Source organism: Humulus lupulus, chromosome 5 (assembly GCF_963169125.1).
Source record: "Humulus lupulus chromosome 5, drHumLupu1.1, whole genome shotgun sequence".
NCBI lineage: Eukaryota > Viridiplantae > Streptophyta > Magnoliopsida > Rosales > Cannabaceae > Humulus > Humulus lupulus.
The window spans coordinates 142,734,033-142,878,211 of record NC_084797.1 but is presented as its reverse complement, the minus strand read 5'-3'; the positions used below and the strand labels follow the sequence as shown (position 1 = coordinate 142,878,211).

The window sequence follows — 144,179 nt, the reverse complement described above, 5'->3', positions numbered from 1 at the left end:
TTGCATTGGAAAAATAAATGTCATAATTGCTCTATTTTTTAAAAGGAAACTGATGGCTACACAAATCCCGATGTGAAAAAATTACATTTTCACCTACCCTTCTCGAGCCTATAAAAACCATCCTTTCTCTTTCCTATCATTTTCACTCCAATTTTCTCAAGAACTTAAACAATCTCTTAAAGTTTCGATCAATCCAAACCTTCTTTAAGAAATTTATAGGTCCAATCTTTGCAATTCTTTGATCCATGTAAGCTTTCATACTCCAAATCACTTATTTTATTGCAACTTTTAAGTCAAAATCACATTTATTTTGCCAATTTATTTTTGCATGCAAAAACTGTCAGAATTGTAGAATGTTCTTGAATTTTTCTTGATCTTTTGTTAACTTTGATGAAAAATCTGAGGTTTAGAGACATGGTGTAACGCCTTGGGTAGCCAAGACCGTTACACTGTGTATTTGTAAAGGTGCGGGACTTGCTAATCAAGTCATTTAGTTAAAAACGTTTCACTGACATCACTAAAGAACTAGGGTTAAAAAGTTTTTGGTCATAAAATATACAGTTCATATAATTAAACATTTTACACAAGGGATTCCAAAAGAAACCATGTTTGAAAGTCAGTTTACAAAATTTCCAGAGTACAAACAACCGCTAGCCACTGTAAGGGCAAAACAACATTTATGGTCCTCTCGTTCCTGTCTCCTCCCCAACCATGGCGGCTGAGCACCTGGTCATGTACATTCTACTCTCAGAGCTCTCTGATTCAGTGCTGATCAAGCTTGCCCTTGCCTTTACCTGCACCACGTAGCACCCGTGAGCCAAGGCCCAACAAGAAAACATAACGTTATAGTACAAACAATAATAACAATTGAATAATCCTTAAAGCATGTTCATACACTTAGCATACCACATTAATCACATAGTCCATAGACATAACCAGAGAATTAACAAATCAACACTCAGCTATTCAACATAACAAATTCATCAATCCATAATAATAATCAAATCACGCAATCATCAGGGTCGACGCCCCTAGGTCGCACCCTCTATTTACCCCACTGACTCTGGTCTGCTTAAACCGAGCTCAGTGAATAACAAGCTGTCCTCAGGTACCAGTGGCTGAGCCACGCCCTATGCGCCAATGTAAACTCCAGCACTCTTAGGTCGTTTGTTTATTATTCACATGGGATAATACCATCCTTCAATAAGCATACAAGATAGGGAGCCCTTAGTCCCCGTTATCAATTCACAAACGGGTGCAGTTTTCTTACCTTTAATTTCCAAACGCTCTGATTATGAGAGATGCCCCTTGAGCACGATCCGTTTCCCGAGCCCTAGCTTTTACCTAGTCACAACCAAGATAAGGGGTTCTATTAATATTCATATTAAGATTTTCGGATGAAGTTCTAGCTTCTGGGACATTGAATTCCACCAAACACGGTGGTGGAATTGATCCCGAGCACCCTAGGTTAAGTTCCCACACTTAAAACTTCCAAAAGGCCAAAAATACCCTTAAGGGCCGCGGCCCTTGAGACCCATGACACGGCCCGCCCCCTGAAACAGAGGCTAGGGCTCCCTGAACACAGACACGCGCCGCGGTGCTACCCCTGTGGCACCGCAACGCTCCCTTACCTCAGAGCCTTCCTGGATCTTCCTTGCTCCGTAGGGCCGCGACACTCTAGAACAGAGCCGCGCCCCAGCCCCTCGAACCCAAAAAATCCACAATTTTTTACATTCAAACCTCACTCAAAACCACCCAAAACCATCCTAATTCCATAACTCAATTATCACAAAACTTCTAGCATGATTCCAACAACATAATCGAGCAAAAACCTAGCCTAGAAGCTCATCAAAATCCCACTTCAATCTCTGAAACCCAAAAGCACAAAAAACACTAAAAACAGCCAAGAAAACACCAGAATTCAAACATTAAATTATAAATTCGAGCTTACCTTCACTGCAGAACCCATTCTCTAAGCAATTTCTGAGCTAACTCCCAAGTTCCTAGCTTCAATTCAGTCTTCAATTTTAAAACCCAAAAATCTCTTAGAACTCAACCAAAATCACAAAATTCTAATGACCAAAAATGTAATTCAATTCTTACCTTAGTCCTGGTTGAATCCCTTAGCTAAAACTGAGCTAATCCTTCAAAACTTCAGCTCGAATCACAGAGTTTCCAGCTTAATTCTCTTCGTTTTCATAAGTTCCCTTGGGAGAGAGAAAAGAGAAGGAAGAAGAGAGAAAGAAAGTAGGTTTGGGTTTTTTCTACTGCTTTCTAAACTTTACCTAGTCTCACTTTAGTTAATGAAGTCAATCCCGAGGCTCGGGGTACAAAAAACGTCCCCGAGGGCAAAATGGTAAAATTCCCCAATATTCCCACTTAAGCTTCCTAACCTCAAATATATCTCTAATTAATTATTTCCATGACCCGATAACCCAAATAATCATCTAATATCTGAAATACCCCTTGACTTGCCCCAAGTCAAATATTAGGTCCCGTTGTGACTTTCCTGCTAACTAGCTCCCTAGGATCGCCTTAAGTCGCATGTTGCAGTTTTACCCACATATTAATGTGGTCCTCACAATTATAGCATATAATCACATTTACAGTCATATAACCATACAATCATGCTTATCATAAAATCATGCATTAAACTTAATAAATTCACACACAAACCAATTATGCCCTCCCGGCACACTAATCAAGGACCTCAAGCCATATTAGTGGTTTTGGGTCGTTACACTTGGAAGTTGTTTATAGGATGCTTAGATGCTTTGAGTAGTCTTATTTGTTGTTGAAGAACGTTTAGGTAAATATTCGATTTTTGTGTTTTTTGGAAAAACCAATGTTTTCCCGCTTCTTGAATAAATGAAAAGTTTTATTGAAAGTTTCACTGGTCCAATAAATGATCTTGTTTATCCTTAAATGTTGCTGGTGAGGTAAACTATAATGTTTATCCTAGAGCATCATACATTTAATATCTTTAAACATATCGATAAAAGAAATTCAAAATTAAGTCTTTCTCGAGTTAATATGAGTAGATACTTTTGAGGGGGAAAATGTTATACCCGATTTTCGAAATAAATAATATTAGATTGGGAAATCAGCTCAGAAATTATTATAATTAGCTCAGTGTCGATAGTATTATTATCAATAATACTATAATCTTGATAATAAGTAGTGGATTATCTCAGTTCGAACACGAAGAGTCATCTCGAAAGCGATTGATCATTTCAGCACGAATGATGACCAACTTAGCTCGAAAGTGCATTGGAAGGATTGGGAATAACAGAATATCAGTATTTAAGTAAATGGCTCCACTTTTATAGGAAAATAATTAGATATTTATATTGATGTAAGCAATTTTTTATTTTAAATTCGAATTAGATATTTTGTAAGTTCCCCCCTAAAATGGTGGGAAGAGAATGAAATAACCACTCCTATAAGTAGACTAGTAATGTTCATTTTTGGGACACACTCAATTATTTTACTCGAAATTGTGGGAAATTTCTTTCTAAGATATAACTCAAAATCTTCAATAAAAGTGACTTGTGGACGTAGGAAGATTTTAACTACTAAACCACGTAAAAAAATCTGGTCTTTCTTTCTTAAATCGTTGAATCCTCTCATTTTTGGTTGATGAAAAACTGTATCAACAGTTTGGTGCTTTAATTGAGAGCATTAAATATTAAATTTATTCTTCCCCACTAAGCTTCATCTGTTGCAGCAATGGCTGCACCCACAGGAAACATTCCTATCCCCGGAAATGGAAAATCTCTCCCAGTAATACCAGAAGGACTTGGAACGATACCTCGAACAGAGGAGTATCCTAGGTAGGTTGACAACTACCAATAAATGAAGGACAAGGAAATGACAAGGGAAATTCCTTAACAATCCATTGAGATCCAGGAAAAACCTCTCGATAACCCCAATAAGGTTATTATGATCCAATGAGGTATGTCACAATGGTTGAGCTTGTAAACCACCATCTTAGGGAACAGTTCAATGAGGCAAACCGGAGGAGTGGGGCAATGCCTAGATGAGCTGCTGTAGTCGAAGCAACCCCAAGAAGAATTAGGGGACAACCGCGAGGGAGTACTACAGCTCAAATGGAAGAGAAGAGAGCTTGCCAAGCCCAAAGAGGAGGAGCTTCCACAAATAATGTAAGGGCAAATCAACAAAGGAATCCATCTTGGAATCCCACAAGGGCAGCTAAACAAACCAGAGAAGTGTCGATGGATACTGGGAATAATCGAGCTACTCGAGAAGTACCTTGGAACAATAACCCAGAGACTACTCGGAATAATGAGAGGCCTTCGCCATAGCCCAGTCGTCATCCTCCATCTTCTATAAGACACCCATCTCCAGCTCAGGATATCCCACAAAATAGAAATCCTTGAGTCAGACAAAGACAAAGTTCTCGCAATAATATTTCGCAATGGGGGAATCGAGCTGCTGGAAAAGTAAGAAGCCCCTAACAATAGATAGCTAGTCATATGTCCAGATAAAGGGCTAGAGGAATTAGGATTCATGTCGAGAATCCATCTCGGAATAACTCTCGAGATCAGTAACAACACACAGTAAGTTTTGTAGAAGAAATCTATCGAATTGACAATCAGGACATGAGTAGGTTGATTACATTGTAAAACACTGAGCCATGTTATTATGACAACTACCCGAATAAGGACCTTGAACTTTGAGACCACTTGAACAGAAACCGAGGGCAATTCAATCAGCCTAACCCGAATCTGAGGGCACACTTGAATGCCCGAAGAGGATACCCCATACCGCAAGTTGAATTAAAAATAAACAAATTAACACAATTACTAAGTTTAAGAAGTTGAATGATCACCTTATAAAAATGATTGGAATAATATTTAAACTTACACATATTGGAGTAAGACTTCATGAAACAATATAATTAATTAAAATGAGCATAAGACATTACAAAACAATGATTTATTTTATTTTATTTTCTTTGGTGGTATTACAAAAGATAGAATAGTGTGTTATTATGACATTGATAATATTTTTCATTATTTAGATTTTCACTTAAAGTCTTAGACCCATTCGAAGAGGGTGAGTCTGTAAGGACTCTTAAATTTTCCAGTTCAGACAATTTGGGACTACTATAACGCCCTACTACACAGGGACCGTTACTCTATGTATTTTAAATAGTGCTAAACAAGTCATTTGGCCATAATCATGTAATTAAATGTGATTAACGGTTCAGGGTTAAAATTTTTGGTCAAGGATACAAACGTTTCACTCAAACGTTTACTGTATACATTGGGATCCCAAAATACATTTTAAAGGTTAATTACAATAAAAGAGTTACAAATAGCCTACCTAAGTAGAGAAATAGGGTTTAAACATAGTTCTTCTTTAAGCCCTTGGCCATGGTGGTCGAGCAGCCGCACATGTACATCGTCACCTAAGCTCTCCAATTCAAGGATGGTCCAGCTTTCTTTTACCTTTACCTACACCACGTAGCACCCGTGAGTCGAGGCTCAACAATAAAACTTAAACATGCTCATAAGCAGACAATAACATGTCACCAAATCATAATAAGCATACCTAGCAGTAATAACCTTATTCATGCATGCAAGCAAGTACAAATAAATGATTATGGAGTCCTACGCCCTGAGTAGATGACTGTTAAGTTAATCTGGGGTCCTGTGCCCTAAACAGATGACTAATAAGTCTCTCTAGAGTCCTGTGCCCTGATTAGATGACTAATAAGTCTCTCTAGGGTCCTGCACCCTGATTGGATGACTAATAAGTCTTTATGGGGTCCTGTGACCTGAATAGATGACTAATAAGTCTCTCTTGGTTCTTGTTCCCTGAATAGATGACTAATAAGTCTCTTTGGGGTCCTGCGCCCGAAGCCATGTGACGTTCCAATCACCTGAGCCTTTTTGCCCTGGCTCTGAGTAACTAGCCTTAGGCTAGCCAAGCACTTTAGTTTTCTTCGACCAATAGGCCAGTCAAGTATTAAATGCTCTTGTTGATTAGATCTAATCATTTAGCCCTGCGCTCACTACACTAATGCCACTCATGACTCATAAGTCAATTCCATACGACCAGCGCTCAATACTATTGCCGATCATGACAGATAAGTTAGAGCTTAATAACCCGTACTAAACATCATTGTCGTTCCTTAACTAATAAGCCAGTGCTTCCTCAATGAGGTAATGTAAAGAAGCATATATCATATGTCAAATATCCAAATATAAGGCATTCATCATGCTTAATCCATAATCACAAGCATAATCATAATCATGCACAATTACAGAGACTCAAGCTCTGATCAATCCCATATTCAACATTCATGCCATGCCATAACCACATGCATCACATACTGGGTGCAGTTTTCTTACCTTTGGTCCAAGCATAGGGTACAATAAATGACCCTCAAGCACGATCTTGTTTCCAAGCCCCTAGCGAAAACCTAGTCACAACCATAATATAAAATCCCATAAAAAACGTGTAAATAAATACTGTCGCACCAAGTCTTAGTCTCCGAGACATCGAATCCTACCAAACTGGGTAATAGGATCGATCTTGAGCCCTTAGAATTACATTCCCATGACTAAAAACCAAATATGGCCGAAATTTCCCTTAAGCGCCGCAGTCCCCCAGCCTTGAGCCGTAGCGCTCCTCCAAACAGAGGCCAAGCCTCTTCTCTGCTTGCGCCTCATGTCGCAGTGCGCCTATCTTGCGTCGTGGCCCTAAATGCCCACAACAGGCCTCCTCCTTCCTCAAGACTGGGCTGCGGCTCCCAAGAACAAGGTCGCGGCCTAACCATAAACCCAACCAAAACCTTCGTTTTCTTCATTTACAAATCTTCCAAGAACATATCCAAACATCTCCAAAGATAAGGCCAACTTGGAATATGAAATGCATTGTATATGACCGACAATGCCAAAGATAAGGCCACTTGACCAATCTTTTCCAGGATTTCAAACGGTCCTACTAATCTAGGGCTCAACTTGCTCTTATCTCCTCACCCATTTCCATGGTGATACTCTAAGGAAGATATAGCCTTCCATTTGGAACTCCACGTTAACATAACTTCTCATTTACTTTGAAAAGAGAGCATCCGAGCTTTAATATTTTCAATAGCCTCAATGATCCTCTAAACCACCTCAGGATCCAAATATAACATCTCACCCATCTCATCCCAGTGAATGAGCGATATACATTTCCTACTATACAACATCTCATAAGGTGCTCCTCCAATAACTGGATAATTCCTTCTGATTTACCATCAATTTGAGGATAATAAACTGTACTGAACTCCAACTGTATACTCATCGCCTTTTGCAACCTTCCCCAAAACTTGGAAGTAAAAGGAGGGTCCTCATCTAATAAGATAGACCTTGAATTCCATGAAGGCGTACTATCTCTCTCACATAGAGATCTACATACTGGTCAACTGTATTGCTCGTCCTTACTTATAAAAGTGCGCTGACTTTGTATACTTGTCCATAATGACCGAAACTGAATCACACTAGTCCACTACCCTGGGCAACCCTCGCGATGTTTCCTTACTTCCAATATGGAATACGCAAAGGCTGTAATGGCCTTACTAGTTTCTGATACTTTGTCTTCACCTACTAGTAGGTTAGGAACTTTGCCACATATTTAGTCATGTCCCTCTCCATCCCAGGCCACCAATTAAAACTTTATGTGGATGCTCAAAACTCCGCGCTTGTGAAAGACCCAAAATACATACTTAGGCCCATGACCGTCTAAATGCATGATTGAGCCGTGATGACCCTCGGGCCATCGTTGACTCGCGATTGCCTACTCTCGGCGCCCCCAGCGAGGCCACATCTCACGCAGGAGCGTCTTGCGAGGCCCCTTGCCTCACGCCTCCTCTCAGTGTACCCCACCTTGCCTCGCCTAGACAAGAGCCTGAAGGGTCATGTCTGGGCATGTGTCACATCCATTGGCTCCGCGCACCAGCGTGCGTGGCCTCATACGCCCACCAACAACCTCGCACCCCTGCCCCTCGGAAGACAGCCTTACAGGACCTCAGCGTCTCGCGCCCCTGGCCCTCGGCAGATGGCCTTGCGAAACGCGCCACTGGCCCTCAGCAGATGGCATCACGAGCTCCCAATGCCTCGCGCCCCTGGCCCTCATCAGATGGCCTCACGAGCCCCCAGCGCCATGCGCCCCTGGCCCTCGGCAGATGGCCTCGCGAGCCCCCAACACCTCGCTCCCCTGGCCCTCGGTAGATGACCTCGTGAGCTCCCAGCGCCTCGCGCCCCTAGCCCTCGGCAGACGGCCTCGTGAGCCCCTAGCGCCTCGCGCCCCTGGCCCTCAGTAGATGGCCTCACGAGCCCCCAGTGCCTCGCGCCCTTGGCCCTCGGCAGATGGCCTCGTGAGCCCCCAGCGCCTCGCGCCCCTAGCCCTCAGCAGATGGCCTTGCGAGCCCCCCAGCGCCTCGCGCCCCTGACCCTCGGCAGGTGGCCTCGCGAGCCCCTAGTGCCTAGTGCTTCAAGCCTACACAAAAACGCACCAATGGCCCTGCGCCCCATGCACCAGCGCACAAATGTTTTGCACGCGGCCCATGGTCTCACAAAGCGCTTCTAGCTACACCACGGCCTTGCGAGACATCATGCCTTCACGCCAAGAACCTCGTGCCGCCAGCTGCACCAAACGACTTTGTGACTCTGCCTCGTGTGTGGTCCTTCCACCCATGCCTTGTGGCAGTATATCTCCCATGATAACCCATACAAACTCCAACACCTAAACGGTAAGAAAGCAGGATACATAATAAGTACAAGTAAACCCACGAGTGACACAAAAGAGATCATACAGATATTAAGGACGTACAGGGGTATGACTCTGAATGCCCCGGGTACTGGCCCTAAAGACCACACCAGAAAAGTAGTGGTCATACAAACGAGGTGCCTATTGTGGTCCTCACTAGCCTGTCTCTGACGCTAGTGCTGGGCAAGTAGTCGAGACATCCCCACGAAATCTGACCATGTACTGGGGCCAACACCACTACCCCTGAGACAACTCTCCTGACAGTGTACTTGTGTACTATCTGGTCCCCTGGACCACAATGTATCAGGGGTCATTAGAGCCCACTATAAAAGGAATCCCATGTCCACATTGAGGGGGGTTGGAAAAAACACTGTAGCACTACACCATAAATAATACAAGTTCATTTCACCATTTTCTTTCTGCAACTATTCTTTGAGTTTCTAATTAGTTCTTTGAAGTTTTTCATTTGATAAGCTCTATATTTCAATTTTTGTAACTTAACTTGGTTGACGAGTTCTCACCGTCAACACTTTAACATCCTGGTACATCTTCATGGTGCCCAGATGAAGAGAATAGGGGGTGATATGAGATTCATCCAGAACCTCCCATTTAATCTCAGTGTCCATTGGATCCCAAGTTCTATCCTTAATACCTCATTAAACTCATACCTGACACTGCATATTCCTTAGCTAATCTAGCTAAGACATTCCCCTCAATTCTTCCCATTTGTGTTTCACTCAACTATTTTTCCTTTGATCCTCTCTGACATGGTAAACTGAAGCATAATATTGGCCAACTAGTCCACCAGTAACTCTACTCCAATTATGGTCATATCCTTCAACTAACATGATGCATAGATAATCTCTTTTTCTATCAATGAGGTAACAATCCTCGAGGATTCTGTCACAAAACCCACGTAATATCCTGCCCATCCAAAGAAACTCCTGACCTCTGAGGCACTCCTTGGCCTTTGCCAATCTCTAACTAAGAGTATACCACAATACTGTCGATCAAGACAATCACAAATCCAATTCAGATAATATCTGAACATCCTGTTCATCTGACCTATCATAACAACAGGGGCATAAGTCAAATCCACAAGACATAACTCAGCACTCTTAGTGCCCATAACTGATATAAAACAATCTTCTGCTTACTCTTCTCCCTGATCTTTAGCTGGTAATAACCAGATCAAAGATCCACTTTAAAGAATATCGTCTTACTAACTAATTGAACCTTTAGTTCCTACAGCTCTGCTAAAGACATTCAATATAGTGCCCTAGACCTGGTTCCATCCCTGGCACCAACATAATCACCATCCTCCCTCTTTGTGTAAAGGTAACCCTAGCAAATTCCCTTGGAAGACATCAAGAAACAAACAGACTAATCCAGTATGTCCTAGTCCCATTGGTACGACCTAAGTGGTATCCACCACACTAGCTAAGAGTCATATGCATCCTCTTGCATTGGGTCTCTAGCTCCAAGTACAAATGTCATAAACATATGGGGTCCATGCATAGTGCCAAGCCTCAAGCCTAAGGGTTACTATCCTTTCCTTGCAATCTATCATTGCCCCATACTTTGTTAACCAATCCACATCCAGGATCATATTGATGTCAGTCATAACCAACACTATCAAATCAACTGATGAGTCCTTTCGACAATAATCTAACTCTTCTCTTAAAATTACCAATAGAGTGCCACATTCTCATCACAACATAACCATGTAATCTACATATCAAGTCTATATCTCTCTCTAAATGCAACAAACCAAAGAATAATCTTACACCAAAACTAGTCAGCATAATACAAAAATCAGAACTAGGAAGTTGTCCTGCCACTACTGAAGAACCAGCCTCAGTCTTAGTCTCTGACTTTGACTACGTCAGAGCAAACCCTCGAGCTGAAGTTGAGCTATCTGCCCCATTTTGTTCATCCTTCCTCAGTCCTTGGCAATCCCTCTTGAAGTTCCCAACCATCCCACATAAGAAACATGCCCTTGCTCGACATTCTCCCAATGGTGCCTCTTACACCGAGTGCATGTCGGGTAGGGTTTCCAATTCTTGTCCTTTCCTGATCCAATAAACGGAGGTATCACTACTTGAGCACTACGCTCTCCGACACTTTCCTTCCCAATCTCATTTCCTATGCTCTCAACAACAAGAGCCTTCCCTACCACCTAAGCGTAGGTTAAGATTTCATGTACTGGGGTGACTCTAACGCCCTGAGCTATTCTGGGATTCAATCCCTGGATAAATCGCTCCTTCCAAGTTACATTCATGGGTATCATATCAAAAGCAAACGTAGCCAACCCATCGAATCAATTAACATACTCTGTTATTGTTGTATTTTCCTTAACCAAGTTCATAAACTCATTTGTCTTAGCAGTCTTGACTGCATCACAGTAATATCTCTCATTAAGCAGCTGCCTAAATTCTTTCCAGTTCATCGCAGCTGTATCTTGTGTCTGGGATACCACTTCCCACCACGTCCGAGCATCTTCCTGCAATACATATGTAGCACAAATCACCCTATCGTGACCTACCACCCCCATACTGTCGAGGATAGAACTGATCATGCCCATCCATTGCTCAGCTCTGAATGGATCTAGGCCTCCCTCAAAAATTGGAGGGCAATATTCTTGGAATCTTCCACAAAGAAATTCTCACCTGTTCTCAACCCTAGGCTGAGCCAATACTGGTGCCACTCCTGACATAGTAAAGGAATAGATGTCCCCTAACAAAACCTTTTGTTGTTTTAAACAACTGATCTCTTCTTCTTGCCTCTGCAATCTTAATTGCATATCTGTAAACACTTACTGCAAATTCTAAGGGGCAGGTGAAGGGTTCAAGCCCTGGCTGTAATTGTCAGCCTCGATATAACCACCACTAGGTCCCATTAACTGCCTTGGGTACATAACCTCTAATCAGTCTGCAGTCAATAACTTGATCCATTAAATATGATGAGCACATTCAAAAGCCTTCCCCCATGGGAACAATCACATAACACCACATTCATATACCACTTCGGTGCTAAAAGCACGCCCACAACATTCACACATCAATTCTTAACCCCTACTCTTCCAACATACATACCATGCTCTCAACTCTAGCATGCAAATAACACATTTATATATTCACTGAGCAGGTAATCATATAATCACATCAATAGTCAAGGCCTAAGCCCTAACAGAATCCCATGCTCCCTAATAAGATATGCAGGTAAAGTATTTACATTATATTTAAGCAGTTAAACACATAACCACATAAATAGTTACAATACCCTGAGTGGAGCTTGTCTCTAGTGACGAGTGTGCATGCTCAGCTTGTCTACAGGAACCCTTAACCTTGGCTCGCTCTGATACCAAGTTGTAACGCCCTACTACTGAAGGACTGTTAATCTGTGTATTTTAAATAGTGCTAAACAAGTCATTTGGCCATAATCGTTTAACTAAATGTGATTAACGGTTTAGGGTTAAAAATTTTGGTCAAGGATACAAATGTTTCACTAAAACGTTTAATATATACATTGGGGTCCAAAAATTAATTTTAAAGGTTAATTACAATAAAAGAGTTACAACCTGCCGACCTAAGCGGTAAAATAGGGTTTAACCCTAGTTCGTCTTTAAACCCTTGGCCATGGTGGTCGAGCAGCCGCATATCTACACATCGTCACCTAAGCTCTCCAATTCAAGGATTGTTCAACTTTCTTTTACCTTTACATGCACCACGTAGCACCCGTGAGCCGAGGCTCAGCAACAAAACTCAAACATGCTCATAAGCAGACAATAACATGTCACCAAATCATAATAAGCATGCCTAGCAGTAATAACCCTATTCATGCATGCAAGCAAGTACAGATAAATGATTATGGGGTCATGTGCCCTGAGCAGATGACTCTTATGTCAATCTGGGGTCCTCCGCCCTAAATAGATGACTAATAAGTCTCTCTGGGGAACTGTGCCCTAAATAGATGACTAATAAGTCTCTCTGGGGTCCTGCACCCTAAGCCATGTGACGTTCTAGTCACCTGAGCCTTTTTTCCTTGGCTCAGAGTAACTAGCCTTAGGTTAGCCAAGCACTTTAGTTTTCTTCGACCAATAGGTCGGTCAAGCATTAAATGCTCTTGTTAATTAGATGTAATCTTTTTGGCCTGCGTTCACTACACTAATGTCGCTCTTGACTCATAAGTCAATTCCATACGACCAGCGCTCAGTACTATTGCCGATCATGACTGATAAGTCAGAGCTTCACGACCCGTACTAAACACCATTGTTGTTCCTTAGCTAAGTTATTGTTTCCTCAATTAGGTAATGCAAACAAGCATATATCATATGTCAAATATCCAGATATAAGGCATTCAACATGCTTAATCAATAATCACAAGCATAATCATAATCATGCACAATTATAGAGACTCAAGCTTTGATCAATTCCATATTCAACAGTCATGCCATGCCATAACCACATGTATCACATGCATCATATACTGGGTGTAGTTTTCTTAAATTTGGTCTAAGCACAGGTTACCAATAAACGACCCTTAAGCACGATCCTGTTTCCAAGCCCCTAGCAACAACCTAGTCACAACCATAATATAGAATCCCATAAAAAATGAGTAAATAAAATTTCCAGACCAAGTTTTAGTCTCTAGGACGTCGAATCCTACCAAACTGGGTAATAGGACTGATCTTGAGCCCTTAGAGTTAAGTTCCCATGACTAAAAACCAAATCTGGTTGAAATAGCCCTTAAATGTTGTGGCCCCTCTGCCATGAACCGCAGCCCACCTCCAAAAAGAGGCCAAGAATCTTCTCTGCTTGCACCTCGCACTGCGGCGCGCCTACCCTGTGTCGCGGCCCTAAATGCCCAAATAGTAGGCCTCCTCCTTCATCAAGGCTGGGCCACAGAGCCCAAGAACAGGGCCGTAGCCCAACCACGAACCCAGCAAAAACCTTCATTTTTTTCATTTAAAAATCTTCCAAAGACCTATCCAAACATCTCCAAATCCCAAGATTAATGTTCCTAAACATCCCAGTGGTCCAAAACCATCAAAACCCAATTCTCAAACCATTCAAAAACTCATCAAAACATAAAATCTAATTCAAGCTTAAAAACTCGAAAACTTAAAACTCGGATTACCTCTGATTGAGTCGTTTCTCACCAATTCCTCAAGCTAATAAGCTTGACTTCATCCTTGCTTGAATCTGAGTTTTAAACCTTAGTTTCCTTCGAAAATGCTAACTGACGTCAAAAAGAGAACGAGAGAGAGAGAGAGAGAGAACGTACTAAACATTCTTTTTATGTTTCTGACAGGTTACTTTGAGCTTAATTAACCTCAAGCAAATCATAATGCTCGAGGTCCCAAAAATGCGTAAAATATTCAAAATTTCCAGAATTCCCTCCTAATCTCACTAACTCCCAATATATCATCAAATAATCATTCCCATTACTCGATATCCGGGCAATGTTCTAAATACCCAATATACCCATTGACTCACTCCGAGTCAAGTATGGGTCTCGTTCTGACTTTCCCATTAGCTTGCTCCCTAGGACCGTCTCGTGCCGAGTAACCCAAACATATCCACATAGTAATGTAATACCACACACATACCACATATATGCCAAATATACCCATAACGGGCCAAATTACCAAAAATTACCCAATTAATCATAAATAAGTCCACATGCATATTTAATACACCAAACACATGCATATCGAGTCACATTATAATATAACTCACATAATCACATAATGATGCACATATATATATCACATAATCACATAATTCCATAATTTTCCATCCTAGCCCTCCCTAATAAAGGCCCTAAGCCTTATTAGGAAATTTGGGACATTACAAATACTGTATACCTATAGTTTGATATGTTACTCGTTTATTGTTTCATTTGTAGAGATTTCAATACGCGTCTCTTTTGTTCTCATAAGTTACCAGACTTTGTAACACCCCGCATTTCGGGCACCTACTCGTAACTAAGAACAGGGTGGTGAGTTATGTATAAATACTACTTTGAATAATAATATATGCTTGAAAATCAAATTTCATGTTGCTAATGTTATCCAAATTGTAAAGTGTGCGGTTTGGTGATAAACCGAGCATTTCGGTCCCAGACTGAAATGAGAACCCTAATCGGGTAAATTATGAGATAATTTATTATTTGAGAAGTATAATTATGGAAAAATATTATTGGTCATTAAATTATAGGATTAATTTATATTAAGGTCAAAAAGTTTAATTTTAGTATGAAAAATCTCGAAAAATGTATTTTTGTGAAAATGCACATTTAGCAAAAATTTGGCTAATTAAATTACATGAGTTAGAAATATAGTAATGTGACAACTTAAATTAAATGGAAAGACTCATTTAATTTAATTACCCTAGGTTAAGAATTCGATTTGGTGAATTAAGTAAGAAGTTACCACATGGTAATCATCTTGGAAGAATCTGATTAAGTGTAAGTTTAGCTAGATAATTATAATTTAATTAGGAAAAAACTTTGGGTTAATTAGGGATTATGTGGTCAAAAAGTTAAGGGAATTTTGGTCATTTTAGGTTTTCACTTTTACACCATATAAAAATAATAAGTCAAACAAAGTCTTAATTTGTTCAGTTCACAAGACTTAGCCTCCAAGTTTTCTCTCCAAGCTTGGCCGACCACCACCTTGTCTCCCTCTGAATTTTTCACACTATTTCCTCACTTAAAATATCATCCTCTCCCTCCTTCAATACATAAAGTCCTAAGCCAATTGGTCTTTATTTGTAGCTAAGGAAACCTATACAAGCTAGAACATCTAAAGGTAAAAGTCTAGACTTTTCTTTGTCTAAGTTGTGAGTTTTGTTATCTTTTCTCTTTTAGTTGTACTTATTGGCTTGTGTAAAATGATTTTTGGGCTTGTGGGGAGTAAATATATGTAGACTAAATGTTAGAGCAAAGGATAGAAATGCTAGTGGTTATCCAAACCAACCAAGTTGTCTACAAGAGGTATATGGTCACCTCCATCATATTTATGTTTAGTTTTTAAAAAATGTGTCATGTTTGAGTATTTTTATGTGTTTAATTTCATTACGGGAACTGTAATAATGTTTATAGGTTGGTTGTTCATACATAAATGGTGTTTGGATGGTCGTTAAGTGATGGAATCCAACATTCCATGGGCAAACTATGATTTTGTGTGAGAAAATATTTAAGTCATTACTTCCAATGGGTCAAGCGAAACTTATATGAATCTTTTTATGGATTTTCTTGGTTCCATGGTGTATTTTAGGAAGATTAGAGTTCATAGTGTATAGAAACGTTCAAAAAGTTTTGAAATGATCAAGTTATATAATTTTTGCAAAATTAGTGTGCAATCTGAAAAATGGCTTGTTTTTGGAATGAACACTATTTTTATATTTTTAAAGCAATTGGTAAAGTTTCAAAGAAAAATATGAAAAATGATAAGAGATGATTTTTCAAATTTAGGCAAAACATTCTGGAAGCTCAAAATAGCTTCTGGAAAACCATGTTTAGGAACCCTTTTCACTAAGTAAACATTGTTCAAATGACCTAAATTTTCATATGATCAATATTTACCTATCCTGGTATGGGTTTAAAAAATTTCAGCCCTAAATAATGAACCAAGTGGATTTTATAAATTTTCAAAGTTCAAGAAAAATATAAAGTTTTCCACGGGAAAATTGAAGGGGAACTTTTGAAAATAGTTTTTACAAAGTAAAAATGGTTATTTTTGTATAATATTTGAAAAGGAACTTCTTGGAATAGCAAAGATTGGTTCTGAAAATTTTGAGAATTTCTGGAGTTATAATTTTCAAAGTACAAATTTTTAAAGTAGGCAACTTAGAACTAATACTAACAAAGTGTTATATTTAGAAGAAAAATATGAAAATTTCTAAGCGTTTGGCTAGGTAATGTAGTTTAATCTTTATAATTATAGATTTAAGTTTAGCACACTAAATAGTTATTAAGATTAATTTGGATATTAGAAAATTAATATTTTTATTAATTAATGGATTTTGTTTAAGAAATTAAAAAGCTTCAAAAACCCTAATTTTTCAAAGAAAATGATTAAACTATATTTTTAAAATAAAATTAACTTTCTCTTAATTTTTTTTAAAAACAAACTAAACCTAATTAATATTTTTATAATTATTTCCTAATCAATTAAATTAGCTTAATTTATCAAATTTTATGATTTAAGTGATTTAACCAAAAAGTATGGGATTTTTTGTAACTTAATAAAGAAAGAGTAAAATCAGTTGTTATCCCCATTTCCTGCATGGGCTCTAGGCTTTCGTCTTGGCCCGCTGTCAGAGGGTCGGCTCGGCCCGTGGGCCCAGCCCAAGGTCTCTTGGTATGGAGAGTGCCCTAGGGGCCGGGTATGGACCGGGGACTCGAGACTGGGCCCATTGGAGTGTCCGGGATGAGCCTCCGGGTTCGTCCCTCGAACGAGGATGGCCCGGGCGATGCCCCCGAGCATTCGGATCGTTGCGGCCTGTGCGTCATGGTCCCGGACCCTGGTATGGTCCGGGCTTATGGTAAATGGAGCGGGCCAACGGTAAATGGACCTAGATCACCTGATCCCCAGTCGAAGGGCACAAGCGTCCAGGACCTTGATGCCGCCTCATTCCGCGTGGGCGTTGTCCCCACTTTTCGCCTGCAGAAAGGGTCACCTCAGGATTGCACACAGATGTGTCAGGACTGCGCAGTCAAATACCCTGACTGGTCTTGTCTCCTGAATCAGCCTCGTGACTTGAAGTGGTCAGAACCAAAGCGTCGTTTTGTCGGGCAAGGCATAGTTCTACGATCAACCCATTGGGCCTTAGCTGGTTTGAATTTCGTGTATTTTGTTTCTTTTTGTATTGGGCCTCCACTACAGAGGTCGCTCGTATCCGTTTCCCCGATGGGGCTGGGTTTGGTCCGGCCCAAACCCAGCATTCCCATCAGCTTATAAATATAAGCCACAGAGCACTGTAAACTCTCTCTGGATCCCAGGAAAAAGACAGAAACTCTGTCGAAAGATAGAGAGAAAACTCCATTATAAAAGCTTCTTCAAGCTCTAATAATATAGACTCGTGGACTAAGGCTAATTAACGCCCCAACCAAGTAAAGACCCTGTGTCATTCTTCTATTTTCGTTATTATTATCAGTAAATATTATTCATTAATAGAGTTACCGAAAATCTCAGTTAACATCAGTAAACCTCGAAAGCTTCCAAAACCACATTTTTCATGGCTAGGTCCGACAGTGAGAATGGAGTAGGAAATTTTGTAAAATTCGACTTTCAAATAACTAGACCCGTTGAGGCAATTTTTCTGAAAATGTTAAATGTTGTTATGGTGAGGAAGAAAATACCCTTAGTGGGTATTCAATTGCGACCTTAATGCCCAAAGTAGAATGATAATCTACTATAATGCAAGAATTAATTTGAGTACAATGTATGCTAGTTATAGTATTGGCTAACAAGATGGGATTCTCCTTGAGAAGATTGTCTGTGCACAGCAAAGGACAACTTGTAAGTCAGTTTGTGATTTACTTGTCTACAACATGAATGAACTAGTGTATTGCTTGCTAGAAGTCGGGTTTATACACTAGTTAGAGAGATGGTTGATTTAGAGACAATGACTAGGCGACACTTATGCTTCATGTGAGATAAGAATGTCTTTGGGAATGTTTATGCTCTATTGTGAGATGTTATGTAATGCGGTTGAGGTCTCACCTGAGACCCTTGAGATAAGTATGTCATGGGGAATGCTTATGCTTTGTCATGAGATGTTATGAATCGTTGTTCAATTCACACTCGAGTCCCTCGAGGTAAGTATGTCCTGGAGAATGCTTATGATCCTTAGTGAAACATTATGTTGTTGAATTATGCTTCTACAGGATCTTTATTTATTTTCATGTATATCTAATATTAAACAAATTAATACAAGATAGCCTAAAACATGTTTCTAAAATTGAATTCAAGAGAAACAAAGAATATAATACTTACAGTATACGCAGCGGAATTAAAGAGTCCTTCATTCAGTTTCTCGAAACTCTTGTATCCTCTCTGTCGCAGAGTATTATCAAGAAACTGAACCGATCTTCTATTTTCTTCACGATCTTCCAATGTATCCTTAGAACCACCTAGACTAGTGTGGGAAATTCTCAACACATGAGATAGATATAGAGAGAATAAGAGAAAATAACAAAGAGGCTTAGAAAAGAACTTGTGTTTAGAGAGAATCTAAAACTATCAGAAAATCTGACTTGTGACTTATCAAACTTATTTTTTTGACTTCTCTCTAAGCACTCCTTTTATAGACTCAATTAGGCCATTTAATTTAACTAAAAAATCAATAAAATAATAGCCATTTTGAAGCCCTAGGTCGAAATTATCATGGGCTATAGGCCTGTGAAATTTCCCATTTGATTATAAGCCCATTGGACTTAAAATCAAGGCTTGTATTATTTTCTATTGATTTAATTAATTAAATAATTATTTAAATCCTTTATCAAATTAATTATTTATAATTTGAACCTTGATTTAAACTTATTTATTAATTTAGATACCAATTTATCTTAATTAATAAATCTGCCATAATTTCTCTTTTCTTCTCAAAATTACACAACTCTGTGAAACTATCCAAAATTGACCTGGTCAACTTTGATAATTCTAATTGATGATTAAATCAATTAATTGAGACTATCTAGATGATTTTATCCAAGGTGCAATGGGGACCATGGGCCTATGAAATCAAGCTCCAATAAGTTATCATAAATCTAACAAATAAATTTACTAACTTATTAATTCCTCGTGACTCCACTATAGACTTGGAATTGCACTCTTGAATTTATAGAACGCTCTATAACAAATATAGATACGCTATTAATTATCCATTGTTACAACCATAATTGTCACTCAATCCTCTATAGACGGTCTACAATGAGATAAGACTAAAATACTGTTTTACCCCTCATTGTATTTTATCCTTAAAACACTTAGTTCCTTGTAAATGATATTTCAGTAAACTAATTTAATTACTGAAATGAGATCTCTATCATTTAACACCTTGAACCAAATGAAAAGGAAACCATCGTTTCACTTCTTCATCAGAAGCTATAGATGTTCATAACTATGATTAACACTCCCACTCAATTATACTACCGAGTTCCCAAGATGTAAGTATGGGCTAGTCCGTAGGGTAAGCTGGTAACGAACAAGTCAAAGAACTCAAATAATACAATCAGTTAGAATACTAACCACTCAGAATTGAGATTGAATTGACCTATGGTCAACTATATGATATGACTAGAATAGATAATAACGGTATGTTTACTTATCTTATCAACTGTCAATATCGGTCCTGTCCGATGTAACAAATACATCCGATCTTATCTACTTTGCTAATGTTCTGGAAAGAACGTAACACTGTAATGTGTAAGTAGATCATATCGTAGATTGGCAAGTCAGTGTAAATTCGGTGCATTGACTAATCTTATGACTAACTTATTTTGAACATATAATCATATTTATATTCCATTGTGATTACGTCACTATAAATAAGATTAGCTATATGCTCAGGATTTAATAGAAGTTTATATTAAACAAATAATCATGAAAATAAAACATGTGAGCAAAGTGATTGACCAAGTCAAAAAATGATTTCTATTCTTTTATTGATAATAAAATGAGATTACAAAGAATTTGGGTTTTAATTAGGGCATAAAACCCCAACATATGTATTATAGTTCAGGCCATGCTTGTGTTCCTCGAGATAAGCACTGAGTAACTTAGGAGTCTACACAATCCTAGGGGTGCTTAAGCTCTATTATGGAATTTTGTTTTAGTCTAGTTCGCAACTGTGAGACTTTGGCCAGAGGATAAGTATGTCCTAGGGAATGCTTATGCCCCATTGTAAGATATGATTTATTGGTTCGGTTAGCTACAATGACAATTGGCCATAAGGTAAGTAGGCCAAGTATTCTAGGAGTCTCGATGAGCCGATGTGGATCCACCAACCACGTTTAAGTGCATAAATGCCCTAGGTAACCAATGGTTACCCTCGAGAGAGATTCATGATCTAGATATATCAGTGCAGAAACTTGAGTCTCCAATGTTGTTTGAGCTGAGATACTACGGATACTTTTGGTAACTCCCAAATTTGCTTCTAGGGTGAAATTATATTATTGGTTATTGTTCTACTTCTGCTGGATTGGTTTGTATGCAGGGTTTATGTTTTGTGGATTCTGCTCAAGGTATTAAGATACCACAAGGACACTTAAGCGTTCTTGAATTGTATTATTAAGGCTGGGATTTATCTGGAACTCTAACTAAGTGTGTAAGTTATTTGTTGTACGGACAACGATTTGGTCATTGGTCATTGGTCGTTCGAAAAGAGTTGGATGAATTTGACAGATCGATTGTCCGATGAGTTTGAAGATAGTTGATAGCTTTTGTTGAGAAAGCTAGGCAGTGCATTAATTCAAGGGACTGGTGAAATGTCCTTGTAGGAGGTGTCTGAACGTCTAATTTCAGACGATTGATGTATTAAAAAATCATCTATTGTAAATAGTTTTCTAGGAGATATACCAATTTGCATAGAGAAGAGGAAATAATACCAATATGGAAATGAGTTAATCAAATTAATGAAGATGAGATGGTGGATGTTCTCAATGATATTATGCGACCTATGAATCATGAATATACCGACAGCAAACTATAAGGGTGGGCAGCATTATAATGGTTTGTTTGCTGAGATCGAGCTCTTCTTGCTCAAAGCAAAAATTCAAAAGAGAGGGTAAAGTGAAGTGAAGAAATAAACTAAAGCACAACCAAAGAAAAAAAATGTTACCTCAGTTTAATTTCACTTTTCACACTAATATTTTATTAAACTGCAATCTATTAGTTTATTGTTGCATGTGAGGTGGTCGCACTTCTCAATTCCATCTAACAGTTGCATTTCAATAACAGTATGGAACCATTTTTTGCATGGGTTGACACAAAATTTGCACCTACCATAATAATACCATATATACTATTTATGAGGATATTACAGTAGGGACTCTATTTTGTACCTATCGGTAGGAATTTTTTTTTTTAATTTTTAGCACATAAATTAGTTGTAATCCCAATTTTTTTTATATGGCTGTGAACATTGTAGTTATAGGAAACCTTCCACAAATTTTCTAGAAATTCAAAATAATTTACGGTGCCGAAACTAGGATTCAAATAATTTGTTATACACGTGTCTCTTTTGTTTTTTATGTGCGCGTGAAACAATAGCACTACAAGAAAAAATGTTATTTGCGGCAAGTTTATTTGCGGTGAATAATGGTTTTCGCCGCAAATAAAGAAAGTATAATTTAAGGGTAGTTATTTGCAGCAACATTTTCGTCGCAAATAAGGATAACAAATTGGCGCATATATACTTTCGATTACTGTTCACAGGCGGTATTTCTTTGGATTATTAGCGGCCATATGACATTATTTGCGGCAAATATTTTCACCGCAAATAATGAAAAAAATGGTAAATAATATTGGAGGGAAAATCTCGCGGTCATTTTTTCGGCAATTATTTGCGGTGATATTATTATTATTTGTGGGGAATTATTTCACCAAAAATACGTTTAGTGTTTCTAAATGAGTTATTGAAACGATGTCGTGTGCCTTATTTGCAGCATTTTTCCTTGGTTATTTGCAACGAATAGATTTGCCGCAAATATTGGGTCTCATAAACAGAACCACACCCCTTCTTCTTCCTCATTTTCTAAATCTGCTCTCTCTCTACATTATTTCTCTATCTCTCTCTCTCTCATACTCTCTCTCTGACGAGTGCCCCCACCACCGCCCCAGCCACTACCCCCACCGTTGAGGGCCCACTCCACTACCCCCACCACCGCCCCATCTCTCTCACTCTTTCTCTGTAAATGTAATGACCCACTACTCTAGACTTTTGGACCATTAACGAAACTATACATACAAATCCTTAGTAAAACTTACATTTGTGAAAATACCATAACTTTATTAAAAACTTGTAAAAATAAGAGTTACTTTCATAAAATAAGTAGGATATGGGATCCCATTGTCTTAAAAACAAAACATAATTTAAAATAAAAAGGAGTTACATAGAAAGTGCGGAAAAATACATGTAAAACCATAAAACAAGACTACATCCTCGAAAATCGAACTCTCGACTCCTTGACTCCATTCACCGCCGATACACATTCCCCAAGCATCCATGAATCTTACCGCCACTATAGCTATTTTCCTGCGCATATAAACAAAAAGGAATGAGCCTAATGCCCAGCAAGGAAAAATCTAACACATAGTTCATATACATAATTTCATAAGAAACATAAAAACTTAACATAACACTTTATCATACACATACTATAATGCCCATTATTACTTGGGGTCCCATAGACTAAACAAGTCATATGCCCATTAGATTAGTGGGGTCCTACTAGCTAAGTAGGTCATATGCCCATAATCTATTTGGGGTCTTGTTAGTCATATGGGTCATATGTCCAAGCCTACAAACATACATATTTCATAACATATTTTATAACATATTTCATAGCATAAAACATAAGATAACACAAGCATATAACATATAGATTCTATCCTATTTTCCTTACCAAAATATCGGGATAAGAGAACAGCGCTGGGACTTTGGAACACCCCTAAAACCATTATGGAAGAGTGAGTTTAATGAAGAAAAGGAAATGAAAGGAATGGAAGGAATGGAAGGACTAAACCATTGAGAAACATACTTACCAAAACTTATGTGTAAGTTCTTAGATTTCCTAACCAAAATAAAGATTAAGGTTAGAGGCTGAGTAGAAGACTATGAGAACTTGAAAGAAAAGTACAGAATTGAACTAGAGTTTTGGGTTACCTTGAAGACTTGTAAGACCAATCTACACCTTAAACCGAAATACTATAAAACCTTACTTCCCAAAGTGTTTGATAAGCTTATGATGATCAAGCTTATGATTCCCTAACCCAGGTGTTTACACTCTCACACTCACTTAGCACTTGCAGCCTCTGAACTTAGAGCAAAAGATGAATAATGGCTGGGTACTAGGTCCTATTTATAGAGTTTAGGAATGAAAGGATCTTAATTTTTACTTGAATAAAAATAATAGCTTTTTAGGTGAAAATAATTTGAATAATCGTTCAGCAGAGGCTGAAGACTAGTTCAAAAAGATGCTGGACTTATCAAGAGGTTGAATGGCTTAATGGAAAACGATTTCAAAATGTTTCAAAATGTACTGAAGGAGGCGATATATCGCCCCCTGTAGGCGATATATCGCCTGGGCCAGTATGCCCGAGGTTGTCGTGCATCGTCTCGTGTTTTCCGTATCTACGTGCTGCGATATATCGCCTTCTAGAGCTGCGATATATCGGCACACGCTGATTAATTAAACACAAAATTACACATTTTTTGCTAAGTTTGAATGGAGTAAACAGCCTTGACTAAGTCCTCAACGTATTCAAAGCTGCTGACTGACCTTATAGCATTCAAACTTTTACCCTTATTAAATTTAATCCTCAAAATACTTAATCCTTAATCATCCATATATAACATGTGCTTAAAATCCTATTGGTCCTTATCTAAACCTTATAGTATAATAAATATCATCCTTAATACCAGTCATATAATCAAACCTTAGGTTAACATTAATATTCTTAAACTATAGGTTAAACTTAGAAAATCTACAAGTACTACTATGAGTGTCCAAATAATTCCCTGTCTGAACCAAAAATCCACGGTTACAAAGATAATGCTATATATACTATAATACTACTATCTATCTTAGCTAAGTAAAGTTCTTGGACTCTACAATTCTCCCCTACTAAAAATAATTTCGTCCTCGAAATTTACTTACCAAATAACTCCGGATACCGGCCTTGCATGTCCTCCTCCATCTCCCACGTTGCCTCTCGTTCAGAACTATTACTCCATAGGACTTTGACTATAGGAAAGCTCTTGGACTGTAACTGCTTCATCCCTCTATCTAGGATGCTAACCGGCCGTTCCTCGTAACTCAAGTCTTTCTGGAGTGCTATCGTATCGTACTTGAGGACATGAGATAGGTCTGACACATATTTGCGTAGCATCAAAATGTGGAACACGTTGTGACTATCGACTAGTGTTGGCGGTAGGGCTAGTCTATACGCAACTGGTCCCACTTTGTCCAATATCTCAAAAGGACCTATGAATCGGGGACTAAGCTTGCCTTTCTTCCCGAACCGCTTAACACCTTTCATAGGAGATATCTTCAGGAAGACTTGATCTCCGAATTGGAATTCCACATCGCGTCGCTTGGCATCCGAATAGCTTTTCTGACGACTTTGAGCAGCAAGCATACGCTGTCTAATAAGCGCTACTGCTTCTTGAGCTTGTCTAACAACTTTGGGCCCTAGAAGCTGCCTTTCTCCTACCTCGTCCCAGTGTAACGGTGATCGACACCTTCTTCCATACAACAACTCATAAGGTGCCATCCCGATCGTTGACTGGTAGCTGTTGTTGTACGAGAACTCGATCAGCGACAAGTACTTGTTCCATGATCCTCCGAAATCAAGTACACACGCGCGTATCATATCCTCTAAAATCTGAATCGTACGCTCAGACTGCCCATATGTCTGAGGATGAAAGGATATACTAAGACTTAACTTAGTACCCATAGCTTGCTGTAAACTTCCCCAAAATCTCGACGTAAACATTGATCCTCTATCTGACACTATCGTCTTGGGGACTCCATGCAACCGTACAATCTCTTGGATGTAGATGTCTGCATATTGGTCTGCCATGTATGAAGTCTTAACAGGCAGGAAATGAGCCGACTTGGTCAGTCTATTACTGTCCAAGCGGAATCATGCTGCTTATTCGTCTTTGGCAGACCCGTTACGAAGTCCATGGCTATATCGTCCCACTTCCATTCTGGTACGCTAAGCGGTTACAATAAACCTGCATGCCGCTGATGCTCTGCTTTTACTTGCTGGCATACAAGACACTTAGACACAAACTCCGCTATGTCCTTCTTCATCCCTGGCCACCAATAGATTGCCTTGATGTCATGAGTCATCTTGGTAGACCCTGGATGAACTGAGTACGGGGTGCTGTGCGCTTCTTCCAGAATCGTCTTCTTAATACTTTGATCATTTGGCACGCATCCCCGATCCTTATATCTCAATAAGCCTTGGCTAGATATTGAGAAATCAGTATTCTTGCCTTCTCTGACTGCTTCCATATGTGCTGCTAGCGATTCATCATGTCTCTGACCAATCCGTATGTCCTCTAGCAGATTCGATTGGATAGACAAGTTAGCCAGCTTGCCTACAACCACTTCTATTCCGGCACTGATCAGCTCCTGTTGTAGCGGCTTTTCTATTCCGGATAAGGCTGATAAATTCCCATAATTCTTCCTACTAAGTGCATCGACTACTATGTTCGCCTTTCCCGGGTGGTATAGGATTTCGCAGTCGTAATCCTTTACTAACTCCAACCACCTGTGCTGCCTCATATTGAGCTCCTTTTGAGTAAAGAAGTACTTTAAACTTTTGTGGTCCGTATAAATCTCACACCGTTCTCCGTAAACGTAATGGCGCAAGATTTTTAACGCAAAGACCACCGCTGCCAACTCCATATCGTGAGTTGGATAGCGCTGTACGTACTCCTTTAGCTGTCGTGAGGCGTAGGCTATCACCTTGTCATTTTGCATCAGCACGTAACCCAATCCTAGCTTTGATGCATCGCAGTAGACTACGAACTTATCGTTGGGTGTTGGTACACTGAGTACTGGTGTTGAGCAAAGATTATCTTTAAGCAACTGGAAGCTTTCTTCACACTTATCATTCTAGTTAAACTTTTGTTGCTTCCAGGTCAGGTTGGTGAGCAGGGTGGCTATCTTAGAAAAGACCTCTACAAACTTCCTATAATAACCTGCTAACCCTAAGAAGCTTCTTACTTCAGATGCGTTCTTTGGTCTGGGCCAATCCTTCACGGCCTCTACCTTTGATGGATCTACTGCAACTCCATCTTTCGATATAATGTGCCCGAGGAACGCCACTTGCGAAAGCCAAAACTCGCATTTCTTGAATTTTGCGTAGAGTTGATGCTCCTTCAATCGCGTCAAAATCATTCTCAAATGTTCCTCGTGCTCTACTTCATCCTTGGAGTATACTAAGATATCGTCAATGAATACAACGGCAAATTTATCTAAGTATTCCTTGAAGACCCTATTCATTAAGTCCATAAACGCGGCTGGTGCGTTAGTAAGACCAAAAGACATAACCAAGAACTCGTAATGTCCATAACGAGTCCTAAAGGCCGTCTTAGGAATATCTTCTCCCTTTACCTTGAGCTGATGATACCCGGACCGTAAATCGATCTTTGAAAATACAGTCGCGCCTCGGAGTTAATCAAACAAATCGTCTATCCGAGGTAGCGGGTACTTGTTCTTAATTGTTACTTTGTTTAGCTCACGATAGTCTATGCACATCCGCATACTCCCGTCCTTCTTCTTCACGAATAGTACCGGAGCTCCCCATGGTGAATGGCTTGGCCTAATAAAACCCAAGTCTAGGAGTTCTTGTAGCTGCGTCTTTAACTCCTTGAGTTCCGTAGGTGCCATCCGGTATGGTGCCTTAGAGATAGGCTCGGTGCCTGGTACTAATTCTATCGTGAAGTCTATTTCTCGATTTGCCGGCAATCCTGGAAAGTCATCGGGAAATACTTCTGGATATTCTTGTATAACTCGAACATCTCCAACCTTAAGTAATGTCTCCTTCTCCACATTCGTGATGCTGGCTAAGAACGCTTGACATCCTTTCTCCATCATTTGTTGAGCTTTGAAAGATGATACTAACGGGGTGCGTAATCCCGAAGCTTGTCCCATGAAGCATAGTTTCTGGCCGTCAGGAGTCTCGAACATCACCTTCTTGCGTTTGCAGTCGATCATTGCACCATGCCGTGCTAGCCAGTCCATGCCTAGTATTACGTCGATGTCCTTGATCACTAGTTCTATCAGGTCTCCTTCTAGTTTTATGTCCTCAATCTTGATCGGTACGCCTCGTACTATCCGTGATGATAGAACTACTTTGCCCAAAGGCAACTCGGTTACAAACCTAGTTCTAAATCTTTCACAAGGTTTGTCTAGTTTTTCTATCATTCCTAACGAGATATACGAGTATATTGCTCCCAAATCAAGCGATACTAGAACATATATTATCGAGGATAGGAATCTGACCTGCAACTGCTTGTTACTAGCATGGGTTTCTCCTTGGGTCAAGGCAAAGACTTTGGTCTGGAACCATCGTTTAATCCCTCTTCTCCTCGCTAACATTCATCTGAATCCTTTCTACTTCGATTGCCGTCTCAAGAACGTCGGCATATGTAGTGTTTCCCGGGTTTGCTAACTTAACCCCTAATTCCATCTTTGGTCTAAGTCCTCTAACGAACTTGGTCAATCTTGTAAAGTTAGTTGGAACCAACTCTGGTGCAAACTTGGCTAATCTATCGAACTGACGAGCATATTCTTTTACCATTAGCGATGACTGCCGAGGTGTAATACTTCTTGTGGAACAGCTCCACAAATCTTGTCCATATCATGGTGGTGACATCGTTAGTCTGCTGAACTAAGTCCCACCATATTCTGGCATCCTTCTTGAGTAATGACGAGATGCAGGATATGCGGTCCGCATTACTGAGATTCATGTGCGTCAGAATCGGCTCCACATTCCTTAGTCACTCTTCTGCCTCAAAGGGGTCTGTAGTCCCTTCAAAGTTTGGAGCGTGCTGCTTGCGGAACCTCTCATACACTGGCTCCATGTGTTGTACTGGATACGGCGCGTAATTCGTCATTGGCCATCCCCCATATGGACCAACTTGTTGGGGTGCTGGGGCCATTTGCTGTGGCTGTGGCTGCTGTGGAGGCTGAGGCTGAGTTTGAGTTTGAGCCTGTCGGCGTTGTTGCTGCAAAAGTTCATCGACTTGCTGTCGCAGTCTGGCGATCTCCACAGTGTTGTCAGTTGGCAGTGCCGGCGCGTTGTGGCGGGCAGTAGCACGCACTCCCCTTCTGCGAACTGGAGGGGCTTCATTGGTCGTTGGAACATCATTGGAGGCGTTTCCGTTGGTGTGTGCAGATCTTCGGAGCGACATCTTCACCAAAAGTTCTAACATTCGAGAACATGTTAGAACTTACCCTAATAGGCTCTAAGGCAAAAACTTATTCTAAAACAAACATATCTCGGACCTATTTATTATGACTTCTTATGAAAAATTATATAAGTCTTTATTTATTAGTTAGAGTGGGTTTCTATACTTAGAAAAATAAGTCATCTTTATTTTCTAAGTGTGTTTCTAATCATCCTATATGACTTAATCCTCAGGCTCGAAACTTATCTTTGTTCCAAAGTTAACCATATTGAGGGAGGGCTGGGATCAGTAAAATCGTTCCCACTACTATGGCCCCCTAACTCTCAATAAGTAAACTTGGTTCATTGATTTGTATCCACCCTCACCGAACTTAGTCATTATTCATTTTATTTATTACTTATTATGATTGCGAAAATAAAATCAAACTCATACATGATAATAAAATAGCATGTTATTCACTTGGAAAAACAGTTTTCACTTATTACAATCATAAAATAAAAAGTAAATAAAACAAACAATAAAAACTATTAATCTAGAAATCGGGATCTTCTACATCCGATCCCTCATCTAGCATATCATCATCTATCTCCTCATAATCGTCGTTGTCTTGAGCCTCAAAATTTCCTCAGGGAAGATTCAAGAAGATCCTATGTTGTTGCTCATTAGTGAATTGAAACTCTAAATCATAGGTGAACTTAAGTATGAGAGAATAATATCTTAGGGCTACTTGTAAGTCATCCTCATTATTTATAGTCTCCCATATTTCTTCTAAAGTTAAAATTACTGAAGGAAAATATTTTAAAAGCCTAATTACTAGGGCATATTGTTCTGCAGCTCTCATCATGATTTGCTTAGACTCTTGAAGGTGACCTATCTCTTTGTGGAACAAGATCAATCTCCGAGTGATTTTCTCTAGTGTTCCTACGGTGTTCCTTGGCTCCTTTATTCTTTTTAAAGCCTTAATGGCTCGGATATCCTCATAGGTTAGAGCTCCGTTCATACTTAACTGAAAACATAAACACTAAAATTGTTAGCTATACACATAAGCAAAATAACTATAACTTAAATACTTACTTGGCGGTCAGATTCGGAGCTTTTGAGTGTGTGTATCGAGGAGAACTTCATGCGAAGGAACCGTTGCTCTGATACCAACTGTAATGACCCACTACTCTGACTTTTGGACCATTAACGAAACTATACATACAAATCCTTAGTAAAACTTACATTTGCGAAAATACCATAACTTTATTAAAATCTTGTAAAAATAAGAGTTACTTTCATAAAATAAGTAGGATATGGGATCCCATTGTCTTAAAAACAAAACATAATTTAAAATAAAAAGGAGTTACATAGAAAGTGCGGAAAAAATACATGTAAAACCATAAAACAAGACTACATCCTCGAAAATCGAACTCTCGACTCCTTGACTCCATTCACCGCCGAAGCACATTCCCCAAGCATCCACGAATCTTACCGCCACTATAGCTATTTTCCTGCACATATAAACAAAAAGGAATGAGCCTAATGCCCAGCAAGGAAAAATCTAACACATAGTTCATATACATAATTTCATAAGAAACATAAAAACTTAACATAACACTTTATCATACACATACTATAATGGCCATTATTACTTGGGGTCCCATAGACTAAACAAGTCATATGCCCATTAGATTAGTGGGGTCCTACTAGCTAAGTAGGTCATATGCCCATAATCTATTTGGGGTCTTGTTAGTCATATGGGTCATATGCCCAAGCCTACAAACATACATATTTCATAACATATTTTATAACATATTTCATAGCATAAAACATAAGATAACACAAGCATATAACATATAGATTATATCCTATTTTCCTTACCAAAATACCAGGATAAGAGAACAGCGCTGGGACTTTGGAACACCCCTAAAACCATTATGGAAGAGTGAGTTTAATGAAGAAAAGGAAATGGAAGGAATGGAAGGAATGGAAGGACTAAACCATTGAGAAACATACTTACCAAAACTTATGTGTAAGTTCTTAGATTTCCTAACCAAAATAAAGATTAAGGTTAGAGGCTGAGTAGAAGACTATGAGAACTTGAAAGAAAAGTACAGAATTGAACTAGAGTTTTGGGTTACCTTGAAGACTTGTAAGACCAATCTACACCTCAAACCGAAATACTATAAAACCTTACTTCCCAAAGTGTTTGATAAGCTTATGATGATCAAGCTTATGATTCCCCAACCCAGGTGTTTACACTCTCACACTCACTTAGCACTTGCAGCCTCTGAACTTAGAGCAAAAGATGAATAATGGCTGGGTACTAGGTCCTATTTATAGAGTTTAGGAATGAAAGGATCTTAATTTTTACTTGAATAAAAATAATAGCTTTTTAGGTGAAAATAATTTGAATAATCGTTCAGCAGTGGCTGAAGACTCGTTTAAAAAGATGCTGGACTTATCAAGAGGTTGAATGGCTTAATGGAAAACGATTTCAAAATGTTTCAAAATGTACTGAAGGAGGCGATATATCTCCCCCTGTAGGCGATATATCGCCTGGGCCAGTATGCCCGAGGCTGTCGTGCATCGTCTCGTGTTTTCCGTATCTACGTGCTGCGATATATCACCTCCTATAGCTGCGATATATCGGCACACGCTGATTAATTAAACACGAAATTACACATTTTTTGCTAAGTTTGAATGGAGTAAAAAGCCTTGACTAAGCCCTCAACGTATTCAAAGCTGCTGACTGACCTTATAGCATTCAAACTTTTACCCTTATTAAATTTAATCCTCAAAATACTTAATCCTTAATCCTTAATCATCCATGCATAACATGTGTTTAAAATCCTATTGGTCCTTATCTAAACCTTATAGTATAATAAATATCATCCTTAATATCAGTCATATAATCAAACCTTAGGTTAACATTAATATTCTTAAACTATAGGTTAAACTTAGAAAATCTACAAGTACTACTATGAGTGTCCAAATAATTGCCGGTCTGAACCAAAAATCCACAGTTACAAAGATAATGCTATAAATACTATAATACTACTATCTATCTTAGCTAAGTAAAGTTCTTGGACTCTACAGTAAAAAATTTGGGTTCTCCACCCCGACCCCATTCTGGTGACCACGAGAACAGTAACAACTACCACCAGTGGCTCCTCCTACGACCACAACCACCATTGGTTGTCCAGTGTAGCATTGGATAGAGGTATATATTTTTTAAAATTTCTTGTGTTTTTTTTGTTAATTGTTAATTTTAATTAAAATAAATAGTATTAGTTATATTGTAATTAGGTTGTGAGAAATTTTTGTGGCAATATTATTTTAATGTTGTTAAATTATATATATAGAATTAGAGTTGCAAAATAAAATAATGAATTAGATTATAAATTTTTGTTGTTGTTAAAGTTAGAACACATGTATAAGTTTTATTAGTTTATTGTTGATTTGAATGTGTTATATGTTAATTAGGTTTTTGTTAGTGCATGGTATATTTTTTTTTATATATATGGTATGTAATATTATTGGTAAATGTATATTGTGATTATATTCTCGGACTGTTCTGTGACTATTATTAACAGATTTTAAATTTTTGGATAGGTAAGAATATAATCGTTATGCTACCAAAATTTTAGTAGATTTAGAAATTTTAAAAATATAAATTAATTACTTTAATTTATAATTAATAAAATTGTAACAAAAAAATAATAATAAAATTAAATTCTAGGTGATAAAAACTTGACTAAAAAAAAAGAATATCTTATTTATATTATTTGTTAAATTATACATTGAAAAATATAATTAATTTTTTTAATTCATAATTAATAAAATATAACATTAACAAATAAAATTATCACTAAACATTTTTATTAAGAAAACTATTATTAAAGATTAATACAATGTCACATCAATTAATAAAAGAACTAATTTATTTTATAATCAATATATAATTATACTTTAACAAATAATATAAGTAACAAAATTAAACTATAGGTAGTAAATTTGGACTATCAAAAAAATAATAATTATATATCATAAAATTAAAAGAAATCATAATACATTTTTTTATATTTGTTTTGCTTTTCTTTGATGATAAGACTTTTTTTTATAACTAATTTATAAATGTCATAAAACTTAATAAATTATAAAACATCGTAAGACCATTTTTTATTTGTCTTGCATTTCTTTGGTAGTAAGATTTTATTACCAAAGAAAGAATAGAACAGCTATTATCACATAGTGATAATTTTTTAATTATTTGTAATCACTAAATACCTACTCGTTCGGAGAGGTTGAGTGAGTAAGGACTCTTAAATATACCTTTCCGACTTATCCATGTCTTTTTTATCTGCATGGATAGTTTGGGTATGTACTCTTAATATGAAACAATATTAATTATGATTTATTCGTATATCGTAGATGCCAATAGATAAGAGATGGACGTTTTTGAGAAATCGTAATAGTGATGAGTATTGGAACGGTCTCCGAGTCTTTATGAATTTGGTGAAGCAACACAAAGATTGTGACAGGAATATTAGATGTCCATGTCTGAAATGCCTAAACTCGAGGTTTCATCTTCCGGATACGGTAGAAGGACATATCTTTCGATGGGGTTTTCAAGAAAGTTATCAACAGTGGATTTTCCATGGAGAGTTGGAAAAAGTTGTTGTCGATGAGGTAGTCGAGGATAATGAAGATGCAGATGAGATGATCGATGTCATTGACGATTTCATCTTACCGGCAAATACAGAGGAAGCAGATAAGGAGAATGGAAATTGAGTGGGCACTATTACAATGAGTTGTTCGACGAGATTGAAGCCGAGTTGTATCTGGGTTGCGATTGGATATCATCCCTTAACATTTTGGAAAAGTTGATGCACTTGAAAGTTAAGGGGAAGTGGCCAAACAATTCCTTCGATGAATTGTTGAAGTTACTAAAGTTTACATTTCCGAAGATAATAAAATTCCTCCAACAAACTATGATGCCAAAAAGAAAATGAGTAAGTTAGGGTTGGAACACCAATCAATTCATGTGTGTGAATATGATTGCTACTTATTTTACAATGAGGATGCAAATAAAGATTCTTGTCCGATATGCGGGAATAGTAGATGGAAAAATGAAAGGACAAAAGGGAAAAAAGTTCCGCAAAATGTTACGCGTTACTTTCAATTAACCCCCAGATTAAAACGAATGTATAGCTCAAGGCATACAGCAAAGGAGATGGTATGGAATTATACGGGGAGATTGAAAGAAGATGGGATGATGCATCATCTTATTGATGGGGCCACTTGGAAGGACTTTGACGCCAAACATCCAGAGTTTGTAATAGATGCTAGAAATGTTTGTTTAGGTTTGGTTGTTGATGGGTTTAATCCATTTGGCAACATGAGTCTATCGTACAATATGTGGCCAGTTGTTTTGACCAATTATAATCTACCGCCATGGTTGTGCATGAAGGAGGAGTATTTCCTGTTGACTCTTCTAATTCCGTGGCCAAAATCACCTGGTAAGGACATGGATGTATTTCTAAGGCCGTTGGTGAACAAGTTGAAGGAGTTATGGACTAACGGAGTTGACACAAGAGATGGCAGAAAGAATGAATTGTTTAAGATGAGAGCAACACTTTTTTGGATGATTAATGATTTTCTTGCTCGCAACAGTTTGGCTAGATGGAGTGGGCAGGAATACAAAGCTTGTCCAACATGTAATGAAGATACTTCGTCCATCCGAGTAATTGGTAAACCATCTTATGTTGGTCATAGACGGTTTTTGGGAAATAATCATAATTATAGAAAGAACAAAGAATTTAACGATCAGGTTGAGAACAAAGATCGTCGAAGACATTTAACTTGCCAACAAATTTTAGAGCAAGTTAATGCTCTACCACCTCAAGTTCCAGGTAAACATGACAGTTTTGGGGGTGTGAAGTGCAAATAAGGTGCATATGAAAGTAATTGGAAGAAAAAAAAAAGTATATTCTATGAACTTGAATATTGGAGTTCAAACCAGTTGAAACACAAGCTGGATGTGATGCATGTCGAGAAAAATGTATGTGAAAGTCTCCTTGGAACATTGTTAGACAATGATAAGTCTAAGGACATTATTAATGCAAGACATGATTTGAAGAAAATGGTATGTAGGAAAAAGTTGTGGATCTACGAAGATCAGAACAAAAAGCTACTAAAGCCGCATGCTTCGTACGTTTTGACTGTTGAACAGAGGCACCAATTTTGTCAATTTCTAAAAGGAGTTAAGTTTCCAGATGGTTTTTATTCCAATCTGAAGAAGAATGTAACTGATAATGACACAAACATTATTGGGTTGAAGTTCCATGACTGTCATGTGATAATGCAACGATTGCTTACAGTAGGTGTTCGAAAGTTTCTACCAGAATTCATATCAGGCACAATCATGGAATTGTGCAATTTCTTCAAACAGTTGTGTTCTAGGACGTTGAATGTAAAAGACATGGAGAAAGCAAAACAAGATTTTATTATCATTTTATGTAAGATGGAGTTAATTTTTCCTCCAGCATTCTTCGATATAATGATCCATTTCGTATTGCATCTGCCTGACGAAGCTATATTAGGAGGCCCCGTATTTATGAGGTTGATGTCTCCTTTCGAAAGGTACATGAAAAAAATTTAAAAACTATGTTTGGAATAAAGCTCGTCCAGATTGGTCTATAGCAGAAGGATATGTTGCAGATGAGGCTTTGACATTTTGCTCCATATATTTCAAAAGTGTTGAATCAAAATTTAATCGTCCTGATCGGAATGAGGATATAGTTTATGTCCCACGACAACTTTGCGTGTTTCAATCTCAATGTCGTCCACTCAGTAAGAGACATCGAGTGAGTTTAGTTCAAGAGACCCGCAACATAGCTGAGTGGTTCGTTCTCAACAATTCTCCTGGACTTCAATGTTATTTGGAGTAAGTTCTTTAATAAAATTAAATTTGGTGATATCTAACTGTTATCATTAATTCTAATATTTCCACTGTGTTAATTAACAGTGAACACCTAATCGAGATCCGACAACGTCCTCTATCTGTTATTCATGGGGAGTTACAGAATAAAGAGTTTCATACATGGTTTCATAAGAAGGTATTTTGTAATTACCAAATTATTTACTCAAACATTGTATATCTTTTTATTGTCCAAGATCTTAAATTAAGTTTAATCTATATAAAGATGTTTAAGTTGCACTAACATGGGTCGCCTGATTGCACGGATGAATTACTAGCTTTAGCATCTGGGCCAGATTTTCTTTCCTATTCCTACCAAACTTGTATTGTGAATGGGGTTCGATTTGTGACACATAATCGTGATCAGAATCATATTACACAAAATAGTGGAGTATCTGTTGTTGGAGAAAAATGTTTGACATTTTATGGCCAACTTGAGGAAGTATTGGAACTATCTTATACTGATGAATATAAAGTAGTATTATTTCAGTGCAAATGGTTCAATACTGATCCGAGCAGGAACAAATCAATCACTAAAAATAATATTACTAGTATAAATGTCACTGGTGAATGGTATAAAGATGACCAGTATATACTTGCTACCTAAGCGAAGCAAGTTTTCTATCTTGACGATCTGTTGAAAGGTCGAGGTTGGAAGGTGGTTCATGTCGAAAACTCATCAATTAGGATGTGAATCATAGACATGTTTGGAATATTCCGGAGGCTAATGAAGTCATCACTGATATTGATGTTGTCCATGTTGAAAACTCATCAAATTTCATCCTAATTGTCGATTTGGGAGAGTGTATTGTGCAGCAGTCTAACGAACCAACTCAACATGTTGACACTGTGACTCGTCCTTCTACTACTAATCAACAAGACCATGACAGTGACGATAAATTTTTTATTAACGATGATGATGATGATGAGGATGATGATGATGAAGAAGGAGGAGCAAATGGCGAGGAAGAACTGCTTGATGACATTAGTGATGACAATAGTGATAATTTGAATCTTATTAATGTAGCTTCAAGTATTGATGATAGTGATTACTCTATGTAGTAGATTTTTGTTTTCATATATGTAACAAAACGCTATGTTTTGAAATACTTTTTATTAAGCCAATGTGTGTCTCACATTAACACTAACTAATTTTGTCATATTTCAATAAATGTTTTTGTTATAAAGATGTCAGCAGATGTCGTATGCTCTCATGGTGGAGATGCAGGTGGTGATCCTCCTCCTGATCCTACTAGGATCTCTTCATCTTGTCTGTCAGATAATGAAATTTAGTTTAAATTAAGTGATCGGATTTTTATTATTTATCAATGTTTTTATTTTGTTCTACAAATAAATAATATAGCTCTACATAAAGGGCGTGGAAGAGGAATGAGCTAGGAACTCGAAAAGGCAAGGCGCAAAGCTGACAAACCAATTCCAATAACTTTTGACCCAAACACTTATAATCCATTGGGTAAGCATGGAACATGGTTCACAAGTTTAGTCGGGTATACCGTGACTAACAAATTACCACCATATTTTCCAAATTGGAAATCAGTGCCTGATCAATACAAACAGTTGCTTCATACCACTATAAAGGTAAATAATTCAAATATATTTCTAAATAATATATGTTTTGGAGGAACACCGTTTTACTAATATTTTTTATTTTCAACATGTAGCATTATTTTGATATAGTAGGGTGGCCAGACTATGATCATATTATTGAGGCTATAGATGATGATGCTGGTGTCAAATATCGTGATAGAAAAACTCGTACGAAGGCGCACTTCAAGAAAGTTTATGGTGATGATAAGCACTTAGAGCGGGCCCTCAACAACCCCCACAGTTGTGTTAATGCTCAAGATTGGAAACAATGCATTGACTTATGGTTGGATGAGAAATCAATTAAATGGGCAGAGAAGAATTAAGCCAATAGGGAACTGATGAAGTATCCTTCTACTCAAGGATCGAAGTCATTTGTGGCGGCCCGTCATGATAGAGTATGTAACAAAAAATAAATAAATAATTTCTAATATTAATAAATTATTTATCTAATAAGTTGTTTCTTTGTGTTCAGGCGAACCCGGAATCGGGGAATGTACCAAGTTACATTGAAAGCTGGAAGAAATTCCACACCCATAAGGATAAAGAAGAATTTGTCAATGAGCAAGCGAAAACGGACTATGTAAGACTTATTTTATTTTTTGACCTTAAAATAACTATAGTTTGGGTGCATTACTGATATTTTTCTGTAAAAATAGGAAATGATGTACAAAGATTTTGAATCGCAGAGCCAGCAAGTCCCGTCTTCTATTTCTAATGAAGGAAGTTCGGTTGACGAAAGGATGATCATGAGAAAAGTGTTGGGTGAACGTCTCGGGCATGAATGAGGAGTTGGTCGCACATTAAAGGGGAAAAAGGCCTCCAGCAGTCAATCTCAAGCTCGGGCACATTCGTCGTCATACACTCAGCCTCCTCAATCCAATGATAATAATAGCATTATGGGACAGGCGATGGCTAACTTGCTGAGACAATACAAACCAAACATTGAGTTCTTGTCTCAACGCCTTCCTTTTGAATCTTGCCCACCACCTCAAACAATGAGATTGGATGAAGTAACTCAATGGTGGGAGATGTATGCGGCTGCACCTTCACAAACTCCATCATCGCCTCCACATATGTTCTAAGACGACACACCTACACATGTTCCCACGCCTTTCCCACCTCAATCTACATTTAGAAATGGCGCGTCTTCGTCAGCACCTTCGCCACAATCTCCACCAACCCCAGTCATTCAGTTTCCAGATGACTTAGACGATGATGATGCGACCAACTTAGGATAAATTATATAGTTATATAAATAGTAGTGTTTATTTGTTTTAATACTATTAAGACAATTATTAATATTAGATTGTATGGTTTATTTTCATATCAATTAATGGAGATGACAATTCTGATTATAACTTTTATTATATATTAAATTTGAATTTTTTTAATTTTTTTTATTTCTGTTACACTAATTGCGGCGAAAATATATTGTATTTGCGGCGAATTGTTGGCCGCAAATAAGAGTCAGACTAGACAAATCACCCATCATTTGCGACAAATAATTGGACTATTTGCGGCGAATTATTTTAAATTTTCACCGCAAATAAGGGTCAATTACGACCAAATCCAGAATTATTTGCGGTGAATTTACTGATTTTGCGCCGGTAAGTTCGCCGCAAATAATGAAGTTATTTGCAGCGGAAATTTGATTCGCTGCAAATAATGATATTTGCAACGACCTTTTTGTGGTGACTTATTTGCGGCAAATTTGGGTGTATTTGTAGAGAAATTGATCGTCACAAAAACCTCAATTTCTTATAGTTAGTCAAATAAAAAAAATAAGATTACAATTTATGGGTCTACCAAAAATAGATTTAATTCTTACCGTTCAGAATATGTCCTGTAAAAGTTCCCTTTATATGTATTCTATATACATTTTTTATTTTTATTAAGTTTTATAAAATTTGTAGATAAAAATGATGATATTAAATTAGTGATAACTTGAGGCGACTTGGTGGCTAAGAATTTTTAAATAGCCTTATTATTATTATTATGAATTTTTAAATAGCCTTATTATTATTATTATTATTATTATTATTATTGTTATTATTATTATTATATACAACAGTATAAATAAATAAATAAAAATTCTGTAAATAATAAACAATAGTATTTATTTATTTATTTTGGTAAAGCTATGAATATTATTGTTATTATTAAATCAAAATAAAATATAGAAATGTTTTTCGATTACATTCCCTCATAATTAACGTCATATCTTGGAAAACAAATGTCTTAACCTCTCTGTATCAGACCTACCATATTCTGATATTATTTTATGGTTGGTGTTGAAGATGAATAAATACATAAATAAAAAATAAAAAAACAAGAGTAAAACACTGAATTAATGTATAAATATATATATGCTCTCTCAGTTTGTCACTGGATTTTTCGTCCACACTCAAGAAGAAAGAATTAAAGAAAAAAGATTAAACTCTCACCAAACAATAGTACGTATTATGTTTGTATATCATTCGTCCATAAAAAAATATTCAGCATTTTCAAAAAATTATTACGTACAACCACAAAATCCGTTATTTATTAGTAAAACCATAAACATGGAAAATTATATATAATCAGCTAGAGATACATTTTCAAGTATTCATCCATGCGGGTATATTTCACCTCTGGATAAAGTTTGGAAGCTTCTTCTCCCTCTTCTCCTATCTCAAAATTAGTCAAACAACCTTCGTAGAAAATATGATAGAAGTGTCCCACTCGTACCTGCTCAGCGTAATCCAAATGTACACCATAATATATAAACCAAAATCAAATTAATTATATAATAATTTAAAAAGAAAGGATATATATATATTTATAAAATTTAGTTATATGCGTTTTTTTACCTTTCATGGAGTTCAAAAAGTCTTGTTCGGAGATGGTAACCTTTTCCAGCTTCTTTCCAATCATTTCTTCCCATTTCTCAACCAATTGTCTCTGAGAGAATGTTATCTGGTGGCTGCAGGTACACAGTTTTGTTCAGTGTTCTAGGGTCGTCTATGGATTTTATTGTGTATGTTGCCACGTCGTCTTCGTCCATAAAAATTACTGTATGTATTTTCCATATGCAATATTATTATTATTAAACGAATATATATATACGCACAGAGAGATTATTAGTAATTAAGTAAATATTATCGAACATAATAATTCACCACATACTAACCTTGAATTCATTTATACACATGCATGATATAATAATTTATTGCCCATATTTATTATTTCATGGATTTTGTGTGCATGGTGCTCAATTACTATGTATAGATGTCTCAGCAATAAGAAAATAAATGATACATATATGGACGAAGAACATAATAATTAATCTCATATCAAAGCATATATAGTCTTGCTAAGACTTCGCCATGGTCCATGTATTAACAGTAAAAGATTTGTCCTTGACATATTGGATCCCTGCACTATTTTAACTTCGGTTTTTATACTCAGAATTGTTGGAAAGTATATAAAAAACAAATTAAATCTTTTGATGGACTTTTAACTTCACTTTTTGGTTTAGCACTCATAAAAATTAACATTTTACTTTAGTTATTTACGTAAAGTGAAGTTAAAAGATAATAGATGGAGGAGGAAAAAATGACGGAACCTTTTAACTTCGGTTTTTTTATAAAACCGAACTTAAAGGTAACCCTTTAACTTCGGTTTTTAGCAAAAAACTGAAGTTAAATGTGCTTATATCCTAAGCCCTACGATTTCTCACTCATTTCTGAAGCGCTGAAACCGCCCAAATAGAGAGCAAAAGCCTCAATTTCCACTGTTAGAAAAATGAGGGTTTCGCCATTTAGCACTATTTCCCTCATTTTCTTCCATCAATCTTGCTAGAAAACTCAAATATATATCATAGAAACTTGGTTATTTTCAGTTTTGATTGAAAAAATTATGTCTTGACAATGGTGACATGTGGTGGTCGGAAAATACCCATTGTTTTGGGGTTTTCAACGGATTTTCAGCTTCTATACAAATTTTTGAGGCTTGTACTATGTATTGATTGGTAAATAGATGTTTACATGAATTTTTTTTTATATATTATTTCAGATTTTTTTTTTATATTTTTTGATAATATATTGATAATGTATATGTGTTTATGATTGATAATAATGTTTTAGAGTTGTATTTGATTATTTAAGAATGTATGAATCTTAAAAAATGTGTTTGTGATAATTTTTTTTATTAATCCAAATTTAATATTAATGTATTACTAAATTTATAATTTATTTGATTTATTTTTGTATTTTATAATATATTTTTATTTAGAATAATTATTTAGAAAATTAATGAAGTTAATATTTTGTTGTTGTTAAAAAAAGTTAATATGTTGTTGTTATAATAAAAAAAATCAACTTAATATCTAGTTAAAAAAAATTCATTTATAAAATATATTTTTAATGTTTAGATATGTTGTTGTAAAAAACAAATCAAGTTAATATTTAGTTAAAATAAAGTTTTATATGTATAATATTTTTAATATTTGGTACTAGTTATTATAAACTCAATAATTATTATATTTAATTTTGTTTATATTATTTTTAGGACGGTTATTGTTTTTGAGGTAATTTAGTTTTTCACTCGTGGTTACTAGCTTGAAGATTAATTTTAAGCTGAGTGAGAAGTTTATTTTTATTTATTACTATTGTACATATTTATAGAATTATAGTTAAACCATATTGAATTGAGTGGAAATTATGTTTGAAAATCAGGGAAGTAGTTTTTGAGAAATTTGTGTGCTAAGGTGGTATAATGATGAAATTATGCATATTGATTATTGTGTGTTGAATTAATAAGTACGTATGAAATTGAGATATTTTATAGAAATAGGGGAAATTCTGCCTAATGTTTTAGGATTTATTAATTGAACATGTTTTTAAATATGTATTATTTATTCATATAGTTATAATTTATACTTTTTAGGTTTGGCGGTAGGTTTTGAATAGGATATGGGGAATTTGTGTGTTGTGGTAATAATCATAATTCCCTAGTTTAAAGTAACATTATCATGCCTCTTGACTAGAGATAATGTTACTTTGAACTAGGAGCTTATGGATACCTCAAAATTCAAGGCAAGCATTCAAAAAGAAAGTGGATTAACATGAGTTTTATTGTAATTGGAGACTAAGCTTTGCTTTTCGATATGAGGTATTCCTCCAATTTATGATCAACTTGACATGATTTTGCTTATCGGCTCTGTGAACTGTTGCAAATTTTAGTTGTAAATTGAATGTTAACAAGTTTGGGTAATCCTATTTATAGGGGAAATTCTGCTAAATTTTTTGAAAAATATTTAATACTTAAGAAAATTTAATATTTCAAATAATTACTTAAGTGGACTTCACATGTTTAGGTTTTATTTCTGTTTTACAAAGGTAATGATTTGAGATTTACTATTAGTTGTTGTTTGACATGAACGGTTGTTGAGATATTTTTTATTGAAATATTAAAAGTAATATTTACTATTTGCCACAAAACACAAAAAAGAGTAATATTTACTATTGAATCATAAACTACTTAGCTTAATTAATATACGTACTCCCGATCGAGTGTACGTACCTTTAGAATTGCCATCTCCATATATACAGAGTTTGTCCCTCGGCGGAAAAAGATTGCCCATTTGTGAAAGATTGCCAGCGAAATAACCGGCAAAGCAGTTGGCCGAAACGTAAGTGAAAGGAATATTTGACTCTTCAATTGCTTTCCTAACTCGCATTTTCTCTTCAAATGTCACATTTCCTGGCTCAAGTGCATCTACCATTCGTGCTGGATCCATACCAAATTCTGACGGTAAGAATCGCTGCCACCCACCAATTTCATAACATCAACAATATATATTTTCTTATACGTACCAATAGATCTGATATTATTATCCTCAAATTAATAAATGGAATTTGGGAATGTATATTAAAAATTATCAGTATCTGTTTTGTTTTAGAGAAAATCAGTACAACAACAAACAAGCAAAAACAAATTTACTGTAAAAATAAAAAACACAAACAAATTAAACAAATTGGAGTCCGGCCGACAGAATGGATCTAGCTATAGTTAATCAAATTAGAAGGGTTTCCATTCCAATTCTAGATATCTTTATCTTTGAATTAGCTACTCTCGTAAAGAAGAGAAAAAAACTAAATAAAGTACAACAAAAATCATCTTCCAGAATCGAAACTTATGCTATTTGATTTGAACAGTAAAAATCATAATTCTATAGAGAGGCAAATTTAAAAATAAAATAAAAAAGTTGTAACAAAATCATCTATAGTTACCTCATAAAAAATTAATATATAAAATATATCCAAAAGAAAATGAAAGCAATATATTTATAATGTAATTAATATTAGCATAAACAACTATAATAGATTTGATTAATTAGGTTTGTACCATAACATTTCCAGCTTGTTTAATGGCTTCAATAAGCTTGAGCTGCATCAAAATGTTGTGACTACGAAAGTGGACACCTGACATGGTGCAAATGACAACATCGACCAGTTTCACTGCATCCACAAGGCTTTGGAAATCAGAAAAGGAGCCCTCAACAAGATGAACTCCTTCCATCTTGAACCCTAGAAGCATCTGTACCTTCTCGATATCGAGGCCGATCTCCTTCCGCCTGAGGACGCATTGCCTAATACGTACCAGGTGATGCATCATTTGGTGATAGGCGACGCATTGCCTAATACGTACCAGACGAATCGTCTGGTATATAACAATTCATATTTTGGGTTGTTTGAAATCTTTCCAAACGTTTCAACAACTCATATAACTCTAAAATCTTCCATTTAACACCATGAACGTCCAATCGATGTTCTGTAACAGCCAAAGAATTGGTGGAGTTTGAAAATCAAAATGTGATTCAAAATCTCTATAAATACGAGTCTTGTGTTCACTTGAAAGACACACTATTTTCTATCCACTAGAGTACTTGCCTAGAAAATATACCAAAAGACTTGATAATTCCAAATAACTATTTCCATTTGAGAGTCCTCTTAGTGATATGGGGAAATAAGCTTTTTGACAAAGGTCTTGAACATTGTTCAAGTTGGTTATCCTCACTACTCTACACTTTGGTTGTGTGAGTGTGAGAGTTTTTTCTATTGTTCTTGTTCTTGTTCTTCTATTTCTATTGTTATTATTTCTAGCTTCTTCTTTATATATTTATTTGAATTGTTATGCTTTGAGTTGTATTTTCTATTCTCTTCTTTTACATCTCTCTACTTTATTTGTATTTTTTATAATTGAGTTGTAACATTTATTTAATCTATTACTTTGTCTATTGTATTTTTGAATAAAGTTGTATTTTAGTTTTTACTATTTCCATTGAAGCAGGTTATTTTTCTCTAACACTCTTAAATAGTTGTATAATGTGTCCATATTGAAAAAGTAAATAATAATAATTGTTTTAAAAAAAAGGGATACTAATAATAATAATAAACTTGATCCATTAGTTTTGTGGTGGACTGGTGGTTGGATTTTTGTAAGAATAATTTACTATATATGTCATGTTTCGTGTACTAATTTCTTGAAAAATATGAAAAGTAGTTTTAATTATAAGGTGGGTCGATGAGAAATTATTGTATTTTTGCTAGGTGGATCAGCAGTTATTGTTTTCTTCTCAATTGATCGGCAATTATTGTTGATTCTTACCTATATATAAACTAGAAAACATAATTGTGATTCGAGCTAGTGTAGTATTTTGTAATTATTAAAAAATTTGAAAATGTTGTCGTAGTGAGTTTTTTTCACTCTATCAATACAACACACTCCTTATATGGATACATTGGGTCGTCTTGACTCTATGTTTTTTATGATGGTGTTCACTGTATAGCGATCCTCTTGCAAGTTTTGAAAAAATTCTAAATAATTACAGTGCTAAAAACAAAGTTCAAACAACTTATTGCACGCATGTTTTTTTTTAATATGTTTTGCGTGGTTCCTTATAAAAATATCTAATTTATGTTTTGTGTAATGACCATTTTTGCCAAAATGAACTTTTATTCAATGTTTAGCAAGAAGTAAAGAGTGTTGAAAGGATAGAAAATTTAAAAAGTATGGAGAGGATAATTAGTTTTCTTAATATTATTTGGTATTGAGAGGCAGATTTAAAATTTAAACTTAGTAAATTATTTATTATTATATAATATATATTTAATTTAATAAAGGGCATATATATAATTTTTTCTATTTCTTTTCATAATCTAAAATCTTTCGTTTTTTGAAGAATTCATTTTGAGGGATTTGGAGAAAGACTTCTTCTCTCTATCTCTCCTCTCTTTTCTACTTTCTCTCTTACCAAACAAATTTTTTTTTCTCTCCTTGTTGACGCGGTTTTTTGCCAACAGATAATTATACGAATAAATAGGATAGATTAGTGCTGATTGATAAACAGTAATACGAAAATGATAGTAATCTAAAATGTGGAAATTAATTGCAAGGAAAAGATGGTCACTTCTTTTTTAGGTGGTTCAGAGGTTAAAATCTCCCTAGTCCACCAGTCGATATTATTGATATCTCCTTACTATTTCTTACAAAGTATTTGCTTTTCAAGAAGAAGCCAACCCCTTGCACTACCCAGGGTTTCGGTATTTATAGGAGATTGATCTCTGAGTAGGTATTGGGGTCATCCCGTGTTCTCTTCATCCATCATGTCATTTATGTGGCACCGATGATTAATTCCTAAACCTTACAGTGAAGTGTGGTCTAATCAATAGGTAAAGATGGATTTGGGTCGCATGTCCCAAATCAGGCGTGAGACGTTTGAACAAGCACGTTTATACTGCGCCCCCAAGAATTCAGGAATAGAATAGACACGTGATGTCTGGTATATGCACGTTTATATTGCGTGGTTGACTTTATAAGGATTCGGGGGGTGTCAAACCTCTAATAATCCACGAGCTTAATGTGGCGCCAGCTCGTGGCTTCTATTATGTCGACACAATGGCTCCACGCACGGAGCAACTAAATGATCCCTCAGCTCGGGCTGATTGTTTAGGGGTCCGTAACAATCAGCTCCAGGTGGACGGTTGACACGTGGAAAATCGATATAGGCCCTGTTCTAGCTCGCCAAAGTGTGCGCGGATATTCAGGGCGCACATTTGCCCCCCAAGCCCCTTCTTGTGACCTATGACGTCATCTTTGATCTTCACAGCGGGGGCTTTTAATCTTCCCTTTCGACTCTTCATATCCTGCCCACTACATGGGTGTCGGACACATGGGACACCATGGTTGGCGACTGCTTGGATTCCGAGAATTGCATTAAATGGCCTAGCCACCTTTCTGCCGTCGTTTCGTCTCTTAAGTTATGACCCTCGTATCTCGCATTAATTTGATCGAACAGTCCTCGTTTCCTTATGCCTCTTACGTATATATAAGGTTGGAAATCTTCAGTACTAGTCACTCTTCATTTGAAATTTTTTCCTTATATTCTGTCTGTTGAATTTTAGAAGCTCTTCTTCTTCATCTGGTCATAATCCCAGAAATCCTTACATTCTCACCACAAGAGCCTTTCAGAAGTCCAGCTTTAAGGATTCCACCAGGACTCCTACTCCTAGGCTGCCTGTAACTTTCATTAGGAAAATACACTGTAAGTTCCCTGTCTGTTGTATGTTTAAATTTCCCCGTTTCATTATTAGGCAAACCTATTTCTCAGTCGTAAACAATAGGTTGTTTTTGGCGCATAGGTTTCGATTCTAGGCATATTGATTATATTTAAAAACATGTCTAGGAAGGCAATATTCATAACTAGGTAATTTCTGGGTAACTTTAGGAAATGCCTATTCGGAATATGGAAGGTGAGAGGTTTTTAGGGTGTACAACTGGGTAGCTTAGGGGTCACACTTCCTAGGTGGTTTTCTTCGCAAAACTTCCCCTCCAAGGCAAGCAATAATCTGACCCTCCTAACACAAAGATCCCTGGAGATCAGAGATCCGTTGGAAACGAGGGCGCGTGACTATGGCAGCGCGTGGCTTCACACACCGCAGGCTGAGATTACCTTAGCCCGTGTATGAAAGTCACTTCTTCTCGCGCTGCTTATCTTTTCTTAGCTTTTAGGTCGCCCACTAAGTTTTCTTTTTCTAATTCTTGTTCGCTAGGCAATCAAATGGGGCCCAAGAAGAATGCGCCCAAGAAAAACGCGGCCAACTCATCATCACAGCAATCGAGCAAGGGAAAAGAGGTCGCGGTTGAATCCCCCATTCCCTAGTTTGGTCCCACGGTGGAGAAGGAGGTCGAGGTGGGACCTGATGCTTTCTTCAAGGCGGAGATGATAGCCTCAAAGATCACGACCCAAGGGAGAGTCAACAAGATACTGTTGTCCCATAACATCGAGGTTGGGACAGGCGCCCTTATAGCCCGCCCTCCCCTCGAGGGTGAGAGGAGCTGCGCGCCTCTTGACGAGGAGTTCGCGGCCTGGGGCGACAAACATCTCAAGGCCAGAGCCTTCCTCCCCCTGGACCAGTACTTCACCGACTTCCTTAATTACGTGAAGCTGGCCTCTTTTCAACTGCCTCCTAATTCCTACCGTCTGCTGGTGGGGCTGAGGTACCTCTTCTTGAGACACAAGTGGGAAGTCCTTACTCCTGCGGACATCCTCTATTTTTTCTTCCTCAAAGTCAGCCCGAATCAACAGGGGCAAGGCGACGGGTTCTACTACCTGACCCGCTTCCCGAACTCTCATGCGGTCATCGAGCTGCCCAGCCATCCCAATGACTTGAAGGACCAATTCTTCATGTCGACTGGGTTTCGCACCTGTGAGTACCATTACTTCAACCGTCCTCGTAAGATTTCCATCCTTAGCCCGCGTTTAAAAAAAAAAAAACTTATCTTTTTCATTCTTTCGCATGTACTGACTTGAGCATCATCGTGCATCCATTTTTGCGAGGATGGCCAAATCAGTGACCCTTGGGGGTCTATACAATGCTTTGGCGGGGTTTCTGTCTTGTGAGAAAGACTACCGCCAGCTCGTGTCTGATGAGACGATGCTGGCGTGTAAGCTAATTTCTGCGGGCCAGACTTTGGCCTTGAGGAGGACGCGGGCTAACTGCCCAGTAGCTCGCGACCTGGTGCCTATCCCCGGGGGGATGCCGCAGATGGCGACGGCGACGAGCAGGACGAAGAAGATGAGTTGCTACTCGTGCGACGAAGGCGAGATCCTGAGGCTGCTCAGGGTCCCGATGTGGATCGGGCTCAATCAGGGGCAGCAGCCGGCCCCTCCAGCCAAGGTAACCCATACCCATCTAGGGATCTAGACAGGGCTGCCGCAGACCTCAGGCTTGTTAGGTTTAACCCAAACCAGCTCATACATCATCATTGAGATGACCCGGACCTTAACATAACCCTACTCCAGTGTGTAGACCAACTAGTATTACGCCACGATATGGGCTGTCCTAGGGGCATCGTAGTAGTAGACAACACCTCGTCCTTTAGGTCAGCCTTCTTTGAGGAGTACGGGACCAACCTTAGGTCGTGGCCCTCCCTTCTGGAGGGTGTAGTCGCTCAAGGAATTAAACAATACGTAGAGGAGTCCAATCCTGAGGTAGATCCAGACCCAGAACCCTCTCAGACTCATGAAGTAATAAACTTAGACTCCCCTATAGCAGTTCCGAGGCCGGAGGTCATGGCAATAGATTCCTCCTCTAGCTCGGAGGGTAGAACCTTTTCAATACACCTTTAGATTTCTCTTGTAATAAAATAATCTTACATGTGTACTAACGTCCTTTTCCTTTTGTTTCAGGCAAGGAGATGGTACAATCCGGAGATAGCGCCCTGCGATCAATCTTCCAGGGGGGGAACCCTTCCTCCGGACCATCTGGGCCATTGGTCAAGAGGCCCCGGCTGACCAAGAAGACTCCTGCTTCCGGGAAAACCTCCAAGTCCTCCTCCAAGGGGAAAAGTCAGATCATCGCATCCACAGAGAATATGCCTCCACCTCCCCCGCGACCTCCAGCTAGAACTCCGTCAGCCCCCGCTCCCATCATGCGCATCTCGGTTAATGCTCAAGACCTGGAGAAAATCCCAGACACCTTTCCAGGGTCGGTCTATGAGACCGCGAGCTACACGGTGGAGCATTATTATAAGGCCAACCCGAGGGAAATGAGGGAGATCGAGGCGAGGAGCCCTGAGAATGTCATAGTGTCCGCGCTGGGGATGAACCTCACGGTAAGCTTACTCAGTTAAATTCCTTTGCTTTCTTCCTAGCACATGCCTTACTCTCTTCATTTCTTTGCAGGCAGCTTTTGCTCTACATCGCAGAATAGCTCGGACCAGGGCCAGGAGTGACGAGCTCAGGCCGCCCTCGCATCTACTCAACAAAAAGAGCAAAGTGCCAAGGTTGCCTTGACGACTGCCAAAGAAGGCGGAAAGGCTACGTAGGCCACCTTGTCCGCTGCGAAGGCTGAGCTCGAGGAGGCCAGGGCTAAGCAACTGGAGGCCGAGACCGCCACCGTGGCAGAGAGGGAATCCTCCAGGTCCTCCATGGAGGTCATGCTCTACCACTACTGGGCCATCAACTAGGACGGCGACTTCTCTTTTCTGGCCTCTGAGGTGTGGGAGTCGTTCCTCGAGAAGTTCAAGGTCTGTCTTCAACAGGAGCCGCCTTCTGAGACTGGGGAGACTTCCGCTGCCGGCGAGCAAGAAGCCGAGGGGGTGACCTCTTCAGAGCGACCTGGGGGGCCTAGAATTTTTTGTATTTTCATTTTTATTTACCTCTGTAACTATCCACCACGAGGTTTTTTCTCCTCGAGACAATTGATTTCAGTTACTGAGTTTTATTTCAATCTATTTTATTTTTTAATATGATGTGTTTGGTAAAAACTTAGTTCGTGTTAGTTTATTGACCGTTTTTTCTTTCTTTGAGATTGCAAAGTACTGCTAGTCAATTTTAACCAACTCTAAGTTTTAGGACCTGGTTATGTCCAGAATTTTTAATTTTAAAAACTTAGTTCGTGTTTAGTTTTATCGACACCTCGTGATTTTTAGAAAAAACACTGGTTAATCAATTTACCCAACCTCTAAGTTTTAGGACCTGGTTGTTCCAGGATATTAATTTTAAAAACTTAGTTCGCGTTTAGTTTTATCGACACCTCGTGCTTTTTTAGAAAAAACACCGGTTTATCAATTTACCTAACTTCTATGTTTTAGGACCTGGTTGTGTCCAGGATATTAATTTTAAAAACTTAGTTCGCGTTTAGTTTTATCGACACCTCGTGCTTTTTAGAAAAAATGTAACGCCCAGGATAGCCAAGACCGCTACACTATGTACTTATAAAGGTGTAGGACTTGCTAATCAAGTCATTTAATTAAAAACGTGTCACTAACCATAAATGTGCTAGGGTTTAAAAGGGTTTTGGTCTCAAAAGATACATTTTATATAATTAAACAGTTTAACACATGGGATCCCAAAAAGAAACAGCGTTCGAAAGCCAGTTTACAAAATTTCCAAACTTTAAACAACCATTAGCCATTCTAAGGCAAAACAGACATTTCTGGTTCCCTTGCTCCTGTCTCCCCTCAACCGTGGCGGTTGAGTAGCTGGTCATGTACATTCAGCACACAGAGCTCTCCAAGTCAGGGCTGATCAAGTTTGCCCTTGCCTTTACCTGCACCACGTAGCACCCGTGAGCTAAGGCCCAGCAAGAAAACATAATATGCTTCACAAACAATCAATAACAGATGAACAATTCTTTAAGCATGACCAGGCACTTAATATTCTACATTAATCACATAGCACATAATCAAGATCAAAGATGCAACTAAATGTTATTAACAATCAAGTCACATGATAATTAGGGCCGACAACTTAGGCCGCACCCTCTGTTTACCCCACTGACTCCGGCGCGCTTAAATCGAGCTTAGTGCATAATAAGCTATCCTCGACTACCAGTGGCCGAGCCGTGCCCTGTGCACTAGTGTAACCCTTGGCACTCTTAGGCCGCTGGCTTATGATGTACATGGCATAATACCACCCTTTCAAAGCATACATATTAAGGAAACCTTAGTCCCACCACAAATACATAATCGAGTGCACTTTTCTTACCTTTAATTTCTACGTTCACTGACTACGAGCGACGTCCTTCGAGCACGATCCATTTCTCGAGCCCTAGCTTAACACCTAGTCACAACCAAGGTAATGGATTCCATTAATATTCAAATAAAGGTTTCCAGGTACAATCCTAGCTTCTGGGACATCGAATTCCACCAAACACGATGGCGAAGTTGATCCCGAGCACCCTAAGTTAGATTCCCGCACTTAAAATCCCCAAAAGATCAAGAATGTACCTAAGGGTTGCAGCCCCTGAAACCTAGCCACGACTCGCCCCTAAAACAGAATTCAAGCCCCTTAGGAGGCAGACACGCGCCTCGACCCTGCCTTGTGGCGCTGCGGCACTCCCCTTTGGCCGAGCCTCCCTGGTTTCTTTGCTTCGTAGGGTCGCAGCACTCTAGAACAGACCTGCGGCCCAACCCTTCGTGCCTAGAAAATCCACCATTTCTAACATCCTAACCTTATTCAAAACCACCCCAAAGCACCCTAATTCAAAACCCATTAATCACAAAACTTTTAACATGATTCTAACAGCATAATCCAACAGAAATCCAGCTTAAAAACCTATTAAATCCCATTTTGATTTCTGAAACGCAACAGCTCAAAACGCCAAAAACTAGTCATGCAAACTCAAATTTTAACCTCTAAATTACGAAATGAAGCTTACCTTCTTTGTTGAACCACTTCCTTAACAGGCGCCTGAGCTAAAATCCAAACTTCTCAGCTTTAATTCAATCCTTAATATCAAAACCAGAAACACTTTTAATACCCAGTCAAGACTTAAAGTTCTAATGTTCAAGAGTGAGATTCAATCCTTACCTTGATCCTGGTTGAGTGTCCCTTAGTCAGAACTAGGCTAATCCTTCATAAATTCAACTCAAACACAGAATTCCCAGTTGAGTTTTCCTTAGATTTCTGTAGTTTCCTTAAGAGAGAAAAGAGAGAGAAGAGGAGAAGGAGAAGATATGTTAAAGGGTCAGTTGTGTCTTTTATTCTACTGCTTTCCAGAAACTTAGTCTAGTCTTAGCCAGTTAAGTCAATCCTGAGGCTCGGGGTACCAGAAACGTCCCCGAGGGCAAAATGGTAAAATTCCCCAATATTCCTGCCTAAGCCTCCTAACCTCAAATATATCTCGATATATTTATTTCCATAACCCGATAGTCTAAATAACCACCCGATACCTAAAATACCCCTGACTTGCCCAAAGTCAAATATTAAGCCCCGTTGTGACTTTCCCGCTATCTAGCTCCCTAGGATCGCCTCAAATCACTCGCTGCAGACTTACCCACATAATAATGTGATTCTCACAAATATAACATTTAACCACAATTACATTCATATAATCATACATTAAATCGATAAATTCACACATAAACCAATTATGCCTTCCCGGTGCACTAATCAAGGCCCTTAAACCATATTAGTGATTTTGGGTCGTTACAAAAAAACACTGGTTAATCAATTTAACCAACCTCTAAGTTTCAGGACCTGGTTGTTCTAGGATATTGTTGACGGTGAGAACTCGTCAACGAAGTTAAGTTGGAAAATTTTTCAAATTAAGATCGCTAATCGGAAAGCTGTAAAAACTTGAACAATAACTCAAGAACTAGGATAGAACAATAATGGACAATTCAGTCTTTCATTCACCCTCAAACCTCTGCTACAGTAAAATTTCCAACCCCTTTCAGGTGGTCTTAGAGTTCATTTTATAGTAGGCTCCAATGGCCTTAGGTACATAGTGGTCCAGGGGACCAAGTGGTACATAGGTACTATGTCAGGGGAGTGGCTTCAGAGGTTGTGGTCGTACATCCCGTACAGGAGCAGATGTTAGGAGGATGTCTCCACTACTTGTCTGTACCCGTGCCTGATGGGTAGTGGCAGGTGTAGTGGCGCAGAAGGTAGTGGTGTCGATTCTGTCCTCTTTCCTAATGCTCCAACTACTCGCCTATGAAGAGTGTCAGGATCATGCGTATGGTCCTAACGGTCGTACCCCGTATAGGATTGTACCAACATGATCCTTTTGAATTATTCTTAGGCCTTTCCCTCTAAATGTCGAAGTCATGGTTGACCCTTAGAGGAGACATCCACTTGAAGTGTTAGGGGCGAAGAATAGGCGTGTGCGTGACGCCATCTCGCAAGGCCACTTGGTGCTAGACCTCATGCGTGCGGCCGAGGCATGGTTGGGGCACCATTTCGCGAGGTACCTTACTAGCGAGGCCACCACTAGCGAGGCCACCACCAGCGAGACGCTCCGCCAGCGTGGCCACCATGTGCAGTGAGGCCACCACCAGCGAGGCCACCATGTGCAGCGAGGCCACCACCAGCGAGGCCACCATCAGCGAGGCCACCACCAGCGAGGCCACCATCAGCGAGGCCACCACCAGCGAGGCCATCATCAGCGAGGCCACCATCAGCGAGGCCACCACCAGCGAGGCCACCACTAGCGAGGCCACCACCAGCGAGGCCACCACCAGCGAGGCCACCACCAGCGAGGCCACCTCCAGCGAGGCCACCTCCAGCGAGGCCACCATCAGCGAGGCCCTCACCAGCGAGGCCACCATCAGCAAGGCCACCACCAGCGAGGCCACCATCAGCGAGGCCACCACCAGCGAGGCCACCACCAGCGAGGCCACCATCAGCGAGGCCACCACCAGCGAGGCCACCATCAGCGAGGCCATCAGATGCAACTAAGGCGTGGCTTCGCTAGGTACGTGGTTGGTGCGAGACAATGGGAGCCCGAGGGCGTCGTGGCCCCATCACGTAATTAAGTGCTTATGGGGCCTTAGTGCGTGCCTTTGATCCTTCGAGGGCGTGGAATTTTGAGCCTCCACACTTGCCCCCCAGTCTATTAGAGTACCTTTAGGTGCTCTTGTAGACTATTCACCATGATTCCTATAAATAGGCCCTCATGCATGGCCTAATATTTACCCTCCATCTCCTTAGCTTAGTGGCATTTAGACCCTTGCTCCTTTCAAGAGGTAAAGGGTTCAATCCCCCACAACCACACTTTTTCCATAGTTTCATCATCTTTTTTATTATTATTTTTTTATTTTTTATATATGAGCTAATTTCTTGGTGTGTCTATTTTATGGCTAACACATCTTTTTGGTTCATTCTTGCAGACGCGCACTTTCGACTCTGTGGTGCTTTTTGCTCCCTGACCTTCTTTGGATCTCGCCCCCACTTTCTTAATCGCTTGAGGTATATTTTCTTTACTTCTCCCTTTTATTTATTTATTTTTTATTTTATCAGGTCCAAACTAGCAGTACTCGGGATGGGGTACATTAGTCTGAGCTTGTAGTGAGTTTGACCATATGCACGCCCCTCCTCCTCGTTGTTTTTTTTCTTTTTTATAAATACCCTGTAGTAGGCCATTTAGGGCGTTTTCATCTAGAGGTATTAAGCCTACTCCTTTGTGTTTTGTAGCCATCCCCTCGTTTATACGTGAACTTCTTTTTGTTGTTGGGACGTGGTTTCATGGCCAGTGACTGCCCTTCCGACATACCCCCAAGGGCTGAGTTTATTGACCTGTCCTCAGACTCAGAGTCCCTTGAGGGCAACCCTCACCAGGACTATGACTCTTTAAGACAAGCCCGCATCCGCCACCTTGAGTGCATGACCGAACTTAGACGTAAAATTTGGGTGGTGGAGAGCGAAATTGACTCGGTGTCGAGAGGGGATGGAGGACCTTCACCCCTGGGCCTTAGTGACCATATAGCGCGTCTTAGGACGACCCTTTTTGAATTGCGATGGGAGTTAGAATTTATGGAGGGACACATTCCGCCAGAACCTCCTACTCCCTCTTCGCTTGATGATAGTCATGGGGCTGCTAGCTCCTCTCCCCAGCCCCTAGTCTCAGTTTATCCTAGCTTAGTGCTTCCGCCATCACTCCCTCGATGGAAAACTCTTGCTAGGAAGAAAAAATGAAGGGTTAAGTGTTCTGCCCCTTCCTCACATATTTCTTTTGATTTTGCAGATATGTCAAAAGCACGCAGACAGGTGTCCGCCCAGGAAGAGGACGACGCCCCCCTACTGGCGTCCAGACTAGTGTCACACGAGTCTCCGAACAAATTGAAGGCAATCGTGAAGCACTACCGAGCACCTCCAGAATACGCCTTGCATGTTCCTCAGGAGGCCTGCCGGGCCGACCGCCCTGAGAAGGGCTTTGTGGCTTTGAGAGAGCAGATTTTGAAGGCGGGTGGCACCATTCCTTTGCACCCGTTCTTCATGGCGGTTCTCAACTATTTTGATTTGGCACCTCTTCAACTGTCGCCCAACAGTTGGTTGACTTTAAGTTGCCTCTTCATTTGGTTCAAGGATAACGTCCAACGCGCCCCGACGGCGCAGGAGGTGCATTCCTTGTATAACCTTATGGGAGTGCCCAAGTCCAAGGGCTTTTACTACCTGCAGAAGGCCAACAGTGAGCTTCCCTTAATAGAGGGCTCGGTGTCCAACACAGGGCCTAGGAAACAAGACTTTTTCTGGGTAGAGGGGCCTCTCTCGGTTCGTGAAGGCTTTCGCGCCGGCCCTAGTAAGTATCCTGGTCTTTCTCTTTTTCTTATTAGAACTTACTGTTTTGCACTCTTGCTTGTACTGACATTGGCGTGGTTCTTGTAGGGCAATTTGCTGATCCCTCGGTCATTGGGCCGGAGGCGGAGGCCATAGGAAAACTCCTTGCTGCAGACTCCGCCCTGAAGAAGGCAGCAGTCCTATATACTGTGGTGAATCTCAACCTCCACCAATTGTCCTCGGTCTCTAACCCCAAGTTCCTGTGGTCAGTTACTGGGTCTAAGAAGGCTATGGCTATGCCGGCTGGGCCATCCCTACACGATGGTGGGGCTGAGGAGGAGACAGAGGATGTTCCCCTCGAATGTGGGGGGTCTTATCAGCGCCCCCTGTCCCTCGGAGGATGCCCTCCTTACGGTTCCCATGACCAGGACATGGCCTGTCAATCTCCGGACCCGCAGGCCGCAGCGAGATGTTACGCTCCTCCTGGCCTTGATGGCAATGACGCCTTCCCTCAGGTCCCTCATGATATTGGCTTACCGGATGCTGATTACATCGACCTCGCGGAGCCCCCTTCTAATGCACCAGGGTTCCAGTTTTTCCCCTTCCCTGCGCCTCCTCCTGCTTCGGCGAGTGGGTCATCCGTTCCTGTCCAACCAGATGTTCCTAGCGCGGAGGCAGAGCCTTGGGTGACTAGGATGGCTTCAGCTTATGGGCAGCGTTTCGTTCAAATAGCCTCGGGCCTCCCTGCCTCCGACTGGAGGGGTCTAGGGAATGTGACTCAACCAGACCTTGGGGAGACCCTAAGGCGTGCCGCGGCCTGGGTGAGGTCTTGCGCCTTGCATTGATTAGTATTATGTATAGGTGTACATGTGTTTTTATTTTTATTACTTATTGCTGACGCCATTTACTTTCTTGTGCAGGTCTACATCGTGTCTCTTCGGCATGCTGACACGTCCGGCGTCCTCTCCGCATCTACTGCCGAGAGGGACGGCCTCATGACCCAGGTCCAGGATCTCGAAAATGAGCTTAGCGCAACCAAGGTCCAATTGTCAAAGGCCCGGACTAAGTATGCCAAGTTGGACTCGAAGAAGGAGAAGCTGAAGGCCAAGATCAAGGAGCTAAAGGGCAGGGCTAGATGCTTGGAGCGCGAGCTCCGGGGGACCAAGGCTGCTGCGTTCGCATCGCAGGAGAGGGTTACTCAACTGGAGACTGAAGTTGAGGCCCTTAGGGCTGAACTACAGTTGGCCCACGAGAAGAACACTTCCTTGGAGGCGGAGAAGGCTTCCTGGGAGGCGGCGAGGGCTTCTTTGGAGGCGGAGAGGGTCATAACCGAGCGCAAGTCTATAGACCGTGCTCTTTACAATGTGTGGAAGCAGGATCCCAACTTCGACTTCTCCTCTTTTGGCGAACAGGCCGTTGCCCGAGCGGCCTGGTGGAGTGCCCACTACGGGAGACCTTGAAATAGTCTCGCTCCTTTTTTGTTTTCTTTTTATTTTGTAACATCATTGCCAGTGCTACTTTTCTATTAGTAACTCTTGTACTATCCCGAGAACTCTTTTTTTTTTTGATGTATAAATACATATGTTGCTGTTTATTTCTTGTTCTATTGCATTCGAGGCCCTTTTAAGCCCGTGTGATGGGGTTTAGTTGGTTCCCCTCTTTTATCTATCAGGCTGGAGGTCCTTTGGAGCCCCTGTGAAAGGGTTCGCTGGGACCTCTTTTGTTGCCTCTTGGTTGCTTTTATAAGGATATTTTGACCCCTTGGGTCTTAGTTATCCTTTTATGTTTTTCTTGCGCGCGCTTATTATTTCTTTGCGAGAAGCGTCCTTCTCGTCGTTATTCATAGTACTATTTTTGCAAGGGTCTCCTTTGGGACCCTTTTTGGCTAGGCGGCTTGGTGGCCGCTCTAGACTTATTATTATTGTCGTCACCATGCATTTTTTGTAAGTCCCTATGGCCTCCCTTGGTGTTCATAAGGGTAGCTAATCCTTACGATCCCAAGGGGTGCCTTGTAAGGACTTCGTTGAAGGCCCTAGTATAGGGGGTCTTTTTGGTTTTGGGTCACTTCCTCTTGATAGAGGGCCCTTTTTTAGGATACTCTTGCTAGAGGGTCCTATTTTTTTTTTTAGGGACCTCCTTTTTAGGAGGGTCAGGGGTCCTCTTGGTAGAGGGTCCCTTTTAGGATCCTTTGTTATAGGGCCCCTTTTAGGTTCCCTTTGCTAGCTGCCTGCTGTCGCCTCCTATCCTGCCCCCCAAGTGTCTGGTGAAATTTATTTCGGTAGGCACTTTGGCTGATGCCCACGTAGCGAAGGAAAATAATACATGAGGTCGAACAGTTTTACCCACAACATGCAGTTCCATTCATCACATTCATAATAAACGGTCTCATACAAATAGTTGCAATGGTACATATGGAGTTTTTATATAAAACAAAAATAAAAGACTCACACCTACTTAGGAGGCTATCTAAGTAACCTCTTTGATTTCTTCCTATCATATTAAGGCAGTATGCAACATTTGTTCTTTTTCCATCGAACATGGGCGCCTTACTGGTAGTACTTCCTCAGGTGCTCCGCGTTCCATGCTCGGGGTATGAGGGTGTCGTCCATGCGAGCCAGCTTGTAAGTGTTCGGGGGGATGCACTGAGCAACCTGGTAGGGCCCCTCCCAATTCGCCCCCAGCACTCCTACGCCTGGGTCTCGTGTGTTTTGGAGTACCTTCCTTAGCACCAGGTCGCCAACTCTGAAAGTTCTCTCTCGCACCCTCGAATTGTAGTACCTTGCGGCGCGCTGCTGGTATACCGCCACCCTCATTTGGGATTTTTCTCTCTTCTCTTCCAGCATGTCTAAGTTTTCGGCCAGGGCTACGCGGTTGGCTTCGTCTCCATATGCCTGTACCCTGTGGGACTCGACTCGCATCTCGACTGGGAGCACGGCCTCGCACCCATAGGCCAAGGAGAATGGGGATTCCCCAGTAGTTGTGCGTGGGGTGGTCCTGTAAGCCCATAGCACATTTGGTAGCTCATCTACCTAGGCTCCCTTCATCTTTTCCAGCTTTGTCTTCAGGTTCTTCTTAAGGACCCTGTTTATGGCCTCCACTTGCCCATTGGCCTGGGGGTGTACAACCGCGGAGAAACTCCTCCTTGTGCCTCTTTCCTTACAATATTCATCGAAGGCTCCTCCCTCGAACTAGGTACCATTGTCGGAAATAATCTTGTAGGGTACTCCATATCAACACACAATGAATTTGTTGACGAAAGAGGTGATGTGCTTGGCGGTTATCTTCACAAGGGGTTCCGCTTCTACCCACTTAGTGAAATAATCCACTGCCACCATCGCATACTTTGCTCCACCCCTGCCTGTAGGAAGAGCGCTGATCAAGTCTATCCCCCAGATAGCGAAGGGCCAGGGGCTGGTCATGCTGGTCAGTTCTCTTGGGGGTTTTCGAGGGTAGTTGGCGTGCCTCTGGCATTTGTCGCATTTCGTGGCAAAGTCATGTGCATCTTTCTCCATGGAAGGCCAGTAGTATCCTTGTCTCATGGCCTTCCTAGCCGTGGAGGGTCCGCTCTCGTGGTTGCCGCACTCTCCCTCATGTATCTCCTGTAACACTTTCAACGCCTCCTCTTCTTCTACACACCGCAGGAGGGGCATTGAGAATCCTCTTTTGTAAAGGACCCCATCTACCAGGGTGTATCTTGCGGCCTTGTACACCAACCTCCGAGATTCATTTTTATCCGCAGGCAAGGTTCCTTCTTCCAGGTACCTCTTGATTGGCTCGGTCCATGATTCCCTCGGGACACTAATCATGTGCACGTCCGCGCCTTCGATGCTGGGTTTTGGTAAGTACTCCACGGGTATCGATTCTAAGACATCACTATCCTTGGTAGATGCCAGCTTTGCGAGTGCATCGGCATGGGTGTTCTTTTCTCTGGGGATTTGCTTTATAGTAGATGCCACCAACCGTCCCAGATAGCCCTTCACCTTCTCCAAGTAAGCTGCCATCTTGGGTCCCCTCGCCTGGTACTCTCCCTTTACTTGGTATACTACCAATTGAGAGTCGCTGAAGAATTGGAGGCGAGTCACTCTCAGTTCCTCGGCCAAACGCAGGCCAGCTAAGAGCGCCTCGTACTCTGCTTCATTATTGGAGGCCTCAAACCCAAATCGGATTGCGCAATACATTCTATGTCCCTCGGGCCCAGTCATCATGATGCCCGCTCCTGATCCTCCTTCATTTGACGCCCCATCAACGTGCAAACTCCACTCTTCTGAACCTCCTATCTCCTCCTCCGTAACAGGCTGCTCTTATTCTTCATTCCTTCCTTCATTTGGCTGATGGGTGAGTTCTACTATAAAATATGCCAGCACCTGTCCATTGATGGAAGCCCTTGGAGTGTATACAATATCAAACTGACTTAGCTCAATCGACCATTTCATTAGTCTCCCTGAAGTCTCTGGCTTATGTAAGACCTATCTCAAAGGACTATCTGTTAAGACTTCAATTGTATGTGCATGGAAGTAAGGCTTCAACTTCCTCGAAGCCACTACTAGCGCATAGGCCAGTTTTTCGATCTCTGGATACCGGTTCCCCGCGTCCACCAAACGTTTGCTGATATAGTATACGGGTTGTTGCTGCTTCTTCTCTCCCTTAACCAGGGCGGCGCTGATGGCATGCTCAGACACTGCCAAGTACAGGTACAACTTCTCGCCCTTCTCTGGCTTTGCTAACAGGGGTGGCTTCGCTAGGTGCTCTTTCAGCTTGACAAAAGCTTCCTCACATCTTTCATCCCAAGCAAACTTTTTGCTCCCTTTGAGGATGTCAAAGAATGGGAGGCATTTGTCGGTGGACCTTGAGATAAACCTATTAAGGGCCGCCACCCTTCCTGTTAGGCACTGCACCTCCTTCTTATTCTTTGGCGGGCTCATCTCTATGAGTGCCTTTATCTTGTCAGGATTGGCCTCGATGCCTCTGGAATTGACCATGAAGCCCAAGAATTTTCCTGAGGACACCCCGAAGGTGCACTTGACTGGGTTCAACTTCATCCGGTATTTCCTGAGCGTGTCAAGCATCTCACCAAGGTCTTTGTTGAGCTCTGCTGCTACTTTGGTCTTCACTAACATGTCATCCACATACACCTCCATATTCCTTCCTATCTGATTGGCGAACATTTTATTCACTAGCCTTTGATAGGTGGCTCCCGCGTTCTTGAGCCCGAAGGGCATCACCTTGTAATGGTATAGCCCTTTGTCTGTAATGAATGACGTGTGCTCTTCATCTGCCGGGTTCATTGGGATTTGGTTGTACCCTGAGTAGGCATCCATAAAACTTAGTAACTCATGTCCCGCTGTCGCATCTCCTAGCTGATCTATCATGGGAAGTGGGAAATTGTCCTTAGGACAAGCTTTATTCAAGTTCGTGAAATCGACACAAGTTCTCCACTTCCCATTCGGCTACGGCACGAGTATTGGGTTCGATACCCACACAGGGTAGAAAGACTCACGGATGAAACCGTTGGCCTTCAACTTGTCAACCTCCTCCTTTAACGCTGCGTATCTTGTTGGGTCTAGCACCCGCCTTTTTTGCCGGACGGGCCTTGCTTCTGGGGAGATGTTCAGGTGGTGACACATCACACTGGGGTCTATGCCCACCATGTCCTCATGACTCCATGCAAACACGTCTAGATTGTCTTTCAAAAATTTCGTCTACTCCTCCTTCACGTCACCTTGCAGGCTCCTTCCTATCTTCAATTTCCTTAATGGTTCCTCCGTCACTGTAACCTCCTCTACTTCTTCTACCTGTTCTGCTCTAGACTCATCTACGACTCGAGGGTCCAGCTCCTGCAGACCCCCCGTGGGCATACATAGCGCCTCATGTACCACCATGGCCATTGGCTCACGCGGTTTTATAGGCGTGCGGAGTGAGGTGTTGTAACACTCCCTCGCTTCCTTTTGTTCTCCCTTCATACTTGCGACTCCTCCTGGGGTCGGGAATTTAACAACCAAGTGATATATTGAAGTTATGGCTTTCAATTCTCTCAGGGAGGGTCTCCCCAATACCGCGTTGAAAGCTGATGCACAATCTACTACAACAAAGTTAGACATGACTGTAGTCTGTCGGGGTTGTTCCCCCATGGTAAGTGTCAATTCGATCATTCCAAGGAGTTGCACTGAGTCCCCTGTGAATCCGTATAGGGACGACTGGCAGGGCTTCAGGTGACGAATGCCCAGTCCTATCTTTTCCAAAGCAGGGCGATATAGGATGTCCACTGAGCTCCCGTTTCCACTAGGACTCGATGTACACGCATATTTGCCAACTGGACTGTCAACACCAGCGGATCATTGTGGGGAAAGTGTACCCCCCGTGCGTCCTCCTCAGTGAACGTTATCGAGTCGTTTTCCCCCTCGAAACTCTTCGAGGGTCGTTGTTCCAAACTCATGGCGCAGGGAGGTGGACTTCGCCGAGCCTCTCTTGCATACCTATCTCGCCCCTTCCTAGAATCTCCCCCAAATCCTGGACCTCCAAAAATGGTTCGGACCTCCCCCTGTATTTCTGGGGCTCGCTCTTGTGCCTGGGGTGCTGTGGGCTCGTCTTCTGGCCTTTGCCTTTCTCTCCTGACATAGCGGCCCAAGTGCCCCCGGCGGATAAGCTCCTCTATTTCCTCCTTCAGGTGGATACACTCTGCCGTGGTGTGTCCGATGTCCTTGTGGTATTGGCAGTATCTACTGGGGTCTCTTTTGGACCGATCCTTTCTCATTGGTGGGTGCATTTTGAAGGGCACTCGATCTTCGTTGGTGATGTAAATATGCTCCCTGGTGTCTGTGAGGTTCATATAGTAAGTATAGGCCGTTGGCCTATGATCACCCCCTCGTTTGGTTTTCCTCTGCTGGTCATCTCTTGGCCCATCGTACGTCCTTTTCTTCTTTGCTACATTCGATCCGTCGTTAGTTGGGGGCTTCGCGAGGGGCTCCTCCTTCCCTGCCTTTAGGTTTGCATGGCCATCCTCCACACGGATGTACTTCTGCGCTCTCTCATAGAAGTCATCTAAGTTGGTGACTTCCCTCTTCAACATGTTGTCCCACAACTTGCTTCCTGGAAGCACTCCTGCGGTAATGGCCATTTTTAACTCTCGGCGCGTTAGGCTTTCCACTTTTGCGGCCTCTATATTGAATCGATGAATGTAGCTCTTTAGGCTTTCGTTCTCCCCTTGCTTCACGTTAGCCAGGCTGGTACCAGGCATCGTGTAGTCTCGCACGGCATGGTGTTGCTGGAGGAATTCGTCAGAAAACTGCTGCCAGGACCTGATGGACCCTGGCCTTAGTCTTTTGAACCATTTGTAGGCGGGTCCCTTCAGAGTAATAGCGAAGCCATGGCACCTGACACGACCTCCGATCCCTCTCAGTTTCGTCAGATCATTAAACGCATCCAGGTGGTATTTCGGATCCGTGTTCCCTTCGTAAGGGGTCATATTGGACTCCTTAAAATTGGCAGGGAGTCAGATTGCCTGAATTTCTCTCACAAAGGGCGACTCATGGTCGAAGTCCTCCTCAAAGGCCTGGCCGCCTGACGCGGTGACAATCTTGCTCCGCAAGCTCTTCATCTCCGTGTCTAGGTCCTGCCTCCTCTTGCTGAGAGTGTCCCTTAAAGCGGACGGGCTGAGATTCGCCTTTCCCTTGCCTTCTCGAGGCGCCACAGGGGGCGTGGTCCCTTTGCCTGCCCTCTTCTTATTAAGCTCCTCCTGCAAGTCTGAGGGTGTTCTTTTGGAGGTGACCTCATCCTCATGGCGAGGGGCAGCGTTGGTCCTCGGCGCTGGCTTCGGGGCCTGCTTAGGCGGTTCGGGGTGATCGCGTTGCTTCGCGCGGGGGGTGTTACTAGTCGAATGTCGAGTTCTCCCATCATCTACCGGTACCGTGGTCTCCACCCTATCCTTGCCCTTCTCCTTCCTCTTAGGAAAGGTTACGCTGGACTTACCCTGCAGCAGGCCGTTAAGGACCTCTTGCATGTTTTCTAAGGTGGTTTCTAATCTTTGGTTCTTGCGGTGGAGCTCACGTATCTCTTCTTCGTAAAACAGGGATTTCGAACTCGAGCTCACGGAGTGGACCCGGGGGTGCTTAGCAGGACTACGGGCAGAAAGGCCTGGGTCTTGCCGGCCAGAGTTCGGTGCCTACGGCGGTTTTGGAGGAGGGAACTCATCAGCGTGTACCGGTGGTGCTCTTGGAGGACTCCCTCCAGGTGGAGCGGCCGGCGATGAGGCCACCTTATCACCTCCGTGAACTTCAGGGTCTTTCGGGGGCTCCTCGTCCCTGGGTGGAGGAGCGTCCTTCATGGAGGCCTTCAGCTGGACTCCGTTCAGATGAACTTCTACCTCCCGCGTCTCCCTCAGTCGCTTCGAGCGTCTTGGCATCTTCTTCTTGCCGGAAATAATGGTGGAACAGTAGCTTGAAACTAACTTTCCCACAGACGGCGCCAAACTGTTGACGGTGAGAACTCGTCAACGAAGTTAAGTTGGAAAAATTTTCAAATTAAGATCGCTAATCGGAAAGCTGTAAAAACTTGAACAATAACTCAAGAACTAGGATAGAACAATAATGGACAATTCAGTCTTTCATTCACCCTCAAACCTCTCCTACAGTAAAATTTCCAACCCCTTTCAGGTGGTCTTAGAGTTCATTTTATAGTAGGCTCTAATGGCCTTAGGTACATAGTGGTCCAGGGGACCAAGTGGTACATATGTACTGTGTCAGGGGAATGGCTTCGGAGGTTGTGGTCGTACATCCCGTACAGGAGCAGATGTCAGGAGGATGTCTCCACTGCTTGTCTGTACCTGTGTCTGATGGGTAGTGGCAGGTGTAGTGGCGCAGGAGGTAGTGGTGTCGATTCTGTCCTCTTTCCTAATGCTCCAACTACTCGTCTATGAAGAGTGTCAGGATCATGCGTACGGTCCTAACGGTCGTACCCCGTACAAGATTGTACCAACATGATCCTTTTGAATTATTCTTAGGCCTTTCCCTCTAAATGTCGAAGTCATGGTTGACCCTTAGAGGAGACGTCCACTTGAAGTGTTAGGGGCAAAGAATAGGCGTGTGCGTGACGCCATCTCGCGAGGCCACTTGGTGCTGGACATCATGCGCGCGGCCGAGGCATGGTTGGGGCACCATTTCGCGAGGTGCCTTACTAGCGAGGCCACCACTAGCGAGGCCACCACCAGCGAGGCCACCATGCCCAGCGAGACACTCCGCCAGCGTGGCCACCATGTGTAGCGAGGCCACCACCAGCGAGGCCACCATGTGCAGCGAGGCCACCACCAGCGAGGCCACCATCAGCGAGGCCACCACCAGCGAGGCCACCATCAGCAAGGCCACCACCAGCGAGGCCACCATCAGCGAGGCCACCACCAGCGAGGCCACCATCAGTGAGGCCACCACCAGCGAGGCCACCACCAGCGAGGCCATCAGATGCAACTAAGGCGTGGCTTCGCTAGGTACGTGGTTGGTGCGGGACAATGGGAGCCCGAGGGCATCGCGGCCCCATCACGTAATTAAGTGCTTATGGGGCCTTAGTGCGTGCCTTTGATCCTTCGAGGGCGTGGAATTTTGAGCCTCAACAGATATTAATTTTAAAAACTTAGTTTGCGTTAGTTTTATCGACACCTCGTGCTTTTTAGAAAAAACACTCGTTTATCAATTTAACTAACTTCTAAGTTTTAGGACCTGGTTGCATCCAGGATATTAATTTTTAAAAACTTAGTTCGCGTTTAGTTTTATTGACACCTCGTGCTTTTTAGAAAAAACGCTGGTTAATCAATTTAACCAACCTCTAAGTTTTAGGACCTGGTTGTTCCCGGATATTAATTTTAAAAACTTAGTTCGCGCTAGTTTTATCGACACCTCGTGCTTTTTAGAAAAAACACCAGTTTATCAATTTAACTAACTTATGAGTTTTAGGACCTAGTTGCGTCCAGGATATTATTTTTTTAAAACTTCGTTCGCGTTAGTTTTATTGACACCTCGTGCTTTTTAGAAAAAACACTGGTTAATCAATTTAACCAACTTCTAAGTTTTAGGACCTGGTTCTCGGGGTATATGCCCCCCAAGTAAGCAGAAAGAGATCTTTCTCGGTTACTTTGAACACACTCTTTTAAGCCTATACGCACATGGAAACATACAATGATACAAGAAATATACTTCATTTTTTAATAAAAAGGGTGGCTTTTATAATTAAGCCTTACAAAAGTACGACTATTGATAATATTTCTTTAGGTGCACAACGTTCCATGTCCGTGGGACTGTTTCTCCATTAAGCCAAGCTAGTTTAAAGGTCCCTTCCTTCACAACCTCTATTATTTGATAGGGTCCTTCCCAGTTTCGTCCCAAGACTCCGTCCTTGGGATCCTTACCGGCTAAAAAGAGCCTTTGGAGCACCAGGTCGCCTAAGTTAAAGATGCGTCTCTTGACCCTTGAGTTGAAATAACGAGTGATTTTTTGTTGATAATGCGCGATCTGCAACTGTGAAGCTTCTCGTTTTTCATCAATTAGGTCGAGGGACGCGCTAAGCAATTTATCGTTCTATTCTTTGCTAAACACCTGGACTCTGTGCGAGGCTATCTTTATTTCGACAGGAAGGACGGCTTCGCTTTCGAAAGACAGGGAGAAAGGAGTATGCCCCGTCAAAGTTCGGTGTGAGGTCTGGTATGCCCATAGCACCTGAGGGAGCTGTTCGGGCCAAACTCCCTTAGCTTCGTCTAGCCTCTTCTTAAGGCTCGCCTTAAGCGTTTTGTTCACAGCCTCGACCTACCCATTAGCCTGGGGGTAGGCAACGGAGGAAATTTTTTTAATTATGTCGTACCTTCCACATAATTCGGTGAAGAGGTCGCTATCGAACTAGGTTCCGTTATCCGACATGATCTTCTTCGGCAGCCCGAACCGGCACACAATATTCTTAACCACAAAATCGAGGACTCCCTTTGATGTTATTGTCGCCAGGGGCTCCGCTTCTTCCCACTTCGTGAAGTAGTCAATAGCTACTACCGCATAGAAAACTCCACCTTTTCCTTGGGTAGGGCACCGACTAAGTCAATCCCCCAGACCACAAACGACCACGGGGATGAGATCATCTTCAGCTTGACAGGTGGAGCTCGGGCGATCGTGGCGAACTGCTGGCACTTGACACACTTTTGGACGTAAGAAATTGAGTCCTTTGATAGAGTGGGCCAATAATATCCTTGCCTCAATATCTTCAAGGCTAGGCTTTGCCCCCCGGCGTGATCCCCACAAAAGCCTTCATGCACCTCCTGCAGAATAGTCTTGGCCTCATCTGACAGAACACATCGCAGAAGAGGCAAAGAAAGACCACATCGGTACAACGTCCTGTCTAATATTGTATACCTCGGAGCTTAGTAAAGTATCCTCCTCGCGTCGCTCCTCTCTTCAGGTAACTTTCCTGTTGTGAGGTATTCGACTGTGGGAGTCATCCAGGTTGGCCTAGCATCGATCATCTCGACCTCTCTCATGGTCTCCTCTATGCTTGGCCTTTCCAGGAATTCCATCGGTATCAAGCTTAAGGTTTCTGCCTCCCTGGAGGTGGTGAGCTTTGCTAAGGCATCAACATTGGCATTCTACTCCTGAGGGATCTGTTCGACTAGGCTGTACTCAAATGCGGACAGCACCTTCTTTACCTTGGCCAGGCAGGCCACCATCTTGGTTCCCCGCGCCCTGTATTCCCCTGACACCTGGTTTACCACGAGCTGGGAATCGCTATAGCACTGGATGGCCCTGGCCTTCAGCTCCCGGGCCACCCTTAGCCCAGCCAACAAAGCTTCATATTCGGCCTCGTTGTTGGACGCTTCGAATCTAAACCGTAACGTGGAGTGGAAACGATGTCCCTCGGGGGATACCAAAATAATTCCAGCTCCGGACCCATTCTCATTAGACGAACCGTCCACAAAGACTTTCCACAAAGCCTGCACCGGTTCCTCTTGGAATCCAGTGCACTCTGCCACGAAATCAGCCAAAGCTTGGCTTTTGATCACAGTTCGTGGTATGTATAGTTTCTCGAATTGGCTAAGCTCGATGGCCCACTTCAAAATACGTCCCGATGCCTCAGGTTTCTGCAGTACCTGCCTTAAAGGTTGATTGGTTATGACGTGGATTGAATGGGACTGGAAATACGGCCTAAGCTTTATGGAGGCCGTGATAAGGTAGAACGCCATTTTTTCCATCAACAGATACTGATTCGGCTCTGAGGAGCCTTTTGCTAATGTAATAGATCGGCTTCTGAGACCGGTCCTCTACCCGGACCAGCACGACGCTAGCCGCATCTTCCGTGACAGCTAGGTAAAGAAAAAGAGGCTCTCCTGCTGTTGGTTTAGACAACACGAGTGGCTCGGCTAAATGTGCTTTTAGGTCAAGGAAGGCACGCTCGCACTCATCGGTCCACTTGAATTTTTTATTTCCCTAAAGCAGGTTATAGAATGGCAAACACTTATCAGTTGATTTGAAAATGAACCGATTAAGGGCTGGCACCCTTCCTGTCAGACTTTGGACGTCTTTTTGCGACCGGGGTGATGGCATTTTGAGTAGCGATCTGATTTTATCGGGGTTCGCCTCTATTCCTCTGGTGTTGACTATGAAACCCAGAAATTTTCCTGACGCAACCCCAGAGGTACATTTTTGGGGATTCAGCCTCATACCATAATTCCTCAAGATCTTAAAACATTCCTTCAGATCGAGAACATGGTTATCGGCTGTTTTTGACTTGACCAACATGTCGTCAACATACACTTCCATGTTTTTCCCGATCTGATCAACGAACATTTTGTTGACCAATCTATGATATGTAGCTCCTGCATTCTTCAGCCCGAAGGGCATGACCTTGTAACAATAAACGTTGGTTGGGGTCATGAAGCTTGTATGTTCCTGGTCCGCAGGATTCATAGCGATCTGGTTATAACCCGAGTATGCATCCATGAAAGACATGAGCTCGTGCCCCGCAGTGGCATCCACCAATTGATCAATTCTCGACAAGGGGAAGTAATCTTTGGGGCATGCTTTATTCAGATCAGAAAAGTCTATGCAGGTTCGCCACTTCCTGTTGGGCTTCGAGACCAAAATAGGATTGGCGACCCAAATATGGTATTTTGCCTCTCAAATATAGCCATATTTTAAAAGCCGAGCTACTTCCTCTTCCAGGGCCTCAGCTCGGGTCGTGCCCTAGCGCCTCTGCTTCTAGGACTTCGCAGGCATGTTTTTGTCCAAGTTAAGGGCATGCATGATGACGCTTGGGATGATTCCTATCATGTCTTCATGAGACCAGGCGAACATGTCTAGATTTTCTTGAAGAAATTCCAGCAGCTCCGCCTTTCTCTCATTACTAAGGTTTTTCCCGAGCCTAACCACCCTCGAAGGGTCTCTAGGAATGATGTTCACCTCTTCGAGCTCTTTGATGGCTTAGAGCTCAGATCTATCTTCACCTCTTCCTGGGTTGATATCATCACTCAAGGTGGTACCTAAGCCATCGGCTTTCTGAGGTTTTATATCCCAGGATCAGATCTTACTTCCTGAGATTCCTCGCTTCCGCCCTGAATGGTCATCGTCTGCTGCCCGGGTTTTGATTTTCCCTTCATGGAAATGTTATAGCATTCCCTAGCGGCGAGCTGGTCACCTCGGACCATACATACCCCCGTGGAGGAGGGGAATTTGACTGCGAGATGGCAGATATAAGTTATGGCTTCAAATGCCATCAACGTAGGCCAGCCCAGAATTGCGTTGTACGAGGTGGGACAGTCGATAACCATGAAATCAGGAGTTTTGAGACAGTTCAGGGTCCCTCTCCTAAGGTTATTACTAACTCGATCGTTCCTATCACTGCCGATCCTTCTCCGGAAAACCCATACAGCATCATGGAGGTGGCCTTCAGGTCGGCTACAGACAACCCCATTTTTTTAAGCGTGGACCAGAACAGCAGGTTCACCGAACTCCCATTATCAACTAGCATCCTCCTAACTCTCCGATTGGAAAGTTGGGCGATTATGACTAGAGGATCATTATGTGGAAACTGGACATGACTAGCGTCCTCTTCGGTAAAACTGATTGGTTGCCTCTCCAATCGCTGTTGTTTAGGTAGATGCTGCTCTGGGATAAACTCAATTCCATTATGAGACCTCAACTCATTGACGTACCTCTTCTGGGCACCTCTGCTTGTGCTTGCCAGATGAGGGCCTCTGGAGATGGTGGTTATCTCTCCTCCTATTATGGGAGGAGGGGTATCCTAATTCACCCGGGCCCTGGGCTGGTCTATGGGAGCTTCCGGAGCTTGCTGACTGGTAGGGACTCGATTTCGCACATACTGAGCCAAAGGTCCGGCTTTGATGAGTGTCTCGATCTCATCCTTAAAATGCCTACAATTATCTATGTTGTGGCCGATGTCGTTGTGGAATCGACAGAATTTGGAAGGGTCTCTCTTGGCCTTCTAATTTTTCAAGGGCTCTGGCTTTTTCCAGGGAAGGCGGGTAGTATTTGCTAGGAAAATGTGCTCCCTAGTGTTTGTGAGTTCGGTATAAACTGCGTATACTGGCTTCAACTTTTCCATAGGCTTGTTCTTCTTTGGACTATGCTGGACGCCCTCGCTGTTCTTCTTTCTCTTGCCTCCACCCCCATGGTTATTCTGGGCAATGGTTTGAGTCATTTTCATGACGTCCATTTCCGCTCCTACGGGCTAGTCATGGATTTGGCTGGTTCCCACGACCGATGCTCGCTCTTCTTCCAAGTTTATCCATTCCTGGGCCTTGTTCAAGAATTCATCTACAGTTCTGACACCTCTCCTCTGGATTTCTTTCCACAGCCCGCTCCCAACAAGGATTCCAGTTCTCATAGCCATGAGTTTGGAACTATCGTTCGCGTCCCTAGCCCGGGCCGCAATGTTTGCGAACCTGCTCAGATAAGCTTTTAAGGGTTCCCCAAGATGTTGCTTCACATTCGCCAGGGTGTCTGCTTTGACGCGAGCTACTTGAGAGGCTCAGAATGCCCTTTTGAAATCGGCTGAGAAATTCTTCCATGAGCTGATCGACTATTTCTTACACTACTTGAAACACTGCCTAGCTGGCCTGATCAAAGTCGAATGGAATATTAGGCATCTTAGCTCGGGCCAATATTATGGGCCATCATCAGGGTATTGAACATCCCCAAGTGATCCGACGGGTCCCCGTCCACATCGAATTTGGATAGAAGGGGCATCCGAAAACCAGGCGGGTATGCTGTGGCTGCTATGTTGGGCGCAAAAAGCTCGAGCTCGTCTCCCGAGTCATATTCGTCTTTGCCTTTTTCTGATAAGATTTTCTTCATTAGCTCCTCCATCTGAGCTAACCTTTTGAGGGTCAGATCCTTGATCCCCTGGTTGTTCGGGGGCTATTCAACAACTCCCGTTCCATTGTATGCGTTAGTCGGGTTATTTTCCCTCCAAGCTTGAGTCTGCTTTGGTGGGATATTCCCATTGTCACGTATTTCGGAAGGACTATCCTCTCGACGAGTATAACTTTCATTTTTGGTCGTCTCCCCCCTTGTCGAGTTGAGGCGATCTCGAAGGTCGGCTCTCGAGGCAGCCCGAGGGCTTTGCACCGAACTTAGATGATTGCGCAGGTCTCCACCGGATCTGCCACTTTGGTCGCTCTTGGTCCAATAGCTCCCATTGGAAAAGCTTATAGCCTGCTGCCAGGGGTGAGGATCCGAGACATTTCTGTGTGCTCACGGGCGATGGGTAGGAATGGTAGGAGGAGGATTCCTTCTGCTGTTCCCGTGTGCTGGGATATCTCGAGCAGGACGAGGAGGAGATGGGTATCTTATCGGTGAAGGGGGATGCCTAACTGGTGAAGCGATTCTAGTCCCGTCTGGCTGGATCAAACTAGCTCGCGGTCGTTCTACCCTACCGCCTCCAGTTTCCTGCACCCGGTGGTCTGACCGCGGTGTGGGAGGGCTGGCCGGAGCAGGCTATCTATGCGAGCTTTCCCCGGACCTCCTCTACGATCTGCCATGAGCCCTTCTGGGTGCGTTCGATGGTGGGGCCGAACTTGGAGTTGAAGTTCTGACTGATCGGCTAACTTGCTATTGGCCCTGTGAAACTCCTCAAATATAGTTTCCTGGTGATGGTGCAACATGGGCGCATAACTCGGGGTTGGGGTTCTGACCGACTGACTGGGTCTGGGCTGACTATCCCTGCGGGACTTGTGAGTCGTGCTTTGCCTCTTTCTGATGTTAACGTCTGTTGCAAGAGGGGGTAGTCGAGCCAAGACCTCCTCAATTTGCTTATTCTCTTTGGACAGATGACTCCTCAACTGCATGTTCTCCATTTCTATCGCCGTCAGGAAACTCGGGTTCGGATTTGGTGGTAGGGGTGCCGAACTTCTGGTGTCGTCATGGCCCATCGGCTGCTTTCCCGATTGCTGGTGGACCTCTGGGTTTGGTTTGTTGGATATGGCGGCATGATGAGCCTCCTGCCCACCATGTTGATCTGCCTCGTTACCATGCCTCGAACGAGTAACCACCATGATCAAGTTTTTGCGATAGCACTAATCTAAACCCTCTCAATGAAAGCACCAAACTGTTGATGCAGTTTTTTGCCAACAGATAATTTTACAAATAAATAGGATGGATAAGTGCTGATTGATAAACCGTAATACGAAAGTGATAGTAATCTAGAATGTGGAAATTAATTGCAAGGAAAAGATGGTCACTTCATTTTTAGGTGGTTCGGAGGTTAAAATCCCCCTAGTCCACCAGTCGATATTATTGATATCTCCTTACTATTTCTTACAAAGTATTTTCTTTTCAAGAAGAAGCCAACCCCTTGCACTACCCAAGGTTTCGATATTTATAGGAGATTGATCTCTGAGTTGGTACTGGGGTCATCCCGTGATCTCTTCATCCATCATGTCATTTATGTGGCACCGATGATTAATTCCTAAACCTTACAGTGAAGTGTGGTCTAATCAACAGGTAAAGATGGATTTGGGCCGCATGGCCCAAATTAGGCGTGGGACGGCTGAACACGCACGTTTATACTGCGCACCCGAGAATTCAGGAATGGAACAGACACGTGATGTCTGGTATATGCACGTTTATATTACGTGGTTGACTTTATAAGGATTCGGGGGTGTCAGACCTCTGATGCACCACGAGCTTAATGTGGCACCAGCTCGTGGCTTCTTGTAACGCCCTAGGTAACCAAGACCGTTACACTGTGTGTTTAAAATAGTGCAAGACTTGCTAATCAATTCATTTGAACAAACTGTGAATCTAGAGTCTCCAACTAATTAGGAATAAAAGATTTTGGTCATAAATAAGTTATTTTCGTTAAAAATGGAAGTTTAATACATAGACTCTCAAAACAGGGTTTGGATGACATATTTTACAAAATTTCAGAAGTTATAAACAACTCATGCCACTCTAATGGAAAAATACGCATTTTAGGTTTCCGTCCCTGTACAATCCCTCGACCGTGGTGGCCGAGCAGTTGACAATGTACACCTCGCCTCCAGAGCTCTCCAATTCATGGTTGAATCTACATGCCCTTGCCATTACTTGCACCATGTAGCACCCGTGAGCCGAGGCCCTGCAAGAAAACATAATAACATAACATGATCAATATCAACAACCAGATATTCCACAACACATAATCAAGAATTCAGCAATTCTTAACATTTACCTATTCAGTGATAACAATCGACAAACTAACAATTTTTCATCCAGACAATAAAAATATCATATCTATCAGATTGCAAATCATATGCATAATAAACAATTTATCTCAATCATTACACAATATTTAGGGTCGGCACCCGTAGGCTACTCCCTCTATTTAACCCACTGTCTTCAGCTCACTTAGGCCGCCCCCAGTGTAATACCCATTGACTCCAGCCAGCTTAACTGAGCTCAGTGATTAATAAGCTGTCCTCGGCTACCAGTCTCCAAGCCGCGCCATGTGCGCAAATATTATTTACGGCACCCTTAGGTCGTTTATCTTATGTCTCATGGCATAATACCACCTATGACATCATACAGATATAGGGAGCTCTTAGTCCCTTCACAATCACATAATAATGCATACAAGTATAGGGAACACTTAGTCCCAACCTAACCACATAATCGGGTGCAGTTTTCTTACCTTTAGATTTTGCTAGCTCATTCAATTTGATCCTCAAGCACGATCCCGTCTGAACCTTAGCGCGCACCTAGTCACAGCCATCGATCAGAATCATCACCAAACTCCAAATCCAAAACCTAGCCTTTGGACCAATCCAAAGTACTCGGGAAGCCCAAATTACACCAAACGGGGTGGTGGAATCAAACCTCGAGCCCCCGGGCAAAAACCCTAAGGGATAACTAAAAAACCCCTTTCTGGAAATAGGGTAGTGCTACAGCGCTCTAAGGAGGGCGCTCTAGCGCTAAAAACAGAACCAAAAACGCCCAGAAAGTCCAAGCCTAGCGTTGTAGCGCCCAAAGGCTAGCACTACAGTGCTAGTCACAGACCAGCAACACTCTGTTTTTGCCTTCTTCGATTTTCCTCGAACCAAAACCCTTGGACCCCTTCCAAACCTCAACTACACACCAAATTGATTAGAGAAATGTTAGAGTGTCACATCAACTCCTTGGGGGTTCTCATTAATATAAATATATAAATAGATAGATAAATATTTTTAATTGATATATTATATTTATTACTAGAATAAATTTTTTTAGAAAATAGATATAGTTTCTCTTTAAATTAATAAATAACCATAAATTAAAAAAAATAGAATTAAAAAAATGAGAAAAAAAATGATGTTTATGACATTGATAATTTAATTAAACAATAATCATAATTAATTATATATATTGTTTAAATAAAAATATAAAAGATATTTCATTATTAATTAATAATCATAAAATTAAAGAATTGCCCAATGCTGTCTTGAAATTAAATCACAGTTGCGCCTAAATTCAAACTATTTTTATTTATTTATCTTTTAATTAATTAATTAATTAAATCCTTATTCAAATTAATTAATTATAATTTGAAACTTGATTTAATATTATTTATTTATATTGACACCAATTTATCAATAATAATAAATTTACCCAAAGGCTCTCCTTTATTACCAAATTCTTATTACATGTAAATATCAGTAAATTGACCTAGTTATTTTGATATTTCTAATTGATAATTAAATCAATTGTTTGAGACTATTAAACTTGATTTGATGAGAGACGACATGGGAACCATAAATCCATGAATACAAGCTTCAATAAATTCCCGCGAGTTTACTTATAAAATAAATTATCTCACAATTTATTAATTCCTCATGACTTTACTATAGATTCGAAATTGAGCTCTTGAATTCATAGAACGTATTTTCAAAATCTCAAATATGTCATCCATTGTTATAACTATTATAGTCAGTCAATGCTCTATCGATGACTTACTAACGAGCTTGGTGCAAATTACCATTTTACCACTCATCATTATTTTATCCTTAACTCCGACTAACTTCCTTATAAATGATATTTCCGTTAACTTAACCACAGAAATGAGATCTCAACCATTTAACCTTTTGAGCAAAGCAATTAAGGAAATCATCATTTCACTTCTCATACAGAAGTTATAGATTTCATATGTATGAACAATACTCCCACTCAGTTACCCTACTAAATCTCCTTGATATAAGTATGGGGTAGACCGTAGGGTAAGCTGGTAACGAACAAGTCAAGAGATTTAAATAATACAATTAGCAGAATATTATCAGGCGATGCATCATCTGGTGATAGGCGACGCATTGCCTAATACGTACCAGACGAATCGCCTGGTATATAGCAATTCATATTTTGAGCTGTTTGAAACCTTTCCAAACGTTTCAACAACTCATATAACTCTCAAATCTTCCATTTAACACCATGAACGTCTAATTGATGTTCTGTAACAACCAAAGAATTGGTGGAGTTTGAAAATCAAAATGTGATTCAAAATCTCTATAAATAGGAGTCTTGTGTTCACTTGAAGGACACACTATTTTCCATCCACTAGAGTACTTGGCTAGAAATACAACAAAAGACTTGATAATTCCAAATAACTATTTCCATTTGAGAGTCCCCTTAGTGATTAGAGAATATGAGGAAATAAGCTTTTTGACAAAGGTCTTGAACATTGTTCAAGTTGGTTATCCCCACTACTCTACACTTTGGTTGTGTGAGAGTGAGTGTTTTTTCTATTGTTCTTGTTCTTGTTCTTCTATTTCTATTGTTATTATTTCTAGCTTCTTCTTTATATATTTATTTGAATTGTTATGCTTTGAGGTGTATTTTCTATTCTCATATTTTACATCTCTCTATGTTATTTGTATGTTTTATAATTGAGTTGTAACATTTATTTAATCTATTACTTTGTCTATTGTATTTTTGAATAAAGTGTATTTTAGTTTTTACCATTTCCATTGAAGCATGTTATTTTTCTCTAACACTCTTAAATAGTTGTATAATGTGTCCATATTGAAAAAGTAAATAATAATTATTTTTTTAGAAAAAATGGGATACTAATAATAATAATAATAAACTTGATCCATTCGTTTTGTGGTGGACTTGTGGTTGGATTTTTGTAAAAATAATTTACTATATATGTCATGTTCCGTGTACTAATTTCTTGAAAAATATGAAAAGTAGTTTTAATTATAAGGTGGGTCGATGGGAAATTATTGTAGTTTTGCTCGGTGGATCGGCAATTATTGTTTTCTTCTCAATTGATCGGCAATTATTGTTGATTCTTACTTATATATAAACTAGAAAACATAATTGTGATTGAAGCTAGTGTAGTATTTTGTAATTATTAAAAAATATAAAAAAAATTTGAAAATTTTGTGGTAGTGAGTTTTTTTTCACTCTATCAATACAACACACTCCTTATATGGATACACTGGGTCATCTTGATTCTATGCTTTTTATAATGGTGTTCACTGTATAGCGATCCTCTTGCAAGTTTTGAAAAAATTCTAAATAATTATAGTGCTAAAAACAAAGTTTAAACAACTTATTACACGCATGTTTTTTTTTTAAAATATGTTTTGCGTGGTTCTTTATAAAAATATCTAATTTATGTTTTGTGTAATGAGCATTTCTGCCAAAATGAACTTTTATTCAATGTTTAGCAAGAAGTAAAGAGAGTTGAAAGGTTAGAGAATTTAAAAAGGATGGAGAAGATAATTAGTTTTCTTAATATTATTTGGTATTGAGAGGCAGATTTAAAATTTAAATTTAGTAAATTATTTATTATTATATAATATATATTTAATTTAATAAAGGAAATATATATAATTTTTTCTATTTCTTTTCATAGTCTAAAATCTTTCGTTTTTTGAAGAATTGATTTTGGGTGATTTGGAGAAAGACTTCTTCTCTCTGTCTCTCCTCTCTTTTCTACTTTCTCTCTTACCAAACAAATATTTTTTTCTCTCCTCTTTCCCTCCTACTCTTTCCATCTCTTCTAAAAATCTCTCCTACCAAACATAGGGACTCTATGTGTTATCAAAAGATTAAAAATAAGAATAGTCAAATAGATTATTTAAACCTTGTATTTTTGTTGATTGCATGTTTTGACGCATTCTTTTTTAAATTTAATTTTTGGACTCCGTATTTTGTCAAAAGTTTAAAATTTTTAAATAAAACGTCTAAATTATTTTGATAGAAATTTATGTTTTGTGTAATGATTCATAGTATTTTGAACCTTGTATTTTAGCAGATTGTGCGTTTTGACTGTTTATTTTTTAAAATTAACTTTTAGACCCCGTGTTTTGCCAAAAGTTTAAAAATATGAATAGATAGAATCTTTATTGTTATATATATTTTTAATTGACATAATATAAAAATGTGAAAAAAATGAGAAAATAGATAGTGTGTGTTGACCACGATTTTGGCCAACGACGAGTAGACGTCAAAACTACAACAAACCTTCAAGAGAAAAATACGACACTGATCTTTTTATAGTAGTTCAGCCCCAATTTATTGGTAATAGCCTAATCCACTTGGAGTTGTGATATAAATATCCTACCCTTAAGATTAGATGAGCTTTGGTCAATTGATTTTCTTAAGTGTAAGTAGAAGAATACAAAGTTTCTCTCTCTAAACTCTCTCAGAAAATGCCCCAAGAATGCCCCAAGTAACAGTCCCAAAGTCTCAAAACTAGAGAGATTTTTGAAGTCCAAAAAGATCAGATCCCCCAAAATGATGCCATGAGCCATTTATTTATAGGCTCATGGATCGTACATCATATATTCCCTTTGACCGGGTGATTTCTGTTACTCTCACAATATTTAATTAATAATAACATTTAAAATATAACAATATGCGACTTCTTTGGGATAAACTGAGAGATTTCCGCGTAGGTATGACTAATTTTAGCCGAAGCCGTTACTGAAACTTCACTTGCATAACAATGATCTGTCTAGTCGGCAAACTTAACTCCTTGAAGAAAGACTGGTCGGCCAAAACACTCGACTGGTCAGCCAAAATAGCTGAATGGTCGACCATTCACTCCACCGGTCGGCCAAATATTCACTGATCGGCCATGCACCCAACCGGTCGGCCATGCACTCCGCCGGTTGACCAAACACCTCACTGGTCAGCCATGCACTCCATCGATCGGCCAAATATTTCACTGGTCGGCCATGCACTCAACTGGTCGGCCAAACACCTAACTGGTCGGCCATGCACTCAACCGGTCGGCCAAACACCTAACTGGTTGGCCATGCACTCCATCAGTCGGCCAAATACTTCACTGGTCGGCCATGCACTCCACCGGTCGGCAAAATACTTCACTTGTCGGACATAAATTATATCAGATCGGTCAGATCACTTTATCACAACCCTGAAGAGCCAACACATTTATTGACTATTAATGTGCCATTTTACTGACCATGCATTGCCACTTGTCACTTCTGATTGCCACGTCATCAAACTGAAATGATGGGGATAACATTTACCCCCAAGTTTATTATATGATTTACTCATATGATAAACTTTTTCTCTGGAAAAATGTTTTTGAGGTCATCCAAAAGCTTCCATCCAGTCAGTAACTTTCACTTTTGTAGTAAACCAACGATTGAACTTTCCTTTTGAAGTCATTTTTTCGTGTTTGTTTGATTCACTCCAAGGACTCATCGATGTTGGTCATGCTCAACAACAGAGTTTCCTACTCGACCAGTGATATGCTCAACCAACCAGGGAAGTTGTATATGCTCTCCCGACCAGGAAAACTTTGTACCTGATCAGCTAAACTTTGCACCTGGCCAGTAGTTTACTCTTTTTTTCTTATGAAGACAATTGTTGCTTAGCAGCTTTGATATTTTTCTCGTACAGCCGAGCTGTTGGCATTTATACTTTATTTTTCTTTGCTAACTTGAAACATTCTAAGTCTTTTTAGACTTAAAAAGTTATAAGTTTTTTGTGAATAGTAAAGTCACTCTGATGTATGCCTTATATTTTCGCATGAGTACTTAGTTTTCTAACTTAGAAATTCTAGACATTTCATAAGTCCATACTAAGTATACTTTCTCACACTCTTATTGCTCTAACATTTTATGAGCATAATGTTTGCTGTCACACGAATATCTGCTTCTAACTTAAATTTTTTTAAAAAAAAATTCCAAGTTACTTAAGCTTTGTCAAACAAGTTAGCTTAATGGCCTTTTTGGACTTCGAAAATTTACAAGTAAGCCTAAAAAAAAATATCTTAACTCGTGCCCTTATTGCCTGTGTTAAATTATATACCACTATACCCCATGTGCCCCCCAAGTGATCGAGGGTTGAAAGACTCTTAGTCACTTGCTACTTGATCGAATCTGTTCGAGCAGTTAATTACTCGTGAAACACATAGAATATATGGAAAATATTCGAGCAGTTAAACACTGCTCGAATGTATCGACCAGTTAAACACTGTCCGATTTTACCGACCAGTTGAACACTGTTCGGATAATTAACACACATGCACATTTGTTGCAATAATTGACCACGCTGCGCGTAATATCTTTTATTACTCGTAAATTAAAAAAGGACAATACGTGTCTAATAACAAGTCTTAAACAACAAAAATTGTTCAAAAATAGCTGACTGGTCAGCAAATAACCAGCTCATAAACCAAATTTAAATAACAAGTTAAACAACTTGAAATTAAACTACCACTCTGAAAGTAGTATTTAGTGATAATATATCCTCCGATGCTCACCGCTCCAGTGGTTTCTGATCCTAGCAGTCTCGCTCAACATACCTCTCCCTTGCTTCGTTACTATTCTCAGCCAAGTGTGAACCTCCACATATAGTGTCTAAGGTAAAGTCCACAGGCCCGGGTTGCAAGGGTGGAGATCTTTGTCATTGAACCCAGGATTGCTGCTGCCTCCTTGTCCTTAGGGTGTCTCTGCCCGGCACTTTCTCAACTTTCCTGACCGGAGAAGAAGTTCTATCTCGTCCTTCAGGTGATTGCATTCGTTTGTGTCGTGACCATAATCTCCATGGAAACGACAAAACTTATTCATATCTCTCTTCCTCATCTCTTTCCTGATGGGTGGAGGTTTCTTGTAGGGAACCTCTTCATGACTAGCAAGATATATTTCTGCTCGGCTGGTCGAGAGAGTGGTGTAATTAGTGAACTGAAGCTCATACTTGATTGGATTTTCATTTGAACTCAACTTTGCTTTCTTTTCCTCATGGTGGTCAGACCCATTATTTCCATGTTTCTTTCCACCATCCTTAGGAGGGTCAGTTGATCCACCCGGATTGTTTATTCCATTATCCTCTTTCTCGATTGCATCGTCCAATTTCATATACTTGTCTGCTCGGTCAAGAAATTGTTGAAGTGTTGAAATTGGATTTCTATGTATACTGTCCCGAAAAGGGCTCTGATAAGTTATCCCAGCGGATATGGCAACCATCTTCCCCTTGTCTCCTACAGCAATTGCTCTATTGGCTTCTCTCATGAATCTCTGTATATGATTCTTTAAAGACTCATCTTTTCCTTGTTTGATATCTGCCAAGTGGTTGGCATAAACTGGTGGAGTCTTGGAAGTGTTGAATTGTCTACAAAAATCCTTCCTGAATGCTTCCCAAGAGGTAATGGAGTTCGGCTTAAACTTCCAATACCATTCCTGGGCAGTATCTGACAATGTAGTCAGGAAAACTCTACATCGATAATCATCACTTACTCCGAGAAATTCCATCTGATCCTCAAATTTCCCAACATGTCTGATGGGATCTGCCTTTTCTGTATATACTGGCAGAACCGGTGCTTTATATTTTTTCGGTGGCTGGGCTGCTCTAATCCAGACACAAAATGGGCTGCCACTCTGGTTGTCTATCGCATCTATTCTGGAAGGTCGTTTTGACAAACCTTGCACTGCAGCTGTTAGCACATTAAGCTAGGCTTGGATGGCTGGTGTAACTGACGAAGTCCCAAGGTCTTGACCGTCTGGTCGGGCATTACCATCTGGTGAACTGTCGTCAAGTATTTCTACTTGACTGGTAGAGCGGTTCAGATTTTTCCCTTCGACTGGGACAATCCTCCTCTTGTTGGTGATAACGTCCCTCAGATCCTCCTGGGAAACATGCTTTCCTGCTCAATCGAACACCGTACTTTTTTATTTTTCAGAGGGCTTACTACACGAGACTTGCACTCTCCCACTACGCTGCTGGCCGGGGTGTAGTGGAGGCTTTTCGGTACGTCCCGGGCAGTCTTTTCCTCCTTGTTGGTCGTTGCCCCTCTTTTCCTTTGACTGGTCGGTGTGATGACTATCAGCCTCATCACGACCATGCCCATCTCTAAATTGTGAAGTCCTCTTATCTTGAGGAGAACAATTCTGATCCTGCCTGGGTGGAATCCTTTTATTGCCCGATCGGTGACTCCCTGATCTAGACGTTTCTGATCGGTGGCTCCTGAAGGGGGTTCCAGAGTTCTCCCTTTGTGTCGAGGCAGTTCCGGATCAGACCCCATCATCTTCCTAACCAAGGGGGTTACTCTTGCTTCTGTCCGATCCCCAAGAATTGGCTCTGTCAGTGGTCCTCCGACAAGAATTATTATTTCTTGCTCCCTGGGTGGCTGCTTGTGCTGCGGCTTGAGCATTGGCTTGGGCCAACTGGGTAGCCGCCTCTAGAGCAAGTGTTGCTTCACGATATCTCCAACCGACCTCCTCTTATTTCTGTCTGAATTCTTCGCTTCTGGCCTCCATATCGCGCCTTTGCTGCTCTAACGCAGCTCTCTGCCTGGACATCTCTTCAGCGAAAGACCCCTACCGAGCATTGAATTGCATCATCTCCTCTTGGAAAGTGCCTAGTGCTTCCTGGAGTTGTTCAACTTCTGGGTGGTCTACTTGAGAAAGACTCTGGGTTCAGTCTCTGGGTTCTGCGGTCCAGGACCTTCTGATCTAGCAGGTTCTTTTGACATGCCTGACTTTTTGGATGCCACATTGGTATTCTTGGGCGCCATCTTGATATGATAGTCGTGTGTTTCTTCTCTTCAGGCTCTCAATGAAAGCACCAAAATGTTGACCATGATTTTGCCCGACGACGAGTAGACGTCAAAACTACAACAAACCTTCAAGAGAAAAATACGACACTGATCATTTTATAGTGGTTCAGCCCCAATTTATTGGTAATAGCCTAATCCACTTGGAGTTGTGATATATATATATCCTACCCTTAAGATCAGATGAGCTTGAGTCAACTGAGTTTCTTAAGTGTAAGTGGAAGAATACATAGTTTCTCTCTCTAAACTCTCTCAGAAAATGCCCTAAGAATACCCCAAGTAACAGTCCCAAAGTCTCAAAACTAGAGAGTTTTTCGAAGTCCAAAAGGATCAGATTCCCCAAAATGAGGCCATGAGCCATTTATTTATAGGCTCATGGATCGTACATCAGATATTCCCTTTGACCGGGTCATTTATGTTACTCTCATAATATTTAATTAATAATAACATTTAAAATACAACAATATGCGACTTCTTTGGGATAAACTGAGAGATTCCCGCATAGGTACGACTAATTCTAGCCGAAGTCGTTACTGGAACATCGCTTGCATAACGATGATCTGTCTAGTTGGCCAACTTCACTCCTTGAAGAAAGACTGGTAGGCCAAAACTCTCGACTGGTCGGCCAAAACAGTTGACTGGTCAGCCATACACTCCACCGATCGGCCAAATACTTCACAGGTCGGCCATGCACTCAACAGGTTGCCCAAATACTTCACCGGTCAGCCGTGCACTCCACCGGTCTGCCAAACACCTCACTGGTCGGCCATGCACTGCACTGGTCGACCAAATACTTCATTGGTTGGCCATGCACTCCACCGGTTGGCGAAACACCTAACTGGTCGGCCATGCACTCCACCGGTCGGCCAAATACTTCACTGGTCGGACATAAATTATATTAGATCGGTCAGATCACTTTATCCCAACTCCGAAGAGCCAACACATTTATTGACTATTAATGTGCCATTTTACTGACCATGCATTGCCACTTGTCACTTCTGATTGCCACGTCATCAAACTGAAATTATGGGGATAACAGTGTGATTAGAGAAATGTTAGAGTGTCACATCAACTCCTTGGGGGTTCTCATTAATATAAATATATAAATAGATAGACAAATATTTTTAATTGACATATATTATATTTAGTACTAGAATAAAATAATTTAGAAAATAGATATAGTTTCTCTTTAAATCAATTAATAACCAAAAATTAAAAAAATAGAATTAAAAAAATGATGTTTATGACATTGATAATTTAATTAAACAATAATCATAATTAATTATATACATTGTTTAAATAAAAATATATAAGATATTTCATTATTAATTAATAATCATAAAATAAAAGAATTGCCCAATCGCTGTCTTGAAATTAAATCACAATTGGGCCTAAATTCAAACTATTTTTATTTATTTATCTTTTAATTAATTAATTAATTAAATCCTTATTCAAATTAACTAATTATAATTTGAAACTTGATTTAATATTATTTATTTATATTGACACTAATTTATCAATATTAATACATTTCCCCAAAGGCTCTCCTTTATTACCAAATTCTTATTACATGTAAATATCAGTAAATTGACCTAGTTAATTTGATATTTTTAATTGATAATTAAATCAATTGTTTGAGAAAATTAAACTTGATTTGATGAGAGACGACATGGGAACCATAAATCCATGAATACAAGCTTCAATAAATTCCTGCGAGTTTACTTATAAAATAAATGATCTCACAATTTATTAATTCCTCATGAGTCTACTATAGATTCGGAATTGAACTCTTGAATTCATAGAATGTATTTTCAAAACCTCAAATACGTTATCCATTGTTATAACTATTATAGTCAGTCAATCCTCTATCGATGACTTACTAACGAGCTTGGTGGAAATTACCATTTTACCACTCATCAGTATTTTATCCTTAACGCCGCCTAACTTCCTTATAAATGATATTTCCGTTAACTTAACCGCAGAAATGAGATCTCAACCATTTAACCTTTTGAACAAAGCAATTAAGGAAATCATCATTTCACTTCTCATAAAGATGTTATAGATTTCATATCTATGAACAATACTCCCACTCAATTACCCTACTAAATCTCCATGATATAAGTATGGGCTAGACCATAGGGTAAGCTGGTAACGAACAAGTCAAGAGATTTAAATAATACAATTAGCATAATATTATCAGGCGATGCATCATCTGTTGATAAGCGACGCATTGCTTAATACATACCAGACGAATCGCCTGGTATATAACAATTCATATTTTGAGCTGTTTGAAACCTTTCCAAACGATTCAACAACTCATATAACTCTCAAATTTTCCATTTAACACCATGAACGTCCAATTGATGTTCTGTAACAGCCAAAGAATTGGTGGAGTTTGAAAATCAAAATATGATTCAAAATCTCTATAAATAGGAGTCTTGTGTTCACTTGAAAGACACACTATTTTCTATCCACTAGAGTACTTGGCTAGAAATACAACAAAAGACTTAATAATTCCAAATAACTATTTCCATTTGAGAGCCCCCTTAGTGATTAAAGAATATGAGGAAATAAGCTTTTTGAGAAAGGTCTGGAACATTGTTCAAGTTGGTTATCCCCACTACTCTACACTTTAGTTGTGTGAGTGTGAGAGCTTTTTCTATTGTTCTTGTTCTTGTTCTTGTTCTTATTCTTTTTCTTCTATTTCTATTGTTATTATTGATAGCTTCTTTTTTATATATTTATTTAAATTGTTATGCTATGAGTTGTATTTTCTATTCTCTTCTTTTACATCTCTCTACTTTATTTGTATGTTTTATAATTGAGTTGTAACATTTATTTAATCTATTACTTTATCTATTGTATTTTTTAATAAAGTTGTATTTTAGTTTTTACTATTTCCATTGAAGCAGTTTATTTTTCTCTAACACTCTTAAATAGTTGTATAATATGTCCATATTGAAAAAGTAAATAATAATTATTTTTTTAGAAAAAATGGGATACTAATAATAATAATAAACTTGATCCATTCGTTTTGTGGTGGACTGGTGGTTGGATTTTTGTAAAAATAGATATAGTTTCTCTTTAAATTAATTAATAACCAATAAATTAAAAAAATGAGAAAAAATGATGTTTATGACATTGATAATTTAATTAAACAATAATCATAATTAATTATATATATATTTTTATTAAAAATATAAAAGATATTTCATTATTAATTAATAATCATAAAATTAAAGAATTTCCCAATCGCTGTCTTGAAATTAAATCACAATTGGGCCTAAATTCAAAATATTTTTATTTATTTATCTTTTAATTAATTTATTTATTAAATCCTTATTCAAATTAACTAATTATATTTTGAAACTTGATTTAATATTATTTATTTATATTGACACCAATTTATCATTATTAATAAATTTACCCAAAGGCTCTCCTTTATTCCCAAATTCTTATTACATGTAAATATCAGTAAATTGACCTAGTTAATTTGATATTTTTAATTGATAATTAAATCAATTGTTTGAGACTATTAAACTTGATTTGATGAGAGACGACATGGGAACCATAAATCCATGAATACAAGCTTCAATAAATTCCCGCGAGTATCCTTATAAAATAAATTATCTCACAATTTATTAATTCCTCATGACTCTACTATAGATTCGGAATTGAACTTTTAAATTCATAGAACATATTTTCAAAACCTCAAATACGTTATCCATTGTTATAACTATTATAGTCAGTCAATCCTCTATCGATGACTTACTAACGAGCTTGGTGCAAATTACCATTTTACCACTCATCAGTATTTTATCCTTAACTCCGACTAACTTCCTTATAAATGATATCTCCGTTAACTTAATCATAGAAATGAGATCTCAATCATTTAACCTTTTGAACAAAGTAATTAAGGAAATCATCATTTCACTTCTCATACAGAAGTTATAGATTTCATATCTATGAATAATACTCCCACTCAATTACCCTACTAAATCTCCATGATATAAGTATGGGCTAGACCGTAGGGTAAGCTGGTAACGAACAACTCAAGAGATTTAAATAACACAATTAGTAGAATATTATCACTCACAATTAAGATTGACTTGACATAGGTTCAACATTGTGACATTGATTAGATTCGATAACAACGATACTTATTTACCTATCAATAATCAATATTGGTCCTAGTATGATGTAACCAAATACATCTGATCTTATCTACTAAGTCAATGATTTGGAGAAGACATCTCACCTCGAATGTGTAAGTAAATCATATCATAAATTACCTAAATAGTGAAAATTCAATGCATTAATTTTATCTTAGGACTCATTCTTTTGAACATATAAATACAACCATAATCCACTGTGACCTAGTCTTTATAATTGTAACTATCCATATGTTCGGGATTTTATGAATGTTTGTATTAATTGGATATACATGTAATAAAACTGGCGAACAACGTGATTGAATAAACAAAATGATTTCTACTTCTTTTATTGATAATATAAATGTGTCAGAAATATGTTTTTATGAAGGGCATAAAACCCAACACAAGGTTTTTACTCATTTCTACTACATACAATACATTGGTGAGTAGACCCTTCTTGCTGGAAGTGAAGAATAGATCAATTGTTCCCTTGCCTTCAACCTTCGATCATTTCTTATTGCCCATTTGGATTTCATGCCCTTCCTTTGATGTCTCAAATGTCATGAATAAAGATCTAAGTAACATGGATGGTAGAAAAAGTGTCATAACACCATCCATTTACCTTTCCGTGTATGGCATTAATCTCACTTAGTGTTTCCACTAACTCTTCTTTGGTTGAATTAGCCCTTGCCTCATTATTGTGGTTCCTCTTGAACCTACAATCCCTTGCAAAGTCGCCATTCTTGCCACACACAAAGCAAGGTCCTTTGGAACCCTTGAACTGACCTTCATTCTTCATATGTCCCAAGGGTTTGTATCCCTTGCTTTTATTCTTCCCAATTCATTTGCCTCTGTTGTTGTTCAGAGGTTTGGCCACCACATTGGCCTTAGAAGTGTCTCCATTCGGCTTCCATGTTCTTATCTCTTGAACGGGATTTGTGGCGTCCCAAATTCGTTATTAAGGCTAACTACCTTGACTACAGCGCCTAGAGGGCCGAATTGGGATTATATGAGAGAGTAATGGATTATATGTGTGATTATGTGATCTAAATGATTTTTGTGGTAATGTGATTAGACATGCATGTGTTATGTGTATTAAATATTCATATGGGCCAATTTCTGTAATTTGGGGCATGTTTGTAATTTTGACTCATTGATGGTGTAAATGTAATTATGTATGTGTTATGAGTGAGACCCCAGTGTTATGGCGATATATTTGAGATGTGTGGTCCGAGGCGATCCTAGTGAGCAGATTAGCGGAATAGTCACAACGAGGTTTAATACCCGGCTCGGGTTGAGCCAAGGGGTATTTTGGGAATGTAGTATGAATTTGAGGTTGAACGGGTAATAGGTAATTATTTAGTAATTATTTAGGTGTGTTGGGATTAATTGGGAATTTATAGGACTACTTGAGGTTTAGTGGGAAAATGGTGGCAAAAGACGGTACTGCCCTTGGGGGCTTTAAAGGGTATGTTTTGGACCTAGGGACATCTTGGTCTTTTGGCCAGAGGATAGACCCAACCTCAGAGTGACTTAGCTACTTAGAGACTTCGGAGACTAGGAGAAGATTGCAAAACAAAAGGGATACTAAGAAACTATTTTTTTTTCTCTCTCTCTCTCTCCCTTGGTGTGTAAAGAGGTCTAGAGAAACTCATGGAGAATTGGTGCAGAAGTGGAGGATTAGAAGCTTGGGGGCTGGGGAATCAAGCTAGGGTAACTTGAGGATCAGCTCAGAACCAGGATTATGATCAAGGTTTTACTGCTAAGGCTCAGAATTAAGGATCATGCTTGGGATCACCTTGTGCTATCAGCTTGGGACTCAAGGTAAGAAAATTATTTGTACGCGTAGAGCTATATTGTGCTTAATAATATGTGTATGGTTTGCAACTATTACGTCATATGTGTGTTTGTGACAGAACAGCAAAGTCCGGAATCGGCTGAGGTTGGAAACGGCAAAGGCTATGATCCGCGAAGGTCGAAAATGGAAAAGGATGGGAACGACAAAGGTCAGGAACGACGTAGGCCAGGATCGATATTAAGCATCCTGAATGCAGGCCACCAGGGCAAGACCTCAAATGTTGTTGTACTCACCCGCTCAATTAAGATCGTGGACTTGGTGCCTGGTAATGCACCCTGATCGGCGGAGGCCGCTGTTGTGCTTATGTTCATGCTGCTGTGCTGTTGTGATGTTATGCTCTTGTACTGTTGTGAATTCAGATAGGAACTGCTAGATAATTTGACACATTTGATTAATTATGCATTTGTTAAAGTAAATTATTTTACGCTGTGCTGTGAAGTTTTCTTGCTAGGCCTCGGCTCACGGGTGCTCGGTGGAGCAGGTACGGGCAAGGAAAGGATCAATCAACCATGAGTTGGAGGGCATGGAGCGGTGCATACATGTTTTCCTAGGGTATAAGGGCGCTATAACTTGGTATGAGAGCGTGCCAAGGTTTATGGTTCATTGAGATTGACCGAACATGTACGTTCACTGCCAGAGACAAGCTCGACTCAGGGTTGGTTATTATTAAGTGCAATATTTGTTTAACTGCTTATCTAAATTGCCTTATCTGCTAGAATAGGGAGCATGATGGATATGTATGTATTTTTTGGGAATGAGGCTTGATGATTGATGCATGAGCATTATGGACTTGCGTCCTGGTATGCATATTGTATATGGCTATTGTTTTGTTTAGCCTTGTTAATGGTATAGTTCTAGATTAGAATATCAGGGCTGGTAGGTTAGGTTATTGGCTGCAGATAGATTTAGAAGTTTTTTTATCCAAGGCAATCAACTGGATCAGGTAGCGTTAATGGTGGGGTTGTGGATAGTAGTTGAGGTCAAAATCATCCATCGGCTCTAGGATTTGCAGTAGATGTTTACTGGTGTTCAAGAAAGATTACAAAAGCAAGAGGAGGAGATTAGATGGTTGAGATATCAGGTTTTGTTAGGGAACGCTGCCTTGTGTGTGTTGGCAACAATGGCACCAGTTACGATTCAACATGAGGGTGGAAACAGATGGGAATTACGGTATGAATGATTCCAGAAGTATCATCCTCCATTTTTTGAGGGAGGTTTGGACCCATTCAGAGATGAACAGTGGATGGGCATGATTAGCTCCATCCTTGGCTATATAGGATTGAAAGGCAATGATATAGTGGCTTGTGCCACGTTCATGCTGTGGGAGGTTTCCTAAACGTGGTGGGAAATTGTATCCCAGACCCGGAATTTCATCATGATGGGTTGGGAAGAATTCAGACAATTATTCAACAGGAGGCACCACTGTGACACAATTTGAATTGTGAAGAACGATGAGTTTACGAACTCGGTTCAGGGTAGTAAGACAGTGACAGAATATGTTATTGAGTTCCATAGATTGACCAAATTCGCTTTTGATTTGGTACCAACTAATGTGTCCTGGAAGGAGTGATTCACTCGAGGATTGAACCCTGGGATGGCCCAAAGCGTTAGGATCGCTCCAGTATATGAGATTATTATCTACGCTTGGGCAGTAGGGAGGGCCTTTGTTATAGAGGAAGAAAGAGAAGAGACATAGAGTAAGAGTGTCGTTGGGCAGGAAGCTCAGGCAATGGTATCCCCATTTGTGGAATCTGGTAGGAGCGGAGGCCCAATAACCAGGAAAGAAAGACCCTTAATAGTTCTACTACTCCTGGTCCTGACAGGAGCGGTCATAGTATTCAGGGCGGCCGTTAAGACGACGATGAGGTCTGGAGGAGTTATCTAGTATGAGCTAGGTGCAGGAGACGCCATCTGGGAGAATGTTGAGAGAATGCAGGTTTTCTATGTAGAATGGTTGGGCAAATCAAGAAGAATTTCCCGAAGACAAAGATGGAAGAACCAAAGAGTACAGATAGCCCTACCCCCAACTCAAGTGTCCGTCTCGACGTGGTCAGAGCCTGAGGCTGGTACCTCAGAGGCGGCAGGTCAGCTTTCCAGTTCCTGTACTTTTATATTGGGTTGATTGAGTCTGGTGCTATGTATCTCTTAGTGAAACATAGATACGCGGTACATACCGTATGATTATTACGCTATAGGGCTTGAGACTTGTGTCTGCTAAATTAAGTTGGTAATTTCCAAGAAATGGGTCAGAGTATTATGGATGATTACAGTATGATCCTAAGTATGAATTAGTTTTCCAAAAAGGGACAACCATAGACTGTAAGAGAGAATAGTGACTTTCGGGTATAAAAGGAAATGATCTGGCTACGATTACAGGATGCCTAGGTATTGAGGTTGGTACCCCGAGGAGTTATATTAGTTAGACCAGAGGGAGATTGGATCAGTCAGTGAGGATTCAAATAGGTGTATAAGGATTTTCCTGGATTGTTGTCGCATCAAGGAATTGAGTGTGCTACATGATTAAGGTAGGGATAGAACGAGTATCAGAAACATCATGAAGAATGACTCTAGTCGAGCAAAAAGGATTAAAGGTTCAGTTGAAGAGGTTATTTGACGTGAGGGTTGATCAGATGGAGCTTCGTATCACAGGACACGTCAACACCATTTTTCACGAAGAAGGCCAAGTCTGTGAGGATGTGGACTGCATATGGATAGCCAAATAAAGTAATTGTTAAGAACATATATCCATTGCCAAGGATGAAGGATTTATTTGCCAAGTTGAAAAGTAGGACAATGCCCTTAGGAATTGACCCTCGATCTGGTTATTACCAGATGAGGATCAAGGAAAGAGACATTTTAGGAATTGCTACTAACACCAAGTTTGATGTGATGGGTTATTAGTGAAGGCTCTCGAACTGCTCAATATTCCAGCGAACCACATAAACTCAATAAGTGGAGAATATATGGATGATTTGGACAAGTCCTATCTAGCTTGATCGAGAATGTTTTGGCCTACTTCCAGTTAAGACAAGAATATGAGTAATACCTATGTTGATACTACTGAGGCTGGGGAAGCAGGGATTACAGATAAGGCTCCAGAAGGGATAAGTTCTGACTTCTCCAAATGATATTCAAGGTCACATTATGGGAGGTGATAGGATGGCATATGGTTTAGTTAAGATAGAAGCCGCAAGACAATTGGTAATGGAACGCCTTAGGGGTTTAGAATCACGAAGAGACTGGTGACACCTTGACTTTTACTTGAAGCATCTTCGGGTATTGTTATACCCTTAATTAAAGTAACATAGAAACCTAAATTTTGTTTGAATGGATAGTCGCGTGCCTGATTCTTAAAGGTTGAAATAGGATTGACTCACATGCCATGGGGTTAGGATATGCACGTGATGGACTAGTACATGAGGACGGTGCAGTAGACACTATCCTTGCTTAGAACATGGAGTATTAGCGTGGTGCATAAAGGATTACAGTGCACCCATGTGTAATTGAAACAGTGAACGTTTGTACCTCACAGTGGATGAAGGGATAAGGACTTAGATGTTCTACCTAGGATGTCGAGTTGACAGTAATGCCGGTTAGCCACGGTTAGAATGAAGTAATGACCAGGATTGGTTTGAAACCTGTGATTGATAATTGGTGGATATATTTCTATGAATGAATAGTGAAACACAGAAAGAAGATCTTGTAGGAATGGTTGAGAATCCTGCCGCTTTGGTAAAGATATGTTAAGATATGCGGATTGGATGAGTTATCCAATGGAGGCTAGCGTTTAGGGGAAGATGCAGGATGAGCCTTAGGATACCCCTTACGATTATTGTATCCAGGAAGTTTGAATGGGTGTTAAGACCAAAATTCTTATACTGGGAGGAGCATGGCCTAATATTTTAGTAAGCGAGAGATGATAATTGGAAGCCATAAGGGTTAGTATGGAGGAATATAATTATGGAACCTAGTGGTTGATCACCTCAGATTATAGATGAGGTGAGTGGATACGAAGAGTTGTGGGTTAACATACTATGGTTGTGTGAGTGGGATATCAAAAGGGAGTGTGTACAAAGGGAGACCGTACGTCTCCACCGGACACCGAAGTCGATAGTGTCAGATTAGGACCCTTAGGTTCCCATGTTCTAGAAAAAGGATCATAGAGTGGCTCCGAGTATGATATTGTGAGATAGGGAACGAGAAGTGCTTATTTCGGAAAATGAAACCAGGGACAAGAAGTATCTTGGTTCAGAATTGGCTCAGGGGACCAGTGAAATTTAAGGATCATTAGGGCAAGAGTGTTTGCATTATTAAAAGGACATAAGAGTTTGCAAATCTAAATATGGGAACATGGAGTTCCAGGACTGAGGACTTTGTATTTTTCAAAGTATTATGAACTATCAGGGATAAGATGTTTCAAAAATGAAAGAGGGGTTTGACTCTAGATTTGATATATATTTGTGAGGTCCTAGTAAAGATTAGGCCAGGGGCCTACAGATTAGCCTTACCCCAGCATAAAGTGTTACTGGTGCCAATGTTAAGGAAAGAGGTGTCGAGTACTACCCCTGATTGGGTGAGGAGACCTTGGAAATTCATAAAAACTTATTGTTTAAGGAAAAGCCAGTGGAGATTCTTAATAAAAGAGATAAAGTCACACAGATTAAGACTATCATTATTGTGAAGTTATTACAAAGAAATGGCGAGGTAAAGGACCTGATTTTGAAGTTATGTTAAGGTTTACGGAATTAGTATCCCGAGATGTTTGACAAAATTATGAGGATGAAATTTTAATAAGGAGGGGATAGTAGTGTAACACCCTGGGTAGCCAAGACCGTTACACTATGTGTTTAAAGTAGTGCCAGACTTGCTACTTAGGTCGTTTGAACATAAATCTGTTTCTAAAGTCATCAAACAAGTTAGGGTTAAAAGATTTTGATCGTAAAATGGTTGATTTTCATTCAAATAAAAGTTTGATACATGGGATCCCAAAATAAGGTTTACATGGCGAAAACAACTCTAAAAAATTAATATAGTTGTAGCCAGTCTAAATGGCAAAATACAAGTTTGAGCTCTAGTCCCTGTAATTTCTCTCGGCCGTGGCGGTCGAGCAGCTGTCGATGTACACTCCGCCCCCAAAGCTCTCCAACTTATGGCTGGTCCAGCTTTCCCTTTCATTTACCTGCACCACGTAGCACCGGTGAGCTAAGGCTCAGCAAGAAAACCATAATCAACAAGCATAAAATGCAACAAAAGCATATATTGAACTTCAATCCAATTAGTTTAATTAATCAGCAGAATACAAGTATTAAGCTAGGCAACGATAAACATATACTTTCAAACATATAACTTGATCCGTAATACAAATATTTAGGTGTCAACACCCTTAAGCCGAACCCTCTGGTTAGTTATCTGATCTCGGCTCGCTTAGGTTGAGCCCTATGGTTATTTAGCTGGTCCCGGCTCGCTTAGGCCAAGATGCATTCAGTACACTAATCATAAGCCCCGACACCCTCAGGTCGTACTTTCACATCAAACGTAAGAGATATATAATTCATAGAACACATATGTTCAATTATTGGGAATCTCAGTCTCGTTCACAACCACTTGAGTGTAGTTTTTTACCTCGAGTCCCGAGTGATGGATAAAGAACGGTTCTGAGCATGATCCTCAGTCCTGAGCGTTAATGGTAACCCTAGTCACAAGCAACAATGGATAACTATAAAATTCTAATCCAATTAAATGTTTTGGAAACAAATAATAGCCTCCAGGACCTCAAATTCTACTAAACCAGGTAGTAGAATTTGTCCCGAGCGCTTAGGTTTAAATCCCCGAGCCTAAAAGCCAACATAGGCCATTGCAGCCTAGGCGGGCCGCGACCTGCCCCTAAGGGTCGCAACACGCCTCAGGTCAAAGGCATAGCCTCTTGCTTCTGGGGTAGGCGGGCCACGACTTGCCCCCTAGAGTCGTGGCGTGCCCATAAGACAGCAGCCCTCCCAAGGCCTTCTAGGGTACGCGGGTCATGACGCCCATGAACTGGGTCACGACGCACCCCCATGAACCTAGAAATCCCTGGGTTTTCTCAGCATTTTTCCTAGCTACAACCTTAAAATCCAATCTAACAATACACCCAAACCAAAACCAAGTCCAGAATTCTTAATATCACATTAGAAACAACACATAAAACCTATATCACCAGTTTAATCCTTTCTAGAATACGAAATTCAGAAACCAACCCAACACCCTTAAACAAAACCAAACCCAACAGAATTCAGCTATTAGCATCTAAAATCTTACCACAGTTGACAACCTAATCTCCACATCAATCCTCTGACTGATCCTAGCTTTGATTCTCCAGAGTTTCCTAGCTCAATTCCTTGAGTTTTCTCCTCCAAAGCTTTAGAGTTCCCCTTAGGTTCTAGAGAGAGAGAGAGAGAGAGAGAGAGATCGTGTATGAAAGAGAGAGAAAGGGAGCTGAGGGAAGTGTTTAAGTGTATTCCTAATAATTTTGGTTGCTTCCTAGAATCCTAGCTGAATATACACTTTAACCAAAAGACAAAAATACCCCTCAAGACAACTCAACCCTCTAATTACTCTTAAGGGAAAACGATCATTAATCCCGATTCCCGCTAATTCTTTGAGTCATCCTACAGATTCCCAATTAATCCCGAAATGCCAAACTAATTACCAAACACTTACTCATTACTCAATAAACCCCAAAATATTCTCTAAATTCCCAAAATACCCCTAGGCCCACCTTGAGCTAGGTATTAAAACCTGTTGTGACTATTCCGCTATTCCGTTCACTAGGATCGCCTCGAGCTGTATACTACAAATATATCCACATAATAATGTGGCCTCAACCATTTAACACATATAATCACATTTATGCCCTTAACAGACCAATATTACATATATGCCCTTATAAACCATAACAGGCCCACATGCATATTTAATATTAATACACATGCTACAAATATAGTCATATCATCATATATATCACGCATGCCACATAGTCACGTATCTAATCAATTAATCACAAACATATCCAATTATGCCCTCCCGACACTCTAATCAAGGCACCAAACCCTATTAGCATTTTTGGGTCGTTACAAGTTGTGACGTCCCGAATTCGTTATTAAGGCTGAGCGACTTGACTATAGTTCCTGGAGGGCATAATTGGGATTATATGAGCGAGTAATGGATTATATGTGTGAATATCTTATATAAATGATTTTTGTAGTAATGTGATTAGACATGCATGTTTATGTGTATTAAATATGCATGTGGGCTCATTTCTGTAAATTGGGGCATGTTTGAAATTTTTGCCTGTTGATGGCATAAATGTAATTATGTATGTGTTATTAGTGAGACCCCAATGTAATGGGGATACATTTGAGATGGGTGGTCTGAAGCGATCCTAGTGAGCGGATTAGTAGAATAGTCACAACGACGTCTAATACCCAGCTCGAGGTGAGCCAAGGGGTATTTTGGGAATGTAGTATGCATTCGAGGTTGAACAGGTAATAGGTTATTATTTAGTAATTATTTGGGTATGTCGGGATTAATTGGGAATTTATAGGGCTACTCGACGCTTAGCGGGAAAATGGTGGCCAAAGACGGTACTGCACTTGGGGGCGTTAAAGGGTAAGTTTTGGACCTAGGGACATCTTGGTCTTTTGGCCAAGGGATAGACCCAACCTAGGAGTGAATTAGCCACTTAGATACTTAGGAAGCTAGGAGAAGGTGGCAGAACAAAAGGGATACTCAGCAACTCTTTTTTTTTCTCTCTCTGTTCGGTTCTCTCTCCCTCCCTTGGTGTGCATAGAGGTCTAGAGAAACTCATGGAGAATTGGTGCAGAAGTGGAGGATTTGAAGCTTGGGGATAGGAGAATCAAGCTAGGACTACTTGAGGATCAACACAGGACCAGGATTATGATCAATGTTTTACCGCTAAGGCTCAGGATTAGGGATCATGCTCAGGATCACCTTGTGCTGTCAGCTTGGGACTCAAGGTAAGAAAACTCTCTATGTCCATAGAGCTATATTGTGCTTAGTACTCTATGTATGGTTTGAAACTATTATGTTATACGTGTGTTTGCGACGAATCGACAAAGGAAAAAATCGGCAGAGGTCGAAAATGGCAAAGACCGGGATCAACGAAGGTCGGAAACGGCAAAGGCCAGGAGCAGCGAAGGCCAGAATTGGAAAAGGCCGAAAGTGGCAAAGGATGTGATTGACATTAAGCATGCTGAATGTAGGCCGGTAGGGTGATACCCTTAAAGGGTGCTGTACTCACCCGCTCAGTTAAGACTGTGGACTTGGTGCCTGGTAACGCACCCTGATCAGCAGAGGCCGCTGTGTTGCTTATGTGTTGTCGTGCTACTGTGATGTTGTGTTGTTATGTTGTGTATTGCTGTGAATTCAAATAGGAACTAGTAGATTGTTTGATGCATTTGATTAATTATGCATTTGTTAAAGTAAATTATTTTACGCTGTGCTGTAAAGTTTTCTTGCTGGGCCTCAGCTCATGGGTGCTCTGTGGTGCAGGTAAGGGCAAGGATAGGTTTGATCAACCTTGAGTTGGAGGGCATGGAGCGGTGCATACATGTTTGACCTACTAGCCACCACGACTGAGGTTGTTTTGAGGGACACATTGTAAAAGTTCAATTTTCGCTTAGTTCGACTGTGCCCACATCTTTAGATTGTAAATATATTTCAAAATAGTATTTTGGGATCCCAATGTAACACTTTTACGATTTTAATGAATGTCCAACCTTTTATACTTGATTTTAATTGAACGAGTCTTTATTTTAATTTAATCACATGGTAACGACTCTAGGGAAGTAGGGCGTTACATGATTCCTCCTCAATCCTCAAGTGTTTGAGAATTTCCTCCAATGAAATCTCCTCATTCTTGTTGAGGATTTTCTTTCTACAACCCCTCCAAGATGGAGGCAACTTCGCTATAATCGCACCAACAAGGAATTGTTTACACAATACAATATTTAGGGTAAATAGCTTATTCACAATAATTTGTAATTAATGTATTTGTGGTAGAAGGGGTCTCATATCATAAAACATAAATTCCATATATTTAGTAATAAGGAATTTCCTTGTACCTTCTTCTTCCCCTTTGTACTTATTCTCCAATACTTCCCAAATCTCTTTAGCTGTCTTTGTGTTGGTGTAGAGATTATGCAACCGGTCTGAGAGAGCATTGAGAATGTGACCCCTACATATAAGTTCATCTTCTTCACATTTCTTCCTTTATTTTATGAATTCTTGTGTGTCACCCTCCTTAGTGGGTTTTATGGCCTTTGGATCATTGTCTAGGATGTAGAACACCTTGAGAGTAGTTAGGACAAAACTAATCTTGTCTTGCAAACGAACAAAGATAGTTCCATCAAATCTATCAAATCTAACAATGTCTTGTGTCATGAATTTCGAAGTCGAAATTGAAGATGATTCTTCCATGAAGATGTATATCAAATAATACATAATTTAAATGTTGATCGAGAGTGAGATTACACCACCACAATAATAAGAATATACAAAAAATTATATTTGACAGAGTCCAATAAGAGATTGACATAGAAAATGCAAACCCTATTTTTAGACCAAAACTCTAGGATCTTCTTGAAATCTTCAAACCAAGGCTTATACATGAGGAGTATCGCTGTCCAAATTCTCTATTTCTTAGGCCTTAATGGATGCTTGATGCTTCCTCTAGTATGAAATGGGAATTGAGATTGAACAAGCCTTAAAATTCACATTGAAAAGCATTTCTTTATGAGTTTCCTGAAGAAATCTTGTGATCTTGAGAACTAGAGAGAGATTTGAGATAGTGATCAAGTCTATTAAAACTCTAAGAGAATCCTTTTATAGTGTAGGCATAGTCATTAGTTCTAACAAATAGGATTAAAACTCTTAAACATATCATTTGGAGCTTCAAACAAATGTCTGTATGGACTTTTAAACACAAGTAGCCTTCCAAAGTTCAGAATTTGTCACAAAACAAGGAAGTTTTCAACACTTAGTAATTTTGGGACTTTTCTATAAAAAGCTATGTTTTTAATTTTATTTTAATCTTAACAAGTCAAGGACTTAGAATTTTACCTTAGTCAAATGTTAGGGTCAATTTGGTATATATGAAAGGATATTTTACAATTTATGGATTTTCTCTAGAAATATAATAAAAATATAAAATGGGTTCCAAAACATAAATTTTTCCAAAGTAACTAAGAAAAATATCTATTTTGCAACTTAGACCTTTTCTTAGGTCTCTAAAATAATTTAACTAGACTATTTTTTTCTAAGACTTAATTAAAGTAAAAATCAATTTATTTTTCTAGAAAGGGTACAATTTGACTAAGTTATATATTAATAAATTTCTTTACAAATACTTATTTAATGTGGTTAAATATGTAAGGTAATATTTTTCTAAATTATAATAATTTGACTAAGGTCGAGAGTTAAGCAGATTGTGGAAAGTTATTAGGGCCGTTCCTAAATAACGAGACCCAGGGTTAGGTTTCCAGGGGGCTTTAGAGGATTTTTTTTGGAAACCAAATAAAGATCATTTTTCCTTATTAAATAAAATTATATTGACCTTGATGCCCAAAGAAAACTTATTAAACCTTAATCGCCATAATTAATCTGAGTGTACTTTATGGCTAACTATAGTATTGGCTAAACGAGGACATGACTTCTAATAGAGGAAAAGTCATGCACATTGCTAAGGACGATTGGCAAGTCAACTTTTGACTTATGTGGCTACAACATGCACATGCATAGACTTATTATAGAAGGTTTACTAAGAAACCATTGACATAGTGAGTGCTTATTATGGTGTAGTTTGATTCCATTTGTGATCGCAATTTAAATCCTCTCATTATTATTATTATTAGGTTCGGTTCAAGCCTATGACGATTGGCCAAAGTAAATGAGTACGTTTATGATCGCAGTTTGAATCTGCTTATTATTATTTGGTCTAGTTCAAGTCTGTGACGATTGGCCAAATATATGAGTACATTTGTGATTGTAGTTTGAATCTGCTTATTATTATTATTATTTCTGGTTTGAGTCTGTGACCATTGGCCAATAGATGAGTAGACCAATATTATCTAGGAGTCTCTATATGTTTTGGAACATTGACTTAGTGGCTACTCACGAGCACCCAGGATTAGCTAGGAGTCTCTGTAAACCGATGTAATTACATTTACACATGTGATAATATTGATGCCCAAGGGACCGATGCTTACTCTTGTTGGGAATTTATATTGGAAAGGATAATGCTAGTGCTTAGTGCTTTATAATTTGTATGCATGTTTACGGTCACATGTTAGACACCAAATTTTATCGGCAACTCCCAAGTTGGTTTTTAGGGTGAATGGTTGTACGTATTTGTTAGTTGGTTGTGTATATGTGAGTTGTTATTTTTTATATCTTTGGTCATGTTTATGGTTGTTACTGCTAAGATGCTTAGGCATTCTTGAATTATTTCGCTTAGGGTCTGGATTTTATCCAGAACACTAATACTGGTAATTTATATGATGCTTGGTCAATGACTCGGTCATTGACCCTCGATTGTTTAGTTTTCCTTCATGTTTGTATGAGGTGTACTTACTAAGAATTATTGCTTGCCTAGTTATTTCATGTTGTAGGAAAAGGTAAGGGCAAGGCAGAGCAGTGAGCGCTGGAGTTTGTCTGCAGGATGTACATGTGGGCTGAATTTTTGCGATGCGCATACTTTGTTTTCAAAGTTTTTTTAGATGGATTCTTAAGACGGTAGTAAATGAAAATCTTTTGTAATTTCACATTATTTTGGTCTTGTATTTTTGTGCCTTAACAATTATAATATATTTGTAATATATAAATTAAACATATGGAAGAAGTTAATATACTAACTACATTCAAAACTAAATATTTAATAGGCCAATCCAAAGATTGGCGCGCTGCCAAGTGTAGTAGACACTTTTGAAAAACTCCATCACAAAAATGGAGTATGGAGAAATGAATATGTCGAATCAACGCATGTAAGTTTCCAATAACTTAATTATTTTTAGAGAATTTACTCATTTGGTATCTTGTGTTTTGTAAGGAATCGTTTTGGTACCCTCTTTTTTCAATAATGCTCATTTGGTACTTTTTAACCTAAAATTGGACAGATGATATGGCATAAGAAGAGGACATGTGGCAAGCATTAAAACTCTCAAGTACTAGTCGAGCTGAATGGGTTGCTCGAGTGTGCTCAATCAACATGAAGGGAGCTATCTACCTTGAAGAGATTGAAGTTTATTACACAAATGTTGCTGGTTGAACAGAACGACTTGGTCGATGGTACACTGGCCTCACAAGACTGCTCGAAGAGGGCTCCAACTCGAAGAATATGTTGGATAACAAGAATTACCCGAGTTTTAAGGGATATTTACGTAATTGATATTTAAATGTATTTTTTATATTCTTTTAATATGTAATGAGTTGTAACAAACTCACACTACATGTGTAGGGAATAGATCATGCTTGTAAGGCCTATGACTTACTAAAGGACTCTATAAATAGAGATCTCTCACAATTATTATTTTTGGATGCGCACTTTACATACGAAATCCCTATCGAATTGTATTATTTCTCAGGCTTAGGAAACTCAGTTGAACCTTGTTCTTATTAATCTTGAGTTTGAGACCTTTTTTATTAATAAAAGTGCAAGTGGACGTAGGTCATTACCAACTCTTGGGGCCGAACCAATATAAATTCATTCTGTCATTTTACTTGAATTCAATGCTTTAAATTATTACCGTCATTCAATTTGACTTAGTGTCGTTGACCAATATGCTGGTCAACATTTTGGTGCTTTCATTGAGAGTTGAAATCCAAGAATCACAATTCACCAATCTATTTGAAACAATGACTATCACTACTAAAAGCCAAGGCCAGGAACCACAAGGGGGAAACCCCACAACTAGACAACACGAACGCCCCTCGAGTAGTCAATTTCACCCTCTGCACCTTGGACAGCAGGCCCCTCACCTTGAAATCAGCCTCCACAAGGAGCAATTGGCATGACGTGCCCCACGTGGACTTAGGGGCGGACCTCAATCCTGACATTGAGCAACTGAAGGAAGTCATGGGAAAAATGCAAGAGCAGTTTGTTGCCATGCATGAGAATCAATCTCAATCAACTGGGCTTAAGAATGAGAATTTCTTGCTCGAGCCTCTAAGGGCATTTTGCTCAATTCGATAAAATTACCAAAATTATGTGTTATGCGAAAAGATTTATTTTGGGTCACATTTAATTTAATTTATTAGACTTGGTAATATTTAAAAACTACAGGGTAAAAAAATTGGTTAAATTTGGAGAGTGAAATTAACAAAGGGCCCTTGAGTGCATTAGAAGTGAGTTAAAAGGGGCAATGGCATTTTAGTCATTTCCAAAGGAGGAGAGAGGGTGTGATGGGAAGCTAGGCTATGCCCTAGTGTACTCAAGTGTCTATGACACCTATCCTAGGAAGAGTAAGAGGCTACCTCACCCATTGGCTAACCCTCCAATCATTCCTCTTACACACCAATGATTATTTTTTTTATTTCCTTCTTTTTCTAAAGAAAACAAAAAGAGAAATTCTCTTCATTTCCCTCCCCAAAATTGAGAGGTCCCTCTTCCCTCTCAATTTTCTACCATTTTTCTCTCCAAGGAGCAAAGAGCTCTAACTCTCCATTGAAGGAAGGAAGAAAACTCAAGAGAACACTAGGCAAGTGTAAGTTTTCGAACCTAGTACATTATTTCCTTCTCTATTTCTTTCAAACTCAAAATCATAAGGGGTATTACTATGCATTCATGTGATTCCAATGACCATTCATGGCGTGGATCTTGTATTTTAGGGTTGAAGAGTGGTGGTTCTAGGAGGATCTCAAAGATTTGAAGATTGTTGATGATTTAGTGAGAACAAAGGTAAAATTTTTAGAGATTTGGAAATTTTCCACTCATCTCCATCTTCTACTATAAATTCTTTTTTTTACAATCTGCATGTCGAACCTTGGGTCTCAGTTTGAGTGTATAGAACACAAGGAGGAAGTTTGAAATGCTAGGGAACCTTATCTCCAAGCTAGAACCATCAAAGGTAGATTTTTGGTTGGTTCTTGAGTATTTTTTATTATTGATATAGATCTGATATAGATCTTACCATGTTGTTTCGTGTTGTAGGTAAGATCAAAGGCAAAGTGGAATAGTGAGTGCTAGAGTTTATCTGTGAGGATGTACATGTGGAACTACCTTTTAGGAATTTATGTTTTGGGGTCTAGAACCCATATGATATTTAAGAAATTATTTTGGCTTTTTGAATGTTTTAAAATTATGACATTGTAATTTTCTTTTAAGTCTGCGCATACTTCCGAACTCTTGCATGTTTGAAAAGATTTTTTTTTATATGGATTTTTTGTTATCTTATTTTAGAAAAGGGTTATGTTTTTCTAGAAATTATGTTAAGAGATTTTATGAGACGTTACAATAAGTTCTTTTTTCTCAAGTAAAAAAATCAATAAAAGTGAAGTCATGCACCATTTTTATAATTTCTCATATGTATAGATGAGCTAACAATGTAACTCATAATATTGCATCTTCCACTTTTTCATCCCTAATTGCTTTATTTCAGTAGAAGGGGAGTATTCCTCTCTGGTTAGGAAAGGTTTTATTAATACAATCTTTCTTTATTTTACTTTTTTCTTAAAATCTTTGTTAATTACTACTTTTACATTGTGACTTATATATATTTAGGTTAAATAGGACTTTTGCCCATTTAACTATTACTACTGCCAAATTGTGCCCCCGAATATTTTGCCCGATTGAAATTTCCCACGAATTATTCATGTTAGTGAAATATAGAACTTTCATCCAATTTTGCTACAAATGCAGACGATGTACTTTGGATGCTATTGTGACATTACTAAGTCAATGTCATGTGTATAATTTAAAAAATAAATAAGACTTTCGTCTCTCAAATTATTATAACTACTAAATCATGCCCTCAAATTTAAAATATTTAATATTAAAAAAATTAATAAAAATAGATGGTGAAAAAAAATTAATAAAAATCATTAAATTAAAAATCCATTTAAATTCCAAATATGCACAGGATGGAACAAATTATGCACAGGATGGAAGAATGGTTTGGTGCTGCTATTTGGCCTTCCAAATATGCTGATTGGTCTGCTTGGATGGAGGGAAGGCCTAAAGGTCTATTCCAGCGAGTTTTGGAAGCTGCTCTTGCTGCTTCTGTCTATTTCATTTGGCTGAATTGAAATTCTTGCATTTCTAACTGTTCAGCTATTTCTAGTACAAGAGTTGAGTTTTTGATTAAATCTTGTTTAAATGCTAGATTGTTAGGAATTACTAGGAAGAATTTGAGACAAAAAGGGAAGGCTATTGTTGATCTTATTTGTCATATGTAATCTAACTGATTTTGTATTTTGGCTGTCTTTGTGTTAGCTGGTATGAGCTCGTTTTGAGCTTTTGGTTGTATTTGTTGGTTGGTTCAATGAAGTTTATTTCTTCTTGATAAAAAAAAATCCATTTTAATTAAATTAAATCTTACAAAAACAAAATTATATTAAAATTTTCTTTCATTTGATTTCACTTTTCCTTACTTTCTTTCATTTTCCCTCCCTTTTGCACCAACCAAACAATCTCAACAACACTCATCAATTTATCACAACAAAACCAAGTGAAAAAAATTATCACAACATATACAAATCAAATATTCATCCAGCTTCGAGGTCGCCCAAACACATGTCCATCACCTCACACAATTTTTTTCTCACCATTCAATTTTCTTTTTCTTATTTTTTTTTTCATATTCAAAATTTTGTTTAATTTTAAAATTCGGATGACACGATTTGGTAGTGGTAATAGTTCTAGGGGAAAAAATCATATACACGAAGTATTGAGGTGGCAATGCCACATCAACGCCCAAAAATCCTATTAAACCATAAATTTATTTAGAAAAATAAGATATACATGATGACAATGAAAAATTGAACCATAATAAAGTTGGTATAATTCGTAACTACAGTCCTTCGAGCAAAAGCTTTAGCTCTATCTGTAACCTAGCGTAGTTGTACAATCTAATTTGGTTGGGTGTCCAAAAATAAAAATTATGTAAAACAAAAACAAAAGCCAAACGTTGAAATCAGGTCTGTGATCTTAACTCACTGGATTTGATTAGTTCACAATTAGTGAAGAAAAAAATTCAAACTTCACCCATGACACTTGGTATGTATATGCCGTCCATTATAAAACAAATAAAATAGTATTAAGACATGTACCTAAAATTAATTATAATTATAGCACAAAAATTCAATTTATTTTATTTTAAAATAAAGGGAGGTATATATTGGAAAATTTGAGTTTCTATGCTTGATGGGGGATCCTAATTAAAAAAAATGCTAGGGATTTTGAACACTACAAAATGATGCCAATTGTTGCTACTATACCCAAAATACCCTTAGCATAATTTTTACCATTTCACTCTCCATCAATCGATTCCTCTCAACTCTCTCTCTCTAGAGTTCTTTACTCATGGTCTGAAGTACCTCCAACTTTGAAGGACCCAGACCACCCTTGCACCAACACTGGGCTCCAAAGGATCTCGCCTCCAACCTAACGGTGCCGCCACCCATGTTCAGCTATCTACCCACACACCTCCAAGTTTAAGATATTTTGAAGAAAAAAATCCATGGGTAAGGTAAAATATAAGAGAACTTAATGTATTGACATATTTTCCCAACTTAAGACACTAAATACTGCATTTCGAATAAAACTGGGCATGATTTTTGAAATTTTGTATTTGCAATTTTTTTTTTCAAATCTGAAAATCTGAAATCTGTAGAAAATCGACCTTGCTCGATGGTTGCACGATGATGCTCGATGTCAGCTTGATGGGGCCTTCAAAATCAAGATTTTCATGAAAAATTTGACTTTGCTCGATGGTGCTTGATGCAATTCTCGCAAGGGACGTAATTTTTCAAGATCTACATGTTTGATATATGTATATACACATTTGGAAAGTGTAAAGCTTGAAAAAAAATACAAAAGGCAAAACATACCTCATGTTAAAGACATGTTTTGGTATGTTTACAAGTTTTAAACTTTGAAAATTTGTATATGTACATTTCAAACGTGTAGATCTCAAAAAAATATGAAAAATAAAAAAGCAAATCACCAAAATGGACACCCGTGTGAAAAATTACATCTCTTGCAATAATTGCATAAAGCACCATCGAGCCACCATCGAACCACCATCAAACTTTCATCGAGAAAAGTCAAATTTTTCATGAAAAACCTAATTTTGAAGGGCCCATCGAGCTGACATCGAACAATCATCGACCTGGGCATGATTTTTGAGCTATTTTTTTTTTTAATAATCTCAAATACTAAAATCTGTAGGAAATTAACTTTGCTTGATGGTTTCTCGATGGTGCTCGATGCCAGCTTAATGGGTTCTTCAAAATCAAGATTTTCATGAAAAAAAATCAACTTTTCTCGATGGTGGCTCTATAGTGGTCGATGGTTGCTAGATGGTTCTCGATGTGATTCTTGCAAGAGACGTATTTTTTTATCTTGGGTGTGCATTGAGGGTGATTTTTTTTGGGTATTTTTTTGATATCTACATGTTTGAGATGTGCATACACACATTATCAAAGTTTGAAACTTGAAAACATACCAAAACATTTCTTTAACATGAGGTATGTTTTGCATTTTACATTTTTTTCAAGCTTTACACTTCTCAAATGTGTATATACACATTTCAAACATGTAGATCTTGAAAAAAAAATACCCAAATTAAAAAATAAAATCACCCCAAATTGATATCCGAGTGAAAAATTACATCTTTTCCACGAATCGCATCGACCACCATCAAGCCACCATCGAGAAAAGTTGATTTTCTCATGAAAATCTTGATTTTGAAGGCCCCATCGAGCTTCGATCGAGCACCATCGAGTAACCATCGAGCAAGGTCTATTTTTTTTGTGCAGATTTTAGAGTTTTAGATATGAAAAAAAAATGCAAAAAACCCCCAAAAATCATGCCTAGATCTGTTCGAAATTCTATATTTAGTGTCTTAAGTGAAAGAAACATCACTACATTTGAGAAACAACTACTTACCCATGTATTTCTATTCCAAAAATCCTCATAAGTATTACAACTCTAAGAAAAAATAATACAAATGACAAAGTGAATAAGATTACAACTCAGTAACAGAAAATACAAGTAAATGTAGATGACGGGAATAATAACAAATGAACTCTATACAAGAGATACAAATAAACTAGAAGTAGTAGAAGATATTACAACTCTAAAACAAAAGATACAAGCAAAACTGTAAAGAGAAAATAAAAAAAAGAAACAAAAGATGTAGAAGAACAGTGTAAGAAAAAGAACATAAAGGAAATCACTCTATCACTCACACAACCAAAGTGAAGAGCATTGGGGATCACCAACATGAACAAGGTTTACAACCTTTGTCCAAAAGCTTATTTCTCCTATCTCAAGAACTAAGGGATTCTCACAATATTGGAAATAACTCTCTAGAATAATCAAGCATTTTGGTGTATTTCAAGCCAAGTGCTTGGATAGAAATAATGTTCTCTTACAAGTGAGCATTAGGCTCCAATTTATAGAGTTCGAGGCACGCTTTGAATTTCAAATTCCACCAACCCATGGCTATTACCAATGTTAAGTTGGATGTTTATGGAATTAAAATGGAGATTTGGAAGTTACTTGGGATGTTAGAACCGTTCAAATTGGAAAAAGCTGAAAAAAGAAATTGCCTGTCAGCACCCTTGGCCGTGGTCAGGAGTATTAGTGGCCGCGGCCACTGGACTCTGTCCCCCAGGCCACAGGCAGGGATAATCAGTGGCCGCAGCCACAGGAAATTTCAGCTTCCAAAATTTTAGTTTTTCCAAAACGTCCCAAACCCTTTCCCACATGATTTTTGTAAACTCGATACATCTAACGGGAGTTAAAAACATGTCTCCAACAACCATATTTCATAATGGCTTTATGAAATCCAAACTCAAATGTGTAGCATACAATCTACACATTATTGGGTAATATTTTGGAGTTACAAATTTGTAACCGATTTTGTAAATCCAAAATATGTAATGCCCCAAATTTCCTAATAAGGTTTAGGACCTTGATTACGAGGCCGGGAGGGCCATAACTGCTTTATTGTGTTTTTAATGATAATATGCATGTTTAGGTGTATTAAATATGCATGTGAACCCATTTGTGATGAATTGGGTGATTTTCAAATTTTGGCCATTTCGGGCATTTTTGGCATATATGTGATATGTGTGTGGTGCTTTATTATTGTTTGGTTATGCTAGGGTTACTCAGCACAAGATGATCCTAGGAGGTAAGCTAGTGGGAAAGTCACAACGGGATTTAAGCTTGACTTGGAGTAAGTCAAGGGGTATTTAGAGCATTACCGGGTTATTGGGTAATGGGAATTAATATTTGGTGATAAATTGGGAGTTAGTAAGATTAGGGGGAAATTATGGAGGTTTTGACTATTTTTTCCTCGGGGGTGTTTTCGGGACCCCGAGCATTAGGATTTGGTTGAGGCTACTTAAGCTTGAAGTAACCTTTTAAAAGAATAAAAAAGAACGTTATGTACGTTCTCTCTCCCTCTAAGTTCCACTTTCGTCTCCCGATCGCATTTTCGAAGGAAACTTGAGTTCTAGGACTCGGATTCAAGCGAGGATCAAGGCATAGCGATCCTAGGAAAGATTAGAAGCTTATTAGCCGGAAGATTTAGTTGGAAACAACTCAATTGGAGGTAATTCAAGTTTTAAGTTCTAAGTTTTTAAAGTTTTTAAGCTTGAATTGGATTTTGTGTTTTGATGTGTTTTTGGGTGATTTGAGACTTGGGTTTTATGGGTTTTGGATCATGGGGATGTTTGGGAACTTTGATTTTTGAGTTTCGAGATGTTTGGATATGTTTATTATTGGATTTTAGATGAACATTGATGGGCTATTTGAGCTGCGGCTCTATGGGGTAGAGCTGAGGCTCTAATTGTTGTCAGAGAGGATTTTTGGGCCTGACTTGAGTGGGGCTGCGGCTCTAATGGTTGGGGACGCGGCTCAAAAGAGGAAAAGTGACCAAAATGGGTTTTTAGTCATGGGAACTCAAACCTTAGCCCTCGGGATCATTCCTACTACCCGGATTGGTGGAGTTTGATGTCTCGGAGGCTAGGTCTTGGTTTCGGGATTGGTTTTAGAACTTGAACTCATTGGATCACCATTTGTGGTTGTGACTAGGTTATCGCTAGAGGCTTGGAATCAGGATCGTGCTTGTTGCTCGTTTGTTGGTAACCTGTACTTGGACCAAAGGTAAGAAAACTGCACCCTGTGTATATGTGTCACGCATGGCTATTCTTGATGCATGTTGGTTGATTATTAAACATGACATGCATGGCTATTATTGGTGCATGTTGGACTGTGAAGTGTTATGCATATGATGCATGAGAAACATGTTATTAGGACATGCTTTGTTTACTGGGTATGATATCGTTCAGAGCTTGAATCTCTGTGTTTATGCATGATCCTAATTGTACTAGTACTTGTTTAGTGAGCATGCTGAATACCTTGTTTATGGATATTGAACATGTGATATATGTTTGGTGGCATGGCTTACTTGTGTATGGCACTGACTAGTCAGGGACACTGACCTAAAGGTCAGAAATGGCAGAGCGTTATGAACGCCGGGCCAAATGAAGATTAGATCTAATCGATATCAGCATTGAATGGCTCTATGGCATTAATGCTGGACCGACCCTAAAGTCGATGAACTAATAAGTGCTTGCCTGGTCTAAGACCAGATGTTCAGAGCCAGGGCATAGGGCCCCGGTGACTGTTTGTCACATGGCTAGGGGACGCTGTCCATAGTTACGACTCTAGAGTCGGGAGGAAGGTTATGTTGGTGACTAATCACCATGCACCTATCCTGCTAAAGCAAGTGAGATGCTCACTTATTTATTAAGCCTGGTGATCCTATCATCACATGGCTACAGGGTGCTGTCCCCAAGTTATGACTCCATGGTCATGAGGAAGGTTATGTTGATGACCATTCGCCATGCACCTATCCTGATCGAACTTATGAAAGGACAACCTATCAGTTAAGCCCTGGTGACCCTATCGTCACATGGCTAAAGGGTGTTGTCCCCACAATCGTGACTCTTGTGCTAGTCACCTATTTGTTTGGACTGATGGTCCTGAATAATCAATATAATCACTGTTGATAATATATCATGTTATATTGTGTTTTCTTGCTGGGCTTCGGCTCACGGGTGCTATGTGGTGCTGGTAAAGGCAAAAGAAGGTTGGACCATCCTTGAGTTGGAGAGCTTAGGTGATGATGTATACATATGCAGCTGCTCGTCCGCCACGGCCGAGGTTTAAAGTGGAACTAAGGTTAAACCCTGTTTTGCCGCATAGAACGGCCTGTTGTAAATATTTTCTTGTAGTAGACTCTAAAATTATACTTTTGGGATCCCAGTATATACGTTAAACGTTCTAATGAAACGTTACATCTTATCCAAAGTATTTAATTCCTAAACCGCTAATCATACTTAGTTACACGATTTTGGCCAAATGACTCGATTAGCGAGTTTAGCACTGTTTACAATGCACACCGTAACGGTCCCTGGAATTGGGGCATTACAAAATATGTCACATTTAGGCACAATCATGTGTCCAATTTTGTGACTCTCAATAATATGTTACAAGGTGTAACAAAGCACATTTGTGTGACAAATCACCTTTTGTCATATTATTTAATCTAACATTATATTATTTAAATAATATAACATTCCCCCACTTAGATTAAATAATCACCTTTTGTAACACTTATCAAATCAATCAAAAATTATATTAAAATATATTATTCCCCCACCTGATTAAATAATCACTCTCTATAGAAACATTTGAATTTGTGCATAAAGTAAAATATCTTTCGAGTTGAATTTTACTTTAGTGTAATTATCACAAATATTGTTGAAATTTTGGTTTCTGAAGCATTGAACCAATATTCCTTAATAACAAACTGATGATAATACACACACCTTTGCTATGTTCACTTGAGACCTCAATGTCTCGCTTTTGCACTGTTAATGGCAATGTGCGCAATTCATTCATAGACTTTTCTTGAGAATCACTCCCAATTATCATGAGGGGCGGCACAACCCGTAGGTCTATATAGGTAGAACTCTTACAGTATTTTGTTACCCTAAAATACTTGTCTTTTCAAGACCGAGTTCTATTAGAAAACCTTTTGGTTTTAACCCTCATTTTGGTAACACACTAGTACTCATATCTCAGATGGGACAAAATTTTAGTACTACTACTATTCACTTGATTGACTTGTTATTACCTATTGAACCTAATACTAGTTTGGCTACTAGTATTAAGATAGGTTACCATCAACCATGAATATTTTTAGGGAGTCTAAGTCCAATCCCTTGAGATATAGAAATGATTCCATTTGATTTATTTCTTTTCTCATGTATGCATATTTAAACACTCTCATTATTTTATTCAAACTTTGTTGCTAGCTATAGTTTGATTAAAGTAGTTACACCATTAAAATATTGATTTTGACCATAGTCAACACCCGCACTATTTTATACTTCAATATCCAAGATAAACATTTTCATGAATATTAATTCTAGAAACCTCTTTGTTTCTAAATTCTCCTTTATGTTTTAAATTTATTCCTGCTTGAATCAAATAAAAACAATAACTTTAGATATCAAGCATGTCTATATTTATCCATTCTATACACATATAGCTAAAATGATTTAGAATGTGGAATTCTAAATCACCTATGTAACAGGATGGCCAAATTAACCAACCATTATGAAAATAAATTTATTAACTCTGGAGCATCACCCCCACAATTCTCACATAAAGTGAAAATATCACTTTTAAGTAGAAATCTCTTTATTTCCATTAAGTATTTTATCTTCCAAGATAAATATAGACTTATAATTCCCTAAGTTCATCATGAGTCCTTCAAGCCGCATGATAAACTCTCAATAGATCAAGATAAACAAAAACCTCAATTTTTATTTTGATTTATTTACTTGCTAAAGCAAGACACACTTCTTTGAAAGTGACTTTCACTTAGTTTCTTTCTTTTATATATTTCATAAAATAAAAAATATAAACGCAAATGTAATGTGAAAATTTCTCAAACAAATTATCACAATATGGAATAATAGGTCTACACTCTTACCTATTATTTTAACAAGTTCATTTTGAAACTTTGTTAATATCTCACACAAATGTCTCATATCACAATAATTAATCTCAGAGCAATATAAAGAATTATAATAGAATAATATTTTAATTTTATTGATAGCTTTCAAGAGTACAAGCTTTATTATAGGTCATTACATGAAAACAACCATTTCCCAACAAGGCACAGAAACATGGTAATCATACTAGGATCTTTTCATCCTCTTCAATAGAATTTACCATATTCTCATGTGGGTCCTTTTGGTACCTACACACTCTAGCATAGTGCCTGAATTTTCCAAAAACAAACCAATGACCCCTCATGTAACGTCTCAAATTACCTAATAAGGCTTAGGGCCTTGGTTAGGGGGCCAGGATGACAATATATGGAATTATATGTTTATATGATATATTTATGTATTATTATATGAGTTATATTACAATGTAACTAGATATGCATGTTTAGGAGTATGAAATATTTACGTGGGCCCATTTCATATTAGAAGGGAAATTTTCGTAATTTGGCCTATTGTGGGCATAATTGTATATATGTGCATATATGTGATACTACTGAGAGACCACATTATTATGTGGGTTTATTTGGGTTACTCGGCACGAGATGATCCTAGCGAGCAAGTTTGTGGAAAAGTCACAATGGGACCCAATACTCGACTCGGGGCGAGTCAAGGGGTATTTCAGGTATTTAGCATAGTATCGGGTAATGGGAATGAATAATTGAGGATATATTTGGAGTTAGAGAGATTAGGAGGGAATACTGGGGATTTTTACCATTTTCCCCTTGGGGACGTTTTTGGTACCCTGAGCCTTGCGATGCATAAGGTTGCATAGGGGGGATGCATAGGGTTCTTAGCAAGCGTGGTGGATACCACTCAGGTTTTTCTAGTGGGACCAGGACAGAACCAATTAGTCTGTGAGTTTCTGGATGTGTTTCCAGAGGATTTGCCAGGGTTACCTCCACATAGGGAGATTGAGTTTGTGATAAAATAGGTTCCAGTGACAGAGCCAGTGTCTAAGGCACCTTACAGGATGGCTCCAGCTGAGCTGAAGGAGCTAAAGATTCAACTACAGGAGTTATTAGACTTGGGTTTATCAGGCCCAATTTCTCGACATAGGGCGCACCAGTTCTCTTTGTGAAGAAGAAAGATGGTTCTCTGAGGATGTGTATTGATTATAGAGAACTGAACAAGTTGACTATCAAGAACATGTATCCTTTGCCAAGGATTGATGACCTATTTGATCATTTGATTGGTAGGACAATATTCTCCTAGATAGATCTTCGATCTGGTTATCACCAGCTGAGGATCAGGGAGGAGGATATACCAAAGACAACTTTTCGCACCAGGTATGGGCATTATGAGTTTTTGGTGATGTCATTTGGATTGACTAATGCCCCGACAACATTTATGGATTTGATGAACATGGTGTTCAAGGATTACCTAGATCGGTTTGTGATCTTCTTTATCAATGATATACTGATATACTCTCTGCCAGAGACAGAACACGAGCATCACCTCATATTGATATTACAGAGGTTGAGAGAACACATGCTATATGCGAAATTCAAGAAATACGAGTTTTGGTTGCCACAAGTGACTTTCTTAGGTCACATAGTTAGTAAGGATGGGATTATGGTGGATCCAATGAAGATTGAGGAGGTCAGAGATTGGCCAATATCGAAGAATGCTTCAGAGATCAGAAGTTTCTTGGGATTGGCAGGTTATTACAGACGCTTTGTACAGGGGTTTTCCAAGATTGTGTCTTCACTGACAGAGTTAACACGCAAGAATTAGAAGTTCATATGGTCAGACGAGTATGAAGATAGCTTCCAGAAGCTCAAGAAAAGTTTGATCCCCGCTCTAGTTCTGAGTCTTCCTATAGATTAGGACAAGTTTGTGGTTTATTGTGACGCCTCAAGGCAGGGCCTGTGTTGTGTTCTTATGTAGAGAGGGAAGGTGATTGCCTATGCATCACGTTAGTTGAAGGAATACGAGCAGAGATACCCCACACATGATTTAGAACTTGCAACAGTGGTTTTTGCAATGAAGGTGTGGCGGCACTGCTTATATGGTGAAAAGTGTGAGATATACACTGACCACAAAAGTTTAAAATACTTCTTCACCCTAAAGATCTGAGCATGAGGCAAAGACGTTGGTTAGAGTTGGTAAAATATAATGATTGTGAGGTCCTCTATCACCCTTGGAAGGCCAACGTGGTAGCAAATGCCTTAAGCCGAAAGCGTCCGAGACCGTTATATAGTGCCAGGAAGATATCAATGGAGTTATCTGATGATATGGCTAGAGCAGGAATTGAGTTAGTAGTGGGCCGGTTAGCCAACATCAACTTACAGTCTACTCTTTTGGCGAGGATTAAGGAAAAGTAGTTAGATAACCCAAAATTGGGGCATATCAGAGGGGACGTCCTAGCTGGGGTAGCTAAGGACTATATGGTGTCAAGCATGGGCTTGTTGAGATACAAGGATCGGATCTGCGTTTCGATGGACACCGGGATCAGACGGGAGATTCTGGATGAATCTCATACTACCCCTTATTCTCTGCATCAAGGCACCACGAAGATGTACCAGGATCTAAAAGTTTTATATTGGTGGCCTGGGAGGACATCACGTTGGATTTCATGGTTGGATTGCCCAGGACAGTGGGCCAACAGGATTTGATTTGGGTCATCGTGGATCGGTATATGAAATCAACTAATTTTCTACCAGTGAAGAGGAATTACATAGTTGACCTGTATGCGGATCTATATGTGAGAGAGATAGTTCGCCTTCATAGGACTCCGATATCTATCGTGTGTGGTAGGGACTCTATCTTTACTTCCAAGTTTTTGGGAAGTTTACAGAGGGTGATGGGTGCACAATTGAAGTTCTATACAGCTTATCATCCTCAGTTCAATGGTCTATCTGAGAGGACTATCCAGATATTGGAGGACATGCTAAGAGCAAGTGCGTTGGACTTAGAAGGGTCCTGGAGTACATATTTGCGTCTAATAGAGTTTTCCTATAACAACAGCTACCAATATACTATTGGAATGGCACCTTATGAGATGTTGTATGGTAGGAAGTGCAGATCGCCCATTTACTAGGATGAGATAGGTGAGATGAAATATTTGGCTCCTGATGCAGTTCAGAAGACTACTAAGGCTATCGAGAAGTTTAGAGCTTGGATACTCGCATCTCAAAGTAGATAGAAGAGTTATTCAGACCTAAGGCGGAGAAGCGTGGAGTTTCAGGTGGGAGACTATGTATTCCTTAGGGTTTCACCTTTGAGATGGGTGAAGAGGTTCCAGATGAAGGGGAAGTTGAGCCTTAGGTTTGTTGGACCTTTTGAGATCATAGAGAGAATCGGTAAGGTGGCCTATAGGTTGGCCTTACCACCTGCACTGTCTAGCGTGCACAATGTATTCTATATTTCCATGCTGAGAAAGTACTTATCAGATGGGACTCATGTATTGAGTTATGAGGATCTGGAACTGGAGGCAGGCTTGTCCTATGAGGAGCAGCCAGTTCAGATTTTAGACAGGAAGAACAAGGTCTTGAGGAACAAGATTATACCTTTTGTTAAGGTATTATGGAGGAACAGAAAGGTCGAGGAAGCGACCTGGGAGCTGGAGGCAGATATACAGACTCAGTATCCTGAGTTGTTTAGGTATAATTTCAAGGATGAAATTTCTGTAAGGAGGGGATAGTTGTAACATCCCAAATTATCTAATATGGCTTAGGGCCTTGGTTAAGGGGCAAGGATGGCAATATATGGAATTATATGTTTATATGATATATTTGTGTATGATTATGTGAGTTATATGATAATGTAACTAGATATGCATGTGGACCCGTTTCTTAGAAGGGCAATTTTTGTAATTTTTCCTGTAGTGGGCATGATTGTATATATGTGCATATATGTGATATATGTGAGAGACCACATTTTTATGTGGGTTTATTTAGGTTACTTGGCATGAGACGATCCTAGGGAGCAAGTTAGCGGGAAAGTCACAACGGGACCCAATACCCGACTCGGGGCTAGTCAAGAGGTATTTAAAGTATTTGGCATAGTATGAGGTTATCGGGTAATGGGAATGAATAATTGCGGATATATTTGGAGTTAGTGAGATTAGGAGGGAATACTGGGGATTTTGACAATTTTTCCCTCGGGGACGTTTTTGGTACCACGAGCCTCAGGCTTAGCTTAAGTAAACTTAAGCCTTAAGAAAACACAAAACACTCAAACACCTCACTTACTCATCCGACTCTGCCCCTCTCTCTTTCTCCTTTAGCTGTTCTAAGTTTATTCTTGAGAAGTTAAGAAGATTTTGGTTGGAAACCAAGGAATTGAAGGCTCGGGTTAGGATTCAGGATTCGTTGTGGCTACGAGAGCATAATTCAAAGCAGAGGTAATGCTTTAATCCCTATTCCAGTTGAATTTCTGCCATGTTTTCCTTGATCTTTGAGGTGTTCTTAAGCTTGTGGCTCAAGTATGAGATTTTGGATTTTGGTGGGTCTTTAATCTAGATTTTAGTTGGGTTTCGTTGTTGGGAAGATATTAAAGTTCTTATGGGGATTAAATTGTGGTTTTAGAATTGAATTGGGATGGTTTTGATTGAGTTGGCTGAAGAAAACCAGAGAAATTCTGGGTTCGTGGGGGTGGGTTGCGACCCTCGTTAACCTAGGGGCCAAGGACGGTGTCTAATGCGAAGGTGCGCTGCGGTGCCTGTTAGGCTGTGTCGCGGCGCTTGTTCAGTGACAAGGGAGGCTGAGGGCTCTGACTTGGGCGGGCCATGGCGTAGGTTCCTGGGGCTGCGACGTTTGAGGGGTTTTGAGCCCACTCAACCCTAAGGGTTCAGGATTGAATCTACTACCTGGTTTAGTAGAATTCAAGGTCCCTAAGGCTAGGACTCGGTCAGGAAGCCTTTATTTTCTTGTTATTGATTGAATCCTATATTATGGATGTGACTAGGTTATCGCTAGGGGCTCGGAACTGGGATCGTGCTCAAGGGTCGTTCATATTTATGCTATACTCAGACTTAAGGTAAGAAAACTGCACCCGATACGTGATATATGTGATTAGGGCTTGGCCCGATTGTTAATAATAGTTATGAATAGGGCTTGGGACCCTAAGAATGATTATGTTTAAGTTATCGTTTCACTTGTTGATTGAACATTCTATACCTGACTAAGTGTTACATGGCTATTCGCATGGTTTGCGTAGCTAGGGCTTGGCCCCATTAAGGAGCATGGTTATTACTATGTTTGCGATTTCTTGATGATATATTGTGATTAATATGTATGCATGCTTGTATTGTTGAAGTATACCTATTTGTATCTATTTTTGTATCTGTATCTGAATACTTGGTTCAGGGCTTGACTTTTTAGTCAAGGACGACAATAGCGCACTGTACGTTTGTCGAAAGGCTTAGGCCCAAATCAACATCATCCTACTACGTTGGCCAGCCCAATGGTCATTAGAAAACAAGGCAATTGGCTAGCTCAATGGCTAGTTACACAGAGCTAAGGGAGAGGGCCCCAAGTGACTCTATGGTCACTTAGCTAGGGCAAAGGGCCTCGGGGTTGATTCTATGGTCAACTAGTTAGGGCAGTGGCCCCAGAATGGTCAAATGACCAATTATTTGTAATTGTAAGCCTATATGAGTAGGTTATTACTTCTGGACATTCTAGATATGCATTTGGAAATCTGTATTCCCTGTTCATGCACATTTTTAGTAACCATGAGTTGGAGAGCTTCGGTGGCAGCGTTTACATATGCGGCTGCTCGTCCACCACGGTCGAGGATGTCTCAAAGGAACTAAGGTTGTAGCACTAATTTTGCCGCTTAGGTCCGCCAACTCTAATTTTGATGTATATACACCCTTTTAATTGTTTGTTTGTACTATTTTGTGATCCTATGTACGTGTGAAACTTTTTAAATAAAAGTCAACAGTTCATTTGACCAAAAATTTTAACCCTAAACCTTGACATTAACCTTAGTTACAAGTTTATAACCAAATAACTTGATTAGCAAGTCTCACACAATTTAAAATACACAGTGTAACGGTCTTGGATTAGTAGGACGTTACACCTCATGTCTTTTTCCATAATCTTTCTTTGGACCTAAAGGGTTCACACTACCCTTTTTGTTGTTGTTGCCGTTCAGATGCTTGTGTGAGACCGCATTGGCCTTGGAGGTCTCATCTTTAAACTCATTCACACCCTTGTCTCTAATTTTTTATTCCTCTTCAATTCTAATGTGATTTTGGATCTCTTCCAAAGCATAATCCTAATTCTAATGGATAATTCTTTTCCTATAGCTCCTCCAAGTTGGTAGTAATTTTTCCACTGTTGCACCAACTTGAAAGGCCTCAGGAAGCTCAATCTTGAGAACTTTCAACTTGTTAACAGTCACTTGCAACTCATGAATTTGAGGTAATAGAGTTTTTCAATCAATGAAAGAAAATTCAAAATATTGAGAAATTAAAATCTTTCTTGTACCTTCTTCCTTGACCTTATACTTACTGTCCAAGGCATCCCGAATCTCCTTCGCAGATTTGGTTTTGGTATAGAGGTTATAGAACCTATCAGATAGGGCATTAAGGATATTACCCCTACAAAAAAGATTATCTTCTTCTCTCTTCCTTCTTTTCTTCACCACCTCGGGAGTGTCTTTTTCGGATGACTCGACTAAAGCTGCCAAGGATGACTCAAGGATGTAGGCCATTTTGAGTGTGGTCAAGAGGAATTTCACCTTGTTTGGCCACCTAGTGAAATTGGATCCATCAAACCTATACAACCTCACTAGGCCTAGGTTCATGATTTTTATTGTCTCTCCTTCCATTGAAAAACAAAAAAGGGTAACTAAGCTTTTGACTGTTAGAGACAATGTTATTGCCTCAAGGAAAATAAGAAAAACTATTAAAACTCTAAGCAAAATAATACTAATGACAAGGTGAATAAGATTACAACTCAATAACAAAAAATAAAAGTAAATGTAGAAATATGTAGATGAAGAGAATAATAGAAAATGCAACTCTAGATAATAGATACAAATAGACTAGAAGTAGTAGAAGAAAGATGTAGAAGATATTACAACTCTAAAACAAAAGATACAAGAAAATATGTAAAGAGAAAATAAAGAAAAGAAACAAAGGAAGTAGAAGAAAAAATGTAAAAAAAATTAAAAAAAAATCACTCTATCACTCACACAACTAAAGTGAAGAGCGTTGGGGATCACCAACTTGAACAAGGTTTACAACCTTTGTCCAAAAGCTTATGTACCCAATCTCAAGCACTAAGGAATTCTCACAATATTGAAAATAGCTCTCTGGAATAATCAATCATTTTGGTGTATTTCTAGTCAAGTGTTCTAGTAGATAGAAATAGTATTATCTTACAAGTGAACATTAGACTCCTATTTATAGAGTTTGAGATACCCTTTGAATTTAAAATTCCACCAACCCCATGGCTGTTACCAATGTTAAATTTGTTTGGGAAAATACAAAACTTTTCCTATAAATAAAATTAATGGGAATAAAAAATAAGTGTAGAAATAACACACACACATGCACAAATTTTACTTGAAAGATAAAGGGCCAGTTTTCGACAACTTTTAGAAAATCTAAAAGCTGCTTTCTGAAAAAGTTATGCAATAGAAGTGTTTGGTAAATTGTATGAAATTAGCTTATTGAAGAATTTATGCAGAAGCTACAGCTAAAAACTAAAGTTGTCACAACCCAGGTTTTAACTTTTGCAAAATCACCTTTTGAAAAAACTTTGGAGTAAATGTTATTTTATCTAAATATATTTACTTTTTTATTATATATTACTCAAAATAAAAATACTTAAAATAAATTAAAAAGACAATAAAATAAATAATATTTAAATTTTAAATATATTTAATTTTAGTAATTTTAAATTTACAATCCACCTTAATATAGAGTTTATTATACATTATAATATTATTTTTGCATCTCATAGTATTTTTAAATTATAATCTTTCAAACATATATCAATTTCATGTTTTAGAAAAATAAAATAAAAAAGAAAATAATTTTAATTTTAACATGTTTAAATAAATATAATATTTATATTGAAATTCATTGGGTATGTTTAGTATCTGTGAATTTGTTTTAATAAAATAAATATGATATCTATTTTGGTCTTTCAATATTTAACAACACTCTAATCATATGTATACAATTTACCAAACACTTTGATACAACTTTGACAACTCACAGCACTTTAAAATTTATAATTTATCAAACACTCATCAGCTTTTCCCCACATCACAGCTGCAATTGCTTTACCCTACAACAAAGCTACAACTGCTTTTTCCCATAGCACAGCTATACCAAACTGGCCCAAGATACACAAAGTGTTTACAACACTTAGAACTCTCAACCCACACCCCAATTACACCCAAGATTTTTTCTCACAAAAAATTCTCTCAAAAGCTTTTCTGTCTCAAAGGCTTTTAACTAAGCTTTCTCCTTTTGTTTTTGGCTTCTCTTGAAAAGAATACAATAATTAATTTATAGGTTTATTTAAACCATATAAACCGCACATTATTTGGCTATACTATAATTAATAATTAATATTAACCTTCACTTAATTTAGTAAAACTAAAATAAGAATGCCAAATAAAGTATTCTTTAACAATCTGCCACTCGAAGACTAATTTTAATCTGTCATCACACCTCACTTTATGCAGTAGAATACTCCAGTCTTATTACTTTTGTAGGCCAACTGAAGAAGGACAAAACTTCAGTTTGTCGACAATCACCGTCTTTGTCAACATATCTGTTGGATTCTTCCATGAATCTTTTCAAGTAATAATATTTTATCTTCCAATAAAGATCTGATGAAATGATAACGAAGTTCAATATGCTTTGTTCTAGAGTGAAATGCTGAATTCTTCGCTAAGTGTATCGCACTCTGACTATCATTGTACAAAATATTATTCTCTTGCTTGAATCCCAACTCAGTTAACAAACCTTGAAGCCATATCATCTTTTTACTGGCTTCTGTCACATCTACATACTTAGCTTCTGCAGTGGATAAAGCTATAACCTTTTTAATTGTGACATCCAACTAACAGCTGTAATTCCAACAGTGAATATATAACCGGTGGTGCTTTTCCAGTGATCAACTTCACCTCCAAAGTCTGCATATACATAGCCTTGTACTTTCAATTCACATTTACCAAAGTACAAACAGTTCTCTATGGTTCCTTGTAGATACCTCAAAATCCACTTCACTGCTTCCCAATGAGCTTTTCCTAGATTTGACATATACCTGCTAACAACTTCCACTCATGTCCAATATCTGATCTTGTGCAGACCATTGCGTACATCAAACTCCTAATGGATGAGGCATACAAAACCTTTTCCATGTAATCTCTTTCTTCCTCTGACTGAGGAGACTAGTCCTTGGATAATCAAAATTGACTTGTGAAGGGTGTGTTAACTGGCTTAGCATTAGTCATGTTGAATCTTTGGAAAACACAATTGATGTACTCTAATTGAGATATATAACTACAATATCTCTCTATGCTTATCTCTTATGATTTGCATTCCAAGAATCTTCTTTGTTGCACTCAAGTCCTTCATGTAAAATTCCTTTGACAATTGCTGCTTCAACTGACCGATATCATCCAAATCTGGACCTTCTACTAACATGTCATAAACATAAAGTAGTAAAATCATATAACTAGACTTATATCTTTTGAAGTAGCAACATTGGTCAGAATTGCACTTCTGTAAATCTTCCTCGTGCATGGAGCTGTCAAACTTTTTGTACCACTATCTTGGGGCTTGTTTCAAGCCATAAATACTCTTCTTAAGCCTACACACCATGTTCTCCTTCCCATTTTCTAAGAAGCCTTCTGGTTGATGCATGTATATCTCCTCATCTAGGTCTCCATGAAGAAATACAGTCTTCATGCATACTTGTTCAAGATGAAGATCTCTAATGGCAACAATACTCAACACTAATATGATAGTATTGAGCTTCACAATTAGAGAAAAAATCTCAGTGTAGTGAACTCCTTCCTTCTGTTGGAATCCTTTGACAACTAGTCAAGCTTTGTATCTCTTAGAACCATCATGTTCTTTTTTCACTCGATACACCCATTTGTTGTGAAGTGCCTTCTTCCCCATGGGAAACTCAGCTAGTTCCCATGTCTGGTTGGAAATAAGAGAATGCATCTTGTTTTTCATGGCATGCTCCCACTTGTTTGGATCACTATCCTGACAAGCTTCTTCATAGCATTCTAGCTCCCTTTCATCAGTCAACAATAAATAATTCATGTATCTCCTGTTAGGCACATGTGGCTGAGAAAAACCTTCTCAAAATGTGAGCTGGAGTATGAGGTTGTGGTGTGTCAGACTGTGGCACACTACCATGTCCATCAAGTTCCTCTAATTGAGTGTTTGTTGCAATTAGCTCCGTTATAGGGCTATCTGGGACATAATCTGCATTTGCAAATATCGGCCCACTCTGCTCTAAGTTTCTGGCATCAATTTTATGCATGTCCTTATACATCACTTTTTCATTAAATATCACATCTCTACTACTGATCACCTTCTTGTTTTCATTGTCCCAAATGCAGTAGCCAAAATCATCTTCTCTATAACCGATGGAAGTACATTTCTTAGATTTAGGATCAAGCTCATTTCTTCATTGATTACTAATATGCACATATGCTACACAACCAAAAACCTTTAGATTTGATAGCTTTATCTATTTTCCTCTCCATACCTCATCTAGTATTCTATGCTCTAATGGAATCGATGGGCCTCGATTGACCAAGTAAGCTGTTGTGATTACTGCTTCTGCCCAAAACTGGTTCGGTAGACCTGATCGTATACAAATGCATTAGGCTCTTTCTGTCAACGTTCGATTCATATTCTCAGCCACACCATTATGTTGTGGTGTTCATGGCACGGTTCTCTCCATTCTGATCTCGTGCTCATAACAAAACTTCTTGAATATGGTGTCTACATATTCACCACCATTGTTAGTTTTGAGCCTTTTAATCTTCAAACCTGTCTCATTTTCAACCATGGCTTTCCATCTCTTGAAAGCCTAAAATACTTCAGACATATACTTTAGAAAATAAACCCATACCTTCTGAGAATGAACATCAATGAAAGTCACGAAGTAGTGTTTCCCACCAATGGATAAAGTGGTCGTTGGCCCCCAAACATCAGAGTGAACAAGCTTTAACATTTCCTTCTTTGGGGTTCTGCCACTTATCTGAAAGCTGACCCTTTTCTGTTTTCCAAGTATGCAATCTTCATACATGTCTATCTCAACTGACTGTTTACCTGGAAGTTTCCTTTTAGAATGCATTATTTTCATACCCTTCTGATTCATGTGGGCGAGTCTACGATGACAAAAATTGGCATTTTCATTTTCTATTGCAACTGCAATTGAACTACACGCCCTTGATGTCATGTAAAGAGGAACATTCTTTTTTCCATGAGCAATCTTCATTGCACCCCTTGAAATCTTCCAATTATCACCAAGAAAGATCGTAATATAGCCTTCACTAGCTAAATGTCCTACCGAGATCAAGTTTTTTCTCAGGTCGAGAATATGCCTTACATCTTTTAGCTGCCATATAGGCTCGTTCAACTTAATCTTCATTACTCCTTTATCGACGATATCACATGGTTGATCATTGCCAAGATATACCTTACCAAGGTTTACAGCGATATAATTTTTGAAGAATTCTTTCTTCGAAGTAGCATGGAATGATGCTCCAGAGTCTAACACCCAAGACTCTTCCTTGCTCTCCAAAGAGCATATCAGTGCATCATCTTCTTCAGAGGTGTAAGTTACATTTGCTTTTGACTTTACCTCTTGATTCTTCGGTGCATTCTTGCATTGATTTTTGTAGTGTCCGATCTTCCCACAATTCCAACACTCGATGGTCTTTGAGCTCTGGAAATTATTGGGATTCCTGGACCTAGATCTCCTATCCTTTCACTTACCTCGATATTTTGATCCACCACGTCCATTCCCTCTGGTCGAATTTCTTCCTCTGGACTCTGTATGCAAAATTGAAGAGGTTGAAGATTATCACGGCTCTCTCCGTCAGATCTCTTCATTGAGAACTAGATCATGAACATTATCAAATTTCAACTTATTTCTTTCCGACGAGCTACTAACAATTGTGACAGTAGCATTCCAACATTCTAGTAGAGAAGACAAAAGTATCAATGCTCGTATTTCTTTATCAAATTCAATTCCAAATAAACTCAATTGAGTAGTGACTGTATTGAGTTCCTGGAGATGTTGAGCTACAGATGTGCCTTCCGTCATCCGCAAATTGAATAATTGCCTCATCAAATGAACTTCGTTAGAGGCTGATGGCTTCTCATACATACTGGAGAGAGCTGCCATAAGACTCTTCATGGTCTTTTCCTTTGCTATGTTGAAAGCAACATTGAAAGATAATGTCAATCGAATAACTCTGAGGGCTTGTCTATCAAGATGATTCCAATCTTTATCTTTCATATCCCCTGGCTTCATTTCTGAGAGAGGTTGATAAAGCTTTTTCTGGTACAAATAATCTTCTATCTGCATTTTCCAGAACCAGAAATCTGCACCATCGAACTTTTTGAGTTTCACCTTTCCTTCATCAGTAGCCATTGCCCTCACTCAATTTGACTTCCTCTGGATCGTTTATAAAAATTCAAATAAAAATATGATAGAATTACTATCGAGCTTTGATACAAGATGTTGGCGGAAAATACACAACTTTCCCTATAAATAAGATTAATGGGAATTAAAAACAAGAGTAGGAATAACATACACACATGCACAAATTTGATAACCGAGATTGGAAGATTTCTATGTATCTAAATCAGTTGTAAATATTTTTCTAGAAAGATAAAAATACACAAAGTGTTTACAACACTTATAACTCTCAACCCACACCCCAATTACACCAAATAATATTTCTCACAAAAATTTCTCTCAAAAGCTCTTCTATCTCAAAGGCTTTTAACTAAGCTCTTCTCTTTTTTGTTTTTAGTATTCTTTTGAAAAGAATACAAGAAGTTAATTAATAGGTTTCTTTAAACCATATAAACCACAAAATATTTAGCTATACTATAATTAATAATTAATATTAACCTTCTTTGACAGTCAGAATCCCATGATCCGCAGGGGGAAAAACCGGGCACAAAGTTGTGCAATCCCACACCGCCTGGGGAAGGTCAAGTGTGATGATTCTAAGACTGTGTAGGTATGGGACTACACAGTTGAAGAGGGCTTAAATGGATTGATTGGTACTACCTATATCAACAAGATGCATCTTCTTTTCGGTAGCCCATCACTTAAGAACTCCAAAGTTAAGCGTGCTTGACCTGGAGCAATCTTATGATGGGTGACCTCCTGGGAAGTTTTCCCAGGAAGCGTGCGAGTGAGGACAACGCACGTTGGAAAGACTTGTGTTGGTTTGTAGGGCCAGTCATTATTCCATGAAGCAACCATAGTGACATGCGGCGTTAGACCTTCACTTAATTTAGTAGAACTAAAATAAAAATGATAAACATAGTATTGTTTAAGAAAATTGGATGTTTATGGAATTAAAATGGAGATTTGGGAGTTAGTTAGGATGTTAGAACCGTTCAAATTGGAAAAACTGAAGAAAAAAAAAAGAAATTGGCATTCAGCACCCCTGGCCACGGCCACTGGCCTCTATCCCCCAGGTCATGGCCAGGGATAATCAGTGGCCACGACTACAGACAATTTCAGCTTCCAAAATTTTAGTTTTTCCAAAACGTCCCAAACCCTTTCCCACATGATTTTGTATCCTCCATACACCTAATGAGAGTAAAAACATGTAATCAACAACCATATTTCCCAATGGCTTTGTGAAATCCAAATTCAAATGTGTAACATACAATCTACACATTATTGGGTAATATTTGCGAGTTACAAATTTGTAACTATTTGGTAACTCCAAAATATGTCACATTTGGGCATACAAATGTGTCTATTTTTGTGACTATCAATAATATGTTACATGTGCTGACAAATCACATTTTGTCACATTATTTAATCTAACATTACATTATTTAAAATAATATAACACATAAATAGTTCACCAACTTGATTTATACCACATTACTTCATTAAAATAATAACATGGCAAATTTAATCGTCCTCATAAAAGTATTCTTTTTAATTTGGAAAATTAAATTATTAGTACAAAGAAAAGGTGACATAAATAAATAAGTTCCCTAGATTACAAAGTTTACATTATTTTATATTTTTCTAAAAGTTGATAAAAGGACTAATAATACCCACAATTTTAATAGACCAATTTTTAAACATCTTTTTAAAAGTGGTTTTTTCTCAAATTTAAAACAAAAATTCATCATGTATTTGTTGAAGTACAAAACTTAATTAATATGTGAAAAATACCATTTTTCTTGTCTTAGTTTTAAAATATAAATTGTAAGACATAGTTTGGTTTCTCTCTTAATTTATTTGCAAATTGCCACAAAAAAATAAAATCAACAAGCATAAATTATATAAAAAAATGTTCATATTCTTTTAACCTATTAACCTAGCATGTTTCTATAATTTTACGCATTCCAATATTCAATTAGCATGCACAAATGATTCAAACCATTTAAAAAAAAATAAACTTCAAGAATAAGGCTTTGAACAACTACACAATCAATCATAAAATATAACTAATCATTCTTCCTTTTTACCATTAATTACATCAATTCATCATGCTTATAAATGAACAAATAAATAATAAAAAAAACGCTAGGTCTATAACAAGACTTGGTCGAAACCTATAGCACATTAACAAGAAAATAACACCAATTTAATATTCTCAAAACTCAATGGTTTTAAAATAACATCAAGAAAGAAAACACAAACTTGTAACCCTATTAGAACACCCTAGCCCGAAATCCTCTAACATTCAATTTGCATTTTTATAACAAGACATCGCCATTTCTTTAAAACATCAATGACAAAATATTAATCTTCCAAATAAGATCATAGTTCTTACAAAGATTTTGAAACCCTTAAAGATACAACATCAAAACAATATTATCATGTTTCTAATAACAAGATAAAATCAAGATTTCAACCATAGCATAAAACCACCCAAGCCGAACCCTATAAACACTAACACCCCAAATAAATCCTTCAAACCATACACAGTACCCTTAGCATGATTCCAAAAATACAAGCATCAAAACTAGAGAATTTTCATCATTCAATAAACAACCTCTAGAAAAAAACAACAACTTCTCAAAGCTAAAGATTAAAACATAACATCTCTTGCCAAAACACCAACCAATATTATACAACCACAATCAAGAATCAAATCATCAAAACAAACATAGAATTTTGGCACCTAGCAATTTCGAACCCTACAAAGAAAAGAAAGAACAAACGCTTAGAAATGAGGAGGAGAACTATTCTTAGAGAATCAAAACCAAAATAATCTAATCAAAACATACCTACAATTTTCGAACCCTAGCCTTCTTCTCCTACTTCCTCTCTTTCTTTCTTTCTTTCTTCCTTTTTCTATCTCGAGTTCTCTCTTTCTCCCTCTTTCTTATCCTCTATGTAGTCAGCCAGCTCCCAAAATGGGGTCTCAAGTCTCACTCTTTTCCTAATAAAACCCTAGAGACCTATCACAAAGCAAATGCGAAAAGAAAGGGAAATTTCTAGAATTTTAATTTCCTAATCTTTTGCACTGATAGCAAAAGGATAAGTATCTCTTGCAAAACCAAAAATGGAAACCAACTTGATTCTCTCTCTTCCTTCATTGACCACTCCTTACCCTCTCTCTCTCTCTCTCCCTACTCAGCCACTAAGGCCATTCCCTTTCTCAAATTTTCCAACTTTCCAATTAAATACAAGTCAACTAATGAAACATTCCCTCTTTATTTTCCTATTTTCTCTTTTAAATTATAAAAAATAAAACTAAATAAAGTGGGAAAACACATGGTAGCCTATTGCATGCTCACCATGCATACCATGCACATACAAACACCCAAGTGCTCTAGTCCATCACTACTAAGAATGCGCCTTCTTGAACACAATCAAAACTCATAAACAACTTCACAAAATAAAACAATTATATAGAAAACAATTAAATTTCAATTCACACAATTAATACAAAACATTCAAATAATTAAAATAAAATCCCAACAATTAACAATTAACAACAATATGTATATATCATATTAAAAAACATTGGTGCACTACAATATACACTCCTTAAAAGGAATTTCATCCTAAAATTCTTTCTTACCAAATAACTCAGGGTATCTTTCTCTCATGTCTTCCTCAAGCTCCCATGTTGCTTCTGTCTTTGTACTATTCTTCCGCATGACCTTAACTAATGGAATCTTCTTGAACCTCAGTTCCTTGACTCCCTCTTTAATAATACGCTCAGGCTCTTCATCGTAACTCAAAGCATGGGAGGGATCTGACATATACTTACGCAACATAGAGATGTGAAATACGTTACGCGTTTCAGCAAGTGCTGGGGGCAATGCTAATCTATATGCAACTTTCCCAACTCTGTCCAAAATCTCAAATGGACCTATATATCTCGGGCTCAACTTCCCTTTCTTGCAAAAACACACAACTCCTTTCATTGGAAACACTCTCAAAAACACAAATTTGTCTACTGAAAACTCGATGTCCCTCCTATTAAGGTCCACATAAATATTTTGCCTACTTTGAGTAGTAAGCATTCTCTGGAAAAAAATTTCTCAATCACCTCACTAGCTTCTGTGGCAACCTCGGGGCCCAAGGTCTGCTTCTCCCCAACTTCATTCCAGTGCAAGGGAGACCAACACTTGCGCCCATAAAGCATCTCATAGGGAGCCATCCCAATAGTGGATTGGTAACTATTTTTATAGGAGAACTCTGTAGCACCCTACTAATCCAAGACCGTTACACTGTGTGTTTAAAATAATACTTAACTTGATAGTCGAGTCATTTGGACTTAAATGTGTATTTAAAGTTAATTAAATAGGTTAGGTACTACAATTTTTGGCCAAAAGAGTGCTACTTTTAATTAAAAGAGTTCAATATATTCATGGGAATCCTAGAAATTTTTCGTAACCAAGTACATGATAAAAAGAACACAAAATAGCCGTCCTAAGCAACAAAATGAACTATGGTCCTAGTTCCTCAATAGAACTCTCGACCATGGTGATCAAGCAGGCTAGGTCCTACGGTTTGTCCCATGCTCCTAAAAAATGGAGGACCAAAAATGGAGAGTGTTTTCAACCACAATGGTAGATTTGGGGTAACTATGGTCATAGCGTACCACCAAATGATCCATACATTGAAGGAGTGTTGTGTTTAGGTCCGGGTTAGTAGGGTGATGAGTAACAAGTTGGTTGGGGTTGAAGCGAACTAGCCTCAACCTGACAGCAGCCTGATCTAACTCTCTATATGGGTTACCTTGGCCGGGGGGGCTGGCTGTTGCCCCAGACGCAGCTCGCTCTGAATCAAGCCCTTGATTATCTTCAGGAGCTCGTCTTTTGTGCACCAGCGATGCCATGTCTTCTTCCTCCTTGATGTCTTCAATTGTTGGTAGGGCTTCTTGAGGAGGGGGGAGCTCTAGAATAACAGGAAGAGGAGCTCGGGTCCTGAGAGCTAGCGTTTTGTCCTTGTTGATCAGGTTCTAAGCCACCGTGGTGGCATCGTTCACAACCTGACAGAAGTCTTTCTCATTAAGAGGAAGACTAGACAAATTCTCATATTGACCACCAAGGATCTCATACCACCCTGTCCTCGCGAATATAGCTGCGTAAGGAATAAACTCATTTAGAATACTTAAACAAAAAAGAAAAAAGGTGTGTGAAAGTAATAAGAAAGTTCACGTGCTAAATTCATAAAGACAGAAGACATACGAGGGTGGTTGAAGTATCGGTGCTCACAGTTCTTGAACCCATTTGACATAAAGAACAGATCTTTATAGTCATTTGGGTGGTTGGGGAGGTTGATGATAGATGCTGAGTTGGGAAAGAAAGTGAGGTAGTAAAAAACTGTTTCCCTGCCCTTTCTGGTCAAGATTGGCCTTGAGGAAGAAAAAATACATAATATCTGCCTGAGTGGGGAACTCCAACTCATGCTTCAAAAACAAATATTTTAACCCCTGCCAAAAGTTTGTATGTGTTTCGCAAGAGCTAGAACGAAGCCAGTCTGACGTAGTTCAGGAAATCTATGAAGTACTGGTCCAGTGGGAGGAAGGCACCTGCCTTCAGGTGCTCATCACTCCAAGCCCCATAGTCATCTTGGAGAGGGGTGCAACTTCGCTCTCCTTCCAACGGAGGTCGGGCATGGAGGCCATCAGCTCCCATCTCAATTCCATGACTCAGTAGGATCTTGTTAACTTTCCCATGAGTCGTTATCCGGGACACTATGTTGGGGTCGAAGAACGTGTTGGGGTCGACGACGAGTTCTCTCTCCACCACAGGGCTAAAATAAGGAATTGGAGAGTTAGAGGCGACCTGCTTGCCCTTATTCTTCATCAGAGCAGAGGAGTTCGCGACATTTTTCTTTAAGGGGGGCCATGATTTAGCTCGCCTCACGACAAAGCGACCTATTAGTGGTGACCTAAGACAATTACTAGCTGCGGCTATAATGGTATGAAAATCCAAGGGCTTAAGTGGTTTACTTTTGGGATTTAAAATTTATACGAGCTAAGATGTGTTCTAGCCTTAACGCGTGGTTCCATGCTTGGTCCTAGGCCACGCGCTTTGATTTCGTGAAGTTCCCTGATACTTTGGGATTTGTGTGTCAGACTAGTCAGACCCACTACTTCTCTTTTGACAGCAATTTAATGCAAAACTGCTTAAGGAATCATGACCCTTAAGCTACCCAGAACCAAACCTAAAACCCTTTCGGCTTCTACATCCAAACAAGTATTCTAATCGATTTACCAGTAGCATTTTCTTTGTAAAACCGAGAAAATTTGCCCAGTTTTATGAATACCTTATTTCTAAACAAGCCTAGTCTCGTTCATTTAGCCTAAATTGAACCCTATTCCTTATTCAAAATCAAACGTAGCCTAAGAGATATTGAACAAAGAATGTTTTTCTGAAACAAAAAACTCACTGGAAAATAAAGAATTGAAGGATTCAAACTAGGTGAGGAAACACTTACAAATTATATGTTTGTTCAAAGAGAACGTCGATACGTCCGCAGGAAACTCCTTGAACACTTCTGAGAGTCTGAGAGGTGATGAAGGTTTTTGGGAGAATTTTGAGAAGAAAAAGGAAAATTTTGTTTTTGAAAGGAAAATTTTTTAATGCAAAGGTGGTAAGGTTCAAGTCTGATCTCCCTTTTTATTCGTAAACTATGGGAATTAGTTCGGGCCATTTGATTGGGTCAGCTCGAGATCCAATGGCCAAGATTAAATGAACCATACAATGGCAAAAAGTTGACAAGACAGTTCTCACATTCTTCGAAACCCGAACAGATGCCAATTATAGACATCCACGTGTTTAGTACTCGAGTAGTAGGCATGCACGATTTTACATGGCAGAAGCCTAAAATTCTCTACTGTGCATGTCGGAAAGTGACGAAATCAAGCACGAGCAGGAGCTTGGGGGAAAATGTTGTACCCTAAAAATTAGCACGAGTTTAATCACACAGCTTGGGGTATAGCTGGCAGATGGATATGTGAAAAACCAGCCAAGTAGAACCTCTGGTTAATAATGATGTGAGCAGCTCGAGTTAGGATTTGGCAGTATGACATTCAAGTTATTGTCAGGCCTTCTCCTAGGACAACGATCCAGCTCGAGACCTATAGTGGCCAACTCCTCCTTTAGGGCACATTGAAGTTAAGCCGAGCTAAGGTTCAAATAACCTTGGAACCCCAGCTCGATGAAGATATTCAGCTCGAGGAAATCTTGTCAGAATGCATACTGAAGGATCCCAAGAAATTCAAACGCTCTTTATATGCTCATTAATGTTCAGGTTGTATTGCATATTTATCATTTATTTTCTGAGATAACAGGAGTATATATTATTCTGATATCAAATTATATCCCAATATAAATGGGAATAATCTGGATTAAATGTATACCATATTTATTCACGCGGTTACCCAAACTTGTCCAGTAAATTCCCCTATAAATATTAGGGATAATGGACAGGGAAGGGGACTACCTTTTTGTATTACGGAAACTTTGCAGAAATTGTGAGAGAAAAGCAATATTACTGTCTCTTGGACTAGGTGGATTTTAACCACTAAACAACATAAAAGTTGTGTGTGTACGAAAGGGTTCTTATTATCTCATTATGGTATACAAATAAGCACTAATATCCCTATTAGATTTCTAAATCTACTGTTGGCGTAAAATCGCGTCAACAAGAGGGAATGAGATTTTTCTTTTATGAGATAATTAGCTTAGCTTGGGTTTACTAGCCAAATGGTCCAATGTCCAAATTGCCCCACTTCCAAACTTTCCTCTTGAAAGCCTTTATGGGTATAAGGGTCATTAGACACTCTATCTCCATTAAATCTCCAATTACTCTTATAATTCTCAATTAATTGCACCAATTTTCCCAAATACAACTCATGCTCAAATGAGTCCTGGTAACTAACCAAATTTCCAAAATACCCCTTGGCTCAGCCCGAGCCGGGTATTAATCCCCATTGTGACTTTACTGCAACTTTCTCAAAAGGATTGAATCCTTCAGAATATCTCAAATATATCCACATAATAATGTGGTCTTAATCATATAACGCAATATAATCACAATTATGCCCTCAGCGGGCCACAATTACAAATATGCCCCTTTAAATAAAAGCGAGCCTTTACACACATTTAATACACTTAAACATGTATAACTAGTCATCTTGGAATATAACTCATGCAATTCACATAATCATATAGATATTCAATGAAATCATATAATATTCCAATAATGCCCTCTAAGCACCCTAATCAAGGCACTTGGCCTTATTAGGAACTTTGGGACGTTAGAACTATCCCCTCCTTATAGAAATTTCGCCCTTGATATTTACCTGAGCAACTTGGGATATTGATCCCACATGTCATACTCTAATTCCCAGGTTGCTTCCTCCACCTTGCTATTCCTCCATAATACCTTCATCAAAGGTATAGTTTTGTTCCTCAAGACCTTTTCCTTTTTATCCAAGATTGTAAATGGTCGCTCCTCATAGGAAAAATCTATCTGTAATTATAGATCCTCGTAACTCAACACATGAGTTGCATTTGATACATATTTCTGAAGCATAGAAATATGAAATACATTTTGAACCTGTGACAGAGACGGGGGTAAAGCCAACCTATAGACTACCTGCCCAATCCTTTCAAGATCTTAAAAGGTCCCACAAATCTAGGTCTCAACTTTCCATTCTTCCTAAACTGCTTCACCCCTTTCAAAGGTGAAACACGGAGGAAGACATAGTTCCCAACCTGGAACTCTATGTCTCTACGCATGGGATCAAAGTAGCGAGCATCTATGCTCTAATCTTTTCAATAGCCTCATTAATCCTTTGAACAGCTTTAGGACCCATATATTTCCTCTCACCCATTTCATCCTAATTGATAGGTGATCTACATTTCCTACCATACAACATCTCATATGGAGCCACTCCAATAGTTGACTGATAGTTGTTGTTGCCAAAAGCCCTTAAAAACATCCAAAATATGCATTTGAGAAAATAGGGTAGCGCCCCAGCGCTACAACCAGGGCCATTTTACCCTGCCTAGCATTGTAGCGCTACCCTCTAGGCGCTACAGTGCTCGGACCAGGCATACATGGCCCTGGTTCTTTCTCCTTCAAATACTCCATTTCCAACCTGATTCAAAAGCTTCCAAACACCATTTAAACCCCCAATTGAACCCAAATACAATATATACTAGTCCTAGACATCATAACCTAACCAAGATTTGCCAAAAACCCCATTGAATGCTCAACTTTCAAACCCAAAATCTCAACTAAACTCAATAATAAAACAAAGCTATTAGACCAGAGTTCTAATGGTTGGAATCTTACCTCAAGCTCGGTATGAACTCCTCTTCAACAATGGAACAATACCCTAGATCCTCAACACTTGATTCCCTAGCTTAATTCCTCAAAAGGAGCTTCAAAATTGAAGAAGAAAAGGAGAAGAAATGTTGAACGGTTGATGAAGGAAGAGGTGCTCTGTTTTCTTAAGTCTTCTACAGCTTTCTAGTTTTAAGTATTGATATATATCCTTAAAGGTAAAAAGACCTAAATGCCCTCAAGTTTAATTAACTCCCGGCAACTCTCTAATCACCAAATTACCCCGGGACTCACCCCGAGCCCTGAACTTAATCCCGTTATGACCAAACCGCTAACTTAAACTCAAAGATTGTCTCATGCCGAACAGCTCGAACAATTCCACATTATAATGTGGCCTCGACAATAGCTTACCAAAATGCATACAATTATATAATTACGCCCTCAACAGGCCAAATTATCGAAATGCCCTCATAACAAAATATACACCCATATGCATGCATTTATCATCATATAATAATATGATCCACATAAACAAGCATATAATCATATAATGGCACAATAAATCAATTATGACCCTCCCAACCTCCTAATTAAGGTCATAAACCTTATTAGGAAATTTGGGTCGTTACAAGTATCCCCTCCTTATAGAAATTTCGTCCTCGAAATTTTATCTGTACTGCCCGGATATAAATTCTGCACTGCTGATTCCAGTTTCCCAGGTCATTCCTCGACCCCATTGTTTCTAAAACATTATCTTAGCTCAAAGTACAATTTTGTTCCTCATAACCTTGTTCTTTCTATCTCATAATTGAACTAGCCACTCCACATAGAATAACTCCATCTTCAGTTGCAGTTCCCCATAACTCAACACATGAGTTTCTTTAACCCATGTCTTCAACATGGAGTACAAAATACACCGCGTACAGCCGATAGGACAAAACTGTTGTCAACTTAAAAGCAACATAACTGATCCTTTCTAGGATTCAAACAGTCTTGATATTCTAGGGTCCAACATGCCCTTATCTTCTCACCCCTTTTTCCTTGGTGATATCCTAAGGAAGATACAATCTTCTACTTGGAACTCCATATTCCTGCTTTCCAATTCAGTAAAACTTTTCCATTAACTTCGAAAAGTGAGCCTCCTAGCTCTAACCTTTTAATAATCTTAACGATCCCCTGAACCACCTCAGGATCCAAATATAACATCTCACTTATCTCATTCCAACGAATGGGTGATATACATATTCTATTATATCTCATTTCATCAAGTATCCTTCCAATAACTGGATAACTCCCTCTTTCTATCTCTAATTTATCATTAGTCTGAAAATTAAACAGTACCGAATTCCATTTATTTACTCATCATCTTCCTTAACCCTTCCAAAACCTGGAAGTAAAACAATGTCCTTATTTAATAAAGTAGACCTTAAATTCCATGAAGGTATACTATCCATCTCACATAGAGATTTGAATATTGATCAGCTCTGTAACTTGTCCTTACTGTTAAAAGTGAATTCACCCCAAATGCTGGTCCATAATGACTCAACCATCCCATGCTAACCCACCGTCCTGGTAGCCCATTGCGAAACCCATCGCGATGTTTCCTTGTTCCCATTATAAAATACTCAAAGACTGCAATAGCCTTATTGGTTTCTGATACCTTGTCCTGACCTGCTAGCAGATTAAGACCTTTGTCATATGTTCCATTATGTCCCTCTCCATCCCAAGCCACCAATATAAAACCTTCAAACTTTGGTACCTTTTCCTGATGCCTGGATGAAAAGACCAAGAAAGTAGTATGAGATTCATCCAGAATTTCCATTTAATTCTGGTGTCCATCAGATTCCAGATCTGATCCTTATATTACAATAAACTTATACCTGACACTGTAAAATCCTTAGCTAACCCAGTTAAGACTTTGCCTTCAATTCTTTCCATCAGGGATTTACTTAACTGTCTTTCTTTGATCCTTTATGAGATAATAATTCCAAGTATCAAACTGGCCACCTAGCCCACTAGAAACTCCACTCTAGTTCTAGTCGGATCCTTTAACTAATATCATGCATATACAATCACCTTTTTCCTATCACTGAGGTGTCATAACAACTCACAACCTGATTCTGACCTGTAAGAGGACGTAGAACTCAACCTGAAATACATGTACCACCATGCCCGCCTAAGGAAACTCCTACTCCCAAAGCGTTTCTTAACCTTGGCAGATTTCGAACCAAGAACACATCACCATAATGCCAATCAAGACAATCACAAATCCAATTAAGATAATCCTTAAATACTCTGTTCATCCACTCCACAAAAACAATTTGACATTGACCAAATTTTTAAAGCATGACTCAGCATCCCCAGTGCCTTTATCTAATATGACAATAATCTTTTGCATAACCTTCTCTCTCTGATCTCTAGCTGGTAATAACCAGATCAAAGATCTCTAACAATCCCTGATCTCTAGCTGGTAGTAACCATACCAAAGATCCATCGCTGTCCCTGATCTCTAGCTGGTCATAACCAGATTAAAGATCCCTAGCTATCCCTAATCTCTAGCTGGTAATAACTAGATCAAAGATCTACCTTGAAGAACATCATCGTACTCAATAATTGAGCCTTTAGTTCTTACAGCTTTGTTGAAACCATTCAGTACAACACCCTAGATCTGATTCCATCCCTGGTACCAATACAATCACCATACTATCTCTTTGTCCAGATGTACCCTTCACAAATTCCTTGGAAACTTATCCGAAAACTCACAGACTAATCCAGCTTGTCTTGATCCCACTGGTACAACCTAGGTAGTGTCAATCCCACTAGCTAAGGTTCTAAACATCCCCCTATAGTAGATCTCCAACTCTAAATACAAATTCCATATATATAGCGCCAATTATTGCACGGGTTTCTCCCTTTTAAACTCAAGAATTAATATTCCTTACGTTGTAGCTGTCTTCAAAGATACTTTAAGTAGTAGATGATATGTTCACCAATCTTAATGTGCTTCTGATCAAATTTCTTCATACTTGATCTCTTCCCTTCCTGTAATATGACCTTGAGTACCCTTGAAAAACGAATTTAATACCTTCTAAAACCTTACCTATGACCCTGCTACTTCAGTCGTAATATCATCAGTGTAGTAGTCGTTCACATTCTAATTCTAGCTGGGGAGTAGTTCAACACATCGCTAATGAACCTGAATATAAACCATTCATGTCATTCTTGTATTCTCTACTTGTCGGACTTATCCATGTCATTGAAATATAAAATGATTAGGAACCTTTACTATTAATCCATCACACCCCACTCGGTACAAGTAATAATTCCTAAAATGTCTCTTTCCTTGATCCTTATCTAGTAATAATCAACTCCTGAAGACATTGTCCTGTCTTGTAACAGGGCATTTAAACTCTTCATCCCTAGCAGGTGATATCAACGAGTCCCATGATACAATGCTCTGTCCAATCCATTTCTAAGTCACATACTTCTTCAGGTGAACCAGTAATTCCTTAAGCCAAACTAGTATCATTGTTCATAACATCCCTAATACTAAATCCACCCATGCCCAAGTCCTAAAACATACCCAACAACTTCTTATATACTTAGCTGAATCCTTACTGACCAATTTAGTTTCCATTCAATCCGATCAATATACTTCAAGTAATGTCCCCTTCTTCAATATGTTAGCCTTTCTTCAGGCCCATATCAAAGCTCTCATACGACAAGCTCAACCACTTCCCCTATGAACCCCTTTACCACTCATATTCTAATTCCTCCTTATAGAGTTACTAACCCTTCCTCAATAAGTACTCACATCTCAAGTCCCTCGTATAACCACCTTGCGGTATGTATTTCATATCTAAATCTTTCCTGGGAGACACACAATACCAAACTCTTTCAACTCATTTTCTAACAAAAAAAAAGAACAAAGACTATCAAGTTCATTGGTCACTTCCGAGGAACTAGTCTCGGGCTCTGAATGTAACAAGGCATTCCAGTCTTGATGGCGAACCTGTGAACTAGACCCCCTTCCTGTCAAGACCAGGAGCCACAGAACCATCAAGGGTTTTCCTTTTTTTTTTCCGATCACCAAGTAGCCCCCCTTACTAAATTCCACGAACGAGAATATCATCATCTGTATTCCTTATATTTTAAAAAACATGCCGTCTCTATTGCCCAAGCACAGATAACCATCTCATGCACTGGAGCGGCCCTGACTCTCCGACCCATCTCAGAGTTTATCTTATAAATCAATCATTATCTCCGGCTACATCCATTTGTATCATAATCCAAAGTGGATTTATCAATTCACCAAACTTATTGACATATACTGTCGCTATCTTACCACTTTCAACATTCTTCAGCGAAAAATACTTAATACAACTACTCTGTCTCAATTTTTCCTCCATATTATCAAGTGTTGACAGTGAGAACTCGTCAACTAAGTTGAGTTGGAAAAAATTATCAAGTAAGGATCGTCAATAAAAGAGCTGTAGAAATCTAAGTAATAACTCAAGAACAATGACAGAGTAACAATGGAGAAAATCAATCTTTCATTCACTCTCAAGCCTTTGCTACAGTAAATTTTCCAACCCCCTTTCAGGTGGGGTTAGAGTTCATTTTATAGTAGGCTCTTATGGCCCTGGGTACATGGTGGTCCTAGGGACCAAGTGGTACATAAGTACTCTGTCAAGAGAGTGGCTTCAGAGGTTGTGGTCGTACATCCAGTATAGGGGCAGGTGTTAGGAGGATGCCTCCACTACTTGTCCGTACCCATGTCTGATGAGTGGTGACAGGCATAGTGGCGCAGGTGGTAGTGGTGTCGACTCTAACTCCTGGCCGTAGACGTACGGGCCATCACTCTTATTCCAACACTCCCACTCTCCCATAGGTACAGGTGTCTGTACTCAGTACTAGATCGTACAAGTATGTTCCATTCGACTCGTACTGAAGCCTCTAAGCATTGGGGTCTCAAGGTGTAAGGAATGGGACCCTTGGTGCGTGTAATGGTCGTGGTGTGAGGTGGGGATCTCAGATCCTTGGCACGAGATGCCTGAAGTACCCCGAGGTCACCCACGAGCCTAGGCGATAGGCATGTGGCCTTGACGGATGTCTAAGGATGCGTGGCGAGACGCCCTCCTTGCGACCCCCTTGGTGGTGCGACTCCCTTGGTGCATGGCTTCACTCGCATGGCCACCAGGTGGCGTGGCTCCTATACCTTCGCGAGGCCCCGTTGGAAGGCCTATTGATGACGCGGTTCCCTAGCTGCTCACGACGCCCTCCTCCTCTCGCGTGGCCATGTGATGGTGTGGTTCGCTCGGGGCGCGAGGCCGATGCTGCTGGGGTGTGAGCTTGGGCACGTGGGGCGTCTCGCGGGGCTTGGTTCTGAGCATGCGAGGCCGTTGTGAGAGGGTCGCGTCCCGAGCATCTCGTGGCTCAAGCACGCGTGTAGGCCTTTAAGGGACCTCACCACACGACTTGGTTCTTTTATGGGCGCGGAATACTGAGCGTCTACACTTGCCCCCCAGTCTAGGAGAGGACCTTTAGGTGATCTTGTAGACTATTCACCTTGATTCTTATAAATAGGCCTTCATGCATGGCCTAATATTTTCTCCTTACTTCTTTGGCTTAGTGGTTTGGAGAACCCTTCCTTTTTCAAGAGGTAAAGGGTTCAATCCCCCACAACCCTTCCTTCTTTTATTTTATTTTTTCAATTCATTTTCATCACTTTTCATTTACTTATTTTTTTTTTACATATGAGCTAATTTTTTGGAGTACCTATTTGGTGGCTAACACATCTTTCTACTCCATTCTTCCAGACGCGTATTTTCGACCCTTTGGTGCTTTTTGTCCCTCGACCTCCTATCGACCCCAACTACGCTCCATCTTGACCGCTCGAGGTACATTTCCTCTCTTATTGTTTTTTTTTTAATATCAGGTCCAAAGTAGCATTACTCGGGATGGGGTACCTTAGGCTGAGCTTGTAGTGAGTTTGACCATATACATGCCCCTCTTTTGTATACCCTGTAGTGGGCCATTTAGGACGCTTGCATCTAGAGATATTAAGCCTATTCTTTTGTGTTTTGTAGCCATCCCCTCATTTACACGCGAACCCCTTTTCGCTTTCGGGACGAGGTCTCATGGCCAATGACGGCCCGTCCGACATACCTCAGGGGCCGAATTTATTGACGTATCCTCAGACTCAGAGTCCCCTGAGGGAAATCCTCACCAGGACTATGTCTCCTTAAGGCAGGCTCTCATCTGCCACCTTGAGTACATGGCTGAACTTAGGCATAAAATTTGGGTAGTGGAGAGCAAAATCGACTCGGCGTCGAGAGGAGACGTAGGACCTTCCCCCCCAAATCTTAGTGATCATGTAGCGAGCCTTAGGATGACTCTTTTTGAATTGCAGTGGGAGTTAGAGTTTATGGAGGGACACCTTCCGCCAGAACCTCCCTACCCATCCTCGCCTGATAACGGTCATGGGGCTGCTACCGCCTCTTCTCAGCCCCTAGTCTCAGTTTTTCCTAGCTTAGCGCTTCCGCCATCACTCCCTCGATGGAAAAATCTTGCTAGGAAGAAAAAATGGAGGGTCAAGTGTTCTGTCTCTTCCTCACATTTTTCTTTTGATTTTGCAGATATACCGAAGGCACGCCGACAGGTATCTATCTAGGAATAGGACGACACCCCTTTACTGGCGTCCGGGCTGGTGTCGCATGTGTCCGCGAACAAATTGAAGGAAATCGTGAAGTACTATCGTGTTCCCCCGGAATACGTCTTATATGCTCCTTAGGAGGCATGCCGGGCCGACCGCCCTAGGAAGGGTCTTGTGGCTTTGAGAGAACACATTTTGAAGGCGGGTGGCACCATTCCCTTGAACCTATTTTTCGTAGCGGTTCTCAACTATTTCAACCTGGACCCTCTTCAGTTGTCACCCAACAGTTGGTTGACCCTAAGTTGCCTTTTTGTTTGGTTCAAGGAACAGGTTGAACGTGCCCCAACGGCGCAAGAGGTGCATTTCCTGTACAACCTCATGGGATCCCCCAAGTCCAAGGGCTTCTACTACCTACAGAAGGCCAATAATGAGCTCCCCTTGATAGAGGGCTCAGTGTCCAATACAGGGTCTTGGAAGCAAGACTTTTTCTTCGTAGAGGGCCCTCTCTCTGTTCGTGAACACTTTCGCGTCACCCCCAGTAAGTACCCTGGTCCTTCTTTTCTTCTTATTAGAACTTACTCTTTTGTACTCATGCTTGTACTGACACTGGCGTGGATCGTGCAGAGCAATTTGATGTTCCTTCGGTCATTGGGTCAGAGGCGAAGGCCATGAATGACCTCATTAATGCTGACTCCGCCATGAAGAAGGAGGCATTTTTATTTACTATGGAAAATCTCAACCGCCACCAGCTGTCCCCGGTCTCTGACCCCAAGCTCTTGTGGTCGATTCCTGGGTCTAAGAAGACAATGGCTGCGCAGGCTGAACCTTTCCCAGATGATGATGTGGCTGAGGAGGAACCGGAGGAAGTCCCCCTTGCATGTGGGGGATCTCACGAGCGACCCCTGTCCCCCCGGGGATGCCCTCCTTATAACTCCTACGACCAGGACATGGCCTTCCAACCTCACGACCAGCATGTCGCACTGGGGTGTTATGCTTCCCCTGGCCCTGAGGACTGCGATGCCTTCCCTCAGGTTACTCTCGACGCTAGATCACCAGGGGCTGATTACGCCGACCTTGCGGAGCCCCCCTCTGATCAACCAGAGTCTCAGTTTTTCACCTTCACTGCGCCCCCTCCCGCTTCGGCGAGCGGGTCGTCTGTCCTCATCCAACCAGGTGCCCCCAGTACGGAGGGGGAGCCTTGGGTGGCTCGGATGGCAACATCTTACGGACAACGATACACTCAAATTGCCTCGAGCCTCCCTGTATCCGACTGGAATGGTCTTGGGAACGTGACTCAGTCGGACCTTGGGGACACCCTAAGGCACGCCACGGCCTGGGTGAGTTCCTGCACCTTGCGTCGGTTATTATTATGTATAGATGTACATGTGTTTTTATTTTTGTTACTTATTGTTGATGCCGTTGACTTTCTTGTGCAGGCCTACACCGTGTCTCTACGGTATGCTGACTCGTCCAGCAACCTCTCCGCATCTACTGCTGAGAGGGACTGTCTTACAGCCCGGGTCCAGGAGCTTGAGAAAGAGCTTAATGAAACTAAAGCTAAGTTGTCAAAGGTCCGGACCAAATTTTCCGACTTGATACTAAAGAGGAAGGAAGTAAAGGCCAAGACCAAGGGGCTAAAGGACATGGTTAAACACTTGGAGCGTGAACTCCAGGAGGCCAAGGCCATAGCAGCCGCGTCACAGCAGAGAGTTACCCAGGTGGAGGCCGAAGTCGAGGCCCTGAGGGCCGAACTTCAGTCGGCGCAGGAGAGGAATGCTTCTTTGGAGGCGGAGAGGGCTTCCTTGGAGGCGGAGAGGGCTACCACCGAGTGCAGGTCCATAGACCGTGCCCTTTACAATGTGTGGAGGCAGGATCCTAATTTCGACTTCTCTTCTTTTGGTGAACATGCCGTTGCTCGAGCGGCCCTGTGGAGCGCCCACACTAGGAGGCCCTGAAGTAGTTACTTCATAACATTTGCCGGCTAGCCCTCCATGGGTGTATGCTCTCTTCCTTTTTTTTTTTGTACTTCGGGCCTTTGTAATATGTCTGTCATTACTATTTTTCTAGCGTAACTCTTGTACTATCTTTGAAACTTTCTTTTTCAACGTATAAATACATGTGTTGCTATTTATCTCTTATTCGACTGCATTTGAGGTCCTTTTAAGCCTGTATGATGGGGTTTGGTTGGTTCCCCTCTTTTATTTACCAGGCTGGAGGTCCTTTGGAGCCCCTGTGAAAGGGTTCACTAGGACCTCTTTTGGTGCCTCTTGGTTACTCTTATAAGGATATTTTGACCCCTTGGGTCCTAGCTATCCTTTTATATATTCTTGCGCGTGCTTATTATTTCTTTGCGAGAAGCGTCCTCGTCGTTATTCATAGTACTATTTTTGCAAGGGTCTCTTTTAGGACCCTTTTTGGCTAGACGGCTTGGTGGCCGCACTAGACTTATTATTGTTGTTTCCATCTCTTTTTTTTTGTGTGTGTAAGTCCCTATGGCCTTCCTTGGTGTTCATAAGGGTAGCTAATCCTTGTGATCCCAGGGGATGCCTTGTAAGGACTTCGTTTAAGGCCCTGGTATAGGGGGTCCCTCTGGGATCCCCCATCAAAGGGTCCTTTTTTAGGGTCACTTCCTCCTGATGGAGGGCCTTTTTTAGGATCCTCCTAGTGCATAGGGTCCTTTTCAGGGTCCTCCTGGCAGGGTGTCGTTTTTAGGGTCCTCTTGGTAGAGGGTCCCTTTTAGGGGCCTCCTTTTTAGGAGGGCAAGGGGTCCTCTTGGTAGAGGGTCCTTTTTTGGGGCCTCATTTTTAGGAGGGTGAGGGGTCCTTTTTAGGATCCTCCGTTGGAGGGCCATTTTTAGGTTCCCCTTGCTAGCCGCATGTTATTGCCTTCTGTCCTGCCCCCCAAGTGTTTGGTGAAATTTATTTCAGCAGGCACTTTGGCTGATGCCCACGTAGCGAAGGAAAATAATACATGAAGTTGCAAACAGTTTCATTCATAACATGCGGTTTACAACGATACATATGAGACTTTCATAGAAAATAAAATAAAAAGACTCACACCTACTTAGGAGGTTATCCAGGTAACCTCTTTGATTCTTCCCTATCATACTAAGATAGTGTGCAACACTTGTCCTTTTACTACCGGACGTGGGCGCCTTACTGGTAGTACCTCCTAAGGTGCTCCGCGTTCTACGCCCGAGGTATGATGGTGTCATCCATGCGCGCCAGCTTATAAGTGCTCGGGGGTATGCACTGAGCAACCTGGTAGGGCCCCTCCCAGTTCGCCCCCAGCACTCCTGCTCCTGGGTCTCGCGTGTTAGGGAGTACTTTCCTCAGCACCAAGTCGCCAACTCTGAAAGTTCTCTCTCGCACCCTCAAATTGTAGTACCTTGTGGTGCGCTGTTGGTATATTGCCACCCTCATTTGTGCTTTTTCTCTCTTCTCTTCAAGCATGTCCAAGCTCTCGGCCAGAGCCATGCGGTTAGCCTCGTCTCCATACGCCTGTACCTTAAGGGACTCAACCTGCATCTCAACCAGGAGTACGGCCTCGCATCCATAGGCCAAGGAGAATGGGGACTCCCCAGTAGTCG

The 144,179-nt window shown here is 39.6% G+C and overlaps 1 pseudogene; it reads right to left on the bottom strand.

Annotated features, from left to right (window-relative positions):
• Window positions 1–40,196: 40,196 nt before the first annotated feature.
• LOC133779545 (isoflavone reductase homolog) lies at window positions 40,197–121,294 on the bottom strand (annotated as a pseudogene).
• Window positions 121,295–144,179: the final 22,885 nt, after the last annotated feature.